The sequence below is a fragment of the Ylistrum balloti genome, unplaced genomic scaffold (genome assembly GCF_031769215.1).
Source record: "Ylistrum balloti isolate Yb309-2 unplaced genomic scaffold, AGI_CSIRO_Ybal_v1 Utg370502, whole genome shotgun sequence".
Lineage (NCBI taxonomy): Eukaryota > Metazoa > Mollusca > Bivalvia > Pectinida > Pectinidae > Ylistrum > Ylistrum balloti.
This window is the reverse complement of record NW_026782325.1, coordinates 164,024-267,151: the sequence shown is the minus strand read 5'-3', so window position 1 is coordinate 267,151 and position 103,128 is coordinate 164,024. Positions and strand designations below refer to the sequence as shown.

The following is a 103,128-nucleotide window of genomic DNA, read 5'->3' as shown; positions in this document are numbered from 1 at the left end:
ACAAATCAAATTTGATATTGTGTCTAATCTCGTTGCTTTCGAAAGCAATTGCACTGCTATAAATTTTTTCCAGATTTTGTAATTTTCATTTATCTAATAATTTTAAAAGACTTATGACAGCACTTAATAACTACAGCATAATAACTCCAGTATTTATACAAATTCTGAACACTAAATTTCTCAGCTTTCACAGTGTGCATATACGTCTCTGATTGGATATATTGTGTTATGGTCGCTATATTGCTCTAACTTAGATATACATATTTGTGTATGAAGTTGTAATATCCAAGCTCACTGAATCAGTCTTAATGATAGGTCATAGGAGAAAAGGGCGTGACCAAAATGACGTATTTGTCTAAATAAACGTAAAACATAGCCTACATAGCAATCAAACGTGACGTCATTGTTTTTTGTTTTATAAACAAAGTAACTCTTCTGTAAATGGAGGTGTTGAAATTTGTTATTGAAGTAACCTGCTTGTTCATTGGTTACTAAACTGAAAGACTGATAATTTTTGACCAATCAAATTAGTTTTTACAAAACACATAGTATTTGACAGGTGTTTGGGAAAGAAGAAGGAAGACGTCTCGAAATATATAGGTGCTATTCTACGTATAAAATGAAGTACAATTCACACATTTAGTTATAAGGTAAATATAAGCTTATATTTGTTTTAAATCTCCACCGCAATACGCCTGCGGGTTGCGTAAGATTTCATATGTTTGTGTCAAAATGTGCCGATAGTCGGTTCGCTCACGGTTTCGTATGATTGATATGATTACAAGTTGTGTCGTTAGCCTTAGGCCTTTCGTACCATTGGAGACACTATCAGCTCTACGACTAGGTTCATTTATCTTTGCTTATGGTCCATTGAATTACAGATGCTAAATCACCTGTTATTCTAGACATACACATCGTAAGGTCACATTTGTGCGAGTTACAGACTCTTTAAACAGGGCTTTGAGAGCACACGACAGAGGAGGATATTATTACTCTTAAATCACTCCAAGACGTCAAATTTGCCTAGAAAATAGGAAAGTATCCCAAACTTATATACATACTCAACATTGGGACGGTCTTATATTCTCAATCCAATTTTCAGGATTTTAAGGCAAGTCCAGAACATGTGCACTTGATAACTTGATTGGCAATAAATGTGCATGTATACTTGTTTGAAATATTAAACACACACACTAGCATTCAGTCTAACTTCATTCCGTAATCTTCTGCATATTCTGCATGCACTTATGATGTCTCTATCAGTCCTTATCATGACAGATTTAGTGCATATTATCTCATTTGGTATAACGTTACATTATCATGCCAGTTTGATAAAATATTGGTCAGTAGACTATATGTTGTAGTGTCTGGAGATTTGCCTGTATGAAGCTTTTTTATTTGAAACCAAATGCTTATCTGGAAAGAAATTCAGATTTAAGCCAAAAAGTTTTATAGATAGTTTGCTTACAAAAGGTTTGCCACAAGTCAAAAATATGGGTTGTTATATCTCATTCACCTGTTTACAGTGATAATGACAGATATTGACTGTACATCTAGTCTTAATTTATTAATCAGGGTCAAAATTATATGGCAGTCACAACTATAATCATGATGATGTCCCTTCACATTTATGTCAGTCTTTTCATTGAGAAGTTCTTTGAAAAGCAGCAATAACATTAATTGTAAAAAGATCAAGCACATTTTACTGACTTTTAGTTGCTTCTGTGTTAAAACATTAAATTTGTTATTAATTGTATGTGTGGTATACATTTCTATTTAAGTTTCATTGCTATCCCAGCTTGACCACTTTTTAGTTTGGGAAACCCCAGTCAAATTTAGTGTTGATAATGTTACTGAATGGTTTTGAAAATAAGACTATTCATTTTGAAAACACAGATGCATGATGGAGGGCAGAAATGACAGCGACATTAGTGACACATTATGTATAATCCTCGTTTCCAACACCAGATGTTGTCAAAATAAGTGACATTAATCAACAACATTGTCTCAACCAATTCAGACGGGAAGTCTTTTTTCCAGGCAGCAGTGTTTTGTGCATGTGCATTTTCATATATGATTATATATATATATCCAGACTTATTCAATAGATAAGGATTTCCTTTTTATAATTATTAATTAACCTCGTCATTTGTATATTTCAGTAAGAAATACTGTCATTGTTCATAAGTTGATATACACTTAATAGATTAATGTAATGATCAGAAAAAATCAGTTTAAAAAAAGGTTTTACCATGATAATGTTTTTTTTTATGATAAATACTGTAGATACCAGAAAGACATGAAACACCATTTTTTATCATTGACACTTAATCACTAAATGGCATTTTCCACTTTGAAACCTTAGAAATAACATCAAACTGTCCTGTATGGTCTTAAAAGAGTCCACAGCAAACCTGATCATCACTAGATGGTATTTATGCCTGATAATTATCTGCAGTACATGTAAAGTAAACACTTTTATAATTTATAAACAATGCTTTTGATCATGACATTTATCAAATGCAGGAGTCAAATGACCTTGTAACACATTTACATTCTTTTCAGATGTTCCGGCTTTATTGGAAAATAATGGATTGAATGATTTTTTAAGAACACTAGTTGTGGGAACAAGATACAAGATGGCAACAGAGCCTGATGAAGTAACAGTCATAGGTAGGTGATCAATACAGAGAAACTGCATTTATTTAGGTAGTTGTTTATGCAAATGGTAGAATGTTAATTTTTTTCTGTTTTGGATGTTCGTGTTGTTTCGATAAATTAGGCAGATGAAAAACATGCTTACAAATTCACAAAAATATAAAATTTATATTAATGATACAGGTTATAAATGTGTAAATACAAATAACTTGTTGATAAATTGTTAAGTTTATACCTGTAAATAATGTTTGTAAACAGGAAAGCAATGTTTACTGCAAAGAGAGAAAAAAAAATCCTTAGTAAATAGTTAACACTCATTGGCCTGACACTTTGTGAGTTTGTAAATTGGCAGCAACGTGTTATGTTTGATTTTTTTAAAACCAATGTCATAGAGACACCAAAGAGATATCTGCTATTAAATCCATGCAAATAATAAAAATATAAATAAAATTAATAAAATGCTGAATAGACTTGTTAACAAAGCTGTGTTTAAGATGAATTAATAACACATTGGAATAGGTGATAAATAATTAAAAAAAATATGGATTTTTTTCTGGTTTTAGTTTGTAAGTAAAGTATCAATGCTTGTTTTGTCTGAATGTACAGTGAAACATGCTGCACAACAAAGCTTCAGTACTAAATGAAAGTTTCTTGAAAAGGTTATTTGTTATTTTACATTTTTTAATAACATATTACATTGTATATTCATTGTAAATCTAATGTATGTAGATTGCAAGTGTCATTGTATGTGCAGAACAGTATATACGGAACCCTTAAATAATAGCATAGCTACAGACATTCTTCCTACTGAACTATTATAGTAAGAATGTAATAAATAACAGAGTTCCACTTTAGTGTCTATATATGTTGTTACAAAGGTGACTGGGTTGATGTTACGGACATTAAAGTTATTTACCATGTAATAAAGATCTAAAGAAAATGTAATAATCTGATACAGTAATATCCATTTATATACATGTCTATATACAAGTATCACAGTCATGTGAGGGCTGGATTGATAGTGCACATTTAATATATTACTATGGTGCTTGTTATATCTCCGCCATTATATGTAGAGAATGAGAGGGTCATATAATAGTATTGTGATCTACTCCTGTCTCTCCTGTCTTGTCTTGAATCAATATTCATACTGGGTATTACACAAACATTTTTCTTTTTTTGAGGGATTCATGAATAAAACCTAATTTTAAGGATACTTCAGATGGGTGTTAAGGTTCCAATATAGCCATTACTACAATGCATTATAGAAATTGGTCAGCGGTTTATACAAGCTAAAGAATATTCTTCTGCTTTATAATTAAATTAACATTATCTGAGATTGATTATAGGACATCCAACACATCTCATGGATGTATTTAGGTTTTCAAAAAATCTATCCCTTTATCAGATTACCTTGTGTTTGGATTTTTATGAGGACGGTTCAACTCACAATTGGACTTTGCATATACTTCTGATGTAGACAAAATGCTTTGCATTACAAAGAGTTAATGCCCTTTTCGTTATAAAATTGTCTTGAAATTTTTGTTTTCTTGGCTTCCATATTTTGTCTAGGGGTAATGAGCTGAAATGACTTTATAATATCATGCTTCAGATCAAGTTTATGTCTTAGTTGTGGCAATACTCAATTAAGCATGCCATATTTAATTTTGGTACAATGCATTGTATAGAATGACATGTTTAAAATCAAAGGGTGTCAGACAGTCTCAGATAGGTGCTAATAAAATAATATATATTTGTTTAAGCACAGCAGTTTGTTAAAACACAATCTGTTTTCAGGTCAGTTTGAAAGCATTTCAGTTGGTATTTTGGTTAGGTAATATTCGTGTGTTGATAGTAATGTTTTAGCATGTCATGCATGAGTTACTGTAACCACAGATGCTTATCAGCAACAGGTACCATCAAGTTCAAGCTTATAATGAAATTCATACAGATTATACAAAACAAAAACAATATATCAAAAACAAATGCAGTATGATACAGCATTAATTTTAATAAATTTGTCTTACTAACTAACTAGTTGATATAGACAATCACAATTCTTGTATGTGTATAGAGTAAACTGTACAGGCCTGTAACATAATGTTTATGGGGCACATATAGTTTAGCTATTTACATGTATTGAAAATATAAATTTTACTGTGTACTGAAGTGCACCTTAGTCCTGTCACAAATTTTATACACTTCTATGCAGTGGCGTTATGTGTACAATGTATATGATATCCTGCATGAGCTGATATCGAGTTGCGACAAACCAGTACATACAGGAATTTCCTGTATAATAATTTGTAAATATTTCGAATATTATGAACATGTATGACTATATATATATATCCTTACTTACTAGATATGTTCACTAATGCAACAAGATATGTATGTTAATGCTGCAGGATGTAAGATAAGATACTACAGTCTGACATGAAGTACAGATAGTAAATCTGACTGAATAGACTAGATATGATGTAAATGTTCCTGGAGGCCTGTTTGATTACATGATAGTTGAGGGAGGAAATACTTTTCCTGATTTGTTTTAATCAGAAGTCTTCTTTTTTTTAAAACTTTATCAGATTCATACAAGGACAACTATCCCTTGTCATCTATGAAAAAAATTAATTTCCATTTGTCTTCTATAGAAAAAGTGAAAAAAAAATCTAAGGGCATTTTATATTCAAAGTTAATTGGGATCAGTCACCAGCTGATACAGTAGTACTCATGTGATGTTATCTGTTATATGTAAAATGTTAGTTCATTTGGTTAGATGTGATTGAAATAAGTAGTGTACCTGTGCATGTTTACTGTAAAGGAATGTACTTTTTCATAACTAATGGTTCTATTTTGTATTTCAGTTGTCAGTGCTAAAGGGTTACAGGGCAAAAAACCAGGTTTGTAGAGAAAATGAGATAAACTTTTTTTTAATCAATAAAAAAATATTTATGTCACTGATATCATCTTAACATTATAAAAATGTTTTTGTTTTCCAAATGCCAATGCAAAATGACAGTCATCAACAGCATCATCATCAAGATGCCTAATGTCTATTCTTTAATAAGTCTTCTCGCTATTTCTTGGATATATATATAGATGGATATTTCTTAAATTCAATATGCAAATGTAAGTTCCCTAGTTCATGGGTCTCTAGTTGTCCAGTTTTGACTTATCACTAAAATAGAATCACTGACATCATAGTGATTTAGAATTTTTTGACAAATTATGACTCCCGATTGAGAAGTACTAGATGGATATTTCTAAAATTTGATTTGTACATATAAGTTCAAATTGATTTCTAGTAGATGGTGCATTGTCTGTTTTGTGACTGATCACACAAACAAAAATTGCAGACACACTGCTTCCTTTGTTATAGTTGGGGGGGGGGGGGAATCCTGGATAGTTATACACGTAAGTTGGTTTCTGGAGAAGCACATCATGACGACTCTAAAGCTTTGTATATCGGTTCCTTTTGTTTCCATGTTCAAAACAAAATGGCTGGCACTTGGCCATCTTGGAATTTGACAATTATAGATTGTTTGAGTTCTTTAGAAGCACTGGATGGATGAACTGTCAGTGTCCTCATACAGCCTTGGCTGTTATGAAAATGCTAAATGTGGTGAAAAAAAAACCACAAATCACAAAGTGATAAAAGAAGAAAAAAGAAATTGGAAAATGGTAATCTTGATAATTCATTTTAAGAGGAAGCTTTGATGACTGAATAGTTAAGACATCTCACTCTCTTTATCACTAGCCCTAAGCCTCAGGGTTGTTGATTTGAGGTCTACCCAGGGCAAGTCCCAGGTACTCTAAATACTCAGGCTTTCCTCCATCTCCCACATCTGATATGTCCTTGAATGACCCTTGTAATAGGATGTAAAACAACTCTAAAAAATTCATCTTATGTTATGATTTTTAGATTGAAAGTTATTTTTGTGCAAAATAAAAATATCAAAGTAATTCTCAAATGTTAAAATGAAAATGTACTTCTATACATGAATGTTTCATTTATCAATGTGTAAGTCTTTATGGTGTATTTTCTTTGTTGATACAGGAAGACACAAGTTCTCAGTGATCTTTGGTGTAGGTAATAAGAAATATCGAACTGCTGTTGTCAAGCAGCCAGAGCCAGAATGGAACGAGGAGTCTGTTATGTAAGTCAGTCCTATATATATATTTAAAAAAAAACCATGAAATTTAATGTTCACTTCTTTGGCACCAGATGTATCACATTATTTGTCTTAGAATTCTTTAGCAATGTCATAAAGATCAATAATAATCTCTCTGCCAAAAATTTGAGATGTAATCTTAGATTTCTTTTTTGATTTGACCATGAATATCAGCTATTGCAAGGTGATTATATTAACATTAACAAACCAGATTATATATAAGTTTGTGAAAAGAAATGACCTTGACCCATATTCAAAGTCACAGAGGTCAAATTTGTTAAAACCTTCAAACAGCTTCTTACAATACACAAAACACCTAGAATCAGGGTATTTTACTGATGATTTCCTTAGATGAAGCCCAACAAAGTATCACTATGAAATTATCGTGACCAATATTCAATGTGATAGGAGTCACTTTGTGACGTTAAGGCCTAGAATCATAAAGCAAGCCCACTAGACCTAGGTCATGAAAGTAAGAACACTGGTATGATTTACACAAACTTCAATACGTATCAATGAAAGTTATCATTTTATTTTCTATTTCAGTCATGTAAACAACATTCTAGACCAGGTGTTCTTCATTGTGACGGAGAAGGAAGATATACTTGGTCAGGTGAACATCCCAGTTACCTCCCTTCAGGGATCACCAGGACGCAATATGAAGTCAACACTTCAGCCTCACAAAAAATGTTCCAATCCAAAAGGAGAACTTGTGTATCAATGTTACGTCTCCCAGAGGCGTCCTGCAGGAATGAACCAGGAGTCCAAATCTCCAACTTTATCACATAAGTACAGGAAGGACAGACGTGGCTCCACTTTATCTAGTCTAAACAAGAAGTTTTCACGCTCTATTCATGACCTTTTAAGCTTTGGCAAAGCTAACAATAATGAGGAGGATAGTGGCTCGAAACTTAAGTCCAAACATGGGCCAAAGTTCATGAGTATCAGCTCGGGGCTAGACAGCTCCGGAAAGCTGCCTGTGATATTAAGTGTAAGCCCCAATGTGGGTCTGACAAGTGGAGGTACACGTATTACAATTATTGGTAAGAACTTGGGCTACAGTAAGAGTGATATTGTGGACCTGACGATTTGTGAATGTGACTGTGTAGACTACATCGAATACGAGTCTGCCTCCAAAATCCATTGTAAAACAAAGTCAACTCTCCCAGGCAAGGGTGACATCATCCTGGAAACAGAGTCAGGTGGCATAGGTACTCTCCGTAATGCATTTGCTTTTGTTGATAAACTCCCTGAAAACGGCGTGAACCCATTTGATAGCCCTAACCCATTTGATGATGATGCAGATTCTGACGAACATGCGAGTTTCACTATTGGAGATTCTCCAGAAATGCAAACAAAAGCAATATCTGTAAGTACTTGTTCTGCTATTAAAGCTAGATTTAATTGAAAGATGTTTGTCGTCCTTGAATGTAATTGTTCTTTGGAGACGAAAAAAAATAAAATCCATTGAAAATTAAAAGCAAAAAATATGGGCAAAAATACCTATTCCTCATAAAATATCTACGTGATCCTAAGACTCCAAAATTAATCTCTTCCATCCATAGTTCGATTTCTGGTATATTACTAAATTTGTTATCAATTTTATTATATTGGGACACAGCCGTACAATAACCTAGAAGCCTAGGATTAGTAAAGAGAATTTGTACTGCATAGTTTGCTTTCAAAATTTTAGGGTTTGTTTATAGTAGTTTCTGATATTTTTTTCAGATACCAGTGCCATCACAAAAAGGAGGCAGTGTGTCCAGTATTTCACCACCGACCAAGAAACACTTCATGAAACACCTGAGGAGAGCTAGTGAAGGACACGTTCTACAACAGATGAAAGCAGGACCGAGTAAGTGATGGAGTTTAGTTTAGACCAATATTACCTTTTCAGTTCATTAGTCCACCTGTCTGCCCATTTTTCCTTTCACATTTGAAAGGTTTTACCATTTCCATAAAATTTCTTTCAAATCTTGCACATTTCTGTGTTGCCTACTACTTATTATCCCATTCATGTTTAATTTTCATCAAATCAAAGTATATGTTTTACAGGAATATATATATATATATATCTTTTTGTTTTTTAGTGGTTGCTACTCCTCCAGTATCACCTACACCCAATAAGATTGAACAATTGCAGCACCAAGTCCAGGAACTTAAAAAAGAAAATCAAGGTATATTTATCACTTTCCATGGAACTGATTCAGCATATTTACATTAAGTGCGCTTTTCACTATCATCTTATGGTAATAACATAGGTTCTAGTCTGTGGTCTAACATGGTAAAACCTGTCCAATTGTCCTTTGTTCATCTGTCCTTAAAGAAAAATCCCTCCCCAGGACCTAAGGTTTTGTTAATGGGTACCAGCCATGAAATTTAATTGATTATCTGCTTTGATGTATTTAGCAGAAAATTGGACCATGGTTAAATGTGATTTATTTTTTTAGTAATCTATGGACCAATCAGAAATTTTGAATATAGGATGTTTAATTTATGTATAAATTTTTTTTTTAATTCAAAAAAAAAAAAAAAAAGGATGTTTAATTTTGAAACTGTTTTGATATCACAAATTAATTTTTTTAATGTTTTTACCTCATGATTTATTCAAATTTTAATACAACAAGTAATTAAAAGGAAAATAAAATCTTATAATTCATTCAATCATTTGAGATGAATGTTTAATGACTAGATACAGAAGAATATCTTTAGATAAGCTTCAAGAATTGTGTTCTTTCGTCCATTTGGTGCCAGCTTTAAATTAATTCTGCAAAGGTTCACTGGAGTTTTTAATAAACAAATTATAATAATAAAAATACAGAAATATAATTGGGCTGGAATGCTTATTTCACTGTAAAGGAGCAATGATGAAATTATGTAAATGAAATGATATTGATTTTTTTCAGCCTTGAAACAGGATAACAAAGACATGAAAGCATATATAGACAAGCTGGTGGCAAAGGTGATACAGCATTGCCCTGATGCCCTCGAATCAGACCAAATGCAAAACAGGTGGAGATAACTCTGCTTAGAATGTTGAAAGACTCTAAGTTAACATTAAACAAGAAAATATGTAAATTGGCTGTTCATTTAGACAATGGTATGTTTCTTTTCCAATGTCTTTCTTTTTTGTAATGATTCAAGTGGGAAATGTACACATTTTGTCATCATCCTTTGAAAACTAAGACCACCTGTAAACTGATATTAATGACGTTTGATGCCATGTACTGGTTTTGCGGGAAACCAGGGTTTTAGAAAAAGCAATTTTTACAGTGGGATTTGTGTTTGTAATCTTAAACATGGGCTGAACCCCTTTTTTGCCTAAATGAATGTATAATGTTTTAATAGACTGTTATTTTCTTTGAAAAATCAAAAGTCAAGATTACATTTGTATAACAGCCTCAGTTTCAGGTGTGCTTCTAAATGTGCAGAGACACCGTCTTACTTTGTTTTCTATAGGAAATCAGAGATCATGAAATTGTTTCTCTTGGACAATACCTCCTTGTTAAAAAAACAAAAACAAAACTGATAAAAATATAGTTCAGACAATTCAAGTTTCTTATATACTGCTTATCACAGTAACACAGCTATCTCAAAGCAGTTCAGAACAGCAACACAGCTATCTCAAAGCAGTTCAGTACAGCAACACAGCTGTCTCAAAGCAGTTCAGTACAGCAACACAGCTGTCTCAAAGCAGTTCAGTACAGCAACAGAGCTATCTCAAAGCAGTTCAGAACAGCAACACAGCTATCTCAAAGCAGTTCAGTACAGCAACACAGCTGTCTCAAAGCAGTTCAGTACAGTAACACAGCTGTCTCAAAGCAGTTCAGAAATTATCATTATGCATGGTTATCTAACCTTTTCAATGACACAAGACCTTTGTGCCTCTATTACTTTAAACTGATCAATTCATGTTTCTAAAGTTGTAGCACTGATGTGTGGTGTTACCAGAACATTTTATATTCTGATAGATGTACTTAACTATGCAAACACATAATGATGGTTGTAGCAACACTTCTGGATTAAATACACTATAATTTGCATACACATGAATTTTATTTAAAAAAATGAGTTTTTTTCTACATTATTATTCTCATTATCAGATCTGAAAAAACTTTCACAATTTTAGATTTGGTTTTTGTGTATAAAATATGAGTGCATGATTGTTGATTTAACTGTTACCCACTAGCAATATTTCTACTATTTTCATAGAGTAAAAACACCAGCTGTGATAAGGCTTTTGATTTAAAAGAAAAAAAAAATTTTTGGTGCTCAAAAAAAATAGATTAACTGCATTAAAACGTTTTCATCTTTAGATGTGTAAATGATTTTGAATTTTTTTTTTTTTTTTTCAATTTTTCTTACTAAATCAGATTCAGCTAATGAAGAAAGTATGTTGGTGATATAGCTGAGCTGTATATGATGTAGATGTTTTGTTCAGAGCTGTAACATAAGCAATGATTTCAAATATGTAGATTAGCTAAACAAAGTTAATTTAAAATGATATACTCAAGAGCATCCCTTAATTATATGCATAATATAATTAATTTTCTTTTTTTCTTTTTTTTTTTTTTTTCATTTCATTGTTATTTTTTGGTAACATGCCAAACTTTGAAAATAAAATCTGTTTATTATACTTTTATTTGCCCCTAAATTTTCTTGAGGGCACAATGAAATCACCATTTCCAGGAAATTGATAGGTCAAATTTACCTGCTACATTTCATTATCATTGCCACAGGTATAGTAAGGTATCAAAGATATCAGAAATTATTTCGGACTTGGACATTTACGCTGCTATAAAAAAAGCATTTGAAATTTAAACTGTCTGTGATGACTGTATGATATTGTTAAACATGACTTTAGTGTGTAGATAAGTAGTAATGTTTGTGATAAAACCAAATTATTTCATAAGCAGATGAAAGAAAATGGTTTACTTAGAATGTTTTTTGTTTCAGTGCATGTATTAAGTAATGAAATATGTTATAAAAAAAATATCTAAATGTATTGATTATGTTTGGTCCTTTGTTTTCTTTATACAAGATATATGTATAATGATATTTTGTTTTTTTGTAATCAGTTTTTGTGTTATTAAGAGTTAAAAACACATCGATCATCAGATGAATGTTATTTACAATTTATCTTTGTTAAATATTTTTTATCATGAATGAATGTGGAATTCTACAATCATGGAACTTTGATTACAATGGCATTACAAATCTGAAGAATTTACTCTCACTGTACAATATTACCTGACAATTGTTATTCTATTCAAGAGAACATGATTTGTAACAGTCGAGATTTATCTAGACATCAGTAATTGTCCAGTTTATAAAGGTTCTAGTACATCTGTTCCATTGATAATTCTAAAATTGGAAACATTGATAAAAGTATTGAATGTTTATATCTGAAATACAGATTAATTAATAATTTATGACTGGACTTCTTTTGCACTGGTATTAGATTTAGAATACACATAGCACAGATTGCAAGTTATAAAACCCTATAATAAGATTATGTATGTAAATGGTGTTTTTCTCACTTTTTTTCATATGTTAATTTTTAAATGGTTATCATTTAATTGTTATTTGATAAGAATTGTTATTAAAGTGACTGGTACATATTTTCATCTTACACATATCCACTAGACTATTAATTGGTGCTTTAATTTAAATTTTGTCAATAATGCTTATTTATCAAAGGAAATACATAAAAAAAAACCAATATATTCAGCTTTATATGATATAAAATTGCCATGCGACTCCCAAGCTTTACCTGGTTATTATCGTGGGTTTTGTTTCAGTAAAGGATCTCACTTGAAGAAAGCATATCAAAATGATTTGTAATAAATACCGGTATTTATTTTCCTATCAATCAGAATTGTTTGTAATTAACTGTTTTCATCAAGATCCAGTAGTAAATCCTTATTTGGAGGCATGGTTTTCCCAGAATCTTTACTCCCTATACATGAGTATCACTTACTTGTAGATCTGAATTTAATTATTTTTTTTATGACAAGAAAGATTTTTCACTATAAAGTTATTAGGGCATGTTACAACTGGAATCTTTTCCTGTGTCCTATAGCATTTCCAGATTTTATACAAGGATTTAGTAGATAAACATTCCTTCTACATTTCAATTTAAAATCATATTTTTGTGGGGACCATTTTTCAAGATTTGTCCAAAAAATGCCTGTTTCATGGACACTTATTTCCATGGATAAAGATATAGCTCATTGAATTTGCTTATACTATTTTGTGTATTAAAATCAACAAAAATGAAACTACACTCAAATCAATGATTTTATTTTATCCAAAATCAAGAAACTATTAAAGAAATTTATTGAAATGTGAAAATCTATTTCGCTTTTGTACTCCTACAAATGAGATATTAACAATATTATTGAAACTACCGTTTACCTTAAGGGTTGAAATTCACAAATATGTTTACCATTTCATTGTATAGATTTTTCATTTTGAATTCTTATGAAAGTAATTACTGTTTTGATGAGCACTGGTTTTAATAATGACTTTGTTTTGGGTTTGGATGTTGTTTAAATTTTTTGGCAGTGTTGCGTTTGGAATTTAACATAAAGTTTAAGTGGATTGAGTGATCAGATTTTTAATCAGATGGAGAACATCACCTGTTAATTATGAATAATCTTGTGGATTTTTTACCTGTTGATTGCTGTACTATGGTAATACACCTATTAGCAGCATTTGTTAAATGTGTCCTGGTCACACTTGTTTATTCTTCTGTTGTATAGATATTGGTTTTTGTTGGGTTTGTTGAAGCAGAATCTCCTTGCAGAAGCGGGTGGCTATCTCACTGAACACCATACAGAAAGCATGTTGCATACCCTTCAAAGTAATTAGAGCAAAAACTTTTGCCCAAGGACACACCAACAACTAAACAGGCTGTTATTTTTTTATCACCTGCCTGAGAAACAATGACCATGGTTAGGGAGCATCAGAACTTCACTTGAAGTTGCTTAGCCCAATGCTCTGCTGACTAAGTTATCACTGTAACTTCCTTAACAGTGTCTTTATGGCAGCCTTCTTACAGATTAGGAAATGGTGACCAGTATATGATTTGTTACACAACGTACGTGTATGTAAGCATGGATTACTTTATTAAGTGATGCCTTAATATGATTTATAAATTATTAAACATATGGAGTTATATATAGTGAAATCATCTGCAAAAATGAATTTCTACACTGATTATATCAATGCACTAATTGTTTCTGCCTTAAATTTCTGATTATGGATGGGTAAAACTTGCATATGTATAGTTTATTGTCCATCATGTTACGTTTGACACATTTCAGTTGATGACATAAAATACCTCTTTGAAACTGGAAGTTCAAAAAATCTCCTAAGAAAGAGGTGATAAGAAGCTACAATGACGTGTACATCACAGTTTGTATCTTATAATGATTAAAATAGATTTAGATTTAACAATCTGTGATATTTGGTACTCATGATATTTTCAAATATCTGACACAATTTGATAATATTATATGCAGTATGTGTAATTTATTTGACATGTATAGATCTGTACAAAAATGTCTTCATGAAAGATATGATAAAATTTGAAGTGTGGTTGGTAAAAAGGAATCATTGTATATTTTGTAATAATCTCTACATATGTTACTGTTATTGTTTATGATTGTCCAAGGCTGCGTTTTCATTATGCTCTAGATGGCACAAACCTATTTCATTATCAATGAGTATGCCAGTAATGTACCTGATGTGAGAAAAGATCCTTTGTGCATTTTTAGAGTTTGTTAAGAAGTATACCCTGATACACTGAAACCCCTAATATTTTAAACTATCTTAATATCATGTATTTCTCAAATTAAAAATGTGTATACAGGAATCCTGAGAAATTATGCAAATGTTGAATGTACCTATTAATCTTGACCAACCATGGTTCCAATCTGTGTCTACCTCTCATTTTTCAGTTTTGACCCTTTCTGTCAGTAATGTAAAAGCAGACATAGTGTTATTTTTAGGTAAGAACTCTGACCCATCTAATTACAAAAAACAAATAATAACTCCTTATCAAACATATCAAAAAGTTCAATACATCGTAGATAACTATTGTGTGCACAAGCATTCTTATGTTTGTACGTACACAAACAATATTATGATTTGTAACATGACATGACTTTATAGGAAAAATCACAGATGAAGGTTAGCAATGTTATTGGTACTTGTTAAAGGGAGATAACTTTTTCTCTACAGTGCAAATTTTATAATAAATAAAGAAAATAGTATGTTAGTAAGTTCCTACAGCAATTTTGGCATTGGTCCCTTGAGTAATAGGATAGCTATGAATTGATGCTACGAATTGATGCCAATAATATAACCTGTATTGCTACATGTATGTACTAGTGCTGTGATATGTATGTATAGTACACCTGCATACATTTATATTTAGTTTTCCATTCTAAAAGCAGCAGAACTTACAGTTTTCTATTTGCACATTTTAGTTTATTGGTTCGAGTGTCGATCACAGTGTTTCTATTGTTTTTAAGTAAAAGTAAGATCAAGTTTTCATTTTTGATTGGTCAGACTTATATTCTGAAGTTATAATGCATAGAGAAAGATTATGGTATCTGCAATTGGTTAAATTGTTTATTTAATGTCATAATTAGCCTTCACATTAAAAATTACGAGTATTCAAGTTACCAGTATTTTGTTAATGTATATTGTTCAGCAATAAGCCCAGCTGGCCACAATAGGTCTTCAACTGAATAGATGGGCTTATTTCAGGACAATGAAATATTGATTTCTAAATTGACTTAACTGATTGACTTTATTACTGGAAAATTAGTCATAATTGGTTTGTAATTATAATGAATGGATGGGCTTATTTCAGGACAATTAAATATTGATTTGTTATGTGATTGAATAGATGGGCTTATTACTGGACAATGAAATACTATTGGTTTGTAATTTCACAGTATTTATATCTGTTTAATGTGTTATATGGTGCCTTATTTGAACATGAACCTTTCAAAAACAGTGTACCACTTATATACATCTTCATATGTAATTACTTTAGAAATTCACCATCATGTAAACTGAAAATGTCACGTTTCGAATTGAGAAGGGGTTGGTCGGATTGTAATCGAACGTACTCAGATACTTAAGGAATTAAAGCGGTCAATCTTCTTATATACGGCATTTATACAAGTGTAGTTCTCAGGCTCAGGGTAATTTTGTGCCATTGGTAAAGGAAGAGACAATATCACTATGCCATTAGCAAATTACACAGTTTGTAATTCTAAACTTTCCCTTACCAAAAACTTGTACTAGAATATGCAAACGTTATTTCCAATTTATATCCCAATTAAAACAATTTATACATTTTTATTGACCTATTGCTCTCATTCTGTTAACTACACATTGTCGGGTGTTGGTCTATGGAACTGGAAGGTAGATCAATACATTTTTTGTAATTATGTTGCATCTATTCCAGAAGGTAGATCAATACATTTTTTTGTAATTATGTTGCATTTATTCCAGAAATGATAAGAACACGATGTTGTTCATTGTTTAACTATTTATGAATTTTTTTTCAATATGAATTTCTAGGTTACTGTACTTAAAACATCTTAAATTAACTGTTGAGCTGGAGCAAATGGTGCTTTTAGTAATTCAGGTTTCTTGCCAATTAAATACAAGCTGAGTTAAGTTTAAATTTTCAAGTCTTTGCAACGCGATAAATAGACTTCTAGACACTTGAACAGGATTTATGGAGTACTGTGTAATTATTTCATCATATCTCTGGGGTTTTTTTGTCAAAGTCTCCAGTGACTGAATCAGTATTTCAGATATCAACTCAAAGATACAAATACTAAGAAGGAAAATGAAATGTAGGGTTGTTAACAAAACTGAACAGATATTTCCTTTTATCTTTTATCATAATTGGATAACATTATGTGTGTCATGTAAAACATATAGCTATGTTATAATCAGAAGGATTTCTTAAAAGATGAAATCATTTGAATATGGATGTTTATTAAACTATCACTTGAAAAGAATGAATATTAACGTACAAAAATCTTTTTGCATATTCCATATATTTGTATATATTTCAAAACTGTCACAAACTGATAGGCAAATTTGTTTATTCATGGATCATATTGATATCTAAGTAACACTGGTATGATTGCTATTCAACTTGTGTTGAAAAATGGGAATCAGGAAATATGAAAATGTGTGTATATTATACAGGGACCAATTTTATTTGATATTTCATGTATTGGTTGCTACACATTTATAACTATATTGGAAATCATGATAGATATAATATTGGTAACTTATTTTCTGTCAGTTTTCAAGAATCCATTATTATCATCAGGTTTCTGAAACCATGTTGAAACATTTGTTCCTTTAGTATTTCCATTTTGATTTAAAATATGATTTTTTTTATTTATTGAATTTTTTTAATTAATTCAGAACACTTTTTCTCTTGTTTGCTCAGTTCAATAAGTTGAGAAATTAAAAATACAAGAGAATGCAAATTGTAGACGGTGGAATTGAAAATTAACTTGTTCCTGCAGCATTAGAATATACACATAACACATATCAGGCTTAAGCTTCACATTTATTTACCCTGATTCAGAGATCTGTTACACTTTTTGTGGTGTGTATAATACTTCTTGCACATTCATCATGATCACACTACTATTGTGTTTTGTATGGGTTATCAATAAAACTGTTTTCAGAGATGATTTATCTGATGTTTTGTGGGTTTTCTTTACAAAATAGATCAATGCTTGAAAAATGTATTGCTCGAAAGACATACAGGCTTGAATAAAAAGTAGGAAGAAACATTTTACAAAGACAGATGTTGTGCATGGTAATGGAAGAAAAAAACAATAGATATCAGAAATTGGCTGACATTTTCCTCAATTCAAAATTCAACTGATGAAATTGAGCTAAAATGTGCTACATCTTCTCCATTTGGACAGGAGTTATTGAACAAGAGGGCCACAGGCCTTAACAATCATCTGACTACAAAAACTTTCAGCAGGGAGAAGGGCTATTTTTTCTACTTTGAATTAAATCTTACTAAGAAGCTGTTTTCCACGATGAAGATGGTAGTTTCGGTGAGGTGAAGGTAACTGTTACAAGTGTTACCCATTTTTTGACAGTAAAGTTGGAGCTCAACCCAACTGGTGAAACTTGAGAAGAAGTTTGAAATAGGTGTTGCACAGGAAAATCATGATTGAGTAATCATAGCTTCCCTGGTTGCTGTGTCAAAGTTTTGACAAGGTCGAAAAATAACAACACTTTGTTGGCTACCTTTCCTTAACGTTTCCACCAATTTTTAGCTCAATGGAGTTTAAATATGTTTTTCAAGATGGCTGCCATCTTGGATTTCAGACATACCTGAAAAATAAACACTAAGTTAGGACCATCTCAGGATCATTTCATGCAAATTTGAGCTCAATCCAGTGATGAAACTTTAGAAGTTCAAAATGTCAAAAGTTTACACACATAGGACGATGGACGGATGACAGCACACAGCGCACGACAATGGACGAAGCACAATGGTTATCATGACCCTTCAGGTCAGATGACCTAAAAGTATGAAATCTCTGAGGACACCAGTGGAATCATGTACTATCCAGCTACCTCAAAGTATTGTACAATTACTATTAAGAAAATACCACTTTATATCAATTGGTTATGAATATCTATATTCTTGCCAAATAGCAATTACATTTCTCCTGAGAGCCTTCAGTGTGATGCTAGGAGTTAAAATCTAGCAGGGGTCAAGCTCGGAAAGAGTAACATCTGCATTAATGAAACTTTACCTGTAAAATTACTTCAGACAATAATTTAAATGCACTCAATTCAGTGCAATCAATTTTTAGTACATCCATTTAATAGATTAGTTCCATGATGGAATCACACTTTCACAATAATTGCTATATTACTAACATAAAGAAAGTGTATGTAATAAATGGTGTAAATAAGGGACGAATGCCTTTGTCCGGTTTCACTTGATACCTGGTATTTATTCGAATTTAGACTGAGTCAAAGACTCCTGACAATGGGTCAAGGGTCACTATGGTCATGTACCAATCTATTGTCCTGAACAATAAATTGGGAGATTCGCTTGGCATACAGCCTTGAATGCCGAAACCTCTGTACCAGTGAAAAGACAGTTGTCCACTAAAAACCCAGCCAATGACAAAGAATGAGACAATACCTGGACACATATATACGTATAATGTCACATAGGTAAACTGGACATGCGTACACAACATATATACATGCACAAGTAGTTAAGTAGACAACGCAGAAAACCTGACGTACATTTAATGGCAGCACAGTTTTAATAAAAATTGACCCTATTACATGTACACATAGCCATACTTACACCATATATCAGCACAAAAAAGTTGTGCAATAAGATTACTGTAGAAATATGTACATTCACATCAATATGAAAGTGTATGATATTGTAGCAATTAAGAAAGTTTGCATTACAAAATGAACTTGTAATCAAACATGTTTTTTCTAACCTTGTTTGTTTACAGATCACAGTCAATCTGATAAATTTCAGGGCATGTTCTGCTTTTCACAAATTTTGTGATCCGTGTCAAAGCTGACTGGGAAACACAGGTTTTTGAGAGATGTAGGTTGATAAAGATTACATAGAAATGTTGTATGGTCATCATATCATGATTTCATTAGGAAGTATTCTGTTTATTTGTGTAATATGAAGTTTGATGCCATGTGGTTTCTTCACTGACTCAATTCTCATTTTGAGGATATGGCATTACTTGGATTGAGCTTGCTATTTCAATAGGTATGAACTTCCTAAATACTTTGTCTTCCTGTCCTTATACTTTTTAAAGTCTGGTTTATTATTGCTTTACATATTGTTAACAGCCAAGAATATTATGGACAGGTACTAGTCACACATCAGTGGTTTTTCTCCAGGAACTCTGCCTTTTACTACCATCCAAACCTCTGGCTGTTAAAAGGAAGTAAAGCAACAACAAACCAATCCAACATGTCAGGTTGGGGTGGTTGAGGAAAGCTGGAGTTCCCAGAGAACTTCCCCACATAGATCTTGAACCTGCAGCCCAGAAGTGGAGGGCTAGTAATGAAGATGGTCAGACGCCTTAACCACTGTTGCCCCACCTTTTCAAAGGCCTCCATATATTAAGCACTTCTTTTGTTAATAAATGTTAAGCCCTTGTTTGTTGATCTTGAGCTTGATTTACAATTTTGTTAATACAATATTATTCTGATGTTGTTTTTGAAAGAGATGTCTGAAGGCAGGTTGACAATAAATATATATAACTGACTATAAAAATAACTCAAACAGTTGTCAATCAAAAACATAACTTTTTAATGAAAAGCAGTGATGGCAAAGAAGTCCCCAACAAGAAATATAACGTCCACTTGTAGGAAAAATTGAAGCTTCACTTTATACATCTGCCATGTAATTTCCCCAGTTCTACATAATTATAATATGCAAAAAGATGATATCATTTATGCTAGTACCTCAATTACCTACTATTTAGTGTAATACATCTTGTACTCTGCAGTAGCAGGTACCAGTGTTCGTAAATTAGTCTTATGTTTTGACTTTGTTGTGTCAACATACAGTATAAGTCTGAGAAGTACATGTGGAGCATGTCTGCTATGAACGATTTTGATTCTTAAGTTTGTCAAAATGTTCTTAATTTTGTGCATTTTAAAATAGATGGAAAGATCCATACGTTGTACACATGGTAATATACATCAGATTCAATGAACAAAAATAAGTCATCCAAATTCACACAAATCAACAGCTGGTAAGGGTGATCTCCAGAAATTGTAGCAAGAAAATTCTAACTTTTCAGTTTTGCAGTCTGTTGAATGTCCACATGTATAATCAGAATCCATTTCCTCATTTACAACACCATCACTGTTCGTTTTGTGTTGAACTTCTGAGTACATTTCCTATAATGTAGAAAAAGAAACAGAATTTAATAAAATGTTTGAAATTAGATCATCCACAGGGTATTTTTTCGATAGTCATCTGCTGAAAAAAAAATGATAGCGTGTCAGAATAATTCTTATTACGTTAGTAGTGATGTTGATGGGGAAATATTTCACCTGTCAAAATCCTAAATGATCTGTTGAGTGTTTCACAAGATATCTTATACACAATCTGTTATGTACGAACAGTCACTAAATCAAGACACGCTCACCGGTCCTTTGGGCGTGGTGTGCTAAAACCACAAAGATAGATACCATGGTCATCTCAAATATTCAATTTAACTCAAAACACATGGTGTGTGCGATTAAGACACTAACAGATTATAATTGTAAAATTTCCATATCTTTTAATTGATTTTATATTACAATGTGGTTGCTGCTAACCATCTTGAATATCCTTCGTTTCTTAGCTTCCATATCAACAATAATGTCATCATCAGCCACGTTCTGCGTTTGATGTTTTCGTTTTTTCGTATGTTGGTGTTTTAAAATCAAAACCGACAAAGAATCCTCAAAAATGTTATTTTCTCCTATTCGTGGAATTTTGCAATACGGCTCATCTTCTGACCCGTATGACTGGATCTTGTGTTTCATTTTGAAGCAATGACACAACCGATAGTCCACGTACGATATCGTAAATCAACAAAGCAAATTATCCATTTTAAACGCAAGGCGGGCTCTCAATATTTTCTATCTATCGCGGGGACGCTTCTGTACATATTATACGTAGTTCAAGCTTTTTCGGAACTACGATGTGATATTCAATAAATAATATCCTGACTATTTGTAGACTTTATTTTCCGGATCATCCTATTAACAGCAACATTAATAAACTAATAAATCCAGATTTAACCGTTCTCCTGACCCGACACTCTGCTTTGACGCATTCTTTTAGCATACTGCGACATTTTATCTTATCTAAACTATATTAGTTCAGATTTATGCCGGATTTTTTCACATGTCGTAAAAAAAATCGATTCTGAAGTTTTTAGTTACTGTTTGTTTCTTTTTAAGACCATGATTTGGTCAAACAAAAGAGAAGAATTAAGTAATTAAATAAATTAAATATTCGTTTTATATCTATTCAAATAAATACTTGATTTGTTTGGGAAAAATGATTTGTGTCCAGTAGAGATCGTTATTTATTTCCATTCATCCGCTAGGATTCGATCCTAGCTGGCTCCCTAGTCTAACGCCGAAAAGAAGGCCTCTCCAACCAAGCGGTAGACTCCTTCCAGGAAAGAAGTCTGAGACTCGTAGTCTGTCGTCCGAAGGTACGACATTGCAGCTACCAAGAGATAAAACTTGTAAACCGCTATGTATAACATCTGTTCCACAACTTAGGTTGTGAACATGCCACAGTAAATTTTTGTTCGGTGCTGAGAAATTAGATTACGCGAGATTAACATGAATTCAAGGATTTCGGGGAAAATTAATTATCGCCATCATGTCTAGCGAGAATTGATTAGTCAGCATTTCTTCCGGATATTATATACACGTTGGTACATTGTAAATATATTCATATAAGTATCACAATCAGTTACAGATCTATATATTTTCAAAGTGGTTGTGATTTACGGAAATCTATATACTTTCATTCTTTTGCTTTGGTGATCACTAATGATATTTCCTCATCACGTCCTCTCTTTTGGGGATATAAGTTTTTTTTATATTTTTATCTATGATCTCGGGGCTTGTGTTTCACAGGAAGCTAAAAATCCAACAGGTGTGTGATGTCGACGTTGTGTCCTTCGGCAAGACATTTTCCCCAAAGATCATTGGATGTCATCAAGCGGTGACGGGTCTCTCGTATAATGTTCAGTGAGGTAGTCACCAGCCAATACAAGGACAAATAAGTTTAAACATGATTGGCAATAAGAAACAGAATCTATATTTTTAAATTGCAAATATGCATCACATACATGACAAGATAAGGTTTGTTTTACAAAGTACAAAATACGTCATGTGATATACAGGGGATTTTTTTTATCGATATCATGGAAATTCTGCCTAAACATGTCATTTACTGGGTAAGAAAAGTGTGATAACCAGTGCCAGGCCCATATGACTCATGTCATATCTACAACGTATATAGCATGTCTATGTGTACAGTTTGCGGTATTCCATAAGTTCAAATTGATATTTCATTCAGCACTTCATATTCAAGGAATCGGGCGATACATTATACAAGTATTTCCCCTCTAGTTACAGACATTTTTAACAGTATAGCAAATCATAGCCACTTGAGACTCGTCAGGAAATTAATCATTTACAACCGGATCAAGCTTTCATAATTCAAACGCCACCTGCAATCCTCACGTATGTTTGCATGTATATATCATATGCCACTGACCGATCAATTGAAATGTTTTTTCTTTATTCTTGTCTAATTTGTACCCTATTATAGAAACATCGATTCTTAATGACGATTTCTTTTTATAAAAACGTATCAGGATCGAGCATTTTGATTCCTGATTATAGTATTTGTGAATATCGATTGTATTTCGGAATACGGCTAGAGTTAGGTCTGCTCGCGCTAGACTATCGATTCTTTTGTTGTTTTATATCCAATCTTTGATATTTCGTCGTTGGTGAACCAACCATTGGACATGCATGCACACTGCACTTGTAATGATGCGATACAAAACACCCGAGGACAATGACTAAATACATAGTGCGGTAAATTTCGATTTACAGTAAAATTATATGATTTAAAGAAGGTTATCAACATCAAGATGATCATGATGATGATAATGATTGGAAGTTCTGAATTTTCATGATGTTCTTTTCAATGGTCGGAAATATTATGACTAGATTCTCCGCCTATTCTTATGCAAATGAATGGAAATTTAACTTATATCTATGTTTCGTGTTTAATTGTTGTGTTACATCCAGAAAAAAAAATTAAAAACCTTAAATTGTTGACTTTTCTACAGCTTCCTGTGATCTTCGTCCCAAGTCCCGTACACTCCCCATCTTTCTAAATGTAATTATTCACATGTTAAACGTTCAAAACTTCTATTACACTTTACTGTGTAATATACAAAGCAAGTCTTGTGCGTATGCCATTTTAACAAATATCAAACCTTTTTACATCCGATTAAAACGAGATTCCCTTAAACCACGGACTTAAATATAGACAATATACAAGTCCGTGCTTAAACCATCCACATCTCTTCAGATATATTGGTACTAGTCAATACATGCCCGTGTCACTTTTTTTTCATTATGAAAATTGGTACATACGAGTACCTATTTCCGCCGTGTACCACATCGCGACTGAAGTCTGATCTATCCAAAATTACTTTTCGTAACGCTTCTGTCTGTCCATGCCTTGCTCGCCATACCTTCTAAGAAAATGTCGATAATAACTGTCAGATATCAGTGTAAAGAAGCAAAGAACTTAAATTAAACATCTGATAATAATTTGATTCGATTGGACTCATAGTTGGTCAGTAGTATATTGTGGTGAAATGTTATCAATCTTGTTCAAATGAATGACCTTGGCCAAGTTCCAATGCCGATCACAGTGGTAAACTGTGATTTCAAACGAGTTCTTATCAATAACCAAAAGACCCTACAGGTATATCTTATTGGGATGAAGTTTAACCCATCTTCGACATCATAGTTAGCTTAAAGTATTTTGACATTTGATAAGAGACATGCTTTGATAAATAGTTTTAATTGTAGGTTTGTTAAGATACATGGACTGAAAGTAATTATACACACTTTTTTTTTTAACTAATTCGCAATAAATTTACTGTGGAATCGATAGCATCAGTGTTTACTTTTCTAGTTCCTACATATTTATCGCCTCATAAGTTGTAAAACATTCATGCGAGCACTAGTCTAGATACATGTCCATCGTACAAAATTATTTTGAATTATTATATCTTTGTGTATTGTTCCATACTTTTCGATACGTTTATCATTAGACTTTGCCCTTTACATGTACAAATGGATAAGTATAGTTATTTTTTGTCACAACACATTTTCAGAACAGACTATATTTTATTGCAGGCGAAAGGGAACGATGAAATATAGAACAAGCTATAGAAGAAAACTTTGTACGCATGCGTACAAACTTCTTCGCCATGTTTCCTCGATCATAACATTGCCATCCTGAAGAAACTTTTTATTTAATTTTGAGGATGTCTTAACTGCAACTGTCTCTACCAATTCGTAATTCCAAATGAATTTACCACGAACGGACCAGTCATGGCGTGTTTAGAAAATCTGAAACAGGACATACGGATCCTGGAGAGCACTTTCCCCAGACAAAACGAACGGTTTCAGATTCTGACAGTCTCAGTTGACGAGATATCGTGTCGATTTATCGACAGAAATGGTGACAAACACCGTATTCATGGCAATATCACGGTGAGAGCGGTTGTTTGTTTTAGACACAATTATATGTTACTATGAACATAGCAGTGACTAGTTGTGTGGGATTCAGAGCAGCTGGTTGTTGCTCTCCATTTATCCAGATCTTTGTTCCTAACCAAACAATGCAAGGGATGTCGTCTGGGTCATTATGATGACAATGATATAAGTTCATAGCGTAAAAAGCGATTATCTGACTTAATACTATATATATTTATACCGTTTTAACGAAAAGCCCATAAAAAACTGTTTTAACATTTGAAAAAACACGCCAGTTATTTCTCATTTGAACTGTCAGACGGAAGTGGTACGATGAAATCATACTTTTCCGGTATATATAAACTTGTATTTGGGTTGTCTTGCTGACACTCTTTTTCAGTACATTTATTATTATTATTAAAAGGACAAGGACTTCGAACCACGTTCACTCTTCTAACTAAATTCTAATCACAATACTGTGCATTTGGTTGCATAATTATCCTGATTATTGAATTATTTCATGTGGAAGTTGTTGAACGTGTTATTTTTGTAACAGGATATGGTCAGTGTGGCCTGTCGTGATCATTAGTGTTAACATACAGTTTCTGTCTCTCAGTCAGAGACATTGGTTCAGTTTCTGCTTAGGTACTACATGAAAGGTATTGGTAGTCAACAAAAACTCCTGGGTTAATTGTGGTGTTGGAGAGTCTCCCATTCAAAATTAGTCAGTCTCATAAATAAAAAAAGAGATGGGGTTGGGGTTGCTAGAGTAGTGTGATTATCAGACCATACAGTATATAGCCCAGTAAAATTATTTATAATATATTGTTTAATTTCTGTTTCAGGAGACATATCCACAGATGGCTCCAATGTGGTACATAGATGATGATGACAGTTATATCAGTGCTGCAATCCAAGAACTGGAAAGGGCCCCACCTACAAAAAATAATGTAATTGAAATGTTACATCTAATGAAATAAGTCATAAGCTTTAATAGACTATACACTATCGTAAAACTTTTGAAAAATATGTAAATGAAGACAACAGAAATTTGAGTTTCCTCAAGATCTATTTATTTGTATGTACATGACATCTTTAACTTTTTCAGAGTAATAACAGTCTCAATTTGCTTGCCAATGTATTACATTGTAAGCAATTTGCTTTTTTTTTTTTTTAACATTACTGGGAAAAGTCTTAACATATTTTATCCATGCTCCCTCAAATGCTTGCAAACCGTGCATCATATCAACCAAACGACTAGATCGATAGAAGGAATTTCATACGAGGAAGTGAAATTATTCATTAGTGTTTGAATAATATATAAAAATACGAAAGTAAAACTAACTAAAAAGAAATCTAAATGGAACCCTGGTAAATACTAGCTGCAATATAGCTTGATATGTTGAGCATCAGACTAGTAAACCAGAGGTCCCAGGTTTAAATCCTAGCAGGGGCATTGAAATGAAAACGACCTCTGTTACATATACACCTCTGGTTAAGATTTTATTTCCTTATGGCCATCTGTTTTGTAAACAATTCTTGTTATCGCTATTTCATGATTCTTAAGAAGAGCTCACTGGCTCTTTTTCTAAATTGCATGCATAGGTGCCCCATGGTCCCTATTTGCTAACTCTGTGTTGCTTTTGACTTGTACTGACCAAACTTGTCTACCAGGTATATGTTTTTTATTTACTTTTGATAGCATTCTCAAACAAGTTGGGGGAGTGTAAAAAGACGACACCTTGTCTGTTTGTCCATCTGTTCTGAACCTTATAAGTGCAACTCCTCCTACACTTGTTTAATGGAATTTTGTTGAAACTCAGCTCTTGATAGTACAAGAAAGTCAAACGGCATCACAGACTAATATTCAACATATGTTATACTTCTGTATACTTGACCATTCCTTAATCAATATGCAGTACTCCAGAAAACGGTATCAAAAGCAAGAAGACATTATTAATTTTGTCAAAACATCATCTTTTGTACTAAATTGCATCTCAACTTCCAAGGGTCAAAATTGAAGTCATTCTTACTCTAAATAGATATTCAACATCCTTACTCTACCAGCTGCATTAATTAACTGGTCCAGAAACTTTTTACACATAGCAGATACTCAAAGCCATCATCTCTGTTTAGAAGTCTCAACCTTCTGGAGTTAAAATATTTTAGCGCCTCCTGATGAGGCTGTAGAAGGAAAAGTATTATTTAAAAAGGTATTCAGTTGGATATGGTGGTTAATGATGTCTATCAAAATGTTATATGGTATTGATTAGTTTCTGGAGTGAGGGATTCATATCATCTACGATGCTGCCTTGTGTTGCTAATAATGCTAATTGGTCCAGGTTATTTTTCATTTTACTACTTGAAATTTTTCTCACAGATACTGCAACAAGTGAAGATGTTAGTAACGACACTTTGTCGCTTGAATGAAGTCCCTGTACCCGAGGCTATGTCCCATATAGACCATGCACTAACAGAAAGGGTATGTGTACCTCAATTTTAATGAATGTGCTTCCATTAATGATGTAAGCTGAATCAGATTGAGTCATTTAATGTTCTCTTATATTTCTATTTCATTTTAATTCATCCGAATTTCATTTGAACTTGATTCAGTACATTAAATTTGCAACCAAATCGTAACAGATGTGATAGTTTGCCTGTTGTCAAATACAAAATTTTATCATTGCTGGTTGATATGACTGAAAATATACCAAGTACATCAATTATTTTATTGTAATATAGTAAAATTATTTGGGTTAGAAATTAGTCTGTTTATGGAATTGAGAAAATACACATGAATTTTGCAGGGCATGGAAATTTCTGATGAAGATGAGGATGACGAAGATGAAGAACAGGAAGTAGAAGACGACGATGGAGAAGAGGAAGTTTGTCATGATGATATGGAAGAGGATCCTCAAAAGTAATTTTTCTAACTTGGGATGTAACAAATATCAAACTTTAGTTTGAAGTAAATTATATGTAGTCTTGAAATTTGAGTTCTGTTCATTTAGTGGATAGCAGAAACTCGACCAAAATTTATAAATATAAAATATTTAAGGAGTTTGTTTATATTTACTGAAAAAAAATTATTATTGTATGTAGGATTTAATGATTATTTGATCATGTCTCAGCTGTTTCGAAGCAAAGTTGACCTTAAGATAAAACAAAGAAGGGAAAAAAAGTAAATTTTGAAAAATTGGTATTCAAAACTATTTAATACTTCATATTCTCAAATATGATTAAAAATTTCATCTATTAAATGGCAAACATAAAAAAACTATACATGATAAATAATCATACTTTTTAATTTGTGGTGGGATTGTTTTGTGTATGAATTTAAATTTCTGAGTATTAATTGAAATTTCTAGAAAAAAGTCTTGAAAATACTGCATTCTGGAATATCAGCTCACTTCTTTGTTACGATAGTGATCAGAGAATGAAAGAGGAGGTAGCCGGTATTGATACAGACAATTTAATGGTATTAGAACGACTTAGACAGAATCAAAGGCAAGATTATCTCAAGGTAAGTGATATATAAGTCTATTTCTCACACTAACCATACAGGATTGGAAAAAGAAAAAAAAAGGGAACTGCCTTCATTTTTAAAAGAGAATATTGTTCAAAATGTCCATTTGGCATTCAAAATAAAAGAGACGTGAAAATATGTATTGAACCAATAAAAGTGATTGATTTTGATTTTTTTTTTCTTTTCTTTTTCTCCCGTCAGGGTTCCGTGTCAGGATCAGTGCAAGCCACAGATCGTCTAATGAAAGAACTGAGAGATATTTACCGCTCAGACAGTTTTAAAAAAGGTAAAAGACAAATTAAGGTTTCTCCACTGATTACTGTGGTGCTTTTTTAGGAAGAGTGACTCACATTTGCTGCAGATAGTCAATAAATATTCAAGGAAAACTGTTACTTGAAATAGCAGATATTACACAGGAAGAAATCTTGCCTTCATTATGCTGATGAAATAGATAGTTGTTTCTGTAAGAGATGCAATCCTTTTTCAATTTCAATATTAGATCAGAGGACCTTTAATAGATAGAGAAAGCTAACAATCAATTTCACATTATTTAGTGACATCCCAGAAAATTTATTACACAAGGGAAAGATTTTTAGCTCACCTGGCCCAAAGGGCTGGAAGGTTCCTTTGATGAAGCCCAACAATGTTTGCAAAAAGAAATGACTTCGACCCATATTCAAGGTCACAGAGGTCAAATGTGTTAAAACCTTTAAACATCTTCTTCCAAAATACCGGAATGCATAGAATCATTATATATGGCTGGAAGGTTCCTTGGATGAAGCCCAACAATGTTTGCAAAAAGAAATGACATTAACCCATTGTCGAAGTTCACAGGGGTCAAATGTGTTAAACGTGGAACATATCCACAGATAGAGTACTGTTGGTCATAAAGATCCAGGTGAGCAATACAGGCCCTCTGAGCCTCTTGTTTTAAAAGTACTCATAATTTGGTTGAAATTTACTTCGGATGTAAAACGGCATCATATTTTTTTTCATTTGTTTATTATTCAGTTCATTAACAATTCTTGTTTTTGTTAATGGGTTCTTCTGTCACCTGCTTTGAAATTTTATTTCTCAGTGTCGAATATTTTTTTCTCAGAAACTCCATCTGTTTTATTTCCCTAAATTAAAAGGACGAAAATTGATAGTCAGAGTGATGAAGTTGAATGAGTATTGTTTGAACTGACTGTTTGGGGTTTTATTAGTCAATACCAATACCCATTTGAATACAAGGAAAATTAGAGAGATTATTGGTTTCCTTCAACTCTGCCTGTTTGTCAGGTATCTTCTTACCAGTCTCACCTGATGTTATAAAAAGTTCTTTCCGTTCTGACAGAGTTATAAACCCCTGAAGTTAGGAATAGTTTTAAAATTTGGCTACAAAATTATTTAGATTTTTCATGTCTAATTATAGATAATATGCTTAAATTTTTTATCTTACATGATCATAGATCAGATTGATGTATACTTCATTATGGTTCATGTAGGCAAAGTGACGGCCCATTTCCTTCCTCCTTTGGTCATGCTAATTTGTGTGGCCCTATAGGAATGTATTCCTGATTGAGGTTTTAATATATTGGTAACATAATTCTTAGTATTGTTACATCAAAATCTGCTGCTATAAAGAAAATCATTCTTTTCATCTCTTTACAATATTACCAATGCACGACATCTACACCCTGATAAATGATAATGATAACCTGTGGTGGTTTCAGTGTTTTATTTAATGTGGTAATAATTTTTATTTCTTTTTCAGGAATCTACACAGTAGATCTAGTCAATGATTCACTTTATGAGTGGAGTATTAAATTAAAAAAGTAAGTAGATTTATGTGTCTGTAAAGCTTATAATTGCTCTTTCACTTGGCTTTACAAAGCTGCGGCAGATTCCAAAGGCATTCATATAACTTTAACGCCTTAAAATACTTTTTATCCTTCAGTAACCTAAGATCTCTTGTCAAATGAATGAAAAACCATGATAAAACAAGCAATTATAGTCATATCTGTTAAAAAAGAATCATAATGGTGTTGTGGGAAATATGTTTTTAATATTTTAACCACATTTGAAATTTCTTTAACTCTGTGTCTTTGATTATTTGTTAGGGTGGATCCAGATAGTTCGTTGTACACTGATCTTCAAACTTTCAAGGAAAAGGAAGGCAGGGACCATATTCTTCTTAATTTTACTTTTAAGGTATGTACTGTTACTTACAACTTAAAACTCCGTCAACAGGTTCTGTAGGTTGCACTTGGATTCCTTGAATTTGTTCACGTCATGTCATCTGACACACAATATGTTGGTTACTTCTTTATATAGGTTTACATGGAAAAAACTAGTACATCATTTATCTGTATTAATATATTACAAACGTTTCACAAAAAATAAATGGTAATTACTAGCAATGATTGTCAGTGGTATTTTATAGTAATTGTCTTCTGTTTTTATCTTTCTCTGCAATGCTGATTACTGTTTCATGTTTAGATGTAAAATTTTGGAATCTGATACTTAAAACTTCAGAAGGCAATATGTCACATACTGGAATGAGGTCACTCTGTAAACACTGAAATACAGATGTTAGGAGTGATATCTCAGTCACTTTCATGTATGGATGTCAAACTTTGGATTCCAAAATAGGTGAAACATCAGAAGACAATATGTTGTGCAGTAAAATGTGGTCACTGCAACTTCTTGACCTTTGACCATAAATACTAAAATATAGATTTTTCAGTGCAAATCTCGGTTAGTGTTTATTGTAAGACATCAAGCTTGAGAAATGGGTTTAACATGAGAATGCATTGTTTTGGTACTGATGTAGAGTCGTGGAGTCTTGACCTTTGACCTTGACCCTAATGGCTTATATACAGTCTTATACAGGTTTCAAGAATATACTCTTGGCCACTGTTTCATGTATGGACTTTACTTTAAGTGATTAGCAACACCTGTGGAAAGCAGTGTTTATAGAGGAACACATAATATGTTACATGTATTTTGGGTGAAATGTATTCTTGCATTGAATTCCATGCTTCAATTTAATCTTAGAATAGTTAATAATATCAATTATCTGGTATGAAGCAAGTCTGTAAGCTACATCCATTCATTGTCTTCTGTGTTTGGATTATCCAAGTTAAGATAAAGATATATCAGCTTTCAATGGTAAGGATTGTAAGACTTTGATTTCTAGTGTGGCATAAAGGAAATCTATTTGTGGGGAAAATTTGCCAAGCTTTTTTCCCACTCGGAGAAAACTTTTTTTTTTTAATTGGTTTATTTAGTCTTTAATTTGCCCTGAAATACCTGACGGATACATACCATCTTCAACATGAAACTTGGCCTACCTTTATTTTCGCCCTGTTAGCAAAAGGGCAAAAAGTCTACCCATATACCTTTTCTGGCAGCATTACATATATGTAGAATGGTTGAATATTTTACAGGACAACTACCCTTCAGAGCCACCGTTTGTGCGTGTGATAACTCCTGTGTTACAAGGAGGCTATGTTTTAGGAGGGGGCGCTATTTGTATGGAGCTTCTTACACGACAGGTAAGCAAATATACCTCTAGGCTACCTATGTTCAAATGTTGAAAAATATTAATTGATGCATGATTGAAATGTAATAATTTGAATATGTACAATTTAATTTGCATGTATCTCCGTCATAAGTGTTAGAGTAAATTTTTATAAAATATTCAAGTGTTGTATTTAAGAAATGAAATTGACAAACACTTTAAGATGAAATGTGTTTTAAGGACAAATCTGAAACCGTACATCAAGTCTTGCTTTTTTTGATAGCCTACCATCATCAGATGGTAAGCTGATAAAAAATAAAACTGCATCACTACTTAGTCTTTTCCTCTACCTGCTCAAATTTGTATTGGTTGCTAATGAAAGGATCATGAATCTATCCACAAATTCCATAAAGGATCAAATTGTTTATACTATGTTTGATCTTATTTTGAGATTCAAGATGGATACAAACAAAAAGAGTATGATATTTGAAGTCATCGCAGCCATTTTATTAAGTACTATAATATATAATAGTTCTCGTGGAATGTTACTTTTGATATATTTACTTCAGATATAACTTAACATATAATCAATGACGATGATTGTTTGGGGAAACCAAGATCCAACCATTATCTATTTAAAAGTGAAATGCTGTCACTACTGAAGTGATTCAATAGAGCATACATGTACATCAATCTCATTATTAACCTGTAGTAGGGGTCAATTTCTAGTGGTGTGATAATTGTTATAATTTTAAAATGTCAAAATGTAATTTATACCTTCAGGGATGGAGCATAGTATACAGTATGGAGTCTGTTATCATGCAGATCGCAGCAACTCTTGTTAAAGGGAAAGCTCGAATCCAATTTTCTGCATCAAAGGTAAAACAAGAATGTAAAGCTGAAGATTTTATTGCTTTACTGTGAATGTACTATTTGTGTAGTGCTAACCTTGTATCATTCAGTGCTGGATTTGTTTAAAACCATTATGACTTCACTAATTTCGGTCCAGTATGTTGTGGGTATGTGTACAGTAGTTCTATTAATGTTTATCTGTTGAATAATGAGAGCTTGTATTGTTATAAAATTTAAGTTTTAAAGGTTGACAATATGAATTATGCTCTCTTTTTTTTGAGGATAAAATTCAATTATGTGAGATAATACCTTGAAAATTAAATTATTATAATCAAATTACAACCATTTCATGATTTCCATGTAAAATAAAAAAAAAAAGAGTTTTTGCTTTAAACACTTAATACGATAAGGTCATAAATATTTGTACCAAAAAAGCAACAGTATTAGTCATATGCCAAGACATGTCTGGTATTTATGGGCAATATACATTTATAGTGTAGATAATATCTAAGTTGCAGGTCTAAATACATAGGAAATTTTTGCACTTATCTCCACATTTAGAAAAAACTGAAATGTGTGTTTCTTTTCAGAATCAGTACAGTTTAGCTAGAGCCCAACAGTCTTTCAAATCTTTAGTGAAGATTCATGAAAAAAATGGTGAGTGTTAGTTAAGAACAGCTTCATACTGTATTGCTTGTGTGCCTTACCATATTTTATCAAGATTTTTCCTGTGTTTTCATGGGATAAGAGTTTGTTAAATACTGCTCAATATATACTCAATGTTACTAAATTAAGAACTTCAGGACCATGTGGACACCATGTTTCTAAACTTAGAGCTTCAAGATCATATGGACACCTTGGATATGATCTATTTTTTCTGTGAGGATAATTTGCTATATTTTTTACTCAGGCATTTAAAGGTTTTAGAATTTTGTACTCATTTCAGAAAATAAATACATTTGTTATTAACATATTTGTTGGAATATTTTTCTAAATTTATACAAGGCAAGCACATTACTTGTAAATGTGTGATAAAGAAATTAAAAACCTTTGATTTAAGTTAATATGTTGTTATAGAAAAATATGGACCTTTGGGTTTTAACCATTGGTCAGTATTTTTCTTCTGGATTGATACAACACCATATTGACCCACATCCGTAATTGAGAAGTGTCTTATAAATCATACTTTAGCTTTAAAAAAGAAAAAATGTCAACAGAGATACAAACCATTATTTAAAGGAAGATATTCAAATGTTGTGTTGATTTATTTCAGTATTTTAAACCTGATTTTTTACTTTAACTCATCTTTTTTAAAAAAAAAAGTGTGCTCAATTATATGTAGTTAATTCTTACAGATTCAAATAAGGAAAACAAGAGATTGTTATGATATTTGTTATTAATGTTTCATTAAGTAATATTGCTCAAAACTGATATATTCTGTTTATTGTAAAGTTGTTTCATGCCATCTGCACATTTTATACAAAATTAGGAACAAGCTGTCTTGTAATTTTAAGCATTGAGTTATGAATTTCTTAACATGATATTTCCATCAAACGTATTATTAGTTTTTGATGAATTTGTTTGACTGGTCAGTACTTGTATTAATAATGATGTCTTGAAGGCAATATTATCGTTTGAATGGTATCTTTTGTAAGAACTAGTCATGTCTTCTAGTTTAGTTTTTTTTTGTTAGCACCTCTTGACTTTGATTTAACAGTGTTTTCACTTGCTTTTTCAGGATGGTTCACTCCCCCAAAAGAAGATGGCTAGAACTATTGGTTGATGGCTGATTTTTCTTCTTTTTTTTTCTGTGACATTTAATTCATCATCATGCTGAGACTGTCTAAAAGGAAAATCACCTATGTTGCCTACTTTGCAGTACACTGTGTTCTTGTACTGATAAACATTCTAGAATGCATTTCACAGAGAAATGAATATCCTATACGCAGCACCATTCAGCTATCTTCTTGTCAGCAGAATGTGTTTGACGGACGCACATAGTCCTCTGTGAGCCAATTGCAACAGTTTTTAATGAAGACGCTTTGCACTGATAAAGACAGAATATTGTATGCCAGACCCTGAATCCTCAAAACAATCTCAGATTGTTTCTTCCTCATGTTATAAAGCCTATATTTATTGATCTGTAGTTAGTTTCACCTAGAATTTTCGACCATGTCTTATCAACAGGAATGCTTTTGTATGGTTTGCTTTAATTGTCATATCTGTAGCATATCACAAAAATAATATGCTGAACTGTTGGCACCAGTCACCTCTAGATTAAAAAATTATGATTTTAAAATGTAAAACGTTTTGTTATCCATATGATTGTCTCCCTTTTTAGAAAAAATTACAGTAAATGATAATTTTTGAAAATTGCTTTTCCCCATTTGAAACAGATTATATTCATGATTACAAAAACCTGAACATTTGACCATGGTATTGATTCATGTCCTTCATTCTTTTCTGTCTTTCTGCCACTTCTTCTTTGTTCTTGTGATGTGCTTCGCAAGGTATTTGTTTGAAAGATTGGAGGACTGCATTAGAGGATTATCAGATAGTTTGTGAGGAAGACTGGAATGATGTAGGCACGAATGAGTGATTTTATTGTGAATGGTTATTGTGTGTTTTGGGAGATTGTGAGTGTGAAAGCATATAATGTGTAACTTGAGTTTTTTTGTATGTTAAGTAACTGTACATGTAAAATATGTCTTGCCAGACAGGTCATATTGTTGTTGCAGACATTTCCAGGTTAAAGTTTTTAGGATGGAATTCTAGTCCTGAAGTGTAGTTCATCTTCATTTTAATGGATATTGTATCCATAACACAAGTTTTTTTTTCAGTAGTTTCAGCCCATCCCTTTATTTCTTCTTTTCTTGTATGAAATAACAAAACAAAAAAAAAACTCAAACAAAGCTATAGAAAAGTGAAATTTGGCTCTTGGTGCAGTAAATCCCTTAGTTGTACACTGGATTAGATTGCCTGTTTTGTGATATGAAAATAAAACTGTAAGAAGTTGTTGCAGAACACAGAGAAAGCCTGTGGTTGTTAATGTAGATAGCAAACATATAGAAAATGTCCTTAATTATTAAGATTTAACAATTCATTTACATCTTCTATTCATGTATCAAAGTGTTGACTGCCAGAAGTCGGAATATCTTCATTTCTTTACTGTCTGCAAATTAGCCACATATCAGGTATTTACAGGGAATATGTTGATTCCAACTTCTATTGCGTCTGTGTGTCTGGCTTCCAAATGAATTATGAAATCAACTTCTTAAGTTAGAACCAGAATCACCACACAATTTATATTCAGTATTGGTATGACTTAAAGCTATGCACCTAACTTTTTCATGCAGTTTTCTGTCTGTTTAATGGAGCTATACCTATTTTGCTATCAACTCCTTCATCAGTTTTAACTGGATCCACATAACAATTTTATCTTTTATAATTTAGTATTTCATTATATTACATGGACCCTATTTAACAACTTCAACACTTTATGGCTCCTGTGGTAATTACTTGTATCTAGTTGATGCTTTTTATCATTCATGGCAGATGCATTAAAAGATTTTCATATTTTGTAACAGTATCAGTTGGTCAATTTTGACAGAATCGGTTCACAATAAATCCAAAATCAATGCTAATGAGACAACCATTTTAGATCTGTTTATTCAACATGGTGTTAATTTTGACTGAAAAATCATTTATAGAAAAATTCATTGTCAACAATATTATAAATGAATATTCATCGTCATACACGTTTGTAAATCTTGACCCACAGATTTATCTAAAATTAAAATCTAGGTTAGCTAAACTAAAAGTATATTCAACACTCTAGACATTTATTTATCTTAAACCGAATGAATTGACGCATGTTAAAATACCACCAACAAAACAATAGAAAAGTCAAATTTGATTTTAATAAAAAAAAAAGACAAATGTGTAATAAATGTGTGTATTTTAGAAAACATTGGGTAATCACTTTACAAAAATACTTGTACACACTAAACTTACGGTAACATATGTGCATTGGGTTACCTTGAAAATATCAGGTTTCATGTTTCTTGTTTCAGAAATTCTTTTTTATTTGCACTAGATACATGACAATCTTGCAGATGGTACTCTATAGAATATGATTATTTAGTAGTTTCCAACCATGAAGTATTATGGTAGACTGCTGATGTTGTTTGGCTGGAGTGAAAGTTGTAAATGGTGTACAAGTGTTTTTAACCTGCTACAACATCTCCAGGTATGGTAATTGGAATATTTTATTGAACGGTTTGGTATATGTGACCCCAACACAGAATGTGTAAGGTATTAGGGAATACTTATCTGATTATGATATCAATATAATTGTAAACAAAATTATGGAAAATTTATATGTAACTATTGTATCAGCTATTGTGTCTTTGAAATTATGTAGGGATCTTATTGGCAATTGCAAATGTTGTCTTGTTATAAATTATGTATGGCCGATTTTTGTTTTTGTTTTTAAAAAAAAAATGAATAAAAGTTTTTATTGATGATTAACGTTGTAAGAGAATAAATCCCAAAAAAAGTTGTACTGCCACACAACCTGTCTGTTTTTATTAGTATACATGTACAATTTGTGTGATTTTCTGAGCTGTTTGTTTAATGTTTAATGTCACAGGCAATGGGAGCTGTTGACATAAAAATGTTATATATGAATTGTACCACTGAAACAGAAGTCAATAAATGAATAAAATAATGTTCCAAGAATTTTTCTTTATTTCTTTCTATTTGATATGAAATACAATATGGTGAGGTGTTCAAATAACTGTTTCATTTTAGTCAAGAGATCAGGACCATCAATGATGGAGTGTTGGCCTTTTCTGCTTCAATTGAGGGTCCGACATGTGTAGGTCGATGTTCCGTGTGGAGGTTTCTGTTTCTCAGGAAACTGCTGAACAGGTTGTGTCCTTGGACAAAACTCTACCCTAATGGCTCTGGATGGCATCTGACGACCCCTTGCGTGTTGTTCGCCAGCTAGTTCAGGGAAAACTGACTTAAGAACGACTTTGACTGTCGATGGATTGATAAATGTAGCAAACAAAATGTTGTCCAATGTTTGCATTTTATCCTTAAACAATCTTTGTTATGCTATTAATTGAAAAATACAGAAGTTATTTATCATAATCCGTAAGTAGGTTTCCTTTATACAATAGACGTGTATGTTAAATTTTGGGACATATCTCTTAAAGGAGTGGGAGACAGACAAATTGATTAGATTTTGACTTATTACTATCGCTCGAGAAGTAGTTGAATCTCAAATTTATCATGTAGGTTTCCTCTAGGAATTTGACAGCCTCCATAACGATATTTCTTAGAAAGTCCTTTTCAAATTCCACAATTCTAGTTATGATGTAAATGTTAAAGATTATTTAAGATTTAAGATGCTGTAAACGTAGCAGGGATAATCCTCAAAGATAAAAAGTGTTGACCAGAAATAAGAAAAATTGATTCTGAATTAATATATTCATTTGTTTATTTTACTTTATTTGACGTTTCCGTGGGGACAAACCCATTTTGATTGGAAGTCAAAACAGAAAAGAAGATAGCATGTATTTGACTGAACTGTTATAGCCGGCTGGGTGTTGTGTTTATTTCACTTTATTAACAAAAACAAATATAAAGTTTTCCCTTTTTCCCTCCGTGTGATTGGTGGTTTACGACTACTGATGTTATAACAAAACAACAAAGCAGGATATTTTAACACACTGTATCTTATTACCTAGCAAATGAATCAACATCTACTTGAAAAATGTTTAGCCTACAAACGTATACAGTATTGTGAGACTAGATGTTCTTATTTTCAATAATATTAAGTGATTGTCAGTACATTTTACACAAAATTTTCCCCGCACATTCCAACGATAATCGGTGTGTATAGAACTTTCCCCCGCACAGTCCAACGAAAACCGGTGTGTATAGAACTTTTCCTCGCACAGTCCAACGATAACCAGTGTGTATAGAACTTTTCCCCGCACAGTCCAACGATAACCAGTGTGTATAGAACTTTTCCCCGCACAGTCCAACGATAACCAGTGTGTATAGAACTTTTCCCCGCACATTCCAACGATAATCGGTGTGTATAGAACTTTTCCCCGCACAGTCCAACGAAAACCGGTGTGTATAGAACTTTTCCCCGCACAGTCCAACGATAACCAGTGTGTATAGAACTTTTCCCCGCACAGTCCAACGATAACCAGTGTGTATAGAACTTTTCCCCGCACATTCCAACGATAATCGGTGTGTACAGATCACATTTTTAAGAATGTAGCGGTCATATCGAGATAAAATAGTACAGACATTGAAAACGTTATTAAAGTAGACCATTTTGAGAGTTAAAATATTTGAGTCTTCTAAATAAACGTAAAATTTTGGATACTTGTTTGGCATTCCGAAAGGAGGCCCGACGGGATTATAATTTTGAGATATTTTTTTAAATCGTATACAAAGCCCGACAGAAACGAAAAAAAATGCTTCTGGGTTGAAACGAAACTGCGAAAAATAGAGACATTGGGAAAAAAGAAAAGAAAAGAAGAGAAGGGATTGTCCATTTCATGAAAAAACACATCCGTTTTGCATTAAACATTTGATGTCATAAACACAACCTTTACGTTGTCTTTGGTATGTTAATCCAATGTGGAAACAACAATAATGTTCGTATCAGCTTTAACTTCCATAGCTCAAAATATGTCATAAATTACATTCTATTGCACTGAAGTCTTAAACACTATTAGTCAGGGATGGTGTCAAAATAAACTATGACGATGCATCTCTGAAAGAGTCCTATCTTTCTTGGAACTTTCCCACGACACACGTTCCGAACACCATCCAGGTGCTACAATGTACCGTCCTTTCATCTCAGCAACTCCCCCAGGTGGCGCTCGGGTGTTGGTCGTGTAGAAAAGTGTGCTATTTGATTCATTCTGGTCTGTTATTGGTTGTAATTTCTTAGGCGATGTTGGATGTATTATACGTGCATAATTTAGTCTCTTCATGGTAGCCCTACAAACAAAACATCTGGATAAGTACGTAAATTGTAATAGTGAAAATAGCATTTGCTTGTCACTTTATGAGAAATCGAACATCCTGTAAAATCATGCATATTCGTGGCATGAAATTGCGGTTTTGTCTTCCTTCAGAAAATTGCTAGGTCGGTGACACAATATTTCGTAGATAAAGCGTATTTAGAGAATCAACTACTAATTCATGATGGTCTTAATAATTATTAACCATTTAACATGAAGTTAACAAATGAGGTGATTTATTAGGAGTACCCGAAATAGAACTAAAGTCAAAGCCACGCATATTAACAAGCTCACAGTATAGCCTACTTTTAAAATGACGGCTTCAAGATATTTTTACGTTTAAATGGAGTAAGTGGAAATATGAACATCAAGAAGATATAGACAGCTAAAATAACGTTCGTATTTCAATGAAAGATAATTCAGAATAGAAAAATATTCGAGCGGCCGGCTTAAGAAAATGGTTATTCAAAATGCAAAATGGATGGCTCGCTTGACTTAAGTAAACGCTAATCCAAGATAGAAAAAAAGATAGATCGGTAGATTTTGGTAAAAAATAAAATCAATTCTTTCCTTACTTTTTTGCCACTTGATTCTTAAACTTCTCCCCAAATTCCTTTTTCCATCTTGCAACTTCCGGTTTGTCAGGTCTCACCCACTCGACTGACGTTGCACTCATGGCATTTCTGTTGTTCATGAGCTGTCGCATCATTAGAGCAGGCGGTCTCAATCGTGTCTGGAAGTTAGGGTCATGGTGTTCACTGAATTCATAACTCAGCGTTCCCTTGCTCCTAAACCAATTTTCTCTTAAACGGGCTGTTTCTGAAATAAGATTTCGTGTAAATATAGATATGAAATTGTTCAGATAAACAAAACCGTGATTTGAATTCACAATCAAAGCGTATACTTCACTGATTTCATACAGGGACCTTTATATAAATTTGAGAAAAGTCCTCAAAGTGAGAGCAGATAGCATTGACAAGAACACAAAAAATAAAGGTTACTCTGTAAAAACATATCGAGGTGTATCAATAACTGACAAGGCAAGGTTTGCAACTTATAACTTACCTGCACGTTTTCTGTTCGATGGTCTCAAATCAGTGCTAGGGATGGGCAACAATGGAAATATAGGCATGGCCATCTCCTGTAACGGTAAAATACTATTTGACTTGCCTATCAATTTATCATTTTTTAATTGTTATTCTGCGTTTCCTATTTGCCAGAATGGACACGTGACAAATTATAAAAAGTAATTTAACATGCTCCAAGAACATTGTAACCCTGTTATTTCCATAAATATCCACTTTGCCATGAGTTAGGGACAATAGTTATTGTATTGTGGCTGTTGAAAAGCGCTCGAAATACCAAGACACAGTTCAAACTTTCGTTTCCGATCAATTTTTATGGAACAATGAAGCAGTTGTAGCATGTTGATATCGGTCATGCCATGATTTTTATCGCACCAGTCAACAACATCGACAGAGGATGAATTTGTTCTTGATCGGTAAGATAAAACCCTGGACTGACCCCAAATACGTTATTACTCAAAGTGGACTCATTCTTTCGAAAACCAAACTGATGATGATGATGCTCTGTTCTGAAATGAAATGCAGCAATACAGTCTCAAGATCTTAAAGCAGAATTGCTATTTTAGTTACATGCAAGTAAACTTAACTCAATGTGAAGCAGAAAGTCAAAAGACCTTGTTGTAACCTGATTATTATCAAAGGGACAATCGTGATAACTTTATACTGTAATTTAATGCAAGATCGACAGTTCTTTTTAACTAAACAGACACATTACTTCTACGTAAATGAATTGAACTATTACATACTATTTTATTAGTTATCAACATTAACGTACACGCATTAAAATTATACAATGGAAGTCAGTCTTACAATGACATTTGTTTTAATTGGTCTTCTCTACATTCTGTCAAACACTTCCATTATTTCTACATATGTACTAAGTTTATTTGGAAAGTAGTACTTCAGGGCTATACATTGACAATTTAGGCCACTTATATCACTGACGGGGCGTAGAAGGACAAAACAACTGTGTGATGCAGTTTAATGCATTATCTGGCTCCACTGTATTTAATTCTAAATTTGAATTGAAACCAAGTAAGTGTTTGCAATTTAATTCTTCAGCAATGAATTTTACATTCAGCTTTGTTGCATCAAAGAATAGAATGTAGTCAAATAAAAATTTAGATAATACATATATAAAGAAAATTGGTTGACGAAAAACCATTAGTATTCAACCTTCAGTAAAGTACTGGAGAAAAGAGACCAGTGATGTTGGCTCCATCATAAAGTATCCACCCAAGCCAAGAATATATATGATTATCCACCGGTCAAAATTAGAGTGAACATTAAAATTGTACAAAGGATTATTCAAAGTCACGTGTAAATAAAACCATTCAATACAAATTTAGAATTAGATACAGTACAGGCAAATAAACTTCATCATACTGGTGATCCTTGTCTCCAGGACACGTCAGTGATGAGAAGGAACTACATTGTTGTGACTATTGAGATGAAAACTTGTCGAAATAAATAGTAATGTACTGGGTTGGCTCCGCTTTTGCGTCCGTATTTATCATATGCATACAACATCTCTTATATATGGATCAAACAAGATATGGACACGGGCGTTCAGCACAGTGCAGTATAATGGAACCTACCCTACTACTCAGTCATGCGCCGATAACTTTCAATTTATAAATAGCTTCCTGTTGTTCAGAAAAACATAAAATATTAGGGTAATATCTATTCTGCTTTTTTGTTTGTCCTTGCGTTCATCGGTAAAAAGTATGAACGTAAAGCAAAGGTGATGCTATTGTCTAAATGTCTTTTACGAATAATGAAGTTTGTTTAAGATACAAATAAAACCTCGAAGCAACATTATTCTGGTTAACATTGCTGCCAAAGCTGAACTCAAGACGCTAAATAATGTTGTTTGAAAATATTGTCATTTCAATATTGTCTCCTATTTCTATTTATAACATGCCTATTCAACACAATACTTACTGTTCTTTTTGTTATTTTCCGTCGTGCGTTTACATAGTGTTTGAGTATTTCTAACACACTGAGGTGTATAGTATACTGGTGTTCTGGATGTATGTATTGTCTCATTCATAACCATTTGCAATTGGTCGTGTTTCCAACAGTACTGTTTTGACAGCATGCATGAATTGTAATGTGATTGATATGTAACATTGTTTTAACCTTACAAAAGATAATACAAAAAGAATTTGAATGAATAACACCTATTTAGTATCTTACACATTAACTATATTTACTTTAATTTTCAGAAAAAAAGATGAAATAAACACGGTAAGTATTGAACATTGGATACATAAAAACAATCAGTTCTATTCCATCTGATTTTGGGCATCAATCGTTTCATGAAAATCAATCTCAACCAGAAATATCTACTGGCGTGTTTAGGTACCATGACAATGACGTAAAATAATTTAAATACTTGTAATTGTACATTGCACCAGGTATCAAAAGCAAGGCCATTATTATTCCGACGTGCCAGATCAACTAATGTGTCAGTGTATTGTCAAATTCAGCTAGATATGATCTCATCATTATGTATGTCGTTTCACGACATCTGGTGGCCGAGCAGACAGATCAGCGTGCCAAATAACACAATACACCACCCGATATCGTAAGGAATAATATTACCATTTCTTCATTAAAACAGGTGGAACGGTAAAAAAACCATTCTACCTTATATGACACTGTAGGATTTGCGTCAATGCCAAGTTGGTCATCTGCTGTCATCTGTGTTTGTTTATCAGTCTTAACATATATGTAATTGTACTTATCTTGAATTATTTTTTTTCTCGAATTTCTGAACAAAAACAATTATGATACATTGTGTAATCAAGAAGAAAGAAGCCTGGCCATTTCACAAATGGTAAATATTTAAATAATCCCAAATTGCTTCTTAATATTTTAATTCAGAGTATTTAAAGTTGACAGGAATCAACTGGTTTCATATATCTGAAGATTTTTTTCCATTTAAATGACTTATTAAAATTTTGTACTGATTTCATTAAGTGTAAATCAGTTGTGGAAAATGGGTTACAGTTCAAGCCCTAATAGGTAATGTAAATTGAGATGTCAATTTAGGTGTATGTAATATATAACTTACTGAGACAGTTTCAGAAGAGTTGAATAATTGCACGAAAAAAAGATATATCAAACGTTCTATGGGGTTGGATATTATATAAAAGCTTAGTTCGTTGACATACACTGTCTCTATCGAATAATACTTTGGGTATTTATTTCCATTGACGTTCTTAATAGAACGGTCGATAAGTGCTATTCTCTCGCATAATAAAGGGCTAAATAGACTATGATGTACCAGTTTTACGGTAACTTGTTTCAAATTGCTTTTGGTTCGTCAATAGAGGAAATAATATAAACTAGTACCAAAGCTTAAGCGATATTATGTTGAAGATAACAATACATATTTGTCTATAGATATTTCATATATACGTGTAGATCGTAGTGTAAGCTGTAACTACCTTCACGTTTATGTAGATTTATAAATATTTAATATATTATACCAAATATATATTTTCACGAAGAATATATTGATTCATGGTTCGATTGTTTAGAAAAAATAGTATATGCTATCATAAAAGAGCGAAAAATCACAGTTTTGTCATGTGCATCCGAGTATAGCTTTTATATCTCTATCTAACAGATGGCTTTCAAAATCATATCTAAAATGCCTATTTGAGTTTAATTTAATGATAAGCATGTATATAGCACAAGTACAACAATATAATACAAATATTATTAAAGTCTTATCTTCAATACAATATACTTCCAGTATAGCTTATTACATGATATATATTTGTATAAAGAGACCACTCTGAATTAAGTTATAACAGATTGCAACCGTTACACCACTATGTACAACATTGCAGGTAAAATAAACTACACATATTTAATTAAATTTAAATTTAATCCATTGTTATTTAATTAACAAAAGCTATCTGTATACTTATAATAATATGCATTAGAAAAAACTCAATTCTACAAATACAACATCTACTGTGAACTCTCTCTCTCTCTCTCTCTCTCTCTCTCTCTCTCTCTCTCTCTCTCTCTCTCTCTCTCTCAATTGAATAAGCTTGCTCTTCATATAACCAAATCTGTTCTGAATTCATACATTAACAAATAAACCAGTAAACAAAGAATTATACTTACTAGCTATTAATTAGACCTATGCCGTTGTTTCCATTCAAACTTGTGTACCCGGTGTGTAACACTTCAACTTATGTTGTAATGTACATATCTACAAACCCACGTCCTATACACGTCCAGATATGATCCAGTAGCCCCACTCATTCTATTGTATACTGAGAGTGTGGATATCAGCTGATCAATACCCCTATCGATCAATAGCAATCGACATTGATGCCAATCAATGTTTGAGTTTAGATTGTGATAATTGATAGTCCGGTTTATCGATAGGTTAACGAAAACAAGAACTATTCAACAACGACCTATAATGCTAAAACCAAACATTACAAACAACAGATTAGAATTATGATCTAGAATCGAATATCAAGATTGAAAATTGCCTAAACTTCCCCAAATGTAAATATATTCATTACTTACTTCGTCGAAGCCTTGTTTGTTGATTTTGGCCATGGTCTTTAGACTATTTGAGAGATCCCATTCTTCAATTCAATACATTTTTATGTATGAAATGTATTCTCAGGTGCGATGTTATCCATTGTATGTCTGCTGGTACAAACTGAACTTTAAATGCCGCATTCTTATGTTAATTACAATCAAATTTATTCTGGCCTTTCACGCGTCAATTAACATATTATTAATTTTCAATATTTTGAAAATAATCTGATAGGTAGACTGGAAAATAGGTAGACTTAAGTTTCTATCCGATAATATCAGCTATACGTGTATGGATGAATGATATTACGAGAAGAAATATTGACGACAAAGTATGGTACTTGGTTGTAGACCCAGTGTTGACATACACGCACACAGGTAGATTGAAACACCAATATCAAACTTTACATCACAATTAATAGAACAAATTAATACAATATTGTATATATTTGTTACCTGTTCAACCTGAGTAACCGTTAAGTATATCATACGTGTAATGATGTTTGCTATAAATGTCTTATACACAGGTTCCAGCATACTGAAATGTATTGATGCCGACTTTTGCGAAGGCTCTTTATAACTAACACTATAAATAATGAATTTTGATAATAGATGATATAAAGAAAATACGTTTACACAAACAATTATTAATGTACAAACATAGATATATCATTAACTGTTCAAAATGAATTGATAACAAAAATGAAATAATATACAATCGGCTCTTATCTTTTTAATGTTAAATTAGTCATACATACATATATATATAAGTACCGATTTAAAATAAACTGTATCTTAAGCGATTATGAATAAAGTAAATTCTTTTTAGTAATTGCACCTACAAGTTAATTTACTTTACACACACTACAGTTTGGATATTTATCGCTTGATGTATAGAGCGTCCTGTATGGGCTAAAAGGTCAACCGGAGAGCAATATTATACGTTTTGATGTTTGAAATTAAAAAAATAGCTCATTTCAAGACCTACAACGTTGATAACCTGAACAAAAATGGCATTGGAGGTAAACGGGTCTGAAGTCGTCTGTTATATGAAAACTACTTACCTTAACATCGACTTTCTGCAGGATTGATTATGTGTCTGTTATAAATCAGAGTAATTCAACAATGAAAATATATTGACAATCCTCCCAAACTTTTAAAACAATCAGTTAAATAATTCATCGATTCAAAGGTTTTTTACTGTATGAAAACAGTAGATAGTGGTTATTGATTTGAAACGTAAATATTGATGTACGACACTTGTATAACCTGGTCGTGCACTACAATATCTATATTCGGTTATGTTGAGAATTCACTCAGTAATGCGTACACCTGTAGTTCATTAGTGGTAATACATTTCAAATCAATACACGAGTTTAAATGAGATATATTTAAGATCGTAACGGTTCATACTGACACCTGTTTTGTTCGTAGTTCAATATTGTTTTCAACAAACTGTTACACTGGTAGGAATATAACCTGACTAATGTAAGATATTATTTAGCTTTATGATCAAATTAAAACATGAAATAATAAGTTGATATAATACTTAACAGTATGATAGATAATTTATTTGATGTTAATACAGACAAGAGAATATTTTTATGTGTTGTAAATAATAATGAAAATAACTGAAAATCTTGTTCGTTTCTATTACTAACATTCCAAAACATATCTCGCATTTTGTAAGCACTTATTTACACGATGATAAATTGAATCCAGTAATATTTGACATATGTACAATTATGGCATTAGTTAAATCATTTCGTATTTTCCTTTCTTTTTCCTTCAAATACCATGCAATGTAATAATCTTTTATCAGTTTCAGAAATGTCTTGTATTTACATTTTATGTAATTTGTGTGCAGACATACTTAAATGTTTAATCCACACCTCATTTTATTGAGTATGAACTATAAAATCCAAAACTACAAGTGACACAACGGAATGCCTTATCTATGAAACTGTATTATAATATTGATTTTGTGCATGGACACGTTACTCATGGCTGGCATTTACAGAACCTTTCATTTATATTTATTTGAAGTATAAATAGAGTAATTTGTCAACATAATTCGGAACACATGAGCGATAAAAGGTAATTTAGTGGTTAAAAATTATAAAACATTCGTGCTTATCTCATTGTTTTAAAAATAAATTACACATTTAACATTATAGTGTGTATAAGGACTGGTTTGTTTGACAGATAGATCCACCCCACACGGTGTACAGAATACATAAAAAGACTCGTGTCAAACATTAGTATGATGTATTAGATAAACAGAAAATGGATTCGAGGGTTAAAGCTATTTACTTTGTTATATCACGTAGGCACAGTTAAACCAACGCCTAATATAAGACATTATCAGCTGTGATTACAACACCAAAAGAAACAAAATACGTATTGAAAAGGAATAATAGTAAAACATCAAGATCCTCCCTTAGAACTTCAATATATATATATATATATATATATATATATATATTATATATATATATATATATATATATAAATTTTCATAAATTACACTTTGACACGTGTATTGTTTTATATGTTAATATCTAACAAACGCTTATGAATTACAATATGATAAAATGTTAAATGTATTTGTAAGTATCAGAGAACGGATTTGGAACTAATTTGTAATTTATGGTGGCAACTGTGTTACATGAAACACAATATCGTGGTGACAATAAATAGGTGGTTGATACACATTCTCCACTAACAAACATAAAATAGCAAGTTTAGGAGCATCTTGATACTCTAGGGGTAACGCTCACCATCGTGCTCTGCACCCCTGGAACATTTCATGGCATAATTGAAGGCACAAGTAGTTTTATTAGTTTAGAGCGGGTTACGGATGAAAAATTACCAATTACATACTGACACGATTACGATGGACCGACATCCAATTTGAACCTCAAGATGCGTTTACGGTACAACAAAGGATCAAATCAGTCTGTTCGTTTTACTCACCAGGTGTCGTACCTGTAACTTTCAATTTTGAAATGAAATGTTCCAGGGCAATGACAGCGAGACATTTCCGGTTTCCATCGGCTGATAGGCTTATTCTTTACTATCAGACTGAATGAAATGATTATGTTTTGATGAGAAAATCGATGCGAGAGTGATGGGAACAGGATCTGAATAAGCATAAAACTACAAAACACGAAACACTTGAAGACACGCAATTCTAATGCCAGTGCTATTTGTTTCATAGATCGATAAATGTAACATATTTTGCTAAAACATTCATCAATGATAAAAAGTTGCAATGTATCTACAATTTAATACTGTTTCCGGATGTAACCAACACTGTCTTGACACTCATTAATTATATTGCATATCAGAAGATATATTATCATCATCAGTATCCCTTCTCTTAGTATAAACTTTTATCTCATTGCTCTTTACGTTGCATCAGTAGTAACATCAAACACGTAATTGAAATTAGATATTGAAACAAATTCACAACTTCTATAAATCCATCTCAAGTTAGAGAAAATGCATTCGAAATTAGGGACATAAACTATCATAATGTGTGCGAAAACGCTGTAATACGCATAGGATATTGTCTATAGGAGCAGAAGAGGGAGAAATGGGGACTGGGTCAGATATACCATAATACAATTTTAAAGCAAACACTAAATGCATATATATATAGAGAGAGTTCACGGTGAATGAAAGACCTGGACATGTGTGTATTGAAAGAAAATAAAGAACACCCTTTCACATCTTTTCGATCCGAGGATGAAACTTTGTGTACATGAAAAAAATATTGCATTTTTAAAACTCACCTTCACTGAATCACTTCTCTTATGATATAGTTATTGTTTATATAAACTTGTAATCGATGAACAACTCTACTGCTCATAGTCTTTATCACACATACCTCACATCCATTAATACTACAATGTAACTAGACACAAAGACAGGCACGCTAACAATGGATGTAAACTAAACCAGCCAATACTGAAATCATCTCACACTATCATGGTAGATATAATAAGTGGACATTCTTAATAAGATATGCTGATTTTTTATAGTAGAAAATTATTGATTGTAAAGATTAACACCAGTGGCATTTTTCATGATAATAAATATCATATGTCTTCATTTATTATCCTTTGTGGGTGTAAGTCGACAAAATTCCATTTTGGCTTTCCATTGTTGAATTAATCGTACATAACCATTGTCTGTCGGCATATATGATATATTTAAAAGCGTTTACGGTACAAAGACATGCATTGCCGGGCTTTAAAATTTGATCTCGATAATTATTTCACAACTGAATACCGATGTTTTTGAGATGAAAATTTATCAAATTCAAATAAAGTACTGATTAATCACAAAACCGAGTGACTCCCAAAGCGGAAATGTTTCAAAGAAACGATAACATTTCTCGACCTAAATAAATCAATCGCCAATAATTTTTTTCCCCCAAGATTTTTCAGTACATAACACAGGACACACACATACACACACACCCTCACACACACACACACACCCTCTCACACACACACACACCCTCACACACACACACACACACACACACACACACACACACACACACACACACACACACACACACACACACACACACACACACTTAAGTCATGAGGATGATGACAACAACAACATCATCATCATCTTCATTATTATCATCCTCATCATCATGAACATGTCTTTTTTATTACTGCAACCATCATCATCATCATCATCATCATCATCATCATTTTTTTGTTTTTTGTTTTGACACTTACACACCATTTACTTTCACAACATGACACATCCACAGGAGCTTTCGGTATATGTTGTACACATATAATACAATTTACCTTTTATGCTCACTCATACATCCTTACATCTAACTCATACACCCTTACATTTCACTGATACACTTTTACACCTCATTCATACACTCTTACATCTCACATGTACACGCTTACACCTCTCTCCCACTCTTACACTTTTATACCTCACTCAAATGTATTTCACTGTACTGATACGTTAAAAAGGAAATAAATAAGGAACAACAGACAGGCAGACTGACAGACAGACAGACAGATAGACAGATAGAAAAGGTATTTGAGAGGATAGATAAGAAAATTGAGGAAGGGAAAGGATGGTAGTTACTGTTAAGTTGTATATAGTGTGTGATAGTAAGAGACCAAAAAACTATACATGGAACTATGTCAGAGATTGGTGATTTCTGAAATTCCTACATGCGTAAAAAAATCATTCTAAAATTTAAATTATATTGGAGATCAAATGGAAGCAGGAACACATAATCCTTATCGCTATAACATAGAAGAATACAAAGTTTTTCAACGTCGTAAGCTAAAGATCTATCTGGCAGACCAAACAAAGCGTCTTTGTGATCATTTTTTCTTACTGACTGTCCTGCAGAGAGCGAAAGTGAGCAAAACCCCTGAGTATCGAGATTGTTTACTGACAAAGGCGACATCCGTTTACAGTTGTAATGGTAACCACATCAATCCAGTCTATTACACGTAAATCTTCCCGATGAAACACTAGACTCGTCGTTTCGTGGAATTTATGTAATTGAGAGCCGCATCAATTGTTGCCGACTATATACCAATACGTAATAATCTACTTTTATTCCAAGCAAATTAAAAGATAAAATAACGTATTTATTTATAATTTTGCGATAGTTTACACATTTATACACTTTTTGTCGCATTGGCCCAATCCTATCAAATTGCTCTGTATTTGTTTGTGTTGTATTTCTCAATATGATAAAGTGAAGTCCTATGTATGGGATGAGAGACAGATGGTCGGCTGTCCGAAGCCCAATGTTCGCCTACCCTTCAAAAACTCTTTATCGCAATTTTCTAAAGTGCCTAAGGGAACATTCTCGAATTCCATAGATATATTTTATATGTCCATAGCTGTGCAAGTTTAATTAAAGGACGGTATCATCATAAAAAATCATACCTTGGATTTTGATGGAAAGGAAAATGTAGGGTACCTCAGGGGAGTTTGTTAGGTCCTCTTCAGTTCTTGATATATGTCAATGATATGCAAGTCAGCATTGATTCTAACTACATGTTGATGGTGTATGCAGACGATTTTGCTATACTTTTTCCCATCTAAACCCAGCAGTAATATCGCAAATAATGTCTTTGGTGTTAGAGTACTGTCAAAAATGATTAGTGGATAACAAGCTTTCTCTACATTTAGGTAAAACAGAAAGTATTATTTTTTAAGAAAATTGGATAAAGCTACAAAAATGAATTTTAAATTATTGTGCAATAATCATGACATTGAAGTTATGAAGTGTATAAAATATCTTGGTATAGACGTTAACGATTTGCTATCAGGTGAAGAAATAGCAGATTCAATTGTTAAAAAAGTTAATCAGGGACTAAAATTTCTCTACGAAAATGTGCAATGTCTATTGTATAGGTCGAGGAAAACTCTTAGCTCGGCATTGATTCTTTGTCATTTCGACTATGCATGCGCTGGTTGGTATGAAGGGTTGTCAAAAAAAAACTAAAATTAAATTACAGGTAGCACAAATAGGCACAATATAAGATGTAGTGATTTTTTGCGTACAAACATGTTAGACATTTATTATATGGTTAGTAAAATCAGACTGAATCATATGTTTAATGTTTTCCATGAAAAGGCTCCAAACTATATGTATACTTCCTTTAACAAGAATCTTTGTCTACAAAATACTCGATCCTCAACATGTAATTTCAGTCTCCCATCAGTACAAGGTAAAGAATCTACAACTTTCTATTTTACAGGCGCAAAAGAAAGGAATTCTCTTCCAGATTATATTAAAAGTATATAAAACAAGCTTAAATTCAAAACGTCACTTTCAAAACAAAATGCAAGAGAATCATGAAAGTTATTATGTATATTATTAAGGGAAATACATTTGTAAATCCATTTTAAGGACCCCAATGGAAATAAGCATTTTAACATTTTTTCTTTTTTTCTTTTTATGCGAAATCCTAGGATACATGTACTTTTGTCTTTATTAATAATTATAACTAGCTGATACATTAAAGATATAGCTAACAACTTATTCCTGATTATGTATAACATGTTATATGTGCCAGATATTCATATGTCTGTTTACAAATCTGTACATATTTATCCTGAATAAATGTATTATTATTATTATCATTACCCTTATTTCGATATACGTTGTTACGCATTTAACGGTAATATTACCTTTGACCGGGCGTAGCCACGATTTTTACAAATATTTTCCCTGTCCGTATATGTTTTTTGCACGTGAAGTAGGTCTACACGTGTAATGAATTATTCTTGACTGAAATGGTACTATTGTGCCTTTTTCTGTTTTGTACGTAATAATCTTTTTTGTTGAAGTGTGCACTTGTGGGTTTTAAACATTCTTCATAATTTTATTTATTTATTTATTTATTTATTTTGATAGCCAATATTTCATTCATTTACTTTTATTCCTTTGTTGTTATTTTTTCTTTTATTAAGTGTAGTCACACAGGTAACTCCGCCTGTTCTGATACACTGTTTTAAAATGAGTTGGAGTTACTCCCCCTCCTTCATGTTTACTTCCGGACAGACGTCCCACGTGGAGTGGTTGGCTACAAGTGCACTTTCTACGATTGCTGCCTCTCTCAAATGTTCAGAGGTATGGTATGATGTACAGTTATAAGTCCGTGATCTACGGTTCGTACAAGTATACATTAGATATATAATGTACATGTTAACAGGCCCTCTTATTCAGACTAAGCCTGGATATTGGCAATGTACGAAGGATTTCAAGTTTGTCACAAATTCGTTTAAAGCCAGGCTTATATATATATCACAAAGATAGTCTAAATTTAAAAGGAAGTATTTTTCGTGAGTCAGTACGTTATGCATTTTAAATATATAGATATAATCTAGAATACATACATTTGTTCGGTGTGTGGCGAACCTCTAGTGGTCATACCAAAATGTCAAGATCAACGAAGATTGAGTTACAAACTAAACCAAGGACAACAATATGGTTTTGCTTAGATTATTCTCACATTCATCCATTTATCATTCCTTATCAATACTTTTAAAAAATCCATGTATCAGAGTGAAAAATCATAGCCTTTTATGAAATATTTCATGCCAGTAGAACGATAGCTAGTTTTTTTGTTTTTTTTTAATGGTAAGTAAATATACGCAGTTGTACACGATTACACATACATTGCTTTAGGTTTGGTTTGTATTTAATGCCTGGCTTATTTTAGGGTATTTTTAACAAAAAGAAAAAAGATATAAGCAGAATGGAGAAATGTGGCGATTTTCTGATACTTAATCTTTAATACAAATGTTTACCTTACCATAGCTTTACTATTGCTCCAGCGTGCGAAACCTAGCATGTCGAATCTAAACTTGATATGCTAGCACGATAATCCTGTACAGGTATATTTATCAAAGATCCTTCACCTATTGGTTTCCATGCTTTGATTTCTATTCTGATACCATGCCTATAGTTGATTCACAGATTGCGTGCTTTTGTAGGGTTTTTTTTCTCATGTTTTGCATGTCAAAGACTCAAAGGTCATACGATTTATTTATTTAAACAAAAGTGCTGTCATGCTTTGTTTCCTTTGAAGTGAGGTGTGTGACGATTTGTGATTCTATAGTTGGTAGACATTGCTTGCATGAAAAGGTCTCTAAGGGTTGCGCTTCAGCTTTGAAGTTCAAAGGTCATGATCTGTAACTTCAAATTTGATTACAATAAAGACTGTTCTTGGTTGTCATAAATGTTTATATTTAGGACGCAGGTTGCTTGCATGGGAGAGGGGTGGGGTGTTGACAGTCACATGATCTGTTACTTAAAGTAAAGATATTATGAATCTGCTGTCGTGTCATCCAAGATTGCATCTATAATAACCAAACCGAGGCTTCTGATAAATTCAAATTCGAACATAATTCGTTTTTGTTGAATTTTTTTATTAAGGTGTATCAAATGCTTCAGAAATCACGTATAAATTTGTTTTTATAAATCCAAATGGGGACCCCTGATTGGTTGAAATGCCAGACTGTTGCTTGCTAAAGATGGAATATTTCGTTTTGGGAGACATTCCTACGATTGCTTGCAATCATTTAACACAAATCACTGATTATTTATTCTCCTTTTGAGAATCTTTTTACTTCATTTTTCTATTATTTTTCAGATCAGCGCAACGAAAAAGACCATTTCGTACTGACTTTACAATGACTGATGTTGATGATGCAGCGTTGGTTAGAAATCTGAGTAAAAAGAAGAAGAAGAAAAAGAAGAAAGATCATGACGTGGTAGAGGAGAATGTTACCAACTCCACGAGAAAACATAAGAAAAAGAAACGAGCAGACGACAGCGAACAAGAAAATGCTGAGGATTCAGACAACATAACCGACGAATTATATAAAAGGAAAAAGAAGAAAAAGAAAAGCAAAGGAAATGATGATGAAGATGAGATCGTTGTGTCTCCGGTAGTGAAGAAGAAAAAGAAGCACAAGGAAAGAGAAATTATAGAGACAAATGAAGATGCTCATCAAAAAGAAAATTGTGAGCTTAAAAAGAAACGAAAGAAAAGTAAAAAATGCACGGATTTAAAAGAAGAATTGACTGATAACACTGACATTATTGAAAGTGAAATCCCAAAAAAGAAGAAAAAGAAAAGACGGTGCGATGGAAGTGATAATAGTTCCCCCGAGTGTAAAAAGCCAAAGTCTTTGACAGAAACGATTACTGCGCCTGACGAGGAGTCTATCCGTGTCAAGAAGAAGAAAAAGAAAAAGAAGCATTCTACGGAAGACAGAGAAACCTCACAGGAAGAGGACATGTCACCAAACAAATCGAAAATGGACATTACATCTAGTGGTCGTGTTGAGGAAAATGTAGGTAAATCTCAAGGGACTGAACCTATTGTTGGCCAGTGGGGTACATCATCTCTTGGAAATGATGCAAGGCAACAGAAATTCCTGCGACTCTTAGGAGGCTTCAAGAAAACTGACAACGCCAACTCTTTGGGGACAAACAAACCCAAAGGACTTTTTGGAAGTCTGAAAAGCACACCAACTAATATGAGTATGTCTTCACACGGAGGAAATAAAGCCATGGATTCTAAACAGGAGAGACTTTATCAAATGAACATGGAAAAGGACTATGAGAGGGCAATGTCAATGAATCTGAATAGGGGTATAGGTTTAGGGTTCGAGAAGCCGCCTGGTGAAGGTAAAAAGTTCTACATTGACCCTAAAGCATCCAAGTCGATAAAGTTTGATGATTGATACTAAATAGCATATGTATTTTTATTGTGCTTTGTCGTTTGTATATTATGCAAGACATCCTTGTATGTCTGTGCCATGTGGCAAAAAGAATTGCAGATCCTCCTTGTTTTGTGATTAATTATTGAAATTTCAGCTGTAAAAAAAATAAGTTTTACGAATACAGTGTTTCTTAAACCAGTGTTTATACCTGTTGAATATTACTTTTCTAATTGTGCTAGTGAATAATAATTTTTCCGAGATTTGGCATTATATTCTGAAATGTGAGTTTTAAAGTTATGACATGAAATATTTTCTTTCACCTTTAAGCTGCAAGGTAGATGGACAATTAATACGTAATATTTTCTTGAAAGCATCAAACTTTCCAATGAAGAGTTATCTTTTAAGGGTTTCATTAGCCTTATTGAAGATTAATTGGCTAACTGTATACTGCAACCCAAAATCTGGTGTTATGTATGGAGAAGAACAAAAATAAACACAAACAATCCAACAATTTTAATCGTTAATCTGGTACAAAACAATCTAGTTTACATCAAAACGAATACATACATGGAGACTGGGCAAAAATTGGTTTGCATGCAGAAAACAGGCAGGGAGTGGAACAACCCCAACCCAACCCTCACCCTCTCTTGTTTTCCACTTATCTCCAATCGCCTTGCTAGGTTAATACGAAATACATTATTTCCATTGGTAAAATAAATTACATCTCAATTAACATGTGTGCATTGATCGTCGAACTCATTATTCCGTAACTTACATAGCAAGAAAAAGGGTTAAATGAAATAAAAGAGTTTCCTCTTCCCAATACAATGTAACAATCGTTTAAGTTCATTTGTGCTATATCATACATTGTAGAAATACTGGAGAAGGTTTTCGTACACTTTCCTTTTAAAACACTTTACAACCAAACAGTGCAAAGATATCGGTGGGTCATGGTTATTTCGAAACACAATTTTCATAAATGTCTTAGAAATATCGAAATCAATTTGTTTTGTAATCTATAATGTACAAATATCGGAGAAATCTAATTAATTTCTGACCACGTGATCTCGATGTAACTAGAGCTGAATCTCTGTTCGGTGTCCGTTCATGTATGCCTTATTCTGCTATTTAGATAGGGAAAACCTAAGGATATCGGAATTCTTGTAATGATGCGAGTATGAGTATTATCTGCTCTCACACCATCAGTTTCCTCAAATGATGATGTTGAAATATTCAGTCTCATATAGCTACCGACAGCTTACAGTAGAAAGATCTATACTTACATCAAGGGTTCATATATTTTACTCCGTCACAATTTCTACAGTCAATACACGCATCATCACTGAGTCATTCAACTCAGGTGTTCGACAATGGTAATGTTCGGTTGAATGCAGCTAATCACGTCTTATATGTATTCTGATACTGATAGTCCGGGTTTTTTTTTTTTTTTTTTTTTGTTGGCGATATTGACCGGAAATTAGATGGAGCTCGTCTGAAAGAATGCCATAAATTCTTATTATATTTGAGCGTGTATAATACCAATCTGCAGGCCTTTTATGTGAATTGTACAGGCTATTATTTTACATTTTTATATATAGATCTTACATACACATGTCTACATAAAATCTTTCAAGGCAAAGTTACAGCCCATCATTATTAAGGTTTGTTTGACAGACGACAAGCAAACAACAGTCAGTTATATGTAGCTTGAAATAGAAATACTGTCAAAAAGATTAAAGTTTTGACGATTTAACCAAAACCTCGATGGAAGGCGACGAAATTTTCGCTGAACCCGTAAAATAATTATCTTTATTGATTTTACATTAATCTTTAAGTTTCGTCATATCCTTAAATATGGCTTAAATTAATGTCCTCAAATATAACAGCCTTTGCAGGAAAATATTCTATCCGACAATATTTCCCATTGACCAGGTAACAAAACAGTTGCCGTCTGCCTTATGGTATCGTCCTCTCTTTGATGCTCGTTAGTACACCTTTTGGCGCCGTTATTGTGGGAATATGTCGTTACTTACCTGGATTGAGTAAGATTTCTCAGAGTTCATTTTGTTTGAATCTTTCTTTTGATTATATTATTATTGAATTTGAGTTTGAGTTATAATTTTCTTGACACATTTTTTTTTAGTTTTTTTTTTAAGATTGGATATTTCATCTGGTTGGTCTCACTCCTCATGAGCAGTAGTCATAATTGTCTTCTTGTTTGATATTGGCGGTTGAACAGATCGGAGAAAATCGATGATGATAGTGATGCATAAAAGAAATGTCAAACCGAAATTGATTGAATTTAAGGTCTTAACCTATACTATATCTGGATCCTGATCGTTTTCGATACACAGAATGGGTCCTGATACTCTATAAATTTTGAAATTACTGAGAACTATTGAAAAACAAAGATTGCTTCAGTAGTTTTTATAACTTGTGATACAAGCCCACAGTAACAATGGTTAGACCGGAACGCTTAACAGCCGCTATAACTGATGACGGCTAAATTATATCAAGGTTTATGTAAGTCAGCGGCTAACATGTGTTTTGAAACGTCACGTTTACAGACGAAGAAACCGTTGATAAGAAAGAGAAAGGGGGCGTGGCTATGGGTCGACAGGCGATGTGTCAATCACACAGTTATGTAAATTATTCCAATCAAGGGACAAATAAGGGACAGTTTCCACGGCATCCACGTGCCTATGTCAATAGATATTTTGCTATTGATTTGGAGTGTCATGCACATGAATTTTTTTAAGACAATGCCTCGAAAGTTGTAACAAGTATAGTTTTTCCTAAATTCTATTAAAGCACGTATGGTTTGGTGAAGTGTTTTTTTAAGAAGTTAAATATATTTTATATAATCTCCCTTTGCCACATACACCTCATTTGACTTTTACCCTGAATAATGATTTCTTGTCTCTTTACACGTGTAAACTATACCCAGTTTATAAAGTATCTCGGGAATGTTTTGATCATTCTGATTACATAATAAAAGGCTGTTGGAGTGTGATATGAAAGTTTGGATACCACTAAAATTATTAAGTCATCTTTTATGTGAATTTTCATTAGTTAAAATTGATGTGTCTTGTTCACAATTTGCGTCAGCATTAATGACATATGATAAAACCCAGTTCTAAACGATATATAGATTATATGTATGAAAAGATGTTGCAGTAATGACTGGCTGTATTATTTCATTGTTTCAAATCAGATATCACTTTACATTTATCCTGTTCGGATACACTAGGTTATCAGATTCCCAAACACGATCTTTTTTTATGTTAATAGACTGTAGTTTGCAGAATTAAACCGTGTACTATTTGAATGGCATCTTGATGTCTACCTGTTAAATCAATCCAAAATATGTCGATCGGGTGTCTGAAATCTCAGTCTGTTTTTCGCCTGTTTTTCTGTTTCTGTTACAACTTCTTTCCACTTTAATCGCACACTCTACCATAATGTTATTATCTGTTTCAAGACCCTTAGATATCTGCCCATCCACCATATCAGATGAGCTTCCTTGATAAACGCTAGATATTGTTTTCTTCAATATTCTGCAAACGATTGTTATTTTCGAGGGATTTTATTTCTTATACATTTATTTAATCAGGAATATAAGGTAAGTAAAAAAAAAACATTGTCCATTTCATCTCCCTTTTTTTGTAAAACCCCGACAAAAAATAACCGTCGAAAAAGACAACCTTGGAAAAAAACCGCTAAAATATTTAACCGGCGAAAAAGACAACCTTTACACTATTTAAAACGTTTGTTTGACCAATGTGTGCATTGTTAGATGTAATTCAATTGTTAGCGGTGGCAGTATCAAGTTATGCTTTAATTTCCTCCCACAAATCAACGATTCGTTGTACATTATCACGAACATTTTTCATTTTTAATCCCAAAAGCACCACTTGTCAGATGATCCCGAGAACAACACCTATCACAACAGCGGAGATGGTTACTGCAGAAAACGTGAGCACTATAACACAAACACAGCGCTGGGTCCGTACGGTATTGTGGGTCTGTAATAGAAAATTGATAAGCAGTGTCATTACTTTAAACTTCATAATGCTTTTATACATATAATTCAGTCTATCACAAAAGTGCACATCAAACGCAACCAATATGCACAGCATACCAAGCCGTGTAAGAGTAATCTTATGAATTTGTCTGTTGTGAATTGTTTGTATGAAGTTTCATTAAAAAAATACAATACCAACATGACAACACAATCGTAATTCTCAAATTCCATAAAACTAGGGCAAAATATGAAAAAAAAGTATTTACACAGAGAAAAGTATAAGGAGAAGACCAGGTATTCTGGAAGAGTAAGTGTCTTCTGCTTCATCTACGACATCCGCCATGCAAACTTTGGTCAATCCAAGTAAGTACTGTCACGTTCTCCAGTGAGAATAAGGTATACAACAACGGAATCAACAGGCAAACTAACGAGCATTAAATACGTCCAGCTTCATGTCGTACAAAGAAACATAATATTTCGCAATGAGATCAACATGACGACCATAATTTCCATTAACATGCATGTTTTGAACCCTTGTGTAACGAGTTTGTCAGTCAGTTGACGACTGTCTGCACGAAAATCTTGATAATGCGAACAGGCCCTTAAATATCGAGTATTATTCTTGCTTAACAAAACATATGGTATTTATTTGTAGCGGTAAGTTTGATGTTGGAAGGCGTATTCATAACAACAAGATTTACATGACATATACTGACAGCTGTAATACACTGTTTCCTTGTGCGATATGAATTTGGTCTTATTTCTTGCTCTTTAGTGAGTCTGGTGGTTCTGTTATTGTTTACTTTGTTCTTATTTCGAAACATGAAATTACTTACATTGATCAAGATTTACACAGCGGGTGTCGTCGATAAAGTAGAAGACGTTTACCGTTCCGGAACACCTGGTATTCATTTTGTCCTTGCTCATAAGTCTCCATTTTAATCGTTCTTTGATTAATATTTTCCCGTCAAATTTTAATTTGATTTAAGTTTAATTGACAGGACGGCATTCTCTTAATTATCTTTGATGCTGTTTCATTTATTAACACTCTCTGCTTTCGAGAGGTATTAGTGGATCTGTTCCCATTAGGATAGTATTACAATATGAAGTTCGATGTGTTATTTTGACTCTGTTCGTACTTTGAGACCATGGCTTTCCTTGGAATGACCAAGATTTACATGCCTGGTGTTGTATGAGACAGGAAGACAAGTACACTTTAAAAACACGTTCTGCTTTTTTTCAACGCTCTGTGTAGAAATCTTTTCTCGATCATAATTGGCTGTCGTTTTATTGATTTTCAACTCAGAATTACGATTTTGTTTCTCATTTCATTAATTTCCTCTACAATCATGTCATATTGTATTTGATTTTGGATAAGGGAAGGTAAGGAGGTTGGAACGCCCTTTTACAAGCACATGGATTTTATCATGAACGTATGCTGATCAAGGCAGGCGCTAATCAGCCGTACATTTGAATTTTTTTACATTAATGATGTAGCAGCACATATCATATCCTTTAACTATTTTCAAGTGAAGTAATTGCTTGCAGCTTAATGTCTTTGATGCTTAAATCAAACAATGGCATATGTTTATGCTATACAATGGAAAACTTAGTAACGCGATTATTACAATAAACATATCATTTAATTACACGAAGTAGCATTGCACTGAAAACATAAAAGTCCATATTTAATTCAAAATTAATTTTTGTCATCAAGGATTACACGAGAAAAACTAACAAAACAATATGCTTGTTCATGTCATATTCTAGACTGGTTAGAAAAAATACATAGCCGTCGGATATGTTTATTATTAATTTTTCAGGAATAGGCTAGAAATCAATAAACCAGTCACTTATCTCTATATACATTTTCCCTTGTAAACATAGGAGTATGGACTGTAGAGGGGATCACTTACCACTGCAGTATCCGCGGAACCGGAAATGCTGGAGGAAGCGTTAATCGTTTTCGCTGAAAAAATAATTGCAATATAATTAAATCTTCTACACTAGCCAGGGGCATATGTAATGAATTTAACGATCAATATCATCAGTCAAAGACAGACCTAATCTCATTACCTACATATTAACGTACAACTACTACCTATTGGCAAAATGGTTTCCTCAATCAGCAAGTCCCCTGTTGTTGTATGATTATGTAATTTCTTTCATGACATTCTGTGAAATCGTTAATATTAGTGAGGGTTTTATTCTCGTTCATTTGGTGGATGCACTTCATCCTCGAATCTATATGTCCGTGAGCTGTTTGAATTAGTACATGAAGAAGATTTATTGATTTATTTATTTATCCACAATAATATTTTAAAAGCGACAACATTTTTTCCTTTTGCTTAAATCACTAGAATTCAGCTCCTTGAAACACTAATACACCTAATTGTATTGTAAATGATTGTTAGACGAAGACTATGTCAAGTTTTTGATAAATGAATCCCAAATATCTGACGAACGGCAAAAATTTCAATACATTTTAACTCACTTGGTCATTATTATACGCAGACAAGAACATAAGTACATTTGCGTTAAATAAATACACATAAACATGATCGAGAAGAAATAGGATCGTTATCATATCAGGAAGTTATTTTACCCTAATGAATTGTTTTGTTTTTGCTGGTAAATGAGATGTCTTAATGCATCATGATTATAGCTTACCTGTCTTGTTGCTAGGTGGCGGTTCGAAGTCGGCCCACGGATTAATATCGGCTGACTGGGTTATGTTGTAAATCAGCTCGTGTAAAGCGTTCACGTCCCTGAAATATTCCATAATTGTCTCGTCAGATGCAGCAGGTCAATACATCAACATTCTCATGATATGTGATACAAACATGCTGTTGCCATCGTAACGCACATAGAAACAAGTTATATGATTCGGTTAAAGCAATTCTCGGTGTACGGAAAATAAATGTAAATTTATTTTATCTTTATATGTTAATCATTAGTAAAGTCCTGATTACAGACGGAAATCGTTATCTCGATGTCGTTGGTATTGTGGAGATACTTTGAGCCATCCGAATATTCGAATTCGACTGGGATCTATGAATTACTTCGAATTAAACTACATCTTTGAGTAACACGACTTCACGATAACGAGGTTCGACTGTATATGATATTTGAAACGTATGTAACCCATAGACATTCATTAGTATGATGTTTCATACCGGAAACAGAACATGATTTCATTCTAACTATTGACAAAAGGAAAAAGCAAAGCCGCGTTTGTTGATCTTGGTTCCGTTATACAAATACTTTAACGAACAATGGACGGCGTAATGGTGTATATGATTAGTAAAAAGCAAATGGGTCATTTTAATATTTAATACATGTATGTTTCCCATAGCACGAATCCTTAAATGAATTGGAATGCTGAATGAAATTCTTCTTTACTGTTGTGAGGAACAGTTATTCCTTCATAGAAAGCTCATCAGTATTTCCATTTTCATTGTTATGTTAATGGTATAGTTTAATATATTCCGAATTCCAGAGGGACAATTAACAATCTACCATTATACATCTATGACCATAAAGACAGAAATTTTGTCAGTTGTGGTACCTAGTTGGCTTTCCAGAGATAAACAATGGTTGTTACCGCGTCTTATGATGTTTCTAACTCGTAGGAAGTTTTTAATTTAGTTATTTTGATAGAAATGATAATAATATCTATTTCCTTCGTTCAAAGATTAAATTAGACGTTCATAAGATAACAGGACCTCTCAATACGAATTTATGTCTAGACCAGATGATTCAAAAAAATAATTAAACTGCATCATACATCTGTTTTATCCTTCTAGGACTCATCAGTCTATATGTTTTATCCTTCTAGGACTCGTCAGTGTATATGTTTTATCCTTCTAGGACTCGTCAGTGTATATGCTTTATCCTTCTAGGACTCGTCAGTGTATATATATTATCCTTCTAGGACTCGTCAGTGTATATATATTATCCTTCTAGGACTCGTCAGTGTATATATATTATCCTTCTAGGACTCGTCAGTGTATATGTTTTATCCTTCTAGGACTCGTCAGTGTATATATATTATCCTTCTAGAACTCGTCAGCGTATATATATTATCCTTCTAGAACTCGTCAGTCTATATGTTTTATCCTTCTAGAACTCGTCGGTTTATATGTTTTATCCTTCTAGGACTCATCAGTGTATATACATTATCCTTCTAGGACTCGTCAGTGTATATATAGTATCCTTCTAGGACTCGTCAGTCTATATGTTTTATCCTTCTAGGACTCGTCAGTGTATATATAGTATCCTTCTAGGACTCGTCAGTGTATATGCTTTATCCTTCTAGGACTCGTCAGTCTATATGTTTTATCCTTCTAGGACTCGTCAGTGTATATATAGTATCCTTCTAGGACTCGTCAGTGTATATGCTTTATCCTTCTAGGACTCGTCAGTCTATATGTTTTATCCTTCTAGGACTCGTCAGTGTATATATATTATCCTTCTAGGACTCGTCAGTGTATATGTTTTATCCTTCTAGGACTCGTCAGTGTATATATATTATCCTTCTAGAACTCGTCAGTCTATATGTTTTATCCTTCTAGAACTCAGTGTCATATATGTTTTATCCTTCTAGACTCTCGTATATATAGTCCTTCTATATGTTTTATATGTTTTATCCTTCTAGGACTCGTCAGTGTATATGTTTTATCCTTCTAGAACTCGTCAGTGTATATGTTTTATCCTTCTAGGACTCGTCAGTGTATATATAGTATCCTTCTAGAACTCGTCAGTGTATATATATTATCCTTCTAGAACTCGTCAGTCTATATGTTTTATCCTTCTAGGACTCGTCAGTGTATATATAGTATCCTTCTAAAACTCGTCAGTCTATATGTTTTATCCTTCTAGAACTCGTCAGTCTATATGTTTTATCCTTCTAGGACTCGTCAGTGTATATATATTATCCTTCTAGCTTTATATACCTTCTAGGACTCGTCAGTGTATATGCTTTATCCTTCTAGGACTCGTCAGTGTATATATAGTATCCTTCTAGGACTCGTCAGTCTATATGTTTTATCCTTCTAGGACTCGTCAGTGTATATATATTATCCTTCTAGGACTCGTCAGTGTATATATATTATCCTTCTAGAACTCGTCAGTGTATATATATTATCCTTCTAGGACTCGTCAGTGTATATGCTTTATCCTTCTAGGACTCGTCAGTTTATATGTTTTATCCTTCTAGGACTCGTCAGTGTATATATATTATCCTTCTAGGACTCGTCAGTGTATATGTTTTATCCTTCTAGGACTCGTCAGTGTATATGTTTTATCCTTCTAGGACTCGTCAGTGTATATATAGTATCCTTCTAGGACTCGTCAGTGTATATGTTTTATCCTTCTAGGACTCGTCAGTCTATATGTTTTATCCTTCTAGGACTCGTCAGTGTATATGTTTTATCCTTCTAGGACTCGTCAGTGTATATATATTATCCTTCTAGGACTCGTCAGTGTATATATAGTATCCTTCTAGGACTCGTCAGTCTATATGTTTTATCCTTCTAGGACTCGTCAGTGTATATGTTTTATCCTTCTAGGACTCGTCAGTGTATATATAGTATCCTTCTAGGACTCGTCAGTGTATATATATTATCCTTCTAGGACTCGTCAGTGTATATGTTTTATCCTTCTAGGACTCGTCAGTTTATATGTTTTATCCTTCTAGGACTCGTCAGTGTATATGCTTTATCCTTCTAGGACTCGTCAGTCTATATGTTTTATCCTTCTAGGACTCGTCAGTGTATATGCTTTATCCTTCAAGAACTCGTCTGTGTGCATTTTTATCCATCTAGAACTCCCCAGTGTGCATGCATTAGATTAATAATGTCCTATTTTTCTAAAGACGAAATGCTAATTATTCTGCAGTTTGCCAGTAAATGATAAAGATACGGACCTTCTTCATTTATAATGAAACCCTAAGCTCTGTAAGAATATACATTAACAATGTCTTATTGCTGACTAACTGTTAGACAAAACAAATATTTAAATTTCGAACAACCGATCTTAGCAACTTTCAAATTGTCATTGTTACACTGTTTTCTTGAGAAGTGGAATTAAAGAATGTGGATTTTGAGTTTTTTTTACCTACTTCCTCTCTTAAAATGACTTTCTCTGAGAACGTTTGAATTTTCCTTTCTATGTACTACTATTTTCCATTACACACTGAAGGAACTTCTTCATCCGGTAGTTACGAGAGCCTACTCTCCAAAGAAAGGTGAAAGGCAAAGCATGTGGTTGTGAATTTTAAAATGTGTATTTTATGTAATGAACGTCTGAAGTCAAGATATACTGAATGGTAAGAATGATCTTTTTATATGAGGCTAAATGTTTTGAAGATGCTATCAAAAAATGTCATAAAGACCTTGATAAGTCCCACAATTTCATAATAAGACATATTGCTGATACATTTTCTTGTGGTTTATTGACTATGTCCATCGTTTATATCAACCAGAATTGAAAAGCAAGTACACGATAGACTTCCCAACGTCACTAGATTCACTAAAGCACGTGAGTCCAGATGTAGATGTAACATATGTCGTAAATGAGTTTCACTGAAAGTCGTAAACTAACGACGTTAAATTAGGCTAAAATTTACATATAAGTCTACGTCTGTACTTGAGAACACCGACACTATGCGTGGGACCGTTTAAGTGATGAACAGCTAATAGAAAGATGTTTTCCGATAATGTCTATATTTTCCTTTACTGATGACGTTGACGGAAAGCACCATTCACCTATAGCTAGGAGTCATTCAGTTCTAATATAATTACAGGAAATGTTAACTATAGTCACATCTACTACAGCAGGGGATCTCAACACAGGATGTCGGAAAACAGAATATAAAAAGAAAACGGATGATGAGTCATTTTCACGGAAAGCATAATCTTAGCATACATCACATCACAGAAACGTCACAATTCCAACATAAAGGACTACGTTAAGTCACTTTCTGAAACTGGACGTGTTTGATACTCGTTAGTTTGCCTGACAGTTCTAATTTTAAAAATATTGTTCCCATTGTAAGACGTGGCATTGCTCTCTTGAATTGACTAAGGTTTACTTGGCAGTTATTGTCGATGAAGCAGAAGACGAATACCCTTCAGGAATACCTGGTCTTTATATCCTTGTACTTTTCAGGAGTCTCCGTATAAAATTGTCTTTGTTCATATTTTGCCAGAGCTGTATTGAATTCGAGTTTGATTATGTTGACTTGTTTATTTATCTATTTCATTTATATTTTATTTTTTATGAGGAATTAATTATGAATCCAATTTTCTGACTGGGAATGTTTTCTTCAATATATATATATATTGTTTTTGTTATGTTTTTCACTAGTTAGTGACTAAAAAATTTTAATATCCGGACACTGAATTATGTAGTATTAAGTGAAAATTTAATCTCGCTGTGAGAGAAATATCTATGTATGGAATTATTGGCAGCTATTGTGTTAATTCTATGTGTCATTACATGGATCAGTTATGGCTTACATAATATTTCATCGAACGTCTGACTCTCAAAATAAGTTATAAGGAAATGCATAGATTGATACACAATGATGACAATTCCTTTCCAGAATTAGAAAAGGCTCGGGATTCTACAACTTGTAGTAAAATGGGTCTAGCTTTTCAACACAATTGATACCTACAACGCCATATATATTGCAAGGTTTCCTCTAAGCTGAATGTTCCATTTCTAGATAGTAATATCCGTGCTTCCACGAGACACAGAAAGCAGAAGTTTTTTGGTCGCCACATTGATGTCTTTGTGCAATTAGGCGTGTATGACAGGTGATTATGTTGTTGTCTTGTTCTGCTCGTGCGTTTTCAAGAGTCTCTGTGATAAAACTGCGTCTGTTTATATATAACATCATTCAATTGAATATAAAAGTTGAATTTAGATTTTGTTAAAATGTCGGTATCTTCTAAAGATTATAAAAACTGTTCCCTATTTTGGTGTGCTTTTGGGATCTATCAAGTACAAATCGTTAGTATACGCACTAAAGAAAACCACGTAGTTCATACGCGAAAAATATACGGTCGAATTCATATCATATTTTTATTATCTGCCAAGCAAAATTATGAAAATTAAGATCATACATTAATTTCAGCTGATTGGAATTAATGTAACCAAATTCTTTTCTTCAAGGTTTCCTGTATCTCATGTATAAAACTTTATGCAGACATAGAATTTAACCTTCAAGTAGCGTATACATCGACCGTTTCAATTTTATATAAATGTAGATGAACTCAAGATTATTTATCCTTTACACAACCACAGTAAAGATGCTATTAATTCGATATTTACTCAAATGTATGATGGGTTACTGTTATGCGACAACTTTTTGAAAGATTCCTTATCACTTTTTAGCTCACCTGGCCCAAAGGTCTAAGTGAGGTTATGCCATACAGCGGCGTCAGTCGTCCGTCCGTCCTGCGTCCGTCAACTTTTCATTTAAACAAGTTCCAAAATACCGAAAGGTTATTATATTTTGCGGGAAGGTTCCTTTGATGAAGTTTGCAAAAAGAATGACCTTGACTCATATTCAAGGTCACAGAGGTCAAATGTCTTCAAACCTTTAAACGACATCTTCCAAAATACTGGAAGGTCTAGAATCATTATATATGACTGGAAGGTTCCTTTGATGAAGTCCAAAGTTTGCTAAAAGAAATTACCTTAACCAGTCTTCAAGGTCACAGGGGTCAAATGTGTTTAAACGTTAAAACAATTTCTTCTGAAATATCGAAAAGCCTAGAATCATTATATTTAGCCAGTATGTTCCTTTTATGAAGTCCAAGAAAGTTTGCAAAAAGAAATGACCTTGACCCATAGTCAAGGTCACAGGGGTCAAATGTGTCAAACGTGAAACATATGCACAGATATAGTACTGTTGGTCATAAAGATCCAGGTGAGCGATACAGGCCATCTGGGCCTCTTCTTACTTTGAAGTATCATTTCCAAATCCCCAACCTTGATTTTTGTAAACCTGATATCAAGACTTTGCATGAAATTCACTCATTGTTACATGATTTTACTAACATTGTTGTAAGGTGATCACTCTTTTAGTAAATGGAAAAGAATAATTTAATTTTAAATGGTATGTGTTTGATCAAAACCAACTAAACATTTTACAAACTTATAACATACTCTATAAACATACCTCTTTAGCCCACGTATTTCTTCCTGCTCCAACAAGGTCTTGCTGCAGGTGGATGTATCGAGGTTTTCCACTGTGATTTTCGTATGCTTGCATAGTAGGAACGGTTCAGAAGTCCCCGTATTTATTAATACTTTGGTTCCTGAAATTGGTACAATGTGTTACCAGATAGAATCAAACATTTGGAAAAACAAAATAATATTTGATATTGTGATTAATTCTGTGATAGTGAGAGTAAACCTGAATATCGGAATTATACTGTTATCACATACGTACCATTGTGTAGAGGAAAAGCCTTGATCAGTGCTAGAGACTTTATCAGTTGGGTCTCCAGCAATTCTAGACAGGCGGAAAATATTTTATACAGGCGTTCTAGTTCTTGAGTGTCATCTGGACTTAGGGTTGTGCTGGAAACCGAACGAATATAAGACTAATTATGTCATCAATTTAAATTCCATGTCATAGCAGTGGTCTTTGATAGCGAAACGATAACGTATGTCAGCAATTACGCAATGATATATTGTAGAATCTGTAACTTATATCCATTCCGTAATATAAAACTTAAAGTGAAACGAACTGGAAACAGACACATTGATTTGAAATGACATTTAGCAGAGTAAAGAAAAACAATCACAAAGAGGAATCATTTTTTAAACAATATAAGAATTTTTTTCACTGCAGAATAGTGCCATTTGCTGACTCATGTTCAGCCGTTGCTTTTGTTCTTGTTCGAATGCACTATGTCAAAGTTTGATCACCAAAATAAACACATTTATACATGTAGTGTGACATGTGAATTTGATAACAACAGGTCACGACAAGTGCTGCGTAGAAAGATTCGAATAAACGAACACACAAGATGAAGATAATCTTTACACTTAGAAGTGTCTTGTGGAAAGTCGTATGCCTTTAAAAGTTTCATAGGCGATCTTTCACGTTTTAAGAATTAAGAAAACCTTAATGTTGACCACTGGAAATTAAAAAAATATTGTCCAGTGCGTTATTTCACTTTCAAATATATTTTGTAGTTTAAGATGTTGAGATACTGATATAAATACAAATAAGAGCGAAAACAAAAATATTTTACTCTTTGGTCAGGTAACAAAAACAACGCAAGTATGTAATAAGTATTGTTTAATAATCAGGCATATTTATCTGTTTCCTGTCTAATTAGACAAGCGCACCTGTTATTGAGAGATTTTTAAAAGTAATTTTGGAAATGGACTTTAATTGACTTTTAGATTAAATAGTATGTTGCCATCAGTATACTTCCTGCATTAGTACGTAGGAGAGGCAGAAAGGTAAAGAACCGCAATTAAAACCTAATTAAAAACTAGGTTCCGTTACGTGTCGGTACTGTTGCTCTGCAAGCTCTAGAATTAGCACCAAGTGGGCGACACGCTGCAACACTTGTCAGTTTCACTAACAGCGAAACATATGTATATATCTGTTTCAATCACCATCAGCAATTTCAGTGAAATGCTTTTTCCCAGACCTGTAAATTAACTTTTCTCTTTCGACAATTGATTGGAATGCCTTACTCAGTTTGCCAAACGAATCAAGAAATGAAATTAAGACTGAAAACTGAAATTATCTGATGATAAAATCTGCACTTGAAAATACCTTCAGTACATGTAACATTGTTTGCATGACATTAGTGATCCAGACATCGTTCCTGTTTAAGCTCGTTACCTCAACTGATCGATTTAAAACTACATCATACTACATAATAAACAATAGGGCTTCACAATACAACAATCATAATAATATCTCATTGAAATAAGTTAACAAGTGCAAACGACATTGAAGATGATGGAAAGTCTGCAATGTTTACCATAAAAGTTTTACCATTTTGACGTCGTCAATTAAAATAGAAATTAATCAGAGTTAGTTAAAATTAAACACAGTTATGAGTGAAACTGAAATAGCTGTCATTAGACTGAAGAAAACGAAATACTGTATTCCACAATATATTCGCCCTTGTACACGAATTCGTCCCATGTTACTTAGGTCTCTGATGTTTATATATTTACCTACGTCTTAAATTCATCCTCCTAATCAATGGGCAGCATTAACAGGGGCGAACAAATATGTCCGTATTCAGAATTTATGTGATGACAATGGGACATGAATCATTTTGGTAAAAAGACAATACTATTCATTTATATCAATATACGGCAATATCCATGACAGGAACCAGCAGCTTGATGCCGTCTGTCAATAGCTTTGATTTTTCCTAATAAGAGGCCAAAACATAATTTTATTGGAAGGACAGGTTCCTGTTACTTGTCTTTATCATATCGTTTTCTTGTTGCCTTGATTTGCATTATATTCTTATTTGACACATTACAGTAACAACTTTACACAATATGTTTCAAACAAACTTACTTGTTTAATAATGGAACTAGTTTGAGTTTGTTGAGTTGCGCCAATTCTAGTCCACGCAATCGTATGCGCCTGAGTTCGTCTCGCAGGGCTTCGGAGTCTTGTGTACTTCCAATATAAACATTTAGCGTGCAGTAAACTGCTGTCTCCTGATTGAGTTCTGCAACAATCTGAAAATTTAAAAAAAAATCCAAAAACGTATATTGATTCATATGAATTATTCATGATAAGGAATACACAACACCAAATTATTCAATAATGTGCTGTCAAAGCTAATTTAGCTCGGGGCCCGGTTCAAATTATTGTCCCTTAGAAATGCAAATTCGACCTTATTTTGGATTGAAGGGCAAATATTTGTTCGTTTGATGAATGTATCGCCCCGTAAAGAGCCAAGTCCATTTAGAGGCGACGTTTCATGTAGTATCTGGTGGCTACCTCACTGAACAAGATCAGGAAGGTCCGTCACAAGCCATCCAGAGCAATTAAGGGCAAAGGGCCTTGCAAGAGGACACAATCAAGTCAGCATAGACTGGTCCTATTCTAACTGCAGCAGAAGTAAAACTGCTTCGGGTTGGTATTTTAAAACCAGGCACGTTGGGTTTTTGTTAAATCAATGGTATACAGGCTGCGTTGTCGCGGTAAAATAAGATTTTTGAAAGCTATCGATTAAAATAACAAGAATATGGAGTTTTATTTGTAAAAAATGCGAAACGTTTAATCAATAATAACAGTACATTTTGGCAGTCACGCTTGAATGATTTTTACACCTAATTAACGATAATAGCATACAGTAGTGTTGCTATGGGAGATAATACTTCAAACTGTACCCTTATGTAACTCCAATAGCTGACACAAATTTCATTGCAACGTCGCGCCTGTATCTGTACATACCGGCAATTTATATATGACACTTCATATTCATGACAAAAATCCCATTTGTAACTCGGAATAGCCACAATATCTTTGCATCTATCCATTGTCACCTTCGCCTATAAATTGACATTTCTTTCCTCAGCCGCCTCCTAGGTTTTAATACTTAAGCCCTATATAACGTCCTAATGTGTCTTTTGTAAAATTCGTTATCTTTGATTTTCTTCAGTTGCCTCCTAGGTTTCAAAATGTAGATTTTTTTTATCACCAATGAATCTAAGAAGCAGGAACGAGCTTCACAACGCTGTTTGATTCATTGTTTGGGTCAACCCCTAACTCGGAACACTCTCTGGATGATGGATCCTGTGCTCCAACGGTTGGTTTCTTCGTCCGTACCCAACTAGAGGCGTGTTCAGCTGCTTGGGCGAGCATCTGTACTGCTCCTTCCCTCTTCATCCCCATAACGCCTTGTGCGTTGAACACCACACTGATTGTGCAAGGAAACCCCTGCAACCAACTTCCACAAGGAAGTTCTCTGACTGCCACCCGTGCTCCCAGCACTCTGTCAACAGGTCCTCTTACTTGGCAGGTTTCCTCTGATTGGTTTGTCAACATCTCCCCTCCCAGGGTAAAGTCAGCTCTAACAGTATCAACTTTTTCCTCTCCTTAGTCCACAGTACAATGTCTGGTCTAAGACTTTTCTGGGCAATATCAGGGAAAGACGATCTACTATTAAGACTTTTAAGATCAGTTGACTCCACCCAACCAACTCTCTTCTCTCATGTACTGCTGCGTCAGCTCTCGCAGACCCTTCCTAATTGCCTGTATCTCTTTTCTTTCTCCTTTCTTTTGTCCTCGTTACCTTTCATGTTTTCGTGTGCTTTTATCGATGGGACTTTTAACTCTTTTAACTATATCAGAGTGATTAAAAAATTATTGGCACTTTTTAGAAATCCACAAGATTACGATTATGCTAACGAACTAACATTTAAAGCAAGCAAACGGAGACTTTAAGGCTCTGATTAAAATATCATCAATAGCGAATGGAGAGATGGAGTAGCCCTGCTGTTCACATCATCTAATCCGCGTAGATTATATCAAAGGATTTGGTTCCCTTCCCGGACGTGTTGTCTACTTGACAATGTTTGTAACATCATTGGAACATTAGGTAACAATAATCAATATCGATTACCCTGAAGAGACTGATCATATAAACCACGAAATGGAACACAGCTTCAATAACCGTCGAGATACGGAATACACCGAATCAATGCTTGATCCTTACGGCGGCAGCTTCATTTAAGTACGGCCCTCCGGTGTATGCAATGTGAGTGTATGTGCTGGGTGTATATGCTGGGTGTATGTGCTGGGTGTATGTGTTGTGAGTGTATGTGCTGGGTGTATGTGCTGAGTGTATGTGCTGGGTGTATGTGCTGGGTGTATGTGCAGAGTGTATGTGCTGTGTGTATGTGTTGTGAGTGTATGTGCTGAGAGTATGTGCTGAGTGTATGTGCTGAGAGTATGTGCTGAGTGTATGTGTTGAGAGTATGTGCTATGTGTATGTGTTGGTGTTGAGTATATGTGCTGAGTGTATGTGCTGTGTGTATGTGTTGAGTGTATGTGCTGGGTGTATGTGCTGAGTGTGTGTGCTGAGTGTATGTGCTGAGTGTATGTGTTGAGTGTATGTGTTGAGTGTATGTGCTGGGTGTATGTGCTGAGTGTGTGTGCTGAGTGTGTGTGCTGAGTGTATGTGCTGAGTGTATGTGCTAGGTGTATGTGCTAGGTGTATGTGCTGAGTGTATGTGTTGTGAGTGTATGTGCTGGGTGTATGTGTTATGAGTGCATGTGTTAAGTGTATGTGCTGAGTGTATGTGCTGAGAGTATGTGCTGGGTGTATGTGCTGAGTGTATGTGCTGAGTATATGTGCTGGGTGTATGTGCTGAGTGTATGTGCTGGTTGTATTACTTGGTGTATGTGTCGAGGGTATGTGCTAAGTGTATGTGTTGGTGTTGAGTATATGTGCTGGGTGTATGTGCTGGGTGTATCTGCTGAGGTATGTGCTGAGTGTATGTGCTGGGTGTATGTGCTTGGTGTATGTGCTGAGTGTATGTGCTTGGTGTATGTGCTTGGTGTATGTGCTTGGTGTATGTGCTTGGTGTATGTGCTGAGTGTATGTGCTGGGTGTATGTGCTTGGTGTATGTGTTGTGAGTGTATGTGCTGAGTGTATGTGCTGAGTGTATGCGCTGGGTGTATGTGCTGAGTGTATGTGCTGAGTGTATGTGCTGAAAAGTGAAAGGCATGTATGTTTGGTATGAAATGAAACACCTGTTTGTGGAATCAGTCAACGAAAAGAACATAAGCAATATTTTTCAAGGAAACCGACAATGGTATTATTCTTTTCATGAAAGAGTAGTAAATTATCAATTCATCAGTCATATCTAAAGATTGTTTTTATTTTCTAGCTGCCTCGGAGTATAATTATTTTTTAAGCTTCGTATAGATTATACGGAACGCCAGTGTAAATATTGACAAATAGAACAGAATAAAAGCGTTAAAATAGGGGGAAAATGGAGATATTTGTCGACAATGTTTCACGGTTTACTGTATACAAAGGAGTTCATCGAGCTTAAGTACCAACAGAATACAGAAACAATTATTTTATTTTAATGGGTTCATCAACGTGATACGAATCTAAGACCAGTGTAGTAAATAAGTACATTTTGTATGTGAAGTTCGTTTTGTATGTGTCAGTTTGGCATGTGAATGTGGGCACGGGATTTCATACAAAACATATTTACATTTACTTATGCTGTATTTGAATATAAACATAGTTAATTCTATACCGCTTTGTCTGTACCTGTGATGAATCAATGCTACCTGTCAGAGCAAATCCAAGAAACCCTTAGGTTCACATGCACACAAATCGATATGTTACAGATATTAGTTACACCAAATGTCCAATGTATAGTCACTAAATCTGTATATCTATAATACAGATCTCTGTTTTTAACTCAGAATTCAAACAAGTATTTTCTTTAATACTAATCAATCAACATTTCCCACTTTTTACCAACATTATCAGTGTAGGTTTGTAATAAAAACTGTAAACCGAAATACGCACTTGTGTTTGAAATTGTGAAGGATCATACTTAACCTGTCGCTGAGAACTGAGTATTTCCCTGACATCAAACAACATTAATCAAAATCCTTGAGAGGAAATAAGTCTTCGTATTTCCATTTTCATCAATGCTATGTCGTGGTTTTCTTACAATTTGTTTCCTATTCTTACAAAGAAGGAATATTTAGTTTCATATTTCGATAAAGCTAATTTCACCACGGCGGTGTTTTTCATAATCCTACATCTTTCGAAACACAGTGATGTAAGTTGATTTGTCAGCTTTCGACATTTTTTTCTTTCTTTCTTTTTATGAAAATCAGGATTTCAGAAATATCACAAGTCAAAATATTTGCCCGTTTTCTTCATACAATCGAATTATCTTTTAACAAATCTGAATTTCGATCTCTCGATATAAAAGACATCTTATATTCACGTGTAACATTATTTCACGAACGAAATTTTCACGACCAATTTAATGTACCGCGAAATAGTGAAAATATCTTCCTCGTAAAAACAACCGGCTATTCAGTAAGTCTATCAATAACAAATGAAAAAAAAATATATCTTCATCAAAACATATCTTTATTTCCGAAATTAGCTTCTCCTGCAGGGAACACACTATGTATGAAAATACGTATTAAAATCTTCCAATAAATAGAATCCAAGAAAGAATTTTGGTACCAAGAGTATACGAACATTCGGGAAAAAATAAGGATAAAAATCAATAAACAGTGTGTTACATAACTACCAGGATTTCTGGGGTGTCATTGTATTAGTTTCTTGACGTTCCAGAATATGCACATCTTTAACTGATTAACAGCTGGTTACCACCTTTATTACGGAGTCGTGTAATATACCCGGGAGAGCTTATCGTTGGCCAGTCAGAAATAGATTATGATGTCATTATATAGACAATTACATTACGTCATGAATTGAAAATGGAACAAGGAAATGATTGCGTTGCCTATATTTGATTTTGTAATCCACACGTTCGTAATTCATTACATTTGTTTTCATTTCGTATGATTTTTATTTTAAAAAATATCCCGAATCGTTGGTTTTTTCCGTGTGTTTTCTTTTCAAGCAAAGGATTGCATAAAAAACTTGCTACACTAAATATCCTATGTATTTTATAAAGATAATACCATGAATTAACGTATCGTCTGTCGATTTCTTGGTATAGTACAAGTTTGTAAAACTTGATGTACTGTATTGTAAGCCTGTCTCTGTATACTGTATTGTAAGTCTGTCTCTGTATACTGTATTGTAAGCCTGTCTCTGTATACTGTATTGTAAGTCTGTCTCTGTATACTGTATTGTAAGTCTGTCTCTGTATACTGTATTGTAAGCCTGTCTCAGTATACTGTATTGTAAGCCTGTCTCTGTATACTGTATTGTAAGTCTGTCTCTGTATACTGTATTGTAAGCCTGTCTCAGTATACTGTATTGTAAGCCTGTCTCTGTATACTGTATTGTAAGTCTGTCTCTGTATACTGTATTGTAAGCCTGTCTCTGTATACTGTATTGTAAGTCTGTCTCTGTATACTGTATTGTAAGCCTGTCTCAGTATACTGTATTGTAAGCCTGTCTCTGTATACTGTATTGTAAGTCTGTCTCTGTAAACTGTATTGTAAACCTGTCTCAGTATACTGTATTGTAAGTCTGTCTCTGTATACTGTATTGTAAGCCTGTCTCTGTATCCTGTATTGTAAACCGGTATCTGTATACTGTATTGTAAACCGGTAACTGTATACTGTATTGTAAGTCTGTCTCTGTATACTGTATTGTAAGCCTGTCTCTGTATACTGTATTGTAAGCCTGTCTCTGTATACTGTATTATAAACCTGTCTCTGTATACTTTATTGTAAACCTCTCTCTGTATACTGTTTTGTGTACAGGAAATCGATTTGAAGGATGTTAGATAAAGTCGTATTACAAAAGCAAATTGTACTCTGATATAGTACCCAGTCATTAGTATAGTATCGCACTGCAGAAGTCGTTCCCTAGTATAGTATCACACTGCGTGTCCTTGTGTAGTATCGCACTGCAGAAGTCGTTCCCTAGTATAGTATCACATTGCGTGTCCTTGTGTAGTATCGCACTGCAGAAGTCGTGCCTTGGTATACTATTGTACTACTGAAGCCGTTCCCTCGTATAGTATCGCGCCTCAGAATTCGTTCCCTAGTATAGTATAGTACTACTGAATTCGTTCCCTAGTATATTATAGTACTACTGAATTCGTTTCCTGGTATTGTATTGCACTGAAGAAGCCGTGCCCTAGTATATTATAGTACTACTGAAGTCGTGACCTCGTATAGTATAGTACTACTGAATTCGTTCCCTAGTATATTATAGTACTACTGAATTCGTTCCCTAGTATAGTATAGTACTACTACATTCGTTCCCTAGTATAGTATCGCACTGACGAAGCCGTATCCAGGTATAATATCGTATTATATTCAGGGTGTCTTACCTTGGCACATTCTTGAATTATCCCAGGATCCAGTTTCCCTGGCCCAAGATCACGACAGTTTGTGAACGACCTTAGCTGAACTCGGCTTATCTCATTTTCACCGTGAATCTGGGAACTACATGATACCGACATGTTTTAGCACAGCCCTCATGATTATGAAGGCATCATCATTAATCAGGAGAAAGGTGCCACAGTTTCTCGTAAGCTTCCAAGACCAACCATCAGCTCTACTGGACGAGCACTCAGTTGATGTATTGATCAACAACACAATTACCTTGTACTTGGGATAATGTTTTCAACTGATAATCTGGAGACGCTTTATCACTTGCTCAAGGCATCCCCATTTTCATTGAAGATGCATCACTAGACTGTCTCAGCTGCAAGTGATTGTTCCACTACCTCCAAGCTAAGTATATCGCCTTCCTGTTAAACAATAAACGATACTTGTAGTGGTCTGTGGCTGTTCGCCTTACCAATAGGGTAATCGATATACACTGCTCTAGAAGTCTACAACTTACATAGATTTATTTCAAACTCCATTCTAATAACTCTGATGTATGATATGTTAGGAATCATTTAAATTCTAGGGTTGATAGGTAACCAGGACTCTGTGATACAAATAACGGCAATCACAGTTCAACTAGTAACAGGATGTTTCAGAATGGAGGACAAATACAAAATTATTAACCAAAGGTTTCAATGTACGAATTCTTTCCAAATTTCCAGACGCAGGCATAGCTAACCTTGTCGAGTGTTCCACTCCTTGACATTAAAAAAAATATATACCGCATTTAAGTTAAAACATATAAAGTTTATATATTTAAAGGCAAATTCGATGACGGACGTTTTGTTTTTATTTTTATTTTTTTTTTCTTGCTAAACAAACGAAAATATTTTTGCTTCATAAACGCAGCATTCCGTGAAATATTATCCAAAAGACACGCAAGTGAAGAACTCATTTTAATGTTCTCTCTGAAATTAGATAAATGACATAAATGTTGATATCGGTTGATTTCAAAAGAATGTCCAATATATATTCATACAAGTTCCATGAAATATTTTATATGAAACTTTCAAAATTAGATACTAGAAGACTCATTGAATGCTGATGTCCTAACCAACCTTATGATCAAAATGAGAAAAAACATGAAAAGCTTAGAATATCATGACACCATGGAAATATGTTTAATCTTAAAAACGTTGAAATGATTTTTGGTAGATAAACGGTAACACAACACTATCTAGATGGTAAATGTGTCATTTAAATTTGCATCAATGTAAACAGAACGATTACTGTCAGAAAACCTGATAATGTACAAAAACAATGCTAATTTCCAGTGTACATCCAAGCACTGAAGATGTCCCATTCCTCAAAGGGGGTATATAAATACAGTATTTATCTTGTTGTATTATTACTGGGTATTGTATCGTATAAATTAATCTTCACTTTTATTGAATTATCTTTGAGTTACTCCCAGTATAATTAATATGGTTTAAGTGTATAAATTCCTTCTAAATTATCTTCAACGACTCTTCAGAAATACCAAGGGTCATGAGTTGTAGTAAATCTCTATAATTCCATCGGTTCGGTACATTTAAGATGAAATAATACACATGCAGTACACGTGTGTATTATTGATTTAATCGACCATCATTCGATCCTAACATTTGATTAATTAATGCTGCATGTTGAAAATCAGTATAATCTGCAGTATTTCAAAATTGCATATGAAAATATCTTTATATGTCTATTATAAAAAAATCACGAAAAATACCAACATGGCAATATGATCATAGAAACTCGAATTCCATAATAATAGGGCAAAATATGAACAAGAAGAAAGATTTATACGCAGACTCTTGAAAAAGTATAAGGAGAATAAGACAAAGCGTTCCGGAAGAGTTAGCGTTGTAGATTTAGAGGTAAGTGTTTATTTAATAAGACCGATAGCAATCTGGTCAACTTCATTTGCAAATGTAACAGACAATTTTAAGTATTAAAGTTTCGATGTAAAGTAAACATGCCTTCTCAAAGAAATGGAATTCATTTTCGTATCGAGAAAAATATAAATGTACGTAAATTATCCAGAACTGACATTTACGAAATTTATTTTGGGCCAATTCTGGTTTTCCGCAACAATAACTGACGAGTTCTGTAGAAGGATGAAACGGCTTTAATCTGCAGTGTAATTCAATGGTCGACCATACTTTGTGTAATCCCAAATTTGTATCGAAAGGCAATTTTGGTGTATTTTGTACAATACCTTAACAATGGTTTAGCTACCTAATGCTATACTCACAAAACAATGAGAACGTGTTTAATTTGATGCTATCGAATTTTAGCGCATGATCATGATCAATTTTGGCTTATTAGAACAAGGAACAATTCGCGCATTAACAATGGTTGCCATATAAATAGCAAGCAGAACCTGCAATTGCCTCAGTTATATTCAGCGCAATATATTCAGCTTGAACTTGAAATGAAAGTAACGCTGATGTAGACACTTACATAGATCAGGCGACGGATTGTTTCCTTTTTTCTCCTTTTTTATTACACTTATATGTTTCATTGTTTTTGACTGTATTTGGAAATATATGTATTTAGCGCGTATTGTTTTTGATATGAGAACTGTGTGATTCGTTTTTTTTTTTTTTTTTTTGTCGCGAAATGTACATCTGTTTATAGATGTAAATAATTGTAAATACAGTAACTGCATTTATACTTGTATTTTATGAATAAATCTTGTGAACAAAGAGAAATTGCTTTGGGTGTCGTAAAATCGTACATTTTAAATTCGAATTTCAAATTTCCAGGCTAATTTTCCAAAAAATTATGCTTTTTCGAGGGCACTTGAATTCGTGGGGAAAAGTTAAGAACTCGTTTAATACATTTATCATTAATTTATTCTTGGATACATTAATTCTGTATGAGCAACATCCATGAAATCAAAACATAGTAGATAAATGTATAAATTCATGTATATAGGTGTACAACTGAGCAGTCATCGTTTCTTACCGAAGTTCACGCCGCCAAAAGCAGTATATACATTTTAATATATATTAATGTTCTCTGAGGTCACTGTAGATATCACAACGGTCATTTTTATATGTATATATATACGGTCGTGACTGTAGATTGAATGTTCTCTGAGGTCGTGACTGTAGATTCAATGTTCTCTGAGGTCGTGACTGTAGATAGAATGTTCTCTGAGGTCGTGACTGTAGATAGAATGTTCTCTGAGGTCGTGACTGTAGATTGAATGTTCTCTGAGGTCGTGACTGAAGATTGAATGTTCTCTGAGGTCTGAGGTCGGGACTGTAGATTGAATGTTCTCTGAGGTCGTGACTGTAGATTGAATGTTCTCTGAGGTCGTGACTGTAGATTGAATGTTCTCTGAGGTCGTGACTGTAGATTGGATGTTCTCTGATGTCGTGACTGTAGATAGAATGTTCTCTGAGGTCGTGACTGTAGATTGAATGTTCTCTGAGGTCATGACTGTAGATTGAATGTTCTCTGAGGTCGTGACTGTAGATTGGATGTTCTCTGAGGTCGTGACTGTAGATTGAAAGTCTCTGAGGTCGTGACTGTAGATTGAATGTTCTCTGAGGTCGTGACTGTAGATTGAATGTTCTCTGAGGTCGTGACTGTAGATTGAATGTTCTCTGAGGTCGTGACTGTAGATTGAATGTTCTCTGAGGTCGTGACTGTAGATTGAATGTTCTCTGAGGTCGTGACTGTAGATTGAATGTTCTCTGAGGTCGTGACTGTAGATTGAATGTTCTCTGAGGTCGTGACTGTAGATTGAATGTTCTCTGAGGTCGTGACTGTAGATTGAATGTTCTCTGAGGTCGTGACTGTAGATGTAGAATGTTCTCTGAGGTCGTGACTGTAGATTGAATGTTCTCTGAGGTCGTGACTGTAGATTGAATGTTCTCTGAGGTCGTGACTGTAGATTGAATGTTCTCTGAGGTCGTGACTGTAGATTGAATGTTCTCTGAGGTCGTGACTGTAGATAGAATGTTCTCTGAGGTCGTGACTGTAGATTCGATGTTCTCTGAGGTCGTGACTGTAGATTGAAAGTCTCTGAGGTCGTGACTGTAGATAGAATGTTCTCTGAGGTCGTGACTGTAGATTGAATGTTCTCTGAGGTCGTGACTGTAGATAGAATGTTCTCTGAGGTCGTGACTGTAGATTCAATGTTCTCTGAGGTCGTGACTGTAGATTGAATGTTCTCTGAGGTCGTGACTGTAGATTGAATGTTCTCTGTCGTGACTGTAGATTGAATGTTCTCTGAGGTCGTGACTGTAGATAATGTTCTCTGAATGTTCTCTGAGGTCGTGACTGTAGATTGAATGTTCTCTGAGGTCGTGACTGTAGATTGAATGTTCTCTGAGGTCGTGACTGTAGATTGTTCTCTGAATGTTCTCTGAGGTCGTGACTGTAGATTGAATGTTCTCTGAGGTCGTGACTGTAGATTGAATGTTCTCTGAGGTCGTGACTGTAGATAGAATGTTCTCTGAGGTCGTGACTGTAGATACAATGTTCTCTGAGGTCGTGACTGTAGATACAATGTTCTCTGAGGTCGTGACTAGATAGAATGTTCTCTGAGGTCGTGACTGTAGATACAATGTTCTCTGAGGTCGTGACTGTAGATTGAATGTTCTCTGAGGTCGTGACTGTAGATTGAATGTTCTCTGAGGTCGTGACTGTAGATTGAATGTTCTCTGAGGTCGTGACTGTAGATTGAATGTTCTCTGAGGTCGTGACTGTAGATTGAATGTTCTCTGAGGTCGTGACTGTAGATTGAATGTTCTCTGAGGTCGTGACTGTAGATTGAATGTTCTCTGAGGTCGTGACTGTAGATAGAATGTTCTCTGAGGTCGTGACTGTAGATATAATGTTCTCTGAGGTCGTGACTGTAGATTGAATGTTCTCTGAGGTCGTGACTGTAGATTGAATGTTCTCTGAGGTCGTGACTGTAGATTGAATGTTCTCTGAGGTCGTGACTGTAGATTGAATGTTCTCTGAGGTCGTGACTGTAGATTGAATGTTCTCTGAGGTCGGGACTGTAGATATAGTGTTCTCTGAGGTCGGGACTGTATATTGAATGTTCTCTGAGGTCGTGACTGTAGATTGAATGTTCTCTGAGGTCGTGACTGTAGATTGAATGTTCTCTGAGGTCGTGACTGTAGATTGAATGTTCTCTGAGGTCGTGACTGTAGATTGAATGTTCTCTGAGGTCGTGACTGTAGATTGAATGTTCTCTGAGGTCGTGACTGTAGATTGAATGTTCTCTGAGGTCGTGACTGTAGATCGAATGTTCTCTGAGGTCGTGACTGTAGATCTCTGAGGTCGTGACTGTAGATCGAATGTTCTCGTAGGTCGTGACTGTAGATTGAAAGTCTCTGAGGTCGTGACTGTAGATTGAATGTTCTCTGAGGTCGTGACTGTAGATTGAATGTTCTCTGAGGTCGTGACTGTAGATTGAATGTTCTCTGAGGTCGTGACTGTAGATAGAATGTTCTCTGAGGTCGGGACTGTATATTGAATGTTCTCTGAGGTCGTGACTGTAGATTGAATGTTCTCTGAGGTCGTGACTGTAGATTGAATGTTCTCTGAGGTCGTGACTGTAGATTGAATGTTCTCTGAGGTCGTGACTGTAGATTGAATGTTCTCTGAGGTCGTGACTGTAGATTGTTCTCTGAGGTCGTGACTGTAGATTGAATGTTCTCTGAGGTCGTGACTGTAGATTGAATGTTCTCTGAGGTCGTGACTGTAGATTGAATGTTCTCTGAGGTCGTGACTGTAGATTGAATGTTCTCTGAGGTCGTGACTGTAGATTGAATGTTCTCTGAGGTCGTGACTGTAGATTGAATGTTCTCTGAGGTCGTGACTGTAGATTGAATGTTCTCTGAGGTCGTGACTGTAGATTGAATGTTCTCTGAGGTCGTGACTGTAGATTGAATGTTCTCTGAGGTCGTGACTGTAGATTGAATGTTCTCTGAGGTCGTGACTGTAGATTGAATGTTCTCTGAGGTCGTGACTGTAGATTGAATGTTCTCTGAGGTCGTGACTGTAGATTGAATGTTCTCTGAGGTCGTGTGTTCTCTGAGGTCGTGACTGTAGATTGAATGTTCTCTGAGGTCGTGACTGTAGATTGAATGTTCTCTGAGGTCGTGACTGTAGATTGAATGTTCTCTGAGGTCGTGACTGTAGATTGAATGTTCTCTGAGGTCGTGACTGTAGATTGAATGTTCTCTGAGGTCGTGACTGTAGATTGAATGTTCTCTGAGGTCGTGACTGTAGATTGAATGTTCTCTGAGGTCTCTTGAATGTTCTCTGAGGTCGTGACTGTAGATTGAATGTTCTCTGAGGTCGTGACTGTAGATTGAATGTTCTCTGAGGTCGTGACTGTAGATTGAATGTTCTCTGAGGTCGTGACTGTAGATAGAATGTTCTCTGAGGTCGTGACTGTAGATATAGTGTTCTCTGAGGGCGTGACTGTAGATTGAAAGTTTCTGAGGTCGTGACTGTAGATTGAATGTTCTCTGGGGTCGTGACTGTAGATTGAATGTTCTCTGAGGTCGTGACTGTAGATCTGTTCTCTGAGGTCGTGACTGTAGATTGAATGTTCTCTGAGGTCGTGACTGTAGATTGAATGTTCTCTGAGGTCGTGACTGTAGATTGAATGTTCTCTGAGGTCGTGACTGTAGATTGAATGTTCTCTGAGGTCGTGACTGTAGATTGAATGTTCTCTGAGGTCGTGACTGTAGATTGAATGTTCTCTGAGGTCGTGACTGTAGATTGAATGTTCTCTGAGGTCGTGACTGTAGATTGAATGTTCTCTGAGGTCGTGACTGTAGATTGAATGTTCTCTGAGGTCGTCTGTTCTCTGAGGTCGTGACTGTAGATTGAATGTTCTCTGAGGTCGTGACTGTAGATTGAATGTTCTCTGAGGTCGGGACTGTAGATTGAATGTTCTCTGAGGTCGTGACTGTAGATTGAATGTTCTCTGAGGTCGTGACTCTGAGGTCGTGACTGTAGATTGAATGTTCTCTGAGGTCGTGACTGTAGATTGAATGTTCTCTGAGGTCGTGACTGTAGATTGAATGTTCTCTGAGGTCGTGACTGTAGATTGAATGTTCTCTGAGGTCGTGACTGTAGATTGAATGTTCTCTGAGGTCGTGACTGTAGATTGGATGTTCTCTGAGGTCGTGACTGTAGATTGAATGTTCTCTGAGGTCGTGACTGTAGATTGAATGTTCTCTGAGGTCGTGACTGTAGATAGAATGTTCTCTGAGGTCGTGACTGTAGATTGAATGTTCTCTGAGGTCGTGACTGTAGATAGAATGTTCTCTGAGGTCGTGACTGTAGATTGAATGTTCTCTGAGGTCGTGACTGTAGATTGAATGTTCTCTGAGGTCGTGACTGTAGATTGAATGTTCTCTGAGGTCGTGACTGTAGATAGAATGTTCTCTGAGGTCGTGACTGTAGATTCAATGTTCTCTGAGGTCGAGACTGTAGATAGAATGTTCTCTGAGGTCGTGACTGTAGATAGAATGTTCTCTGAGGTCGTGACTGAAGATTCAATGTTCTCTGAGGTCGTGACTGTAGATAGAATGTTCTCTGAGGTCGTGACTGTAGATTGGATGTTCTCTGATGTCGTGACTGTAGATAGAATGTTCTCTGAGGTCGTGACTGTAGATTCAATGTTCTCTGAGGTCGTGACTGTAGATTGAATGTTCTCTGAGGTCGTGACTGTAGATAGAATGTTCTCTGAGGTCGTGACTGTAGATTGGATGTTCTCTGAGGTCGTGACTGTAGATTGAATGTTCTCTGAGGTCGTGACTGTAGATATACGGGCCCATCCCCAATAAAGAATAAATTCAATCATTTTCAATATTCATTAATACATATTCTTGACCATATAATAACTTCTATATGTCAAACACAAAGTTGGAGCCATTTTTTCCGTATGCAGGTTTGAAATATGATCGTTTTTCAATTTTTTATCGCATTTTTTTCAATTACAAATGTTTCACGTACCTGTAATAGTGCAATATGTCCATAACATGCGTCAACAACCCCATCATATACTTGGTCTGAAAAAGATAGCTAATCAATGGCTACCCACTTAACAAATATATAAGCACAATTAAGGTGTGAATCTCACCTACACATACTCGGAGAGGATAAGGCCTGTTCCCGGAGTTATCACCTGATGTTTGTCGTTAAACCTCGTCCACCTACAATATAATGACAGCCATCAACAGGCCGGAATCAGCTCTTCAGATCAATAATTGATTGTTGACCTTATAACTGTACAGGCCAACCTTCACTCGGAGTGATCGCGGTATTTTTTTTATCGGAGAACAATGACATGACTTTCGGCTCCGCGGGTAACCACGATGGAAACACCATGGGAATTACGCGTATGGTAATCACCATAGAAAAACGGTCAAGTTCCTTTCTCAACTTCTTATTTCATAATAAACACAGACGTGAACAGTCATAGAACCAAATACCAAAAGCAATGAACAATGAACTGTCACTTAGCTGTTTCCTCTCCTAAGAATCGTTAACGACCAGGGTTTTTTATACAAGAAATAAAAACACAAAACACCATGAATTTTAATGGTAATAAATGAGTTATTTGATTTCCCCCTCTCCTTCAGTTGAAGGCCATACCTTTAGGTCCTGGTGGCTGGATCCGTTGGATACCGTACGTGTTAGTTAGGTAAACACTGGCCAAGTTTGAGTAGATATTGGTGGGTTATTGTCACAATCACCTCTGTTGTATCGACTGAGAGAGATACTCCGTATAATCCAGATATTCCTTCATTAAATTACATCACTAATCATTGGGATAACGTTAACCTGTGTTTCCCAGTTACTCATATTACAGTCGATATCCATGGGCGCTGTTCTTTGTTTACATCTCATGGCGATGACAGCATACTGTCAAAATTAAATCCATGATATCATGAGATAGCTTAGTGGGTTAGTGTGTTGTCTATGTAACCTCGGGTAGAGATTTGAGGTGTGTGGTTCGACTCTCCTTGTCCATGGGGATTTGTGGCGCACAGGGAGCTGAGAAACAACCATTTTATGTTTTAGTTGTGTCCGTGGGCAAGGCACTTTACCTTAATTGTTCTAAATATGTGACGGACCTCCCGTAAGTTGTTCAGTGAGATAACCAAATGTCATTAAAAGGAGACACCGCCTCCAAAGGGCCCTGACTTGTCATGGGGTGATAAATCTAGCAAACAAATAAACAAATATGTCATTATTTACAAATTATGAACAAGAATTACAGTCACAAGTATGAGAGCCCTTTGAGAAGGACACAGATAGGACCAAATTTATTACTTTTGCAGCAGCTTCAACCTCACAGACAGCATTTACACTAACAAAACAATTAAAATATAAAGCAACATTCATGTCTAAATGTTTTTCCTTCAAACGCTGCATTGAGCATAAAAAACATTTAGCACATGATCTGTGGAATTCTATAAAAACAAATGTCAGAATAATTGATTCAGATCAATGAAATTTAAGCGCATTTTCACTAAAACGATATCACTACTCAAATATTTCTGTTGGCGGTGTACGTCAATTTTGAGACAGAGGTCAGATTGTGGCAACATAACATTATATATGGAAATGTTTATATGCAAACACCAACTCTCCCTCTGTAAAGGTAACTTTACCAACACCAGTCAAAGATATCTTCGAAATCCAAAGTTTCACTACTGACACACATCCTTAATATGTACTTTTATTGTAACAATGCAAGATATGACAATAATGGACGTATCTTCGTAAAATATTTAACATGTTTCGGTCATGGGGCTCTTTCTACTCACTTCTCTGATTTATTTCCTTTGAAGATTGAGTGGCTTTAGCACCATTGGACTGCTTTCAGTTGGCATTCATATATCCATAACAGTCACATAAAAGCACTTCAATACCTACATTTGTCACTGCGAATTTTTAGCGTGCAATAAGGGAGGGAAACCTCAATCTGGTTACATTACTTACAATGTTCCCACGCCGTTGACAGTTCATCAGCCGATCAAACACAACTGACTTTGGAAAAGTCACATCGCAGCAATGTCATATAATGGTATATGTGGATAAAATTCGTATGTTAAGACTGTCAATCATAGTTTCAAAGTATTCAGTTTAACGTAAGCTTATTGAAATGGTCATCATCATCTAATTGGCAAAGATTTAATTCTCTATTTCGATAAAAAGTCGGACGTGTTTGATGCTCGTTAGTATGCCTGATAGTTCCGTTGTTCGTGCTCTCATTTTAGAACGTGGCATTACTTGCAAGGTTGATCAAGATTTCCCTGGCAAGTGAAGCAGAAGACGCTTAATCTGCCGGAACACTTGGTCTTAATCTCCTTCTAATTTTTCACCAAGCTGACATATCTTATGCTAATATTTTGGCATAGTTTCTTTGAATTTGAGTACGGATTTCCTTCCCTGTTTTTGAAGATAGCAAAATGAAGTATTATATGTAATGTTAGGAAGATTATTTTTGAAAGAGTAGGGCTTGCTTTTAGTTTATTATTTGGGTAAGCTGTATTTTATTCAAAATTTGTATCGACAGGTTCTACTGTGAAATCATTAATTTCTATGAATGTTCTTTTTCATTTAATTTGTACTTAGTCCTAATCCACCAATTTATATGTCCACAAATTGGGAAACAGATGAAAATTTACATGATTTTTTTAGTTCCTGATAGAGTAAATCTTATTCACAAAATCAAGTGCCAACGAAAACATTTTTTAAAAAAGGATAAAAACTGTCAACATTATCAAAATTCAAACTCACATTCAATAAATTTAGTGAAGCATATGAGCAAAAGAAAGATTTACACAGAAATGCATAAAAAAGTACAAAGAGAATAAGACCAGGTGTTTCAGAAAAGTAAGCGTCTTCTGTTTCATTGACGACTCCCGCCATGTAAATCTTTATTAATCCAAGAAAGTAATGTCATTTACTCAAATGAGAACAAGTTATATACAACATCAGAACTAAGAGGCAAACTAATAAGCAACAAATACATCCAGCTTCATTTTGCACAAAGAAATAAAAACGATTCTCAATAAGATCACTATGACGACCAAAAACCTTCCCTGTAATTTTCATCAACCTTCAGCTTTTGAAACCCTGTGTTACAAGTATGTCCATCATTCGACGACTTCTTACACGAAAATGGAACAGGCCCTTGAATATCGAATCTATTGCGACATGGTAACATCATATGTTAAGGATGTAGGTATGTTGCTATCCAGGGCTGGGAAATTCAAAATATGGAACTAGAAAGCATTATACAATTCGGAGGAAAGCTGTCCATGATGGTTTCATTGTATGATAAGGTCGAGATAAGCGGGTAATGTAGTAGAGTCTGCCAACGAAATCTTAACCTCACGAAAATATATTGCATGTTCCTATTCCAACAAAAAGGCACAGATTTAGTATAACACTATCCGGATTTCAATTTTACTAATTCATTTCCCAACTATCATGGAGTCACTAAAACAAAGACTATGTAATCATGGACTCCAACAACAATCCAGGGGTCAAGGGGTCACTAAAACAAAGACTATGTAATATCATGGACTCCAACAACAATCCAGGGGTCAAGGAGTCACTAAAACAAAGACTATGTAATCATGGACTCCAACAACAATCCAGGGGTTGAGGAGTCACTAAAACAAAGACTATGTAATCATGGACTTCAACAACAATGGAGGGGTTGAGGGGTCACTAAAATAAAGACTATGTAATATCATGGACTCCAACAACAATCCAGAGGTCAAGGGGTCACTAAAACAAAGACTATGTAATATCATGGACTCCAACAACAATCGAGGGGTTGAGGAGTCACTAAAACAAAGACTATGTAATCATGGACTCCAACAACAATCCAGGGGTTGAGGAGTCACTAAAACAAAGACTATGTAATCATGGACTCCAACAACAATGGAGGGGTTGAGGGGTCATTAAAACAAAGACTATGTAATCATGGACTCCAACAACAATGGAGGGGTTGAGGAGCCACTAAAACAAAGACTACGTAATCATGGACTCCAACAACAATCGAGGGGTTGAGGAGTCACTAAAACAAAGACTATGTAATCGCGGACTCCAACAACAATCGAGGGGTTGAGGAGTCACTAAAACAAAGACTATGTAATCGTGGACTCCAACAACAATCCAGGGGTTGAGGAGTCACTAAAACAAAGACTACGTAATCGTGGACTCCAACAACAATCCAGGGGTTGAGGAGTCACTAAAACAAAGACTATGTAATCATGGACTCCAACAACAATCCAGGGGTCAAGGGGTCACTAAAACAAAGACTATGTAATATCATGGACTCCAACAACAATCCAGGGGTTGAGGAGTCACTAAAACAAAGACTATGTAATCATGGACTCCAACAACAATCCAGGGGTTGAGGAGTCACTAAAACAAAGACTATGTAATCATGGACTCCAACAACAATCCAGGGGTTGAGGGGTCATTAAAACAAAGACTATGTAATCATGGACTCCAACAACAATGGAGGGGTTGAGGAGCCACTAAAACAAAGACTACGTAATCGTGGACTCCAACAACAATCCAGGGGTTGAGGAGTCACTAAAACAAAGACTATGTAATCATGGACTCCAACAACAATCCAGGGGTTGAGGAGTCACTAAAACAAAGACTATGTAATCGTGGACTCCAACAACAATCCAGGGGTTGAGGAGTCACTAAAACAAAGACTACGTAATCGTGGACTCCAACAACAATCCAGGGGTTGAGGGGTCATTAAAACAAAGACTATGTAATCGTGGACTCCAACAACAATGGAGGGGTTGAGGAGCCACTAAAACAAAGACTACGTAATCGTGGACTCCAACAACAATCCAGGGGTTGAGGAGTCACTAAAACAAAGACTATGTAATCGTGGACTCCAACAACAATGGAGGGGTTGAGGGGTCATTAAAACAAAGACTATGTAATCATGGACTCCAACAACAATCCAGGGGTTGAGGAGTCACTAAAACAAAGACTATGTAATCATGGACTCCAACAACAATCCAGGGGTCAAGGGGTCACTAAAACAAAGACTATGTAATATCATGGACTCCAACAACAATCGAGGGGTTGAGGAGTCACTAAAACAAAGACTATGTAATCATGGACTCCAACAACAATCCAGGGGTCCAACAACAATGAGGAGTCCCTAAAACAAAGACTATGTAATCATGGACTCCAACAACAATCCAGGGGTTGAGGAGTCACTAAAACAAAGACTATGTAATCATGGACTCCAACAACAATCCAGGGGTCAAGGAGTCACTAAAACAAAGACTATGTAATCATGGACTCCAACAACAATCCAGGGGTTGAGGAGTCACTAAAACAAAGACTATGTAATCATGGACTCCAACAACAATCCAGGGGTTGAGGAGTCACTAAAACAAAGACTATGTAATCATGGACTCCAACAACAATCGAGGGGTTGAGGAGTCACTAAAACAAAGACTATGTAATCATGGACTCCAACAACAATCCAGGGGTTGAGGAGTCACTAAAACAAAGACTATGTAATCATGGACTCCAACAACAATCCAGGGGTTGAGGAGTCACTAAAACAAAGACTACGTAATCATGGACTCCATCATGGACTCCAACAACAATCCAGGGGGAGTCACTAAAACAAAGAGTAATCGAGGGGTCACTAAAACAAAGACTATGTAATCATGGACTCCAACAACAATCGAGGGGTTGAGGAGTCACTAAAACAAAGACTATGTAATCATGGACTCCAACAACAATCGAGGTGTTGAGGGGTCACTAAAACAAAGACTATGTAATCGGGTAATCATGGACTCCAACAACAATCCAGGGGTTGAGGAGTCACTAAAACAAAGACTATGTAATCATGGACTCCAACAACAATCCAGGGGTTGAGGGGTCATTAAAACAAAGACTATGTAATCATGGACTCCAACAACAATCCAGGGGTTGAGGAGTCACTAAAACAAAGACTATGTAATCATGGACTCCAACAACAATCCAGGGGTCAAGGAGTCACTAAAACAAAGACTATGTAATCATGGACTCCAACAACAATCCAGGGGTCAAGGGGTCACTAAAACAAAGACTATGTAATCATGGACTCCAACAACAATCGAGGGGTTGAGGAGTCACTAAAACAAAGACTATGTAATCATGGACTCCAACAACAATCCAGGGGTTGAGGAGTCACTAAAACAAAGACTATGTAATCATGGACTCCAACAACAATCCAGGGGTCAAGGGGTCACTAAAACAAAGACTATGTAATCATGGACTCCAACAACAATCCAGAGGTCAAGGGGTCACTAAAACAAAGACTATGTAATCGTGGACTCCAACAACAATCGAGGGGTTGAGGAGTCACTAAAACAAAGACTATGTAATCGTGGACTCCAACAACAATGGAGGGGTTGAGGAGTCACTAAAACAAAGACTATGTAATCATGGACTCCAACAACAATCGAGGGGTTGAGGAGTCACTAAAACAAAGACTATGTAATCATGGACTCCAACAACAATCCAGGGGTTGAGGGGTCATTAAAACAAAGACTATGTAATCATGGACTCCAACAACAATCCAGGGGTTGAGGAGTCACTAAAACAAAGACTATGTAATCATGGACTCCAACAACAATCCAGGGGTTGAGGAGTCACTAAAACAAAGACTATGTAATCATGGACTTCAACAACAATGGAGGGGTTGAGGAGTCACTAAAATAAAGACTATGTAATCATGGACTTCAACAACAATCGAGGGGTTGAGGAGCCACTAAAACAAAGGCAATCCGTGGTAGCTATAAACCTTCCCAACAAAGCAGGTGTCTTACGTAAACTACAAAGCAATTTCCTTAATTCAATATACGCATAGTGGTTTTTTGATATTGGCTCTTTTTCATATGGGCATCTGCTGTTTTCACTATATACACAATATTACTAACGGCGTTTGTACGCATGTATTGCGTGTCATCGCTGATGACTTTGATGGAGTTTTCCCCTAGAATCATGTGAAAGTAATTGACAGATACACAGGAATACAATATCTCATTCCATAATACGGTAACTGTAAACAGGTGATCACGTGATAACCACGCAATCCTATTGACACAATTAACTACGTGACCATTTGCAATGAAAAATCTATACAGCAGCCATGAAACGTAAATCCCAGCATGCAACTAACTGAATTGGTTATATAATAGAAAAAAATAATTGAATATAACGATCTCTGCAAACACCTAGGTCCATGATATTAGAAATTTTGACATGATATATATATATATATATATATATCGGATGGAGTTTATTTCTGGGTTATTGAACGTCACCATTTATCCGTAAATACATAGTACCATTAGCAGAAAGAACTTCGGAACACAGATCTTTTTATTATCATTATTTTGCGCCTAAGTAAATCATTTTTGCGTACCGAATGCATCGTATTTGACCTCAACATACTCTTCAAATTTCAAAATTTCACAGTTTTGTTTAACTAAAGAAATAATGTAAATTTGAAGATCCGAGACTACTTGTGATTTCATGGTATAACTTGGTGTCATTTTAAAGACTGACGGCTCGACTCTAAACATTATCTTCCATTGTAAAACGTAACAAATCATTTCACAGTGGCGAATTGCTTTGAATAATTTGACATTCAATTATATAACTTGCACATTAAATCAGCCAAAGAGCTCACCACCCATGGTCAGTGTTCTGTCAATAGTAATAGGTCTCTGGTTAAATCATTTTTTACATATATTTCTCCTTGGTTTTAATGGATTTTTAATTAATTGTGTTATTTTAATGATGTTGTGTTTAATTGACATTCTGGATTATTACCTACGATTTACTTCCTGTTATCCTAGTAACATCTGGATGCAAGAATGGCCGATTTCCTGTTACCAAGAGAACGTGCCTGAGTGCAAATGATCCACTTTCGGTTTTCCATGAAGTGATCTTGTATGGAAAATAATGTTTGATTATGGCTAACTAATGACTTACAGTAACGAAGACGTCATGCGGCTGTATTTTTGTACATACATGTTTATAGCTCTTTTTAATTGATACTTTGAGTGTAAACATCCCATCTTCTCCTCAACGATCGATGCTTAAGAATCATTCCAAGCTTTATAGAAGGACATCGATCGGGGTGATGGACGGTCTAGCTGACATTTAATTTTTATCATCGATTGGTAAAGTCAGTTATGCCGACATTAATCCGTGCAATCATCATAAAATGAATATAAGCCTTGCGAATCAATTCTGTACACACCAAGGGCAAATTGCTGGCTTCTTTACATGGCTTCAATAGATTCTAGTCGAGTCAGATGACGAACATTATTAAGCTTGCTTGTTCAACTCCATGAAACCAAGAATTAATTCGAAACTATACACAGTAATTACGCGTAATCATTTATAAATCGCCTCTTTCGCTTTGTTTGTAACGCAAAGTATTAAGTAAGATAAATAATAAACACGTAAAAGTCTCCCCGCTACCTGTCCCCAAGAATAGCAAGGTGACAGTCTCCATAATTTTCAAGAAAACACATACTTCAGTATTCATTTCGAACTCTCTGGTATCTGTAATTGGAATTTTTCATCTTTTTCTCAAAATATTTTCATTGTTTTGAAAATGAAGGGCTACTTTTTGATATCAATTTAATTAAATTTGGTTCATTAAATATTTAGCGCACTTTCAAGAATTCTATGCGAGGGTGGTGAAAAGACATGTTCAAGCAGAGAGAGTATAAATTCAATATACAGCACACATTTATGATTTTTTTTTAATTCAACATCCTGTTCTATAGACAAATCCCTCCTTTCGCCAATTCACATAAAAGGACTTATAATCATATTAAAACATTTATGGATTTCAATTGATTTAAGAACATCTTTCAATGGAGAGCTACATCCCTATTGCCACGTTTTTACCACATTCTAGCTTGTCTCGTTGAAATATGTTATTGCAACGATAAAACACCACATACTATTTGCACCATTCAAAATCATTAGTTTAGAAATGTTGACTTGAGAAGGAATGTCCTGCTACGCTGTTAGGAGACAGTAAGAAGTGAACTAAGTAGGCCAAAAGCATGGCCTGTGCAGTTCATTACATCATTTTTTTTTCATTACATAGAGAACGGCTACAGGTAACAATACATCCAGTATTGTGTTTACCTTTGGCTTTGTTACAAATGATAACGTTGATTTGATTGAATACACTAGATGGAACCGTCGTAAACATTTCAAAGTGAGAACAATTTTAAATTGCACAATGATACATTTCAACCTATTGTCAGACACTAACTTTGTGGGACCTTTTTTATAAGGTGTTATATATCAATACCAAGGAGATCAATGATTTAAGTAAGAGACTGAACAATGTTTGTGAGAGAGGGAAAGATTTTGGTCTTGACGGGTCTCAGATATTGTACATTTTTGGCTCATCTCCGTAACATAAAGACAAATTAAATCTACATAGTGATTCTTAATCCCTTAGTAATTACATATTGTCAATCCTATGCTCTATATGGCATTTAATTAATCTCTATATAAGACAGCATGAACGGACGTCTCTCGAGAATATTTGCCAAGTTCTGAAAGCCAGAAGTTTCAAAACAGGTATTCTAACTTCCTGTTCGAGAGACTCTTGACCTACAAGACTGATTATTTTTTAGATTAGTATGTCAAAGATCCATGCCCTGATAATATAAGAATGTAAATAAACTTAATGACGCGACAGAAAAGTATGGTAACGTCATTAGAATACAGGTTCCCGACCCACTACCAAGCGTGTTACATGTCAAAAGAAATTCATCTTGAGTAACGTCATGCCTTTTGGTCAGACAGTTTGTGTGAAGAAACAGCTTTGATGAGGCAAACAGAACACTACCCGAAGGGTTCTTCTTTCTTATAACACGGTGCAATAATCGCACACGAATCCAGTTACTGTGTAAATGTCATTCATTTGGAGTTGTTTTTTTTTACATGTACAATCACTAATCCTCGAGGTTTGTCGTAACCTGAATGCCACCAGAATATTGCACTTGTGATGAATATCTTTTGAAATTATCAGATATGTGAAACATATTGCATCATTCGGTTATTGCACCTCCACATTTGAATTTTGACGTTTTGGTTTCCATAAGTAACCTGTTTGGTTTCCAAATATAAACCCTGATGAGTCCTTGAAGGACAGCTGTATGATGCGGATTAGTTCGCTATTTGGCTCTACTGTATCTAACGCTGTTAAAAAGTGCTTTGGACTTGGGCATATTTTATACAATCTTCGAAATAGTTACTGGTAGACTAATGATGGACATTTAGTTTCCGATGCTTGGAGTTTATCAAATGTATGAAAATTACGAAGTTTATTGAATTATGGGGCTATCGCACCTCCCATATAGCTCCTAACATTTCTTTCGATCAATTTTGATTTTCTACAGTCGTCACCTGTGTTTCAAAATTTAGGCCCTTAGCATCACTGAAAAGTCCTAAAAGGATGACACAATTGTGTTATACACTTTAATTTCGTTATTGGACTCCAATATAGGTATGTAATTCTATTCACGAAAGGGGGGTTGACTCTTGTGTCTCTTGTATAATTTTTAAGCATTCAGTGCCAACGTGTCTATGTTTTGACATTTCAATGTGATAGCACTGTAGAAAGTGTCCGTCAGTGACCTCATTTTCCATGTATAGCGTCTAATGAACTTTGACGTAATTAATCCCCAAAACAGCACAACGTCAGGCAACCAGTTGAATCCGCCATAACAGTATGGTCTTTTTCATCAAACATATAAAACATTTTACCATTTTGAGCCATAAACCATGTTTACACGTATTTTAGTTTTTAATAATCCTGAAGAGTACGTAAGACAAACTTAGAGCATCTAAAGTCTAACCTCTTAAGAATTGTCAATAACCAAAAAAGAGATTGCACTTAACTGTGAAAATATTATTTATCATTCTGAAAATAGCTAACATTTCTTTATACGCCAATTCAGCTCTGTTTTACAAATAACAAGAATGCAAAAAAAAAAAACAACAAAAACAAACAAAAAAACAAAAACAAAAAAAAAAAGTAGAATGCGAAAAGATTCAACTGGTGCCGGTATTCCATCTTTCACACCTACTGTTACTCATAAAAGGAGCAGGTTTATACATTTTCGTTTATTCTATTTTAGACACAGTTAATACAAACGTATGATAAGTACATAATATTCTGTTAGCAAAAAGAGTTACCTACATGTGTACAACTTTTACACTTGATTTCCACAGCACGTAATACGAGATATTAATTGGTGCAGATCATACCAGGTATCTAGAAAATTTCAATACAAAAAAAAATTTAATTCCAATATCATAATTTCAATACCAAATCAGTAGCAAATTTGCAGCTTTCATCCGGCAACCAATCCAACACTTTCAACAAAGATATGGCATTCTCACGTTTCTAAATGTCCCCTTTTAGCAAAAAGACTATAAAATGGATGATCATAAGAAATTTAATTATCACATAATTTTCCAATCTTTGACAATTAAAATTCAATTGGAATCCAGTACCAGGTATGATGTGGTATATACAGGGAGATAACTTTGCATTCTTACACAAATCAAGTGATTTTAAGTCAGATATAATATATTAATATATAATATTATACTCCTTCATATACAAGACAATATAAGTTTTCGTTTTCCACAATATTCTTTCAGTGTGTTTCTCTACGCTCTAGTACCTTGACATGATTCCATTTTGCAATGTCTCAACATGAAGATATTGAGGGCATTTTTGAGTGCTAGTTGTAGGAAATGACAGAGCATACAACAAGGGGAGATAATTCACAATAGGAGCTTTTAACTTGAAAATTTGAGCTAACGTATCATTTGAATAAAGAAAGTAATAAAAAATGTGAAATCCAAGTATTTTTTGTCCACTTGTAAGTTAATCTTGTTTTATTACCTCTGTTGCAGTATTTTGAGAAGGGAGGTGATCGAGTGTTCAACTTTACACATCACTTTACAAATCACCTTCCTGTACACAAGCATTAAACATGTGGAATACAATTTTACATTAAGAAAAATTTGTTAACACAACAAATGTGAAGAGATAAGTATAAAAATATATAAGTAACTGGTATGATCGTAACCATTACCAGTTGATAAAAGTGACATCTTGCCGTAAGAATGATTTTGTGATGAATATTAAACTAATACTGGTGAATCATTTTCTTTCCTTGTTTCAAAATCATGACTAAAACTTCCATTTTTGGAGAAGCTCATGTTATTTTCAATGCAATCTCAATCCAGATCTTTATTGATTTTTTAACATACAGAAGTAATAATGAATTACAATTCATTCAAATACGGATTTTTCAAGTTCCATCAAGGACCAACATATATATCTATAACATTAATACTGAGAGGTCCCTTAATTAGATTTATCTCATATCCCACTAAAACAGACATCCATTCAAATATGTCAAGATTATTTCACAGTCGCTGTCCAGACAATTTCACATTCACAATAGTTTACAGTCTCCATTCTCTCAGAGCCATTTCCCCTTGTTTCACACTGGTAGATATTATAGCAATAAGCTTTAGAGCCAAAGGAGTCAAGAATGACATTATCCTGTATATATAATCGCATAATTTACAAAGAGTATGAACTATTGGACGAATTCAGTGGACACATCAGGAATTTACAATACCTGGTATACAGTTGTGTATATTAATCTCAGATCACAATATTTACAACACCTGCCCATATATACAGCTACTATACTTTGGACAACTTACGATGATGCCAGTCAAAAACAACTTGAAATGGGACAAAATAAATTTGTACTTATCAGGATAGGATTTATTCTGGTGAGAAATTTAGTTAAATAAATCAGATTCAGAATTATATCAGAAATATATAGAGGATATTACATGAGTTTCCATTTAAAAACAAGTCTAATCACTTTTTATTTCACTGAGACGAGGTAATGGTGGAAAGTGGCGGGTTGCATAAACCTCATTTGAAATGGAAACAAATGTAAGATTCTGTTTATCATCTTATATGTAATTACAGACAAGCATTTTTGAAAACAGCAATTTGTTAGACTGATACAAAATCCGAGTGTGAATGTTCTCACTTAATCTCTTCCTTGTGATGTCACGGAACATGTGTTACTATGAGGTTATGATGTGATAAATGAAACACCACAAACCTTCAGCTCTCTGGTAGAGTGATTACAAATGATCATACTGTATAGTTCCTAATATTCATGGGGGATTTAATTTCAATATCTTCACGGTTAATAAAGATAACACGAAAATTAAACTACCAATGAAGATCTCTACACTGAATGAAAATCTTAGAAACTATCTGTCATGTCTGTATACATAGACATCAGTTCATACACGTGTGTGGAATTAAGTATCAGTGATCTACCCCAAACTATAACAACCACAAAATATAGGCCCCCCTCCCACCCTAAAATTAAACTATATACAGTAACACATTTATATACGAATTGTTGTTAAGCTAATTACAGGGTTAGCTAAGTGATAAATTCCAATGTGTAACAGCGACATATCTTAATAAGACGGATGTTGCTTGGTTAAAAATCATTCTGTTCTCCAAGAGTTATTGCCCTTAATTTCACAGTCAGGATATGATATAGTGATAAGCTAAACAGCCGATGGGGGCAGAGAATGAGTTAAAATCAGAGTTTTCAGTATCTATAATCTGATGATATTTACAACTAAACTTACAGATGATCTAGTACATATCTAATCCTCTGACGGATGAAAGTATTTTGCGTAAAACTGGCAAGCATTGCAGGACACTAATTAAAAATGTCTCTATTCCCTGGTTATTGTCCCATGTCTAACCTGGCCTGGCTAAACAACATATTTGAGACTTAAAACAGTTGTTAAATGTCCTGATGGATATAAGTGCAGACACTGTATCCTGGTAACCTACAGTCCCAGATCCAATTGATTTTCTGTTTGATGATGACCCTGGATTCAAAATAAGTCAGTAAGTCTACTGCATCACAGCATAGCAATAGAACGGTTTTTGTTTCAACTATTAGATAGACAAAATTCTATTTTGTTACTGTTTTTACTATTTTGCCTGGAAATTACATTTTAAAACAATGCCTTTAAATAAACTACTGAAGACAAGGAAGCATATTTTGGAAAGGATATTGATGTGTTAAAAACTGTTTCTGAAATTACCGAAACTTAAAGAGTGTTTGGCTCTGGAAAAAAATATATCACAACATACATGTTATACATTATTATCTTTCTTAAATATTAGATATTAAATACTTTTCAATTATATACAAATACTGGGAAATCTATTTTACAAATAAAAAAGGGCAAGATCTTTTGTTTTTGAAATTTATGCATTTCAGTAGATTTAGTAACACGGGATCCTAGCATATGTGTTAATTATTTGTATTGGTAAAGACATGATAAATATTATTAAAAATTCATTGCACATAAACTATTGCTCAGGGAAATATTAATTAAATGCATGTCTTGAATTATGAAAATCTACACCAGAAATTGAATTCGAGATAAGTAGGCTGTGGTGAGGTAGGATGGGAATGGAGGGAAGTGGTGGGGATGGGGAGATACAGGGCATCAAGTTTACAAAAGGCGAACATTCATGTCTCATTTTTAGGTCTTGTTGTCCAACGTATGTACTGTCATGGACATCAAGAAGAAAGAAATCAGTTAGGAAGTTTTTACTTTTATAGGTGTACTGTCTAGTGCTGAAATATATCATGGAGACAAGTCTAAGATTTTTTTTTTTTTAAATTAGGGAGTAAAAAATCATTCTACATCCCTCTTCTTCACATTGGAAAAGATGGCTTCATATGGAACAGTATTTGAGTGGTCAGACTGATATTGTCTGAGGCAGTGTTATTTCTTATTTGCATTATCCTTTTTTTTACAACAATGACCATGTCTGACCCAAACATATCATAGATTGACATCACCGACCACAGACTGATACCAAACGGTTTACAATATGTAATTATGCCTCTGACACTTTTAATATCAGATTTTTGAATATTTGAATGATTTGAAAATCATGATATTCCGTCAAAAATTTCAAAACGTAGTTCATCACATTTCTCACAGTGAAAAATAAGGGCTATGTACTCATGAAACTATAAAAGTGTCCACTCAAGGAAATTTAGCCAGAATAACCTTGATGTGCTTATTCTCCATGATACATCTGTATGTAATTATATCCTGTGTAACTGATATATCTAGCTATACAATAAACAGTTTATATATTTTATACCTACATACCTGTTGCACTGCATTAATTATAAATGTAAACTTTATTTGTTTTACAACAATTCCAAAACAACTTGTACTAATCATACTTGCTGGCTCATATGTTAGTATGCAAGGAGTCTTGGAGAACTCAGGGAAAACCCACGTGGTCAGACAGGTGATGCTCTACCTTTTCATGTCAGTCCCGGGAGGAATCAAACCCCAGACAGCTAGCTAGATGAAAGGCAAGTGCATTACCACTGCGCCACCGAATCACTGCAGAATTTCTTACAATGAAGAAGTAGATAAGGACAAAGAAACATAACAGATTAAAGAGATGTTTCTGAATTTTCTAAGCATTATTTAACAAAACAAGCAGATATTTTAATGTGAATGGTATATACAGTACACTTTCTGTGTAATTATCAATATACAAGCCAGTAGACTCTCGTTTGGACAGGGATGGATAGTAAGGCATACGAGGATAAAGACCAGGAAATGATAAACAAAGATCAGTATTCAATGAGATTCCTTTAAAAAACACTACCAAGAAATGAAGAAAAAAAGTTGAAATTACTAGACAAAGTTTTTGTCAAAATTACAAATAACAAAGACACTGATGGAGTTCAGTTGGTATAATGAATGATAATTTCAAAAAATTCAAATCTTGAATTTTAAATTAAATCTCACTTCAAATTTAACTAAAACAAATCACAACTGTTTCAGGTTTAATTTTTTTAAACGTCAAATTCCAATCAACTAAAACAAATACTACATTTTACATTATGTATTTTATCAGAGAAACTTTTGTCCACTTCAAAAAATTTGCCATTAGAGCGAAAATAAAATGTGGTTAAGTAATTGATACTACAACTGAGATGCATGGATAAATTTAACAATGACAAAAAATGAGCAATTTTATCTGAGGATCAAAACAATACCCTTGGCAAATGTTTCCCCGTATAAAGTGACTATAAATCCACTCAATATTTTGACCAGAGATAACCCTTATGTAGTGATACAGAATTCAGACAATAATATGATAAAATTGTATAAAATTATATTAAATATTGAATGCAATATTTTAAAAATACTTACATTTTTTTCTTATAAAAGTATACAACATATGAAACATAACTACAAAAACTCTCAATCAAATGTCAATTCTATTCTTTGAGATCTGATTTCTGCAGCTATAAACAACACTTGTATATGACAAATAAATGTACAGTATTCCCTATTTGCAAGAAACAAATTCTGCAACCGATGCTGTCTCTGGTGGAACACACCTGCCACATATCTTTTCGTTGAATTTGGCACTGAGAGAAACAGCTGCATTTAAGCACAAGCAACAGTTCATCATAATATTTTCATAAGTTACCGTTTGAATACCTATAGGAAAGATCAATTCTGAAATTTCTATCATACATATCAGTTGAAACTTGGAACTACCTTTCCAGAGTTGAGTGTATGTCACCTTGTTAATTCAGCATAACATCAACACTGGGTACATGTGGATTTCACACATATATTGAAGTTTTGATACACAGTAGTCTGAATTTTCTGTCTGTTTTTGTATGTTGCAGTATAGAAAACATGATCAGTGTCTGAAAAGATATGTTATATCAAAGTTTAG

At 34.1% G+C, this 103,128-nt stretch overlaps 6 protein-coding genes across 6 annotated transcripts; 3 read left to right on the top strand and 3 right to left on the bottom strand.

Annotated features, from left to right (window-relative positions):
- Positions 1 to 2,639: 2,639 nt before the first annotated feature.
- On the top strand, positions 2,640 to 9,852 carry LOC132555524 (uncharacterized). The gene is made up of 7 exons (XM_060219872.1): positions 2,640 to 2,673; positions 5,523 to 5,558; positions 6,716 to 6,815; positions 7,377 to 8,199; positions 8,559 to 8,685; positions 8,921 to 9,007; positions 9,737 to 9,852. Exons 1-7 carry the CDS (start codon positions 2,640 to 2,642, stop codon positions 9,850 to 9,852), a joined length of 1,323 nt encoding a protein of 440 aa, XP_060075855.1.
- A 10,344-nt stretch (positions 9,853 to 20,196) lies between these two features.
- Positions 20,197 to 21,479, bottom strand: LOC132555521 (uncharacterized). The gene is made up of 2 exons (XM_060219869.1): positions 21,234 to 21,479; positions 20,197 to 20,810 (listed from the first exon to the last, which is right to left on the bottom strand). Exons 1-2 carry the CDS (start codon positions 21,441 to 21,443, stop codon positions 20,634 to 20,636), a joined length of 387 nt encoding a protein of 128 aa, XP_060075852.1. The 5' UTR covers positions 21,444 to 21,479; the 3' UTR covers positions 20,197 to 20,633.
- A 3,478-nt stretch (positions 21,480 to 24,957) lies between these two features.
- LOC132555525 (ubiquitin-conjugating enzyme E2 Q2-like) lies at positions 24,958 to 37,825 on the top strand. The gene is made up of 12 exons (XM_060219873.1): positions 24,958 to 25,229; positions 26,057 to 26,161; positions 27,592 to 27,693; positions 28,019 to 28,131; positions 28,638 to 28,734; positions 28,939 to 29,023; positions 30,494 to 30,554; positions 30,840 to 30,930; positions 32,169 to 32,276; positions 33,026 to 33,121; positions 33,685 to 33,751; positions 34,833 to 37,825. Exons 1-12 carry the CDS (start codon positions 25,068 to 25,070, stop codon positions 34,862 to 34,864), a joined length of 1,119 nt encoding a protein of 372 aa, XP_060075856.1. The 5' UTR covers positions 24,958 to 25,067; the 3' UTR covers positions 34,865 to 37,825.
- A 2,045-nt stretch (positions 37,826 to 39,870) lies between these two features.
- On the bottom strand, positions 39,871 to 45,827 carry LOC132555507 (uncharacterized). Its single transcript, XM_060219856.1, has 4 exons — positions 45,795 to 45,827; positions 41,215 to 41,290; positions 40,725 to 40,968; positions 39,871 to 40,126 (listed from the first exon to the last, which is right to left on the bottom strand). The coding sequence occupies exons 1-4, from the start codon at positions 45,825 to 45,827 to the stop codon at positions 39,871 to 39,873; spliced, it is 609 nt and encodes a 202-aa protein (XP_060075839.1).
- Positions 45,828 to 53,397: 7,570 nt separating this feature from the next.
- LOC132555517 (lysine-rich nucleolar protein 1-like) lies at positions 53,398 to 56,658 on the top strand. Its single transcript, XM_060219866.1, has 2 exons — positions 53,398 to 53,460; positions 54,986 to 56,658. Exon 2 carries the CDS (start codon positions 55,026 to 55,028, stop codon positions 56,082 to 56,084), a length of 1,059 nt encoding a protein of 352 aa, XP_060075849.1. The 5' UTR covers positions 53,398 to 53,460; positions 54,986 to 55,025; the 3' UTR covers positions 56,085 to 56,658.
- A 3,322-nt stretch (positions 56,659 to 59,980) lies between these two features.
- LOC132555496 (regulator of G-protein signaling 9-binding protein-like) lies at positions 59,981 to 78,253 on the bottom strand. The gene is made up of 7 exons (XM_060219847.1): positions 78,122 to 78,253; positions 71,663 to 71,829; positions 69,551 to 69,681; positions 69,278 to 69,416; positions 62,758 to 62,855; positions 62,004 to 62,056; positions 59,981 to 60,088 (listed from the first exon to the last, which is right to left on the bottom strand). The coding sequence occupies exons 1-7, from the start codon at positions 78,251 to 78,253 to the stop codon at positions 59,981 to 59,983; spliced, it is 828 nt and encodes a 275-aa protein (XP_060075830.1).
- Positions 78,254 to 103,128: the final 24,875 nt, after the last annotated feature.

Bases quoted from the DNA above. Each gene is read 5' to 3' on its own strand.
- LOC132555524 (XM_060219872.1), top strand. From the start codon at position 2,640: ATGGCAACAGAGCCTGATGAAGTAACAGTCATAG. The intron at 8,200-8,558 runs GTAAGTACTTGT...TATTTTTTTCAG, and splicing joins TGCAAACAAAAGCAATATCT to ATACCAGTGCCATCACAAAA. The intron at 8,686-8,920 runs GTAAGTGATGGA...TTTGTTTTTTAG, and splicing joins ACAGATGAAAGCAGGACCGA to TGGTTGCTACTCCTCCAGTA.
- LOC132555521 (XM_060219869.1), bottom strand. From the start codon at position 21,443: ATGAAACACAAGATCCAGTCATACGGGTCAGAAGATGAGCCGTATTGC. The intron at 20,811-21,233 runs GTTAGCAGCAAC...TCTACATTATAG, and splicing joins AACGAAGGATATTCAAGATG to GAAATGTACTCAGAAGTTCA.
- LOC132555525 (XM_060219873.1), top strand. From the start codon at position 25,068: ATGGCGTGTTTAGAAAATCTGAAACAGGACATACGGATCCTGGAGAGC. The intron at 25,230-26,056 runs GTGAGAGCGGTT...TTTCTGTTTCAG, and splicing joins GTATTCATGGCAATATCACG to GAGACATATCCACAGATGGC. The intron at 28,132-28,637 runs GTAATTTTTCTA...TTGTTACGATAG, and splicing joins ATGGAAGAGGATCCTCAAAA to TGATCAGAGAATGAAAGAGG.
- LOC132555507 (XM_060219856.1), bottom strand. From the start codon at position 45,827: ATGGCCAAAATCAACAAACAAGGCTTCGACGAA. The intron at 40,969-41,214 runs GTAAGTTATAAG...ATCTTATTTCAG, and splicing joins ATCGAACAGAAAACGTGCAG to AAACAGCCCGTTTAAGAGAA. The intron at 40,127-40,724 runs GTAAGGAAAGAA...TTTTGTTTGTAG, and splicing joins AAGAATCAAGTGGCAAAAAA to GGCTACCATGAAGAGACTAA.
- LOC132555517 (XM_060219866.1), top strand. From the start codon at position 55,026: ATGACTGATGTTGATGATGCAGCGTTGGTTAGAAATCTGAGTAAAAAG.
- LOC132555496 (XM_060219847.1), bottom strand. From the start codon at position 78,253: ATGTCGGTATCATGTAGTTCCCAGATTCACGGTGAAAATGAGATAAGC. The intron at 62,856-69,277 runs GTATGTTTATAG...GGAATATTTCAG, and splicing joins GAAATACGTGGGCTAAAGAG to GGACGTGAACGCTTTACACG. The intron at 60,089-62,003 runs GTAAGTGATCCC...TTTCTATTACAG, and splicing joins GTTCCGCGGATACTGCAGTG to ACCCACAATACCGTACGGAC.